We start from the raw sequence: 142,527 nt of genomic DNA on the forward strand, positions 1-142,527 counted from the left end.
TTTGGGAAAAAGCAAAGTCAGCTCAGGGAAGAACAATTGCTTTAGCTCACCAATCGGACGTGGGCTCTATTGACCACAGGCGGCTCTCTAAGGTCAGCTGATGTGGGAATGAGAACGGTTGTATTGTGCAGGCCGATTTCCTGGGGCTCTGTTCCTAGAGCTGGGCTTGCTGAGTCAAAGGCTTTGCATTTTTAAGACATGCGATTCACGGTGCCAAATTGCTCTCCAGAAAGTTGTTCGGATTAAAACTTCCACCAACAAACTGGAGGTGGCCTTCCCCCCATCGATACCAACAGCAGACATTGTCATAGACGACATCTGCACATTGTCCTGTGTGTTTTGACCACAAAGGTAAATAAGAGGTTTTTATTAGTTATCTGAGTTCCCATTCGTGCTCAGAGCAGCCTGGCCACCAGCCATTCACAGCCAACACAGGACTCTTGCCAGTGACCAGGCAGCGGTGCCCTGAGGTCAGAACAAACCGAGGAAACAGCAAACCCCCTCAGATTTGGCCCCAAATATTAAACTCTGAAAAAGAGACAATTCAGTGTCATAGGATCCTTCCCCAGGGGCAGAGCTGGACAGAGAGAAGAGGTTGGGGTTTGTAGTCAGGAAAACATGGGGTTTGTCCTGGCTTGGCCTCTTTCTAGCTCTGGGACCTTGGTGACTCCCATGACCTCTTTGTGCCTCAGTTTCCTCATCTTTGATGTGGGGTAATGACAGCCCCAACCGCTCTGAGCTGTAATGAGATGGGCTCTGCACATGGGACCCTGAGAGGGGCCAGTGTTCCTGTGGCCCAGTCGAGAGGGCTTCATGAAGGGGTGTGTAGCTCACCCACCGGAACGGGAGAGGAAGGAACTTGGATTTTTACTTGCATTTCTCTAAAACATGGAAAGGGATCCACTCCTTAATCCATACTTCTGTCTCTCAAAATCCTGCTTCCTCTCCTCCTGGCTTCTTTTAGTTCCTGCTCTGACCCCAGACCCCTCATGCATTCACCCTGTACCTCACTGCAAAATCTGCAAAGTCCAGCTTTATTTCATTTTTGCCTCTCGCTGCAACTTCGCTTTTGTTACGAAAATGAGCTTCCTCTCCCCAGTTCTGCTTGTCTCTCCTGGCCTCATCTAGAACCCAGATTCTCATAATGGGGCAGCTCCCTCCCCTTGTGATCTGCTGCCTCTAGATGTCATTTCCACCTACCTGTTCCCCAGCTCTGCCCAAAACGTAGAAACTGCCTGGAGAAAACAGAACTCCGGGAGGTGGGGAGGGGGAAGCTGGGCAAAGACAAAATGTACTTTAATGATGGGGGGGTGCGTTCCCTGAACGTATTTGCACGTGTGGGTCACTGTCTAACTAGCTATTAACTCCCCTCACCTGCCATCGGCTTCTCTTTTAACTGAAGCCCACCTGACATCTTTAGAGCGTTCCCCTTAGTGAACACGTGCTTTTCTACCCCAAAGAGAGGTGAGGGAAGGTAAGTTATAACCCTAATTTTGTGGCCTGACCAGCGTGGTGGCCCCCAGCCTTGGGAGGAGCAGGAGCAGGAGGGTCCCCCACTTGGGAGGGGCTGATGGAGACCTTCTTCAGTGGGTGGCTCTTTTTCTTCCCACTGTCAAAGGGCCTTGGTTGGTCCCCAACCTTGGTGCCTACAGTGTGTGTTCAAATAGAACTCTGCCAGAGGGCTACCTCTTCCTCCTCACCCCACTTTTCCCCTGAACCTCATCCTACTCCCTAAGATCCAGCGCCCACTCTGCTCTTGTACATCCACCTCCATCCCTGACAGGAGTGGGGAGCTAAGTTTGGGATGGGGAAGAGCTGGGGGGCGGGGGTCCAGCCTGGGAGCCACCAACTCCCCCACTTAGGAACTGTGTGGTCTCAGGTAAGGTGCTGGATCTCTCAGAGCCTCAGCTTCCTCATCTATAAAATAGGCGTGATTACATCTACCTCCCCTCCTTGTAGGGCTCGGCGGAACCAGAGACCATCAGGCGTGCTTTAGAGGTGGTGTTGGAGACAACAGTGATGACGTTTGTTGTCTGTTTTTCCCCTCGCTGTGTGCCAGGCATTCACTGGCTGTCCATTCACCACTCTGTGCTAGGTGTATCGCCAGCTCCTGCAGACACCAAGAGGAATGGAGGCTGATGTGGTGGCTGCTGACACAGTGCCTAGCAATCACACCCAGTGGGCTCAAGTGCTGTGATGAGAGTGCAGGGCCTTTGGACTCAGGGAAGGGTCCTAACCTGTTGTGGAGTAACCAGGGAAGACTCCCTGGAGGAGGTGTGTTGAGCCAGGCCTTAAACAATTAGTTAAAAGTAGCCATTTGCTTTTCCATTGACTTGATTAACAAGCATCTACACCACATTTACAATGTACAAATGCTGTACCAGATGTTAGAAAAACACAGGCACATAGGGTGGTGGTTGCCCTGGGAGATTTGCAGCCAGGAAAACAGAGAGGACATCTTCGACCTCGTTTTCCGGACCAGCACAGGGCCGGGGCTTGGCCAGGCTGGGTGTGGGAGTGCTGGGAGGGCTGGCCCACACCTGAGGGCCCTTGGGGCCTCACTCCATTGGGCATGGCATAGGCAGGTGGTGGAATAGTACATAACAGGGAACAAGAAAAGATGGAGCTCTCTGTGACAATGTGGAATGATCACCAAGATAAATTAGTAAGTGAACCGGCAAAATGCCAAACAGTGTTGTGCTGCCATTATGCCACAGACACATGTGTGGACATACATACATGTGTGTGAACATATATGTGTGGGTGAGCCTAGGGCAGGGCCTGGCTGGTAAATTGCTTGACAGCTTTCCATCTGAAACTGTGCTCCTGGGAAGGGTGTTTGTTGCTAATCTGAGCAGCCCATGGAGTTGTAGAGATCTATCGAGACCTGGGGGGGGGGGGGGGACAAGGCCCAGAGGGGGCAAATGAGGCCCACCTTGCAGTGGGGCTGCTGTGTAATACTGTGTTAGATCCAGGCAATATATATGCAGACATGCGATGGAATGCTGTTCAGCCATGAAAAGGAATGGAGCTCTGATGCATGCTACCACATGGATGAACCTCAAAGGCATGCTAAGTGAAAGAAGCTAGTCACATGTCGTATGATGCCATCTGTACGAAATGTCCAGAATAGGTAAATCCAGAGAGAGAGCAAGCAGACGAGCAGCTGCAGTGGCCGGGGGAGGGGACTGGGGCAAGACAGCGTGGGCCCAGCGTGCCTGGGGCCAAGGGAAATGCTTTGGACCTGATGGAGGTGGCCGTGGTATATATAGCACTGGGAATGCACTAAATGGCACTGAGTTGTGAAAAGGGTTAGTTTTATGTTATGTGACTTTTACCTCAAAAAACTATTTAAAAAAAATAAACCAACTCAGATGCCATCCTGGGTGAGGGCATCTAGGGCAGTGGCTGCTCCCATCTCTGAGCATTTCATCCAGGTAAGAATTGGGCCCCAGGGAGGCCATGAATCTGCGTTTCTAGGTGAGGTCTCCTGAGGTGTGGGTGTGAGGAATGACTGTGGGTGTTTCACCAATGCCTGGGGGCAGGGCCAGGTCACAGCCACCAGCTTGCAGCCTCTGCCCAAGGTGATGAGGGACAGAGCATCCACCCTTGGTCCAAGTGCCTGGACAGCTGCCCCCACCTCCTTGGGCTTTGCTGGGAGAAAGTAGGACAGATGGAAAAGTACCCCCCAGCGGAGAAGGGCCCAGGCAAACACGAAGACACTGGCGGTTTCCAAAGACACGTGCTGCAGCCTTTTCAAATTCCACAGGCCTCTCCATGGATAAGCGCTTTCTGGGGGGGATTGCAAATATTTGCCCTGGTGGGACTTTGTTATAAATGGACTTGGTTTTGTTTAGTTGGTTAAGGTTTTATTTGGTTAAAAAAAAAAAATCCTGTAAAACCATCTTAACTGAGAACACCGTGTTAATCCAGAGAAACCAAGAAAAGAGCAAACAAAACGGATGAGAATCCAACTGCCCACTGTATGTCGGGTCTGGCATGAGGTCTTGCCTTGGCTGCACAGCCCTTTACCAGCCCAGCCCATAATATTCACTACCGTTTCCTGAGTGCCTAATATGTGCCAGGCACCCCAGTCGGTCCCTTATGGTTTGTTCTTCCCAATCCTCCCAAGCTGCACAAGGCAGGAGCTGTTATTGTGTCACTTTACAGATGAGGAAACTGAGGCACAGAGAGGTGAAGATGCTTGCCCAGGTTACATAGCTGGAAGGTGGCAGGGAGGGGAGTTGTAGCCACGTCTGTCTGGTTCTTTCAGCCATATCTCATGTCTGCTCAGACAGAGCCAAACCCGCCTGCAGAGCAACCCTCATGGAGGCCACCTGGTCCCCAAGCTTCTGAACAGATCCCCTTGTCAGACAGCCTTCAAGGCCACCCAGCAAGCAGCTGTCCCCCAGTGCCCAGATGGCTAGGTCTCACCCAGGCCGAGGCCAGAGAAAGGCCACTTGTACCTCTGCCCTGACATCTGCCAGGGTGGCTTTCCATAGCAGGTGTCACCCCTTCTCCCACCTGCCTCAGCATTACCCCCAGGGACCCCTAACAACCCACCCAAGAAGGAAAGGCCTTTGAAGTCACTGATCTTCAGAAATCTGTCTGCTTTGTTCCTGGCCTCTGGTGGAGATGGCTAGCCTCTTCTTTAAGAAAACTACTTCACATGAGTCTCTGTTCCACATGGTCGGTGACCCTTAGTGCGTGTGTGCATGTGAACCCCTCAGCCCCTTCTCTTAACCTGGTACACTGAGCCATGAACTAACCCCAGCATTCTCTGGTTTAAACTAGTTCCAGTTCCAAATTGATGTTAAAGACTAAGCCTCACCACCCATAGTGGGTATACTGCAACACTCCCAGCCCTTCCCTGTCCCTGGGCCTTTGCACAACTCTTCCCTCCCTTTTCCCCTCCCCTTTCCCACATTCCTCATTTTTGATGTCCACCCTGATGTTCCCTCTCCCTGCAGCTCTGTTGTCTTATAGCATGTATCACAGTACATAATTGTAATTTAATTTATTGTATTCATGTCTACTGAGGGCAAAGGCCTCACCTGCACACAGTAGGTGTTCAGTCAATATTTTTGAATGAGTGAACAGTAGAGGAATTGGTTTTTGTGACTGAAGAAGTGTGGGCATTTGCTATCTTGTGGTGCCCTCTGGTGGCCATTATGTAGATGCCAGGCTGAGGGCCAACCCCTTTCTCTTCTCCCTGCAGCATCCCCCCCTAGCCCCACGCCACCTGGGACCTAGCCACCAAGGAGGTGTGGCCACCACCATCATGAAGTGGCAGAAATTTGTTCTTCTGGGGCTCTGTGAGCTCCTTCTGGATGACCAGGTGAGTTGGAAGTCAGCCAGCTCCTCACATTATTATTATTATTAACAACATTGTCATTACCATTGTGAAATGGGTAACATAGCCATGGAATGGTTTGATGATGGGGATGTTCTGAGAAATGTGTCCTTAGGTGATTTCGTTGTTGTGAGCAGCACCGAGCACACTGACAGCAACCTCGATGATACAGCCTGTACTGTGATTGTATGTGCTTCACTTGCATACGACTGGCAGTGCAGGAGGTTTATGTACACCAGCATCACCACAAACACAGGAGCAATGCGTAGTGCTATGACGTTTTGATGGCTATGACATCACTAGGCAACAGGAATTTTTCAGCTCTGTTTTAATCTATGGGACTGCCATCATATATGCAGTCTCTCGCTGCCCGAAACGTGTTACGTGGCACATGACTGTATTATTGAATAGCTAATGTTACACAGGAATAATAATGTTAAACAGGAAATGATCACTGTGTGCCACCTATTGGTCCCTGAGCAACCCCTCCCAGTCGTCACCTGGGTCCCTCAGGGCCTGAGCTCCTTCTCTATCCCTCCGGTGCCCTAAGCAGCTAGTTCTTCCAGGCTCGGATGGAGACCCTGTCATTAACCCACCTGAGATTTGCATTAAAGCTCAGGGAGAAAGATCAAGCAGGTTTAGATTGTGAGCCGGGGAATGTTAAGCTGTGGTTATACGCATACCAGACCCTCACAACTCAGAATTTGAGTATCAGAGTGGAACCCAGAAATTCCCGGTTGGGCCCAGCACCTTGGGGTGGGAGCAGCAGGGAGGTGGACAGGCAGTGCTCAGTCACCAAGGGAGGCGTGAGTGAGCTGGAACCAAGATGAAGGCGATGTGCAGTATCCTCTGTGGTTCAAACCCCTGAACTGAAAATATTATTGAAATAACCCCAGTGAAGATTTTGTTTTATTGTTTTTGACTTCTTTATTTATTCAAGAAGAGCTTTTATTATGACTTTTCCTGCTTTTAATATTAGTGGTGAAAAAAATTGAAAGAGAAGGAGCTAGATTAGAAGTATTTTTAGTCTAGCCAGAAAGGGCTGTGTGGAACCCTTTTTCTTTCTTTACCTGTGGGAAGCTGGGCACCTCATTAATCTCAGTAAGCTTCAGTCTTGTGGTCTCTAAAATGGGTACAGCAGGGCTTCAGAAAATGTCATTTAATTCAATGTTGTTTGGTTATAACACTGATGAGGAAAAAGTAATGGTTCCTGGCCCAGGACACTGTTCTGTGGAGTTTGCATGTTCCCCCCATGTCCATGTAGGTTTTCTCCAGAACTCCCATTTCTTCCCGCTCCCAAAGATGTGCACGTGAGGTGAATCAGAGTGTCTACACTGTCCCCAGCTCAATGAGTGTGGGGGTGCGTGTGCCCTGTGACGGAGGGGCATCCTGTTCAGGGCGGGGCCCATCCTGTGCCGAGTTGTCAGCAGGGGCTCTGGCCACGTGAGACCCTGAACTGGAACAAGTGGGCTGGGAAAGAATGATCTGACTTGTCTTCATTCCTCTTTCTTACACATATGTCAGCCCACATTTACTTCTGTGCTTCCTAAGAGAAGTGTTTGGGGTCCCTATTTAGAAGTTTGGTGATGTTTCTGTGACCAGAAATACGCCATACAAACTTAACTCTTGTTTATATCAATGAGCCTATGGCAGCGATTTTCAGTTTTCATCTCATGACATAAACTAATTACTAAAATTCTGCAGCACCCCCCAAAATGTTATACTTTTTGCCAGTTTGACAAAAAAAGTAGGCATAATTTTGACTCATTCGCACTGGATGGCTGTTGTTGTGTTGGCTGTTGCCATTTTTTATTTGACAATCTAAGGGAAAAGAGGTCAGTGCCCCTGACTGCACAGTCAGGTACTGTGTTGCATGTTTTAAAAATTCTTGCAGCACATGGGTTGAAAATTGCTGGCTTATGGTAAAATTGGTCTCGTTATATGTCTTTTCACTTCAAGTGACAGTTTCTTAGAACCTACTGACGACATTAAGTGAGGACTTCTGTATGTTGTCATCTGTCTCAAAGGGTCGTAGGGAAGATATGACCAGGTCAGGCCCACGAAGGCACTTTGGAAACTGAAAATGTCAAAATGGTGGCCTGACGGTCATCATTATTATTTAACCTTGCACTTGGAGCTTTACTTGGAACTCAAGCAAATCCTATGGCCAGGTGAAGGTGAAACAGCTGGTTGGGTTTGTCAGAGGGCTGGCTGTTGCGCATGAGCCTCAGTTTACTTGCCTCGCATGCATGTCTACATATTAGGGACCTGAAGCCAGAGCTTCTGCACCTGAATGACTGTGCTCCCTTCAAAATGGCCCAGGGAAACTTCTTGGTGATTTGATGATGCCTCTGGTGCTTAAACAGTCCTGCAATGTAAGGGACTTGTCTTCAGAGCTGGGCCACTTCCCTCTTCAGGATGGCTGGGGTTGGGGAAGCAGCCACGAGTCATCCCAAGATGGAACACCAGCGAGAATGGCCCGTGCTGCAGGGATGCCACCAGGTCCAAGAGCAGTCCAGTCACTGGCTCTTCAGGGAAACGATTCCCACCCCCCACGTAACACCATGGAAGGGGACCACTCTCCACGGACTGAATCAGCTCCTGATTAAGTCATGTAAGAGCTGCTTGTTCCCACAGCCACACTTCCTACATGAATCATATCAACTCCCAGGCTTTTCTCAAGGAGCCATAAACCGTTCTCAAAGTGAGCAAGTTCTGAAAGGTCCCTTTAGATGGTAACCAGCTCAGCTCAACAGCTTACTTCCTGGATCATGCATTCTTTAAAAACTGCTTATTTCATAAGCATATAATGAGTCTAAAATGGAAATTCTCCAAAAGGCTAATCACCTTAACAAGTCCAAATGCTTTCATTTTTCTATTTTTCCTTTCTGTTCTGATTTTATACAGACATGTGTGTACAAGCATATGATCTTGACATAGGTGTGTGAGGATTGCCTTATTCACTTACACAAGTGTATTTCAGTGTTGCCAAAGGGCTGATTATGCTACCATGCATTAGTTAACTCTTCCCGAACTGGTCAACATGTAGACTTTGTTACTCAGGAGTGTGGTCTGTGGACCAGCAGCATCAGTATCACCAGGAACTGGTCAGAGAGGCAGAATCTCAGGCCATACCCCAGACCTGCCAACTCAGAATCTAAACTTTACCCATATGCCAGGGAATTTGTACATTACATTCAGAGTTTGTAACATGTTGGATGTATGTGCATAGGAGGCCTTCGGACAACATGGTGGTGCTTGTGGGAACAGGGCCTGGACAGGCATTCACCTTTGTAGGTTTTCTTGTGTGGGAGTCCTGTTCAGAAAAATCTGAGGGGCACTAGGGTCCCAAGTAAATGAAGGAGCTTGTTCCTATCTCATCTCCAGTCAGCTTCCAGTCAAGTTTCTTTGGGATATTCCAGCACAGGAAAAAAAAAAAAATCACATATATTCAGCAAAGTATCTATTTTCCAACTTGGCCACAAAATGGGCCAGATATTTTAGGAACTCTGGGCTGATGGACACAAGAAGGGAGAGGGCATGTAACAGTGGCAATTTTCATTCCTTAGGTGAAATGAAATTTATGACATCGCTGGCTTTTGCAATTGTTTCATCTTATCTGGAGTTGCTATGTTTGTGTTATTTGGAAAATGTGTAGGGACCACGTTTGCCTCGGACACGTTTTGGTGGTCCTTTCCTGTAAAGCTCCGAGAGGTTCAGTCCCATACAGCAGACTCGTGAACATGCCAGTTTGGAAGAACTTGTTATGAGAGGCAGATGGCTTCACTCATAAATTCTACCAGCCATTTAAGGAGGAATTAATAGCAATCCTTCTCAAACTCCTCCAAATAACTGAAGAGGGAGGGAACACATCCAAATTCATTTGGCGAGGCCAGCATTACACGGATACCAAAGCCAGACAAAAACACCACAAGAAAAGAAAACTGTAGGCCAATATTGCTGATGAACACAGATGCAAAAATTATAAACAAAATGTTAGCAAATCGAATTCAACAGCACATTAAAATAATCATACACCATGACGAAGTAGTACTTATCCTTGGAATGCAAGGATGATTCAACAAATGAAAATCAATTAATGTGATACACCACTAACGTTATAAAGATAAAATCATGTGATTATCTCAATAGATGCAGAAAAAGTGATTGACAAAATTCAACATTGTTTCATGATGAAAACAATCAACAAACTAGGAATAGAAGGGAAGTACCGCTGCCAGATGGGATGGGGGTGGGGTCTGGGTGAAAAGGGTGAAGGAATTAAAACTGGCAGTTACAAAATAGTCTTAAGGATATAAAGTACAGCACAGGGAATAGAGTCAATAATATTGTAATGACTATGTATTGTGCCAGGTGGTTACTGGAAATATCAGGGAGATCACTTCATAAGTTATGTAAATGTCGAACCACTGTGCTATACTTGAAAATATTGACTGTTAACTGTAATTGAAAAATAAAATATAAATATGAGAAAGAAGTATGTCAACATACAAGGACCATATACAAAAAGCCCACAGTTAACATAACACTGAACAGTGGAAAACTGAACGCTTTCCCTCGAACATCAGACACAAGGCAAGGAGCTCACTCCTGCCATTTCTATCCCACATAGTACTGGAAGTTCCAACCACAGCAATTAGGCAAGAAAAAGAAGTAAGAGCATACAAATTAGAAAGGAAAAAATAAAATTGTTCTGGTTTGCAGACAACATAGTTTTATGTATTGAAAACTCCAAAGACTCTGCCAAAAAAATAAAAAATAAAAAATTCAGTGAAGTTGCAGAATACAGACTAAACATGCAAAAAAAAAAAATGATTTGCATTTCTATACACTAACTAACTATCTGAAAAGGAAAACAATCCCATTTACAATAGCACCAAAAGGAAGAAAATAGTTAGGGATAAACTTAACTAAGGAAGTAAACACTACAAATGATTAAGTAAATTAAAGAAGACACAAACAAATGAAAAGTTATCCCTTGTTCATGGATTGGAAGACTTAATATTGTTAAAATGCCCATATTACCCAAATCAATGTAATCTCCATCAAAATCCCAATGGCATTTTTTATAAAAATAGAAAGTAACAATTCTAAAATTCATATGGAACCACAAAAGACCACTAGTAGCCAAATCAGTCTTAAGAATTAAGAACTAGGCTCTAGGCATTGCCCTTCTGATTTCAGAATATAAAATAAATTTACAGTAATCCAAACAGCATGGTGCTGGCATAAAGACAACATATAGGCCAATGGAACAGAACAGGGAGCCCAGAAATAAACCCATGCATATATGGTCAACTGACCTTCAACAAGGTGCCGAAAATACACAACGGGAAAAGGACAGTCTCTTTAATAAATGGTATTGGGAAAACTGGATATCCACAGGCAAAAGCATGAAACTGGACCCTTATCTTACATCATACGAAAAGTCAACTCAAAATGGATTAGACTCAGAAGACTGGAAGCTGTAAACCTCCTAGCAGAACACAGAGGGGTTCAAAACTTATGTCCCCACAAAAATCTGCATGCAACAGCTTTAGTCATAATTGCCAAAATTTGGAAGCAACCAAGATGCCCTAGTAGGTAAATGGATAAAAAAACCCTTGGTGCATCCAGAGAGTAGAATAGTATTCAGCACTGAGAACAAATGAGCTATCAAGCCATGGCAAGACACGGAGGAAACTTAAAGGCCTCCTACTAAGTGAAAGAAGAAATCTGGAAAGGCTACATACTGTGTGGTTCCAACTCTATGACATTCTGGAAAAGATGAAACTATGAAGACAGTACAGAGATCAGTGGTTGCTGGTGGAGGGGGGCGGGGGGGAGTGAATTGGCAGAACACAGGAATTTTAGGGCAGTGGGAACACTCTGTTTGAACCGTAATGATGGATACATGTCATTATACATGAGTCCAGACCCACAGAGTGCACAACAGCGAGATTGAGCCCTAATGTAAACTGTAGACTTTAGGTGACAACAGGTCAGTGCAGGCTCATCAGCTTTAACAAATGGCCCACTCTGGTAAGGATATTGACAGTGGGGGAGCCCATGCGTGTGTGGGGACAAAAGTCTGTGGGAAATCTCTGTACTTGCCATTTAGTTTTGCTGTGAACCTAAAACTGCTCTGAAAAAGATTTTTTAAAAAGGACAAAGGAACAATACAAAGCTCTTGGAAATTAAAGTTATACCTGAATAAGAGCTATAAGACCAAGTTAAGGATATGTTCCAGGAAACATAGACAATAGGAGAGAAAACGAGAGGGTTGCTCTAAGCAGTGCAACTTTCAATCTGGAAGAGTCAGGAAGTAAGACTGAGAGGATGAAATTCCCAAAGATGTAGCAGCACATTTGCCAGAACCAAAAAGCACGTGTCTCAGACAGAAAGGGGCCACCACCCATCTGCACGGGGCACCCATGCAGATCATTGTTAAATTTGAGGAATTAGAACTGAAAAGAGGATAGTAAAGACTTCCTGAGATTAAAAAAAAAAAAAAAAAAAGGAACTAGGTCACATGGAACAGGAACCAGATGGACTAGGATCCTTTCAATTGCCCCGCTGGGAGGGGACAATGATGGGCGGGGGTGTCTCCAACACGGTGAATGAGAAGCATGGAACAGGGAATCCGTGGTCTAGCTAAACCGTCAACCAAAGGGGAGGGAGGAAGGCAGCATTTTTGGACAGGCTAAAATCTTAAAAAACTTGAATAACATACCCCTTCTCAAGGAGCTAGCAGGGTACGAATTGCACCAGCTGAAGAATCTGGGAGATGCAGAAGCCAGAGACTGAACACGGGAGTCTCAGAAAGGCAGCTGTGCAGAGCACCTGGAAAAGCCAGGGCAGCCAGGAGCAGCAGCGGGGCGCTGGGGAGGCAAGATGGAACTACCCCGTTTTCTCTGGGAAAGCGAAAAATTGTATGTCACAGGACCCAACTTGGTTTCGCATACAAAAGTCAGTCACCATGGTATGAACTATATAATGAACAAGACGTGAATGTAAACATACTGGGTGAGTGGGGAGGGGAAGCAGGTGTAGGCAGTGAGTCCAAGGTATCAGGAACTCGGAAATCAACCTCCCTGGATTGAAAACGTGCTGCGCAGAGAGCCTTCTTCCATAATGTTCTCGAGCTTTCCAATCGAGCCGTTCATTCTTACAGATCCAACGCTGGCTCAGCTTCCTGCCAGCTAAACAGCCACGGCTCTCCCTCATCACTTTATCGTCCCTTCGTGTCTTCGGGCTGCCATTGCTTAAATGACAAGTTGGATGGACAAGTAGCAATCTGGTTTTACATCCGATCCTCCATCAATATTGCAGGTAGCTTTTTCACTGAGGATCCTGAATGCTTCTTGGGAATCAACATGGATTCCATGGGCATCCCCGTTCCTATGCTTTTCCCAGGCAATCCTTAAGGATATTTTTCTCTGCTAAGGCAGCCAAACTGAAATCATATATAATAGAAGACTTAGCCAACTTCCTGTTCAGGTAGTCTTTTCATTTTCCATTTTAATGCAAATGTCATACTTCTTAATAACGAGCCTATGTAATATGTAACATCCCAACAGGAGGAATACAAATAGCATCGCAGCAAAATTCTGCAGAGCCACAACACAAGCTTGAGAGTTGCTGCTGACCTGGAGGCTGGGCTCGGGATGTGTCTCCGCGTTTTTGCCCATCTGAAAGGCGAGCAAGTGCCTCATGGGAGTGCGTGTGCGGCTTCCCCTTGGGCACACACACATGGACATTCATGCAACTGCCTGCCTCCCCTGTGCAGCAGTAAGAGGGCACGGTCACCCTCTTCACTCGCCTTTGGGTCCCTCAAGCACAAATATTAGATAAATTTGTTGAATGACATTGTAGGAAGCTGAGATTCTGTAGGTTTTTTTAAAGTTATTTTTATTTCAAAGAGAACTAAAAAATACAGGAATGTTTAGGATAAAGCTAAGTAAAATGACATGCGTCAATTTAAGAGTAAAATACTCAATTTGGATAGGGCCAAGTTTGTGTGAGCAGTATTTGAATGCCCATCCCTTTCCATAGGCACTAAAGTGTCTAGAGGCTGCAGAAACGGCAGAGGAATGACTGTCACAGCCCAGGTGCTGGTGTCAATAAGCCAAGGAAAGGCCAGCCGCTGAAAACACACTGACGACCCACCAAGAACTGCTCCACATCATAAACTGTTTGAGAACCATCAATGGGTGACTTTATTTTATATAAAAGTTACATTGAAAGAAGAGGTTGAAAAGTCAAGTATACTTGATTTGCACATACTTGCCAAGTCTCACAGGATTCAACCACTTTGATTTTTTTAATTGATAAACAGGGTATACATATTAAAAGGCTCCCATCAAAGCCCAATACACATGTCCAACCCAGACAACGGATGTGCAAATGAATATGCAAAACAATCTCCAGGAACTGTCTCCTGGGTGACCCGCGGTGTGTCTTGTCTCTCTGGCTGTGACACAGTCCATCCCCTAAGAGCGCACACATTTCTGTAGTGACTTAGTCCGTTTCTAAAACACCCGACAGCTTTGTTCACTTGGCTATGATTGTGTCCCGAGTAGGTCCCTTTGTGGTTTTGCATCAGCAGTGGTAGGAACCCTGATTAGGAGAGGGTGTACGGAGTAATTAAAAAGAAAAACAAAAATGGTTCACAGACGAACAGAAAGGTGTGAGTGGGGAGGGAAACACCAACTCTTCTCGGCGTGGGAGGCAGGCTTAAAGGAGACCCTCAGACGGTCACAGACGGCTTCCTCATGAGTCCCACAAACGTGTACGACCAGGCAAGTTTAAGGCAAGTCCCCAAGGAGGGGAGCTGTTTACTTTCTGGCATAATTTTAAGCTCTGCACCAAGGGTCCTATTTTATCACTGGTGACGTGGTAGAAAAACAAAACAAAAATGATAACATAAAGAAAAACGAGCTGTTGCCATCCTGAATACTCTTTGCAAGTGCGGCAGAGTCTGGGGCTCGTGGCCTTGTGGTCCTCTCCCCTCCTCAGTGATCCCCAGAGGCCAACACCCTTTTCTCTCTGTGCTTCACCGTCGCTGTGCCTGCCCCTCCCCCCAACACCCGCCAAGCTGCATCAGGGGAAGGCCGCCGCGGGACTTAGCTCCCGCTGCCGCTTATACATGGCTCATTTGGCTGGAACAAAAAAAGTCAGCTCCAAGGCCCTCACGCACTCAAGATTTTTAAGGTAAAATGAAAACAGGAGGGCAACAAAGGACCACACAGGAATGATTGTTCTTTGGATCAAGATATTCTCCAGTTTGCAATACATTCATAGTGAACCCCACGGGAGGCGGATCCCGGGCAGCTCTCCCCGCTTCCCTGAAACGTTGGTTTCTAAAAAATAGCTTGTTGTTGCACACAGCCATTAAATGCTACACCGCCTAAAAACACTGTCGATTTAAAAACGCACATGCATGCACGCACACACACGCACACACAGACACGCGCACAGACTTGCTACAGGGTCAAAGAATGCCTCTTCCCAGGCAGTGGGAGTGTATCTGAAGCCGCCTTCACTGTTCAGTGCACAGATCTTTTGCGAATTCAGTGCAAAGCATCAGAACTAATGGAAACCAAAATGTACTTCTGTGTAAACGCCCCTCCTTGGTCAAGGGAGTGCCCTAATGAACCACAGGGTCACCAGGAACTCCCTGAAACCACCCGTCGGAGAACTCTTGTTCACTGGATTGACTTTTTCTTCATGATTGAAAAAAGCAGCTCAGTACACAGGACTTTAATAACCCATGTAATATCACACTTCTTAGAAAATGCAAAGTTTGCTTAACAAAAATCCTAACTGTGCAGGAAGATAATGACATTTGGCTTCTTCATGTGGCCACATCCGCTTCGTTAGTTGTACAGGTGGAAACCGAGGAGAGCGTCATCCAGTTACTAGTTTGGGAAATCTGCCATCCGTGACTGTAAATACAGTATATAAAATTCTGCTTGCTGCAAGCAATTGGTTTGTGTAGGTTCCATTTGCCCTATTGGTCATTGGTCACAGATGAGCTGTCGGTACCCTTTCAGACCCCAAATAAATAATTTCAAGTCCATTAACAAGGTCCAGCATGATGAGAGGGGCCTCAAACGGAGAACTCTGGGCCTCCTTTTCTCGGTCTCATTTGCAGCCGCCTGAACCGGAAGCCAACGAAGGGATTCATCCAGAGGAGTGAGGGGGGCCCCCCAAAGACAGACTTCATCCCTTCCCATCGTAGCCTCCGCTCCCAGGTCGGCTTCTCGCTTTTCAGTCTCTCGATCTCCTGGAGGCAGAAAGGAGAGCAAGTGGGTGGCAGCCCTGGGAAACCTCCCCGACGTATCCAGGTTAGGCCGAATGGTGAAAAATGGGGGACACACCACCAAACTTTCTGTCCCACTGTATTTGAGAAGGGGGTGTTCAGGTGAAATGTGGGCTCTCCTTCTGGGCACCAGCACCCCCGGTCTCCCTGAGCACAGCCAGGCTGCAGCCATCTGGCCAGACCAACATCAGACAGCTGGGCAGTGGCCATCAGCTAGGAGGGCGGCCCAGGCAGCCACAGAGATGCAGGAGAGAGCTGGTCCTCTGGACCAGGGACAGCCTTTAATTCATTTACTACAAATATTTATCGAGTGTCTGCTCTAGGCCTACAGTTCAAAGGAGTGGAGGCAATCAATTCCTGCCTCACTCAGCTGCTCCAGGGGTGGGTCTCCTAGAAACTGGGGATCTGTCTGGTTCTGTTGACTCTCAAATCACACTGATCCCTGAAATATGCACTGCTCACACTGGCAGGAGGAACAAATACAGCGAGCCTGTCAGAGCTTATCAAGGCCACCCAATTAATCTCCGAGCTGTACACACGCACCTGCTGCTGACATTAGGGTTTCCCCTTTGCTCAAGCTTTCACCAAACAGAGCACACACAGCTGAGCACAGCGCTTACCGTTTCATCGCTGCATATCGAGTGGATCTGGGTGCCAAACATAACTGCAGTGAAAGTGAAAAACAGGAGACCCTCAAGGCACAGGAAGATCAACAGGATTACAGTGATCGGAGGTGAAAAGTCACTGCACTCTGCGAACAAGAGAAAGTGGGTTGTGACTGGACGTCACAGCATAATGATTACCCCCAACCGCTGGATGTCGGGGTTTAGCTCACAGGATCCTCACAGCGGCAGTCCCTGGGCCGGCTTCCAGGAAGAACGTGCTCATTTTGTAAAGAGGCACATTCGTTGTTCACCAAGGGCAGAGGAGGTTGGCCCTTCCAAGCGAAAATTCACAACATTTCCCAGCCAGCAGTTCCCAAAGATTCCACATTACCTGCGGTTTCCATTAAGATTGTCTCTGTATATTAAAGTGCTTATTATAATACAACTAAAGCCGGAGAAGAGAGGCACGTGCACCTACACACGGGAGGGACGCAGGCCATTGCTCACTCGCCCCTGGGGCAGGACGACTCTGGCCTGCCTGCGTACCAGGGCTGGACACTTTATGCCCACCTTCACCACACTCAAGTCCAGTCATGCAAGGAATACGCTGAACAATGCCTAGCTAGTTAACCAGGAAAGAAACAGCAGGGAATAGTAACTTCCCTCTAAGTCTGAATATCTGCAAAATACAAATGAGACTATGTAGTTGAAATTATTCATTGACTAAGGAAGAATATATATATCCTCATTCTACTAGGAAAAAGACAGTACTAATAACCATATTCTTTTCTTAAAAAAAAAAACAAAAAAACAAAAAAACTCAACTCCTAAAATAACTGCGAGAATTTCTTTCAAATCTGGAAAATCAATTTTCCTGTAAAGCATCCCCTCTCCACCCAGTGGCATGACTTCTAGGAACAACACGCATGTGCTTACCTGTCCACTGCCCTCGGACGCAGGAGATAAACTGGAGGCCGCAGAGAATCAGAGCGTGGACGGAAGACAGAGCTATGTACATCTGGGGAGTGGGAGAAGCTGGTCAGCACTGATAAGCAATTATGAATTTCTAGGCGCAAAGGACGCTTAATCTGATGCTGACTCCCCCATTTCATTTGTCAGTAAAATTACAGTCGTTGACGTCTGCCTACCCAAGATCATGTTGGACCAAGTAAAATAATTTTGTAGAAAAACATATAGTAGGGAATTATGTTTTAACTTCAGCAAAATCCTATTAAGAACTGTGCATCTGAGAGAATTACATAACAGTAAAACACTAAAACAATGCAACATGTATTTATCTTTTGGATACTGCCTACCAATCACAGCACAGCATTATCATTTGAATCCAGAGCAAAAGTTGGAGAGAAGCTGGTCTGATGTTAGAATAAATTTACCAGCTCCAGGCAAGATTTTAGTTAAAGATTTTAAAACTCAATAGAAGTACCACAAACATTTCTACTCACAGTGAAAAGCACAAAAAATCTCTGATTCTTTTCTCCTACACAATTGTTCACCCACGGACAGTGATGATCCATTTTCCGAATACATCTTTTGCAAATACTAAAAAGGAAGGTTGGATTATTAGTATTCCGTGTTCTGGGGGAACACAGCCCCAGGCCGTGTGTCCAATAAACAAAATTGTAATGTTGGTCAGAGGCCACCAAGCAGGACCTCCTGCTCCGGGCAAGGGCCGCGGTGCCTGAGGTGATGGGCCCGATGGGGCTGCCCTAGGGACGGGGCGGCGGTGCCTGTGGTGGTGGGTGTTCGGCCGCCCTTGGGAAGGGGCCGTGGTACCTGCAGTGGTGGGCACGCTCAGGCTTGATACAGCAGCACTTTGGGCACTTGTAGATTACTTCTCCTGGCTTCAGCTGCAAACTCTCCATGTATTCTTTTGTAGCATTTCCTTTGGGTACTGCCCCCTATAGTTTAATAACAATGTTTAGTTGAGGAGAAGGAAAGGTTAAAAACAATAAATGTAGGAATTAGTCTTAATTTTATATACCATAAAATAATTACTAATGCTGTAGTTGCCACTTAAAGCATATTAATATGAAAAATAACTATTACTCAGGCAGGACCAGAAATTTTACTTTGCAGAAAAATAATGTGCATTAAAATGAACTCAAAATAAAGACCTTATTGTTCTTCGTAAAGTGGTAAGTCCCATGAGTTTTTCTAGCTAACGCTAAGTTACAGCAGCGGCAATGTTTGTTTGTGGAGCCCTTCCAGCTCAAGGGCAGCTGACCGCCACCCCGTCCCTATCACCCCGTCCTAATGGGCAGGGCTGGCTGATAACGCTGCCCACAGTTTCCTATCAGCTGCCACAGGGGAACACTGAGCAGAACAATTTCATGGAAGACTTGATCTTGTGTTTTTGTATGTAATGGACCTGTGCCTGCCAACCCAATCAAGAGCACTCACACTCAAACCTGGGAAGTGTGGCCCCGAGGAACCGACCCAACTCAGAATCTGGCCATCGGCGGCCACTGGGTGGGGGGGGGGGGCTGTAACAGTACACTACACCTGCTGCCCCCAGTGCTAGGGGCGCTGAAGAAAGACAAGCCGCAGGAAGCAGAGGGAAGACCCCAGTAGGCTGGAGGCCGGACACGGGCAGGATGGAAGGCCTTATCTTTGGGCGGTGGAGAGACAGCACATAAAGCACAGAGACAGCACGTAAAGCACATTTAGAAGTTGATTTCGGGCCCCATGGCAGGCTGGACTAAGATAAGCGACCCGACTAGAGTGGATGGGGGTGGGGAGGGCATTCTAAATGTCTCAACCTAGGGGACAAGGTCTGTATACCATTTCTCAGTCCCTCGGAGCCTGTGCTTCATGCAGAAATGCACATTTCTGGAGAGTGAGCCCCGGGAACACAGGCCAGCGGTGCAGGGATAAGGAAGCAAGAGGAGAGGGAGGGCAGGAGCTGGCGGCCCCTGGAGGCTGAGCGGGTGGGGCACGGCGGGGCTCTGCTGACCAGCAGGAGCAGCACTGGAGCGCCCTCGAGCCTGGGTGCGCAGGCTAGACTAGACACCCCAGCCAGGCCCGAACCTCTGCAGGGTGAGGCTGACATCCAAGGCTGACAAAGGTCAGCAGGCGAGTGGAGACGGAGGCCCACAGCCCCAAGGCCTCAGAGCCAAATGCGGAGCCTCCAGGAGGGGCTCTGGAGAAATGGGGCAGGAGGGACCGCAGGCAAATGTGCCCGTTCCCCACTCAACCCTCCAGTACGGGTGACTTCCCTCCAAGCAAGGACCAGTCAGCTTCATCATCCTAACATGGGGAAGCTGTTCTGGTCAAGGTTCTAGCCTTTCCTAACACTCAAACTGTCTCGTCTCCTTAAAGAATATAAAAAAGTTAAGGGTTTAAACTCTTATTTTTGAAAATCGGAATCAGAATGTTGGGTGTAACATTTACTTAATTTACATACCACAATTTAGAGTCTTTCGGGTTTCCTCCACCAATCCAGGAGTCCTAATGCTGTTATATTTTAGAAAATACCATAATGTTGTGTATTCGCTCCTGGTGACATTCAACGTCACACGTTTCCATAATAAGAGGAAATGGACCAGATTTAAAACTTTGCCCACCTTAATTTTATGAGACACACATGTACTCTTCCATAGTAAAACCAGATGTGATAAAATGCCCTTCTGAAAAGCAGAACAACCAAACGCCACCTTTTTTTCTTTCTTTTTTTAAGAAATTGCTTATGGTTTTTTACTGAAGAAAGCTGTGTATCTCGAAGGGGTAGGCAAACAATCTGTGATGTGAAGCTGAGTGACTGGGCACTTGCGTGGTGTTAAGGCATTTTCTGGTTCCAGACTTCCTTTTTGCTGCTCAGAGCGCTAGGCAGCCACGAAGCCCCCTGAGGCCATTTGGGGCTGCAAGATGACCTCCCTGAGGCCCTGCAGCCAGTGAGCCACACTGGACTCTGCATCTTTTGAGGTTCACGCAGACCAGACACCAGGCAGAAGGGCTGGCCCTGTGCTCAGCTCGCCCCCACTCCACTCACGCTCCACCCCCTGCTCAGCACCCAGAGTCTTGCAGGTCACATCTGGAGAGCACCCGTTACCTTGGCACTGGTGGGGACCACTCTTCATTCCATCAAAAGAAACCTTCTAAACAGCTGAGGTACATTCCTCAAGCTCCCATTCGTATTATAACCACGTTCAGGGGTGGTTTCCTCTAAAATGGATCCTGCCCGTCTCCCTAGGACTGTGACCCGACTGCTCCCTTTTGCATTCAGTTCTCCTAAAGGCTTTGATTTACTGCTGCCTCTTCTAACACCTCATTTCCCACCCTACCCTCACCCACTTCTAATTCACCAGAGGAGGAAGCCAGGTACCCCCGTCATACAGCCAGGGAAGTTACGCTTCGTAAAGTACATTTTCTCTCTCTCCCCCCCGTATCTTTCCACTTTGAGCCCCCTCCCAACTCCCTGTCATGCATTCAGGATCCGCAGGACTAACCGCGGGAGAGGTAACCATGCGGCCTTCCCCTACACCTCCCTACTCATTCATGGGAAACACAGGGAATAAGGAGCATGTTAAAATACACACAGGGATGGAAGCTGAAAACTCTAGAATGGGAGGAAAGCTGCAAGACAAAGACTGTTTCTTCCATTTAAAACATTCCCCCCAGAAAGAGAGTAGGAACCACAGAGATGAAAAGGGATGCATGTAAGAGACGTAAGACTTTATCTGGATCCTTATGCAAACAAAGGAGAATGAACAAGGACGAGACAACTGAGGAAATCTGAACTCTAACTGGACAGGCAGCAAGGAATTATTCAGCTGCTCCATGTGAGCGACTGGCATTGAGGCTATGCTTTTATAAAGTAGAGCTCTTACCTTTTAAAGACACACACACCAATATTTACAAATTAAGTTTTAGAGTGTCTGAGATTTATGTCCAAATACTCCAGGGAGGGGAAGAGAGGGAGTTGGGTGAGGGTATCGCTGACACAAGACTGACCATGAGGGGACAGCTGGGTGGGGTTCATGACACTATTTTCTCTCTACGTCTGTGTATGTTAAACATGTCTGTAAGAACTTAACAAGAAGCAGGGGCTTTGGAGACAGACAGATCTTGTTCAAATCCCAGCTCTGTGCCTCACCTTTGTGGGGTCTCGTCTGTGGATGTGGACTTACCCACTCTCCCAGGTGCTGGAGGGTTAATGAAAGAACACCTTTGCAGGGCCCCTGGAGCAGGACTCACACTCCTCAGAGGGTGCCTCTCACCAGGGATTTGGCAGAGGTGTGCTGAGAAGGCTGACGTCCACAAAAAGGCTGGGGGTTCAGGACAGCAGGCTCTGGCTGAGGAGCCCAGGGTGCCCCTTTTCAATTTCCCAGTGTCCCTTCACAATTTTCAGTTCTCAGTGTTTCCAAACGTTAAGATAGGTGAAAGTCTCATCTTCCCACAGTGGGGCCTGTTGCTTTAGTATCAGATTTCTGCTCCATCAAATGTCATGGACCCCATCTCCCTTCCTGCTTCTCATTCAAAGGACTTGTCTCAAATAACCATCAAAGCCAATTCTAGCAGACTGACCAGGTCCTACTGGTTTAGCAAAATGCCATGAAGTCCCAGTGGGGTGTCTGCCCTGCCCACACTGGACCCTGGGGTGGGAAAGCCGTGCTCTGCGAAGAAGAGGACAGAGTGGACATCTGACCCAGCTGGGCCACACAGTCTCTCCTTCAGGAATGTGGATTTGAAATTTAATTCCAATTCCATCTGGTCTACGGGGCTACTCTTCACTAAGCACAGGGAGAGCCAGGATGCTGAGCAAGACAGAATACCCAGGGGGCAGAGGAAGCCTGAGGGGCCTGTGTGCCTCTCCCCTCAGTCCAACTCTCTCAGTGTCCGCACCCCAGTCTGCAGCCAGCCAGGGTTCTTGGCAGGACTCTCGCCATTAGGTCCCTCATTTTTATCTACACTGATTACAACGGGTTTCTGTAACTTGCCTCCAGAATCCTAGTGTGGTATGGCTGAAACAGTGTCATCCACATGGACAGAGGAGTGACAGGGACAGTTCTCCAGAGACACAGGAATGGTCAAGAAGCACGTGAAAAGAGGCTCAGCTTCATTAGTCAGCAGGGAGATGCACGTCCAAACCACAGGGAAATACCACTCCACACCCTTCAGTGGGGCTACGACAGCAAAGGTGAACGATGACAGGAGGATGCAGAGGCCCGGGACGCTCGGGCTCTGCAGGTGGGAATGGGAATGGGACAGCTGCTGTGGAAAACAGTCTGGCAGCTCCTCAACGTTCAACGTGGAGTTGCTGCAGGGCCCAGCAGTTCCACTCCTGGGTATCCATGTGAGAGAACTGAAACATGGTCCACACAACAACTTGTACAAAATGTTCATGGCAGCAACATCTGTCACAGCCAACAGGGCGACAACCCCAGTGTCCATCAACAAGTGACGATGCCCAACAAGCAAAACGGGGTCTGTCCAGACAGTGGAGTGTTACTCACAGCCACAAGGAGGGCTGGGGCATGGACACTCGCTACCACGGGTGAACCCTGAAAATCTTATGCTGGCGGATGGAAGCCAGACACAAAAGGCCACATATTGCATGATTACATGTATATGATTCCAGAACAGGCAAAAATAGAAAGTAGATTCGCGGTTGCTGGGGGCTGAGGGGAATGGAGCAAGGCAGTGATGGCTAGGGGTACAGGGTTTTTTCAGGGGTGACAAAATGTCTAAAATTGATTGAATGTCTAGAATTGGTACACAATTCTGTGAATGCACTAAAAACCACTGAACTATATACAGTTAACTTTTTTTACTTTTTATTTTTTAAAGATTTTATTTTTTATTAAATTTTTCTATTTTTTATTTTTTATTTTTATTTTTTAGAGAGAGGGGAAAGGAGAAAGAGAGGGAAAGAAACATCAATGTGTGGTTGCCTCTCACGCACCCCCAATTGGGGACCTGGCATGCAACCCACACATGTGCCCTGACTGGGAATCAAACCAGCGACACTTGGTTTGCAGTGAACTATATACAGTTTAAAAGGATGAATTTCTGTGGCATATGAATTAAATTTTAATTGAAAAACTGACATCCATGATCTCAAACTGCCTCCTTCTCAACACTTCTGTTCCACACTCAGCAGCGATGCAACAAGTGACAAGCACGTGCCCACCGGGAACAGAGGCAGCGTCCTGCACACGCCCCCTCCCCCCCCCCCCCCGTTTTCACCTCCCCCAGTGCTTGGGGCTTCCTGCAAGAGTTTTGAGGCCTTTTCCCAGAGGAGGAGAGGGGGTAGGGGCAGGAGCTGAACTGCTGAGGAGTGAGGGGCAACTGGACTTGGCAGAGGAAACAAACACGCTCAGACAAGGAGCCTCGGCCGGGTCAGCCTCCTTCCCCCAAGTCCCACTGTGCGCACTCACTTCCCGGGACCTTTGTATGGAGGTGGCCCATCACCAAAGTGCCTACAAAGAATGGATCCACCCAGTTTTCAACACCCAGGAAGACAGTCCACACTAAGAAGGCTTTTCGAACAGTGAATATCTGATAAGAGCAGGAATCGCTGATCTGGCCCCCAGCCCTGAAACTGCCTGGGCACTGATGTGTGGTGCCGGTGCTGCCGCCAGGAGAGGGGATGGGATGCACAGGAGTCAGGAGGAGGCTCTGGATCCTGGGGGAGGCTTTGCTATCTAAAGGAAAGGAGAAGAGCGTCCTTTAAAAGCCTCTGAGGGACATCAGTTTTGGTTGTGGTCACAAACCCCACAATCAGGCGAAGCTAAAAATCCATGGGCAGACTTAGCTTCCCAGATGTCCCCTAAGTGCTGCTCCCAGCTGCCCACGTGGCTGGGTCTGTCATACTGTCCTAGGGGTAAGACCTCCACTAGGCAAACAGGCAACAAACACCCAATGACATGAACTTAGACATAGCAAAAGTCACGTAAGTCAATGTGTCAGTCACATTCTGTGGACTGATCAATATCAGTTCGCTCTCAAACAAAGGCCTAATCTTATTTATAAAAAAGCCGAATAACAAAACATGAACTTCTCGGTACCTTTTTAGAAGAGGCTGACCAGCAGACATGAGCTCAGTAGACTTTAATGTACAACCAGGAGCCCCTGTACCAGTGGTTTAAAACCACTCTCAGTGCTGTGGAAAGAACCTTCTTCAAACTAAACCTCACACCGACTGCTAACACCCAGCTGTGCCACCTGCACCACAGCTCCGCTGGTGGGGGACCTGTCCCGCTGGGCTTGCAGGCTGCCCTCCCACAAGGCACCTCCTCGGGGCTCTGGGTGAGCCTGGAATCCACTATCTGGAGGAGACGTCTGGCTGGGCTGCGAGGATCTGTACCGCTTGGCCTAAACAGAGGACATCTCAAAATCTCAGAGAAGCAGCCTTACACCCAGCATGGAGGTTCTGAATCCAGGGCCCTTGAAGACATGGTAGTCCACGGTGGCCCATCTGGATGCTCAGGGAAACTGCTCCAAAGACAAGCCCAACGCGCCGCCCTGGTTCCCACACACCTGTGTCCACTCCCTCACAGGGCATTGAACCTGATCTCTATTTAGCAATTGTTTCCTCACGACCCACACCTGATGGAACCAGTAATTAGCGAGTTCTTCCTCTCTGCTACGCACACAGGCTGAACCTTGACCTTTTTCCTACCAAGGAGAATAAGATGTTTGCTTCAAATTTTAACTGAGACTTAAAAACAAGAGAATTACAAAGCTAGAAAAAAGAGATAATAGCTAACGTTTAGCCCCAAGAAATTAAGTTAGCTGCTCATGGTCAAAAAGCAATTACAGGGATTAGGCCCTGGCCAGGTGGCTCCGTTGGTTGGAGCAACGTCCCATAAACCAAAAAAGTTGTGGGTTCGATCTCCAGTCAGGGCACATCCTAGGTTGTGGGTTTGACACCCAACGGGCACATACGAGAGGCAAGAGATTGATGTCTCTCTCTCTCAATTCCTCTCCTTCTAAAATCAATAAACATATCCTCTGGAGAGGATTTTAAAAATAAAAATATTAGTATCGTGGTGAAATCTAGGTCTCCGATCCCTCAGCTTTCAGTCCATTCCTTAGAGTAACAAAATATTTAAAGTAGGAGGGGTTTTAGAAATATTTTAGTACAATATCTTCATTTGAATAAACAGCCCAATGGGAGTATTTTTCATTAACATAGCATGACATCACTTCTATTTAAGTGATACTTATTCTCCAGTGAAAAATGCTACAAGCCTGTACCCAAGAATTAATAAAAAGCTGAGGTTAGAGGAGTCAGAGGCCCTTCGCCACAGGGTCTGTGGTGTCACACCAGATGAGACATGAGAAAATCCCACCCAACAGCAAGTACTCACGGGGTCGGTGAGCATGGTTCTCAGGTGAGACGACAGGGCAAGTACCGCCAAGCAGTTAAAAATAACCCCGTTGACCACGGAGTACCAGAAGTCTTTGGAAGGCAGCAGCATGACGAACGTCACCACAAAGTCCGCATAGACGACCAGGAGCCACGTCATGACGGCACAGATCATGCCGCAGCCGTCATGGATGAACCAGACCCTGTCTGCCACGTCAGCCTCGGAGGAGGAGGACGACGACGAGTCATAACTGTCGTTTTCAGTCAGGAGAGGATGGTGTTCGACGTCACGAAGTCGGTGTCCTGATGACGGCATGATTTCCCGGCGCACCCTGGAGGGGGTGGGACACAGAGCTGATGAGGTTCTGGGGGACACGCGCATGGCCAGCCACAGCCACAGGTGGACAAAGATCAGGAAGAGAACAAGGCCGGTGCAGACCACAGCGCCCAAGTTGCCCAGCCACAGCTGCCCTCCGCTGTCCACGCCAACGGCACCCCCCAACCTGACCTGTCCAAGCCGAGGTGCAGGCTGACCTCACAGCTCTTGCACACACAGGACCACCTGCAGGATGGACAGGTGGTGAATACGTGAGTCTTTCTCTCCTCATTCTCAGTGGCCCACTGAACACTGAGCTCACAGTGCTTACCTGGGCTTTCTCAGTGCGGTCCTGTTTGCTTTCATTCCGCCCTCGTTTCAACTCCAATAACACGTGATCACGTTTTGGAGGCAGGCACCCATTTTTATCTCTATCTCCTTCAATCCTATACTGTTTCTAGAATGCCCTTGCTCTCTACTTTAATCTTCTAAAGTTTTCTTCACTTATTAATCTATTCTTCTGACACCTTTCCTGTATTTCCTACAGTCCCCAATTCCTGAGAACATATAGGGTGCACTTGCACATTTTCTAAAATCTTGTTTCACTGCTTCTTTAAATGTATGACCTTCTCTTATCAGTGTTTGATAGAAGAGTAGTGCTACTCACGATAAAGACAAGGGAAATAAAGAGTCAGAGTTCACTTGGCCTCAGTGTTCCTACAGGGACAGATAAAAACCCTGGCAGCCTTTTATCAAATGACCCCAGTGCTTCAGGAGCGCAGGCGCACTGCACCTCCCATGCAGCACAGGCACGCGCCGCCCCCAGCGTCAGGGAGCAGCAGTGGTGAGAAGGAATGCTCTCGGAGTCAGGCCTGCTACAGGGACAGCCAGGCGTCTTTCCAATACAGGCATTCGGGTTGGTTGGTTTGCCTTTTACCTTCAATGCAACTGGAGCATAGTAATTATGAAAACATTTAATGGATGAATAAACTTGCAGATGAGTCAGTCTGCAAATATTTGTGAAATTCCCACTCGGTAAAAAAATCTTGACTGGTATAAGAGAGAAATAAAATTGTTCCCCATGGTCAGTAAAATAACGCTGCTCTTAGATCAGACAAAAGCAGCTTTAAAATTTCCAAGTGAAAGAGAATGAACTAAAGATAGGAGTGGGGCAGACCTCAGCCAGCCTTCCTTTGGCTAGCACTTACAGAACTCCACCTCATCCAGCCTCGCCAGCCCGCGTCCCCTGCAAACACTTCTGCTGAATCCGGTCCCTTCAGAGCGTCACACTCACCCTGCAGGGCCCAGTGTTTCTCTCTTCCATCCAAGTGATCCCAGAGATAGTTTTGCTTCCTCTGAGGGGCTCTTTGAAAAGGGTCCTGAACATCAGACAAGCCCATACTACTGTAAAGCCTGATTCTTTCTGAGGGCCAACACAGTATCTGGAAGCTTCTCTTCTTCCCTTGAACTCTCAGGGCCCACTCATCAGTTCTACCTGCAGTGCATTTACCACCTTCTACCAGGAGAACCTCTGAGTCTCCCTCCCTGACTGTTAGCCCCCCACATGGAGGCTCTGGGTCCTCTCACCCTGGGCTCCCTTTTAGGGCCTGCATGCGATCGGCACGTGCATGTTTGTTTATAAGCAGATGCAGCAACAAGGAAGTGTTGCCTCTCTCAGATGCAAAGTTTCCTAGTGAATTGTAACTGTACATCCAGACCTTAAGCTGAAAAATTTCTCCGACCAGAATCCCTTTGCTTTATGGTGACACCTCAAGTAGAAGGCTTTCTATGAGAAACGATGCTCGCTTGCTGAGCAGTAAGATGATACGCTCTGCAGCCACATGCCCACAGACCAACTAGCTTTTTGTCAGAGCACAGCGTCTGTGCAGCCCGAGTTCTAGCCAGAAATCAGGACTCCGAATGGCTTCTGAAGGCACACGTGCTGAACAGCTGAGCCAGTTCAGCTTGACCTTGCAGCTGAGGTACTGGTGAGAAGTGCCAGTGAGCGCAGGGCACAGCCCTGGGGTGGCGTGCCAGTGCTGGGTGCGGACGGCAGGAGGGGTAACCACGAGGACACTGAACGCTGGCATGGTAGGACATTCCTGGAAGTGCACATTAGGGTGCTGGTGCATAATGCTTGCGTGCTTTAGAGCCAAATTCGTGAAATCCACTAGAAGGCAAAGGGAAAAACAATCTGATACCCAGAAGCGACTCTATTTTCAGGAAAGTCACCAGCGAACACAACAAGGTTAGGCTGGATGCTCTGGGTTATCTGTCATAAACTGCACGAGCATTCCGCTGAGTCACTGTGTTTCCACTTCATTAATGCAACAGGAAGGGAGGGGAGGAAATGAAGAAACAATTCCTTAACATTGAATTGATCTAAAAACACCGGGAACATGAGAGCAATGGTATAGCGATTTGTGATGCAAAACTAAAATGTACACTCGTTACGGGAAGGCTGCGATCTTATTCTGCACTAAATACCTAAATCGCTATTGATTTAATCCTCTTGAAGATCTTTTCTGGGAGAAACCTGAAAGCACTACGCATTGGCCAATGGTCAAACAGATGTCACATCATCACTCTCCTACTGTTATGGCCAATTTAATGAAATTTTGTCTACACTCCTGAACCTAAGCTGCTTGTCCTATGTTAAACAAAGCCCGGTTTCCCGGAACACAAACACTACCACTGCAGATCTCCATTATTTAAAGGGACAACCGTACCAGCAAAAACTTTCTATTACATTTACACTCAGCATTCACCTCATCTTGTAATACTTGCTAATAGCTTATCAGTTCACTTCCTGGAGCCCCCCAACCCCACTCTAAGATACAGTCTCCTCTGGGACAGGTGGTAAGCAAACCATGATAACAGGTGGAGAGAAGTACTTCCTTATTGCCATTAACCTCCTGTACGGCCCGCGCTGCCTTTTCAACAGTACGCCACTGGTGTCAGCTGTCAGAAAGGAAACAGTGATTATACACCTGCATGAAGAGCCACATTCTTACCTCACAAATTATTCTGAAACATTACTTGAACATTTTGTGCCTCTTCCTCAGGATCTGAAGGTACATACTGTCCTATGTGACAGGATCTGAAAGATAATAAAACTTGATTAGAAAAGTTACCTATTTTAATGACAGAAGAGTGCATAACATTTCTTAGGGTATGATTAATTTGTGGAGCGTATGTAACCAACATAACATTTCACACATAAGTTCTGTTATTGAGAACTATCCTTAACTATGAATCATTATTCCTCTAAGTTTTCATTACTAAGTAAATTGACTGACAATCCTGAAAATTAAGCATTTTAAGTCTGTCCATTTTAGCCTCCTGCTATTTTATATTTTATGGAGTGTTGAATGAACACAAATCTTTAAGCTGAGAAAGACCTCTAAGGATAATCCAGACCAAATCTGACTAACCTGCATCTCAACAGTCAACATGTTTTACTAGCCACAGCAAAGGAGTGACAGAGTGAGACCAAGAGGTAAGAGGGCTGATGGAAGGAGCATGTCATGTGAAAGAACATGGTGCATGTGAGTGAGGACCACCTACTGAATAAAGAAGCTCCCAGATCGCATCTCCCACTTGGCTTGCTGGCAGGGGGGCGGGTCAACATGGTCTCTCTGCAGCACTCATCTAGCCCCCGAGAAAAGGCCTGAAGAGACCAAGATGTGGGGGAACCCCAAAAAGAGGTCTGACTCACTGCCACATTTCCCTAAGACGAGGCCTGTCAGAGGATATCCTACCATGGCTCCCGAAGTGCTTGGCCTATCTCATTCTTAAATATAAGCAAACAGCCAACAGTCAGGTGTTTTGAAGAAAGCCCAAAACAGTTCTCATGAAAGAGTGAGCCCCAAAAAGAAATGGGAGAGGGGGAAAAATTCAGAGCAGGCATGACACACAGAGAAAAAAAACTTAAGGAGAAATAAGAAGTTGTCTCTGTGAAACAAAAAGAGGAACACTATAAGGACTTCCTAGTTATTGAACAAGAAAAACATGGTGGTAGAATTTTGAAATCTTAAAAACAGGACTGGTTGAGAGAAAGGGGAAATCTCCCAGAAAGGAGAACTCAAGGACAAAGAGAAAGAGCTTAGGGGAGAAAACCAGAGCAGAGGCCGAGTCCAGGAGGTCCATCGTCCAAGCTGCAGCTCAGCTCGGCTTCCCTTCTGCTGCCTGTCCGCCCTGTTTCTATCCAATATCCTTACGATATGTTATTTTCCTGCCTAAGCCAATCCTTGGTTGGTAGCTGTTTTCTTTTCTGCTTTTTTTGTTTTCTTTTTAAATTTAAATTTATTGGGGTAACCCTGGTTAATAATTATATGTTTCAGCTGTCTAGTTCTGTAATACATCATCTGTATATTGCGTTGTGTGCTCACCACCCAAAATCTAGTCTCCTTCTGTCACCATGTACTTGACCCTCTTTACCCTCTTCATCTACCCCCACCCCCTTCCTATCTAGTAACCACCATACTATCATCTGTGTCTATGAGTTTGTTTTGTTTGCTCTTTTTGTTTTATATCCCACATTATAAGTGAAGTCATATGGTTCTTCTCCTTTCCTGACTTATTTCACTTAGCATGATATTTTCACAATTCACCATGTTGTCACAAATGGCAGTATTTCATGTTTTCATGGCTGAATAGTATGCCTTTGTATATAGGTACCACATCTTCTTTATCCAATCATATGTCAAAGGATACTTGGCTTGTTTCTATGTCTTGGCTGTTGTGAATAATGATAGGGGTACATATATTTTTACAAGTAAGTATTTTCAAGATTTTGGAGTAGATACCCAGAAGGAGTGCCAGGTCCTATGGTAGTTCTATTCTTAATTTTTTGAGAAACCTTCGCACTGTTGTCCCTAGTGTCTGTATTACCACCAGTGATATACAGGGGTTCCCTTTTCTCCACATCCTCTCCAACCCTTGTTATTACTTGTCTTATTGACAACAGCTATTCTCACAGGTGTGGGGTAGTATCTCACTGTGGTTTTGATCTGCACTTCCCTTATAGCTAGTGAAGTTGAAGCTGCGCATCTTTTCATATATCTGTTGGCCGCTTCCATGTCCTCTTGGGAAACTTGTCTGTTCTGGTCCTCAGCCCAATTTCTAACTGGAAAGAATCCAATTAAAATACGGTATCTGTTTTCTGAAGCCAAGATGCCCGCCTTGGACACAAGGAGACTGATACAGGAGAAGTGAAGGGATAGGAGTCTGGGGAGATTCAGAGGCATGGACGACATGTTTCCCTAGTTGCTGCTACCAAATAGATTCTGGTGCTCCTCCCAGCAACCCAGAGGCTGCTCAGTGCTTACTGCCAGGCTTGCCGCACCGCCACATGGGCTAGGCTCCCCTGCCCACCACACCCACTGCCAGTCTCCTCAGGACTCAGTTCACCCTCTGCATCCACCTGGACAACCTCCCACCCTGCCCTCAATACCACCTACGTATTTCCAGCTCTGAGCCCCTTCTGAACTTGTTAATAACAAACGTGGCTGTAAATGCCAAGCTGCTTAAATTAATGGCAGTGAGTTTTTAAATATGTTATTTATCTGTAGTAACTTTATTAAAATATCTAGGCAATAGTCAAGATCTGTCTTAGATTTCCTTTTAGCTGTATCTTCGGTTAAGTTTTTTAATCTCTTCTTCTCACTTTTTTCCTTGACTATAAACAAAAGGTATATTTTTCATAAACAAGCTGAAAACAAGTAAGTAAACAAAAGACATCAGTCTTCTTTGGCGATCAATACAAAAAAGAATTCAGTTACAAATACTTCACTAAGGCAATGAAAAGAAAGTCTACCCTCGAGCCTGGTATTCATGTTTATATTAAAATGCTGTTTAAATTCATCGTTTTACTATTCACACACCCACTGATGAACTATATAAAACACAGAAATAAGCAAATCTCTGCTTCAGACACAGCAGCCGCCTGAGAAGCAAATGCCAGCTGTGAGATCCATGTAACTCAAACATGGGGGCAGGGCCCTCAAGCACACACTCTGTGCCAGCCCCACCCCCGTGCGCAACCACAGGCAGCAGAGGTGGGAGTCAACCTTGTAAATAACGTGCTACGTGTGTCCCCAAATTAGGAGCAAAGTGTGATGAGGGAGAGAGATAAAAAAGGCTAACTCTGTCTGGAGGAACCAGAGACGGTGTCAGTAAAGAAGACAGCATGGTGGGCGCAGGTGGACAAGCACGATGATAATGACAGCAGGAGGGAACAGTGTGGAAAAGGAGGGTGGGGGACAGGGAAGGGACATGCGACCCAAGGGTAGGCTAGGATCCAAAACAAAGCACTCAGAACGCCAAGCTCCAAAGTCTGGCTTGTGTACTTCATTCTGCTGGAGTGGGAGGCACCAGAATTTAGGTGAACAGATGTTTTAAAAAGATCCCCGGCGACAAAAGCGGGACTAGGATGGAAGGAGAAAGACAAGCAGCCGGGAGGCTGCCACTGTGACCAGAGCAGATGATGGAGGCCAGGCCACAAGGGGAGCGGGGGCCTGAGAGGGCTGTCTGAGGGACGGTCACAGCAAGAAAAAGCATAGCAACCAACAGATGGAATGGAAGGGACACAGCACGAGAAAAGAAAAGGCCCTCAGAGGCATCACGGCCCTGGCTGAGACTCTCGTGGAACATGGGGGCTGCAGACTCAGGGAGAGAATGCTGAGACTGGGGCTCAGTGAATTTGAGGTGCCTGCAGAATAAACCAGCAGAGCTGACCAGCAGCCAATCAAAACCTGATCTCCAGCCCCAACCTAGAGACATGTAATGAGAGACGCCAGCCCGGAGGAACAGGTGGGGTGGGAACAGATGCACTCACCCAAGGGGCCCCAGAAGCGTGAGGCCGGAACCCTGGGGAGCACAGGCATGAAAGGGGAGGAAGAGGTAGAAAGAGCCAGGAATGGAGGCCAGGAAGGGCGTTAAAGGCAGGAAGGAAGGTGGGAGCAGTCAACACACCAAAGGGGGCTCCCGGGGAGTCCATGCGGATTCAGTTTCAGTAAAGTGCCAAGAGCTTGGAGATGGGGTGGTGAGATAATTAAAGAATCAAATTTTTTTTAATGTGGTTAAGTGAAGGACATAGGCAGCTAGAAGGAGAAGTGGAGGAAGGAATTGTTTTTTTCTCCAATTTCCTCTCTTGTGTATTATCTCACTTAAAGCTACAACAATATTAAAGAAATACTTGGTCTCTCCATTTTACAGATGAGCCGCCATGGACCCACAGGATTTAAGTACCCACACAAAGTCAAAGTCGAAGTCAGTCCCTGGGACTCCACAAGAGTCCCACCATGCTGCATCTTGGTCTGACCATGCCACACTTTTAAAAAGCCTAGGACACCCCAAAAGTAACTGATTGTAAAGAAAACGAAGAGTATAGGCCTAGGCAAGCCATCAGGCTGTTAGAATAAGAGAATATAATAAGCTAAGCAGTCCAGCCACACTTGTTCCTGTTTCTGTTCTATTTGTAATTTTATTTTAACTTTTCCTGCACTACCAAAGGAACACAGGCCCACTTTTTTCTGTTTGTAAAGAATGAGTGTCCAAGTGCGCAGACTCGGGGAGGTGACAGCTGACAGAGCAGAATGACCCTTCTTCCCTGGAGGAAAGGCGGGGGCCTACAGGCAAGATGGGCTGAAGCTAGAGGGTCCCACTCCATACCACTCCTTCTGAGCAAGGACTAAGGAGGTGGGCTGTGAGTATTCAAAGTGGAGGAAAGCTAAGAAGAGCTACTGAGATTGGGAAAAGGAGGCCGGGCAGAGGAGGGTGGGGGGAGGGCACCGGAGAAAGCACTGAACCGCACACTGGGCGCAGAGTGCTGATAAAGGCCGGGTCTAATACAGTGACGAGAACGGCCAGCCCTTGTACCCCATCTGCCAGCGCTACAAAGGCGTGTGCGGGGCTGGAGATGAGCAAGGACGATGATGGAAAACCAGGGTATCGGAGACAAGACTTGGGCTGCAGAGTGCAGGGTGAAGGGTGAGGCCCGATAAAGCAGGTGACAGAATACCTCAGGGAGCTGGAAGTCCCAGTGAGACAGAGGACCGGGTTTGGAGAAAGTGACCGGGTAGCCAGGGGGAACTGAGGCTGGGTCAGCAGGGGCACTTTTAAGAATTCAGAGGAGGTGCCATTCAGGATAATGATAGTATTTCACATGCGGCTGTGCTAGCAGGCGGATACAGAGAAGGGGCGTGAAAGGAGAATGTCAGGCACTTATGTTCCAGGTACGTCACCAACCTGAACGATAAGTGAACCAGGATGGGGCCGGAGTCAGGGTGGCTATACTAAAGAGAGAGCCAGAATCCTCACTGAATTTGGTGTAAGAATGGAGCATTCAGATAATCTCCCAGTGTATTTACTGCATTTATGTTTTTAAATATTCTTTCCATCCATTTGCAATCATGAAAGATTTAGTTTGTGCTTTCAAACCCTACCAATAATGTATGCCATTTGAAACCACTATTTTCTTCTCAAATTACTGAATCTAAAGAACGGAATATTAACCTTTGAAGAAAAAAATCCAAAAGGACAGTAAGCTAACTAAAGCTGGGTCTCATTATCCTTACTGTGAACAGTAGATGTATTTAACCTTTTTAGAAAGGCCTTTTACACTAAAGTACTTAATCACTCCAAAAGAGCACTCGGACACTGCGTATCAAAAAGATGGCAAACTGGGAAACACTCCAACCAGAAGCCATGGGACTAGGAGAGGAAAGTCAGTCTCATGACTGGGCCGGGGTGGGGGGTGGGGGCAGCAGAAAACACTGAGTTTTTCTCCTTCCTCACCAGCCGCAGTCCAGTCTCTTACCAGGTCCTTCTCCTGCGTAGATACCCAAATGGAGGGAGTGCGGAGGCTCAGTCTTTACTATATGCTCTCTAAATGAATGGTCTCACTGGATCTCAGCCCCACGCAGTTAAAAATATGTGTCTCTGGGAAGCTCCCAAACTAAAAATGCATCCTTGAGTATATCCAACCGGCTCCTCAGCAACTCCACTGTAGGAGGGTCAAAGCAGGAACCTGCCCCCCGCCACTCAGCAAAAACTCTTACGACCCAACTCCTCCCAGCTTTTTGTTGTTGTTGTTGATTTGAGAGAGAGAGAGATTTGCTGCTCTACCCACTCATGCATTCATTGGTTGATTCCTGCATGCACCCCAACCAGGGACTGAACTGCAACCATGTAGCATCAGAACGATGCTCCAACCACCCAAGCTACCTGTCTAGGGCTCTTCCATCTTCCTAAAGGGTACCACCATCTACTTGTCAAGGTCAAAACACAGGACTCACCTTTCCTTTAACTCTTTCCCTCACCTCCACATCTAACCCATCAGCAAGTCCTGTGAGCTCCACCTCCAAAACCCACCCAAATCAGATCCCCTCTTCCACACACCCCCCGACCCTGCCAGACCAAGGCACACGAGCCCTCCACCCGCGCTCCTCATCAGTGCTGTTTCTACACTCACTACCTCTACTCACCCAGCCATCCATTCCCCACTCAGCACCCAGAGTACGATTTTATAGACAGAAATCAGATGCAGTCAGTCCCTCACTTAAAACCACCCCGTGACTGCCTCTGCAGTGAGATACAAGCCAAAGGCCTCCCTGTGGCCTAGAAAATCCTACCCATCCAGCAGCCTGCTGACCGCACCTCTTACCCTCCCCCTTGCTGGCTGTCTTGTTTCCACTGTCAGACACCTCAACAGAATATTCCTCGTGATACCCCAGCATGCCCCTAGCACAATATGTGTGGAGAGAATCAGGGAGCATGCTTGGCGAAGGTAAGAAAAAGCAGAAAGGAAGCCCACTGGAACATGAAAGGAATATGAAAGAGGACCAAGTGGGAGATGTGGCATGGGGGGTGGGGTCAGAAGGTCAGGAGCCTTGGAGAGAAGAAGTGGGAGAGAAATGTGGGAGGGTTAAGGAGAGAGAGGAAGAAAGGGAAGAAGAGGAAAGCCCACCCTAGAAGGGGGCTTTCTGGGGAAGTCTCAATCTGAGTGTGTCACTTGAAGGACACGGGCTGGATGAGGCAGCGTCAAAGGCATGTTCACACACATACCAAAGGTTTCACTTCTGTCCCTGTACTAGAGCCATAGCCTGACTCTGACAGTCAAATGCAGCAGTGATTTTTAAAAATCCCAACACAGTAAGTAAACCTTGAAGAATTCTAAATCCAAAAATAAAAAAAGCCTCAGAATTCCAAACCTCTTTAAATGTCCTGTACCAGGGAATAACAACCTAAACAACCTTGATGAATCCCTGCCTCCTTCTATATTTTCCTAAACAGGGCTTCCTTGTTTAATATGAAATGAATTTTTATAACATCAGACTCACCCAAATCCAAAACACTATGACCATCTGACACACTAACAGTAGTTTTAGCTCTCAGCTGCAAGGTAATGACAATGTAAAATATTAGAAGGTGAAAGGAAAGGCTGATTACTGAACATCTATGTGTCAGGAGCTTTACATACATGATCATATTTACTTCTGCCACTACCCTAAAAGCTGGGCGCTATTATCAGCATTTTAGGGATGAGGAAATTGAGCCTTAGAGCTGAAGAAACTTGCCCAAGTTCACAGCCAGTAAATGAAGGATGGAGTCAGGACTATTTTGACTCCAAAGCCCATGTTCTTCCATTAAAATACAATGCCCCCCTCCCAAGCACTTGGTTTTAGAAAATGCATTCTGTAATGAATAAATTGAATTGGGAAATATGGAACTCTAAGAATTCAAAACATTTCAAAAAAGAAATGATGCTGTAAAAGTCTGTCTCAAGGGAAACTGGAAGCTCTTCTATTCTGATTGCCCCCTACTTACTGGGTGTTGTAAATGAACTGCACCCGTTCCCAGAAAGAACCAAACCACAAGCTTAACACAGAGCTGGCCTCTCCTTCCATTTATGGATAACACTCCTCACACAACCAGTATTTATTAGGCACCGTTTAACCACTAGGCACACAACTCCTCCTCCCTCATCCCTACACACTGATGACACTTCCCACTGACAGCTCTAACCCTTTACTGCCCGTCTTTCCCTCACCCCAAGCTCAGGCACCCTCACCTCTGGCCTGTACATCTGCAGAATCCTAACCCACTAGGCACTGAAAGATAACACAAGCGTTTTCAAAACTGTAAGGTGTTGCACTAATGTAAGGAATTATCTTGACCCCATAAGGAGTCTGGATTTTATAAGATAATTAACAGGATTCTTCTGAAGGTTTTTCAAGAATGGAATGAAGTATAAGCGAGGCTATGATTAGTAAGACAAGAACATGTTTGTAGAAAATGGCAAAGAAGCAAATGAAAGAAGAAAATCAGAGGCAAGTGAGGATAAATGACTAAATGCTTGTCCCATACAGGCAGACCAAAGGACAGACACAAGCTGACATTGGAAAAGTGGGGTTATGTCATCCTCAGAGGCAAGCGGAAGAAAAAGACTGATGGATATTTAGGTATTTGAGCTAGAAAGGAATCAAGGTTGAGAGAAGTCTCCCAGTGGCCTTTGTCTTCTTCACGGGAAAAAAAAAAAAAAAAAAAGAAAAGAAAAGAAAAGAAAGGAAGGATGCTATGTAGTAAAAAATTTAACCTTGCCCAAAAGGAGGTCTGGCCTTTGTCCTCAGCTGACAATGTGATTTTCGGTGGGAACTGGCCACACAAGAAAGACTAACAATTCAATTTAGGATGAGGCTTTGGGTCATACAGTATCAGCTGACCTGGAAACTGAGATCAACCATGTGAGCAATCAATCAATCACAGATGGAACCCCAATAAAGACTCTGAATACCAAAGCTCAGGTGAGCTTCCCTGGGTGGCAATACTCTGTGCGTACTGTCTCATATCAATACCAGGAAAGTAACACATCCTGACCCCTTGGGGAGAGGATAACAGAAGCCCCACCTCTGAAACTTTCCTGGACTCTGTCTTATAAGCCTCTTACTTTAGTCAATTTTAGTCTGTATTCTTTCCCTGTAATAAACCATAATTGTGAGTATAACAGCTTTCAGTGAGTTCTGTCTTTCTAGCTAATAAACATATACCCAAAAAGTTGCTTCAAGAAAATTATCCTGTAGTGCTGTTCAGCACAGATGGGAGAGGGAAGTTCTGGAATCATCAGGAAAACTACTTCTCAATTCATCCCAAACATTAACTTTGTATGTGAACTTATTTCTAGTCCCATTTCCTCAAATTAACAAAGATTATATTATTTTTATCACCAGAGTCCAAGTACAGTCACAGTTTAGTAAGAATGGAAAAGTATGTCCATACTTTTGACTAAATAAAGACTGTTTTTTATATAAAGTTCCAGCCATTCTATTCGTGCCATACAAGCATGCGCTGTAGAACGACATTTTGGTTAACAACAAAACACATGTAGGACAGTCATCTCATAAGATTATAACGGAGCTGCCTTAGTCCCATTGCCTAGCAATGTCACAGCGCAGCACATTTCTCACGTTTGTGGTGACGCTGGTGTAAACAAACCTACTGGGCTGCCAGTCATATAAAAGTATTGCACATACAAATACGTACAGTGTGTAATAGTTGATTAATGATAATAAATAAATTTACTATATTTTTATCGTTAAGGCGTACGTTCTACCTATAACACAGTGTGCCATGTTACGCTGACAGCAGCCTCACGCATCGTTTACTGTGTCTCTGGATTGCATCGTTTTCTCTTGTGCTTGCTTCAGTCTTGTGTCGTAGAGTAACATGGTGTACAGGTTTGCAGCCTAGAAGCAACAGTCCATGCAATATAGTCTAAGTGTGCGGTATTATATACTATCTAGGTTTGTGTAAGCACATTCTATGATGTTTACACACAGCATAGTCACCTAATGAGGTATATCTCAGAATGTATCCCCGTCATTAAGTGGTACATAACTGTACTACTAGAAGAGGATTTCTGCTTTTACAGTGCACTGATCAGCACTGCTGTAAACTTCCAATCCACTCACTGTAATCTGAGGCGGGCTCTGAGTCATTGGTAACAGAACACTTCTGTATACATTTTTACCCACTTTGCTTCATATGAGACATCTGCATAGAGTTCCAGTTCCAATTGTGGTTCTATGAATTCTTTAGGAAATTATCTTCTCACATAGTCTTGTTCTCCTCCATCTCTCAACTCAAAAGTCAATGTGAGCCCTGGCTGGTGTGGCTCAGTTGGGTGGAGCATCGTCCCATAGACCAAAAGTTCCCAGGTTCGATTCCTGGTCAGGGCACATACCCAGGTTGCAGGTTCGACTCCTGGTCAGGGCCAGGGCACATATCAGAAAGCAACCAACTTGTGTTTCTCTCTTTTTCTCTCTTTCTCTCTCTCTCACTCTCTCTGTCCCTCCCTCCCCCTTCCTCTCTCTCCAAAAGCAATGAGGAAATGTCTTCAGTGAGGATTTTTTTAAAAAGTCAATTATTAACCTACCGGTCTAACTCCAAAAAGTACATAATCCAAATATCTTCAATACATTTAACCCTTCTATTTTACAGAATGTTCAAGAAATGCAATTTTTCACTTGTGTTCCATTCCATTTTTCAAATATCCCAATAGCCAGCCACTTTAACCAAGTTATAACTTCCTAACAAACTTAAGAAGGTGACTTTTTAAAAGGTGACTTCAGTCTTGACCAATATGGCTCAGTTGGTTGTGTGTTGTCCCACAAGCAAGAGCTCATCAGTTTGATTCCCAGTTAGGGCACAGGCCTGGGTTGCTGGTTCAGTCTCCAGTTGGGGCATGTATGAGATGCAACCAATTGATGTTTCTCTCCCACAATATCAAAAAATTAAATTCATCATCTGTGAGGTGAAGAATTTAGGAAGAAAAATATATTGAACTAGATTTCTAGACCACCTGAGAAGTGAGAATAAAACAGACAAATATATGTGCATTACGTGCATGCACTAAGTAGAATGCAAATGTAATAGTGTAGCATCCGTCTGGAAAGAAAGCCCTGCACAAAACCTGGACAGCAAAAGAAGCTACAAGGCAGCTGTATCAACAGTTCTTTACACTCCAATTTCACTACCATAATAAACTGGCTGCTCATAAACACATACAGTGTGTCCATCCAAGAACAAAAAGAGACTTAGTTCCAGCAGTAATAACTCCTCGGGAGTAACAAGTCTTGGCTGCACTAAGATGCAGACATTGTTGGAAGGCTGAACTGATTGTCCTAGATTCCTTGTCTGGAAATCCCTCCAAAGATCACTGATGGTGGAAGGAAATATAATAAGAAAGATACACAAAGAATAAAAGAGAAAAGTTAAAAAAAATTAAAAGGGAAAGAAGAATAACAGCATTCAAGAAGCCACGCACAGCGTGGGAGAAAGCCCATTCTAATATACGCCTATAAACAACTCTTCACAGCTCACAGAAGGGTTTATAGCCCTACTCTCTTGAAGCCCTAACAACACCCCATTATTAGAGAAAACCGTGGCTCGAGTGTCCCGCCCAAGGTCAGGCAAAAAGCTGGGGCTGCAGTTCGGGCTCTGTCCCGAAAGATCAACTAAGGAGTGGCAAGGAGACACCTGGGGAAGTCAAGTGCAAGCACAAAAGTGACCCTGAGGAATTCGGGAATGCTGCAGATGACGGTGGGGTGCAGGACAGGGGGCAGGGGGCAGAGAGTGGACGGGAGACCTGGGCGTGAGCAGCCTGCACGCCCCAGCCAAGCCTAACCCGCAGCACTCACCCGAGGCCCGGTCGGGGTCGCCCGGCGCTGCGGCACCTCCTGGCCTGCGGCGACGGCGGCGGCGGCGACTGCAAGGGCCGAGGCAGGGACGCATCATGCGGCCGCGCTCATGGCCGGGCCTGAGCGGGCCGCGTGCCTCGGCTCGGGTCGCTCCTACCCGGCCGATCGGAGGGAGGTGGCTGCCGAACACACACCGGAGCCAAGAACCCTGTCTGGAGAGCCTGGCTGTGCGACCCCCGGAAGTGAACCTCGCGAGGTCGGCGGCGTTGCGCTTGCGCAGTTCCGGCTGCCCCTGGTTCTGATGCAAAGAGGGGTGCGTGAGGCCAATTCCGGGAGTCGGGGGTCCGGGTCCCTCTAGAACAGAAGGTCTTAAGGACTACCAGTTCCTTGAGGAAGACAGCTTCTAGTCACAAGCTCCCCTCGCTAAAGTAAAAGGATCCCTCCAAACTGAGATCCGGAAGGGAAAGGATTGGGGTTACGGGCTGCCGCAAGGTCCAAGCCCCGCGTTAGGCTTGTCACACTAGGTCCCGAGTTCTTGCCCAGGTGATTCGAGCCTGCGGCGACCTCTCAGGAAACTGACCTCTTTAAAGTGTGGCCTGTGCGGTGTGCGAGAATGAGAAATCAGAAAATGCGGAAAAGGAAACAAGAGTGAAAAAACGGAGGCGTAAGCAGGAGGGGAAAAGGGGAAGCGAACTGGACTGGGGATTGGCGGTCTGATTCCTGGGGTCCGCTGAGCTCCGGTCTCCCTCTCTGAGGGACCTGGACACCGGAGCATCCAGTGATTCCTTCCAGATGATGAGCCTTAAATATTTTGAAGGTAGACAGGTTTTTTCATTTACTTGGGTTTCCTATAATATTTGGGGCAATTGCTACAGGGCTGGGAAGTAGATGCTCAGTGTTTGTTGTTAAACTAGTGAGTACTGATAAAATTGTTAAGATTGAGAAAAGCAGTAATTACAGCTAAGGAAGCTATCAGAATGTCACGCCTGCAAACCACTTTCTCACTATTTATAGTTTTTGCTCCCAGAAACTCATTCCAGGCAAACTTTGGGAAGTAAGGGGTGCATTAAATTAATCATCAAAATTCCAGCTTTAAGAGTCTAAAATTGTGTTAGTAGGTCTTGTGCCTTTGTATTCAGAGTGGCGCTATGCACTCAGCCACCCCTCACTGAGCCTCCTGTTGCCTGGTGTCTTTGTTTCCACAAGGGAGAAAAGTGAGGTTGGCCTCAATCCATGGTCAATTCTTTTCACATAGGCTGAATGGATGGTTACCTTTGGTAACACCAAGGCTGTACTTGAGATACACTTGCTGCGAGCAATGTTAAAGGAATATTTTTTTAAGTTTAAATCATGACTTTCAGACAAATATAAACACATGTGAAAGATTTAATTTAACTCACTAACGAATGAAGAAGTATGTAAGATGATACAAATGATTGAGAGATGAATCCAAAAGGCGAGCACATATAGGCAGTCAGAAATGCTGAGATTAGTTTGCTTACTAGATGCAAAACTGGCTTCTTCTACAGTGGGGGAGGGAGGTCAGTTGAACTTCTACCATTCACGATTCATTTGTATGTCTGATATCTGTGGGCAAGAACCACTTGCATTGCTATCAATTCTCTACACCCTATAGAATTATAAATAGCTTAAAGAAAAGAAAAAAAAAAAAAAAAAAAAAAAAAACTCATGGAGCCAGATAACTCAGAAGGGTGTTCCAGACAGCATCTAGGTGTACATTGAAGACACCCAATAATCTTTTTGACTTATTTCAAAGTCTTTCACTAAAAATACAGGGGGCGGGGAGGGGATCCCTACTGTTAGAATGTATTGGGACTTGAAGGACCTGAGCCACTGCCTGTGCTGAAACAGAGGGTCTGCGTCACTGGCCAGGTACCCGATCACGACGTTCCCTGTTATCAGAGGCAACTGAGGCATAGCCGCCGGCATCCTGCTGAAAACCCGTTGACCTCTCATTGTCCCTTCCCCTCTCCCTTGAGCGTTTCCCAGAAACAGGGGCCATACATATCCTGGACTTTCTGTTACCAAAGCAGCTATCCCTAACCGGAGGACATTGTTGTTGCCCAAACACCTACACCCTGGACATCTGGAACTGACCGGCCGTTCCCAAGGGTCTGCTCCACATCTTTAAAACCCCTCTACCCCTTACCTTGGGGCTGCGGTCTGTTGGGACTCAGCCCACCTTATCACAGTGTCTCCCTTCTAATAAAAACCCTTAATTGGGCTTTTCTGGCTCCAGGTCCTTTCTTAGCCTCCTCAGCTACTTAACACCTCCCCTATAATTCTCCTGAATCGCCCCCAACACTTGTTATGTTGCTTGTGTTTTTAATTACTACTATAGCTTGTTTATTATAACTTTAAAATTGCACCCTTGCTAAAGAAAATAATAGCACAATAAAGATCATTTATTAAAATATTTAACAAGGATGGCAACGGTTGACACAAATAATTTAACTCTTATCAAGGATTTTCATCTTTAACTGAATTTATATGTGGTCTTCTGCAAGCCATTTCCCCTCTCCAAGATTAGACTTGATTTCTAAGGTTTCTTCCTGTTTTAAGATTGCGTTTCAACACACAGTGTTTTGTCTCTCCCTGATTTCACCGAGTTCCTAGGAGCAGAAAACCCTTTAAAATTGGAGGTCTTTGTAGGGAAGGGAACATCCCATTCTCCAGGCTACTTCTGTTTTCCCCTCAGGAGCTAGTTTCCAGCTAACCAGTCATCCCAGGAAACAGACCTTTTTAAAGTAGAGACTCTATTCAAATATGTGAAAAGATGCTCAGCTGTAATTCAAATTAAAAGGAATGAATGCAAATTTAAAGTACAAGGAGATCCCATTTTCAATCCAGTAGATTGGCAAAATAAAAGTTTGGTAATACTCTGTGTTTGCAAGGCCGACCAAATTGGTGCAATTGTAAATTCGTTTAGCTTTTTGCAGAGCCAGACAGCAAAATGAATCACAAAGATTTAAGTGTACATACCCTTTGACCCAACTGTTCCTCTCTGTGGAATTTATCCTACAGATACATTCACTCCTGTTCACAAAGATGTTTGCACTTGAGTATTTATAGTAGCATGTTTTTAATAGCAAAAAACTGGCATCACCCTACATGCCAGCAGTACATTAAATAAAGTATGCTGTATACATAAATGGAATGCTGTGCTGTGCAATTATAAAAAGGGAATAAGCCCTAGCTGGTGTGGCTCAGTTGGCTGGAGCATTGTCCCGTAAACCAGAAGGTTGTGGGTTTGATCCCAGGCAGGACACATGACTAGGTCGCAGGTTTGGTTCCTGGATGGGGGTGCATTTGGGAGGCAACCAATCAATGTTTCTCTCTCACAGCAATGTTTCTCTCCCTCCCTACCTTTCCCTCTCTCTAAAAACAAGGAGCATGTCATCAGGTGAGGATTTTTTAAAAAGGGGGAATGAGACATATGTTTATGTGTTAATATGGGTGGTCTTCCAGGTATATTAAATCTCCTGTGTAAAGATGTGTATTTGTGTAAAGAAAGAAAAGTGGGGGATATATTTTTTTATGTTCATGGTATATTTCTGGAAAAATATACAAGAAGCAGGTGTGTAACTTATTTTTAACCATTTATTCATTTTTAAATACATAAAAATGTAATTAAAAGTAAATGAGACAGTGCAATAAACAATTGGCAGAACATTTGAACAAGTACTTAACAAAAGAGACTTTCCAAAACAGTGTTCATTTTCATTAGTCATCAGGGAAATATGAACTTAAGCCACAATGAAATACTATTTATATATCAAACATGAAAACCCCCAAGTGTTGGCAAGCATTGGAGTAATAAGAAGTTCCATATACTGCTGGTGGGCATGTTACTGCCAAACTGCCTTGGACAACTCTTAGAAGTATCTACTGAAGCAGTGCATACCATACCTATGTTCACCAAGAGATGTGTACCAGAATGTTCACACAGCACTACCCATGAGGGCCCTAAATTGGAAACAGCCTAAAACTTCATGAGCAACAGAAGGAATAAATAAATTGTGGTATAGTCATATAAGAAAAATACCCTACAGCATGAAAGTATGCAGCACACACAACAATACAGATCAATATCACTAATATGATGTTGAGTAAAAGAAGCAAGACACAAAAGAATACATGTTATCTGAGCTCATTAAAAAGAAGTTCAGGGTCAGGCAAAACTGATCTTTGGCAGAGCAGGGCAGTGGTTACCATCGAGAGGGGATGTTAGGGTGCTAATAATATTCTATTTCTTGTCTGGGTGCTGGTTGTATGGGTGCTCGTTTGGTAAAAATCCATCCAGCCAGATACACTTATAATTTGTTTGCTGTACTTCAAGTAAATAGTGGGAGAGAAAGAGAAGGCAGACAGACAAAAATACAGAGGTTTGTTTCAGAAGGATGTTTTTGGAACTTATTTTTTCCACTAAGTTTGTAATGTTGAATGCAACAGCCAGACCAAGGAAGCCAGAAAGGCTGAGACTCCACAACCTATGGTGTTAGACAGGGCCCAGAAAGTGGTACGATGTGTTCGTGAATTCCTTCTCGCTGGGGAGAGAGCCTGCTGGGGCTCCAGCCTGTGCTGGCGAGAGGGTGTATGGTTAGTGGACAGGTATGGAGGAGTTACTGAGTGTCAGGCTCTGGGCTGGCACTCTGTGTCCCCTGGATAGCCCAAGCGCGCTCTCTTCTGCCCTTTGGCACTTGATATGGAAGGCATCTTTCCCCTGGAATCCCATCTAAAACTTCTCCTTCCCTTCCATTTCTATAACATTTCACTTCCCTCTCCCAGTTTTACCCCTTGTCACAGCTCAGTGAACTTCCTGTGTCTTTCCCTTGGTTATCCTGTTTATCCCTCGTTGCAATGCCAGCCTCATGAAAGGCAGGGAGTTTTGTTGGTTGTGTCCACTGTTGTATCCCCAGTGCCTGTCAGAAGTGCTCAGTAATAACACAGGGAATGAATGAACACACTATGGCTGGCCGCTTTCATAGATGAAGGAACAGGCCCATGAGGTTAAGCAGTGTGCTCAATCAGTCACACACCTAGGGGTTAAGAGCCAGGATTCAGACCCATATGTCTTGTTCTCTGCTGCTGTCATATTGCCTCACAGGCTCATTTCATCCTCACCACCCTGTGAAGTTGTATGATCCCTTTGCACAGCTGGGGAAACTAAGGCTTGGAGTTAAGTGATTGCCCAAAGGAAGGAGAGAAGCTTGCAGACCTGCTTCCATTCGGCCTTGACGATCCTGCTCTACATACTGTCGTAGTCCCTGAGGAGCCGGAAGCCACGCTCTGTACTAATGCGGCGCTATACCAAGCTCCGAGGGCTGGCCTGTGACATGATTCCCCTGCTCCTGCCAGGACTCGGTCCTCCAAGTCACGTAGAACCAAGTCCCTGCCCATTTGTGCTCTGGTTTCAGTAACTTGGTCCTCTTTTTGTCCTGTGCCCTCATGCCATCCTTGTCAAAGACTCATAATGGTTCATTCAGGAAGTATTTAATGATTTACTCCGTGCTTGGCTCCATGCAAGGTGCTGCAGACACAGGTGAGCAAAGCCAGATACATGTCCTGCCTATAATGTTTATTAACTCAGAGACTAATTGAACAAATAAATAACTGTACAAACTTATGTTCTTATAAAGTAAAAGGACATTGTGTGGTGAGAGGCTATACCTGGGAATCTGGCCTGGTCTGGGGGTCACATGGCAGGCTTTCTTTAGGATGTAATATGTGAAGGACTGGGTATTTGCCAAGAAAAGGGTGCAGGGGGTGGAGGAAGCAGCTTCCAAGCAAAGGGCTGGTGGGGAGGCCCTTCGGTGGAAAGGAGCATGGATTGTTCGAAGTTCTGTAAGGGGCCCTTGTTGGGTGTAGGACAAAGGAGGAGTGGCTGAGTCCAGGGTGGAGAGCTTAGAAGGGGCTGGGTCAGGCAGAGCCCTGACAACCGGAGGAGGGGTTCCAGCTGCATCTGAGGGACAATGGGAAGCCACTGGAGGATTTGATCACATTTGTGGTTTTTAAAGGTCATTCTAGTTGCTTTGTGAAGAATGTATTGGAGAAGGGCAAGAATATATGCAGGAAAATGTCAACTAATAAACGTTGATAGAGCAGTTGAATTAGAAGAACACTCTACGTTTCGCAGCCACCATAGTACTGGGTTGGCCAAAAAGTTCATTTCATTTTGGGGGGGGCGGGGGGGTTATACAATGGCTCTAGTAGTGCTCTTAGTTGTCTTTAACTTCATTCAAAAACAATTTTGTTAGATTGTATTGTGAAAGCTGTCATATTAGCATGCATTTTTTAAAAAACATCAAAATTGGTGATTTTCATGCAGCCATTTTAATATTGAAGATGGAAGAAGAGACACAACATTTTCAGCATGTGCTTTATTATTTCAAGAAAGGTAAAAATGCAACTGAAACACACACAAAAAGATTTGTGCAGTGTATAGAGAAAGTGCTGTGACTGATCGAACGTGTCAAAAGTGATTTATGAAGTTTCTTGGTACTACTGACATTTTGGCCAAATAATTCTTTGCTGTGGGGCTGTCTGATGCATTGGAAGATGTTTAGCAGCACCCCTGGCCTCTATCCACTAGAAGCCAATAGCAGGAGATAGCCAACATACTAAAAATATCAAAATCCATAAAGTTATTGGTGAAAATGAAAAATATGTCTTTTATTTTATGGAAAAAACTAAATGGACTTTTTGGCCAGCCCAATATTATTGTTAATGGCTGCTAAACTACTGGAAAATAGGATATTAAAATCTCAAAGCATCTTTCCCACAGATTACTAATTATTTACAAAGGGAAATAAGGTCCCTCTACAATTAATACATATATCATCATCTCAACCATTGGTCATAGTGTCAGCAATAATGAGACACAATGATGTTTGTGTCTCCTGATATAATGCACTGAGGAAACACATCAATTATACAGTACTCCTGACTCTATAAGGGAGCAATCAGAAAATCTAAACAGAGACATTCTACAAAACAACTGGCCTGTGTTCCTAGTACATATTAGTGTGTTGAAGAGGTAAAAAAACTGGTAACTATTCTAGATTAAAGGAGTTTGCTTTAGAATATGGAGGAAGGGGCCTTGAGCCAAGGGATGCAGGAGGCTTCTAGAAGCTGGAAAAGGCAAGGAGATGATTCTCCCCAGAGCTTCCAGAAGGAATCATTGCTGCTGATACCTCAGTTTTAGGACCTGACTTCCAGAACTATAATACATTCGTGTCATTTTCGCCGCTAAGTTTGTGGCAGTATGTTACAAAGCGGGGAGGGAAAATAGGCATGGTGGGCAACCAGAAACACAGAACTGATGCTAAGTCACCACCAGTTTTATCTTGTGTAATTGTTTTTTGGGCTCATTATCTAATCAAAGTATTTTTGAATAATTCAGTCATCCAATAAATTTACTATTTCTCCTTCCTTTTCTTCCTGTCCTTCATGTAGTATCATGAGATATCTTACCAAACGCTCTGCCCTTAATATCTGTTGTTTTCCTCGCTTGCCCAGAATCCATCCACCCTTCTCACAAGAGCATCTCACCCTTCCCTTGCTCTCTACCCAAGTAGCTGATTCTTACTCCTATCCATATGTGGCCAATCCAGTTATCCCAACATCCCAGCCTCAGAAATTAGTTCGAGGGGATGAGCACATGAGTCATGCTGGTTCACCAAGACCAAACCCTGGGACTTTTGTTGGAAGTATTGAGGAAGAGAATCCTTTTATCCACTGAAGCTGCTAAATTGAGAGAATATAAGCCTGTTGCTGCTAGAGACCACTCTATAAAAAGAACCTAATCTGAGAACGAAGCCCACCCAGGGGAAAGCAGTCAGGTAGAGGTAAGAGACTAAGTTCTGACTGATAACATAATTTGAGCCCCTAGATCTTTCTGAACCAACCTCAGAACTTTTCAGTTATGGGAGCCAATATAGTTCCTCGCTTCAAAAAGCCAGTATGAATTGAGTTCTGTCACTTATAACTGAAAGAATCCTGGTAAACATACTTTCCAGGTCCACATATACTATTTCTATATTTCCTTGATTTACTAGTCTATACATTTCACAACAGAAATAAGGTTAACCTGACATGAGTCGGTCTTTTCATTGGTGCTTCCTCTTCTGAGTGCACAAATGTTTTTTGTGAGTAATCTGTTCTGAATATATTCCAGGCCCAATGTCAAGGTCACTGCTCTGTGGTTTGTAGAACTTAACTTTTCTTCCCCTTTTTAAAAATGGCTATGTCATTTGCCTCTCTCCAACCCTCTGGCAAGGTCAGAAGACCTTTAATGGGATAGGAAGAGAGATGGTCCATATGAATCTGTTGAAGAGAAATGAAATCTGACCCTGAATTAGCTCACACTTTTCCATTTCCCTCAATAGTTGCTATGGCCAGCCAGGCCAGGCCTGCATGAGGTGGTGTCTTGTGTTAGGTTCACTCACTGAACCAAAGGAGGACTTCCTCCAACCACAGATACAATCCTCTATTCTCACAAAGTATGCAAGACAGGCTCATATTCTGTTGCACACAGGTCAGAACTTACAGGAACCATCTAGCTGTAGTGTCCACATGAAGAAGTGAAGGCTATCCTTCTTCCTTCCTGAGTTCACACCAAACTAGAAACGCACAGGAGAGCCAGCTTCTCATAATGCATGATGGCTGTACCAAGCTGGTCGAGCAAATCTGGGAAGGACCAGAAGCACTACAGCACCGAAGGCCCAGTAACTGCTGTGGAATTGCAGCTCCCAGCTTTTTTTCTTAATGTAGTTTACTTAAATTTTCCCCAGCAAGTCTGAAGTTCAATAGGTTCTCTTTCCAGGGACCAGCAGCTCCATGCTTGGGGCACGGGAGAGATACCTGATGATCAATCCATGTAATCATTTCTTGTAAGTAGCAGGACTCCAGTTCCTCCTACATAACTCCTAAAGTTTCAGAGAACCCAGTTTTCTAAAATTAACATCCAGCCCCCTTTCAGATACCACTGCCTTTATTTAAAGACAGGGCTTTATTATTTCCTATAACCAACCATCAGAAAGAGCACTATAGCTCTGTGGTCTAGAAGAAATGTCTTCAGAGTTTGAGGTATGGAGCCCATGCTCCAGAATCGGATACTTAATTTTGCTAGGTGTTGGAACCAAGTTTTGCATGACCCCAAACATGGGGGAGATGTCAGTTTCTGCTTCTATACTTCCTTTCTCTAGAACTATAAAAGACTTCCATAGGAAGTTATGTTAATCGTTTGTTTGCTGAAAAAGATGCAGCCCGGCCTAGAACTTCTGGAGCAGGATGAGGTGAAATCTATCAGCCTTTCAAAAAATAAACCGGCCTCAAATTGCCCTTCTATACCATGCATCCCTGTCTGACTTTAAGTATGTTCATTAATGCTATGACTTTACCCTAACGCTGGAACAGGCGGCGGGCAGGAAATGGCACATGGATTTCAGAGGTGAGGACACTCGTGGCAGGGAAGCAACCAGAAAACCGGACAGCACCAAATCGCCCACCCATCGGCTCGCAGTATGGCCTGCCCCCACCAACGTTTCCCGGCCTGGGAGAACACCCTAGTTTTAAGCAGATCCAGGGAACTAGGTTCTCCGGACCTTCCGTAACAGCGACCCGCGGGAGACCTCCGACCGCGGTCCCAGTGGCGGGGGTGCGGTCCGAGAGGCAAGCGGCAGCCTCGGTCAGGAGCAACCCTGCCGGCCCCCCACCGTGCGAACACCGAGCTCGAGCAGAGGCACCGTGCCGTCACGTGACGTCGCTCCCCGGCCGCCCACACGCCTGCGCAGACTGAGCCGGGGCCGGACTTGGCTGCCTGACTGACAGCTCGCGCGGGCCCGCGCCTCGGAAGGACCCGGCTCCCGGGGCAGCGCAGTGGCTGCACCGCCGAGCCCACTGGCGCCGGCTCATTCTGTCCGCCCGCCCGCCTGCCTTTGCCCGTCGCGGTGAGAGGGGCCCCGCCGGCGCCCGTGGGAGGGAAGGCGGGCCCCGGGGTCTCTGGGCGGCGCGGGAGCTCCCCAAAAGGCGACAGCTGGAGCGCCCGGGGCGAGAGCACGGGCTTCTCCGGGGTCCGGCGGGAGGGGTGGGGGTCATGGAATGATGCAGGGTCGAGGGCCTTGGGCCGCAGGGATTCCTGCAGGGTCCGAGCGTGGTGTGGACGGGAGTGAGGAAATGAGGAGAGCCCACGGTATGGGGTACTGTACAAGGTGGCAGATGGTGTCGCCAAGTGGCTTTGGGATGGAGCCGGTTCCTCAGTCTTGGGGGTTGGCGGAAGGACCCCCAGACTCCAAGAAAGGCTTGCAGGGGAGGGGTTGCCTGGGACCAAGATGGGAAAGACATTTGCCAAAGTCGTGCGTGTGTGTTCGGTTTTAAGTTTGCTGCTTCTCTGCCCCGGGGTGGCAGATGGGTGAAGCGCGAGGGCAAGGGAGAAAGGGCTCTGCACTGGGTGCGTGCCCTGCGAACTCCGCCTGTGTCTTTCCAGGGCTGCCCGCTCTTCCTGACAAGCCAGGAAGCAAAGCGGAGGTTTGCGGAGGGCGCAGCAGTACAAACGCGCTGTTAGAAGCTCAGTGTATGACAGCTGGTTCAGTGTCCAGCGTATTTGAAAGGACAGGTCTTCCTGGAGCGGGGCACATTTTCCCCTTGTACTGGGTGTGTGATGCGTTGTTTGTAGATTGGATTTAGGAAAAGGAAACCGGGAAGAAGGAAAAGACTTTGCAATGGGCACTGGCCAGCTCCTCCAACAGTCTGGTTAAGTGCTAGGCAAGGGTGCCAGCCTGCAGAATGAGCAGGAACTTGCCTCTGAGCTGGCATCGGTGAGGAGCCCTGACGTGGAGGTTGTAGCTGTGGTGAGTCAGTGTTCAAGGCAAGCTGACAGCTATCAAGGACCAGTCTGCTTTAGCTAGGCTGCCACCCAAGCCACTGTCACCTAATGCTAATGTTTCGGATTCATTTTATTAGATCCCCTCCCTAAGCTTAAACCAGAGCAGGCAAGATGCTTAACACTGAATTAAGCAAAGAAAAAAAGGAGACCTAGATTGTATTACACCTGAGCGGTCCTTCCTATCTTCTCATATTTCCGTTTGGAAGTCTATGTTCTCCGATTGTTCAGAGTCTTTCCCTTTGGCTGTCACTCATTTTTATTTCCACTCTGTTCAGCTATATAGGACTGCTTACACATATGAAGTGCAGGGCGATAGGCTATTGAGCTCGGCTCACAATGAAAAAGTTGACTCATGAGATTTTCTTTTTCCATTAGAGAAATGAAGATAGTTGAAGAAGCACACTGGCCACGCTTAGTGATCATAGATTATTTTAAACCTCTCATTTGGTTCTGGAGTGCATGTCCATGTTTTTTGTTTGTTTGTTTGGGGGGAGTTGTTTGTTTGCAGTGTTTGTCTTTTGTATGACATGTGTCAGTTAATGTGGAGATAGTTTGTATTATTTGAGAATGCAACAACTAAAGACACCGAAAAGGTACTCAGTGATTTTAGTAAATTACCAACTTTATAAACTTGTTACAGAATTCCAGAAAGTTGAGAATATCCACAGATATCAGATGTGGTTCTCTTTTCATGATAATAACTTTGGTTCTTCAGAGGTAAATTGCTTTATGGTGACTCCAAATGGCTCTGTAGGGACTTCTTCTAGGGCAATCTTTAGCAAAGGTTTAGAGTGGGATGAGTTATGCTACATGCCTCCCTCCTTCCCCTTTCAAAAAGGAAAATAATCAGGATAAAAAAAACATCAAAAGCAGCATTGGAAGATAAAAAAAACAGTCATGAAAGGCAATTGGCTGCAGGAAAGAGCTGCAAAGAAGGAGTAAAAATCCTATTGCCAATAATACTCATCACTTCTACATGGCAGTACTTTACAAAGGGCTTTCACTCGCAAAATAGTAGTTGATCTTCACAGTAAGCTTTTAGAGAGATAGGTGGTGTCCTCATTCCAATGTCACAGATGAAGAAACTGAGGCTAAGTGACTTGCCCACAGTCACTTAGGTCCTAGGAGGCAAAGCAAAGTGTTAAACCCAGCCATCTGATGCCAGATGTGGAAAGGGAAGTGGGAAGGATCTGGTCAGAATACCCGCGCATCCGCAGGGCCTCAGGGCTTCCCCAGCATCTGCTGGCAGAGCATCCTTCTCTCCCACCGTTTGTCCTGCTTACTAAGTCAGCTTAGCTTGCTGGTACAGATGCACCTTCATCACTTCCCCCGGCCCCAAGCTTGAGATAGTCTGCGTCTACTCAGATTTGTTTATAAGTCTTTGAGAAATCAAGTAGGAAGTAGGATTGCAGAGTGTCTTTTGCTCAAGTGCTCAGTGTTTCCTAATAGTCTAGGTGTCTTCAGCTGTGTGATGCAAGAGGCCAAAGCAATTGTAGGGAAACTTGCCATAATTGTTTTCCTTGTCCTCCGTCCGGGGGAGAAAAGCACTGTTGTGAAACTTCGGGAGCTGACCCAGCAGTTTTGTTTATTTTATCCAGTTTTTTAATACTTGGCATTGTTTGGGTAATGGTGACACTTAAAAAAAAACACATGGCACAGCTGTTCTCATTATGGAAGAACAAGGTTTAATCCCTTTTTCTAGATCAGGGCATCCAAAAAGGGACTTCAGCGGGAGGTTATTATCGTGGATATGTTTCAGCAGGTCAGTGGCACAAAACAAAATGTAAAACCAAGGCCAACTTGGGCACATCAATAGAAATATAGATCTGGAATAGGAAAGGTGATAGTTCCAATCTGCTCCATGCTTAGAATATTGTGTTCTTGCTTAGACATCACATTTAATGAAGGATATAGGGAAAATATCAAGTCTGTTCATTGGAAATTGCTACAGTGGTGAATGATTTAGAGCTGGTAGGCCAGGAGGATCTTGGGAGCCAGCATTAAGATTCAGGACTATCATTTATCAAACTTGTCCTATGGAGGCCCAAGATCCCCAAAACCAAAGGACAAAAGCTATAGTGAGAAAGATTTCGGTTTTAAGAGCTTTATTGTGTCAGATTGATGTTTTAGAAACTAAGAGTCAAATCACATCTCACCCCATGGTTTCCCAATACTTGTGGGATCAAATTAAAATTTGGTCTACTGACTGACCTTGCTTGTTTCTCCAGCTTCAACAGTGACCACACTCTCACTCATACAAGTCCCACCTTCTTCTGTGCTTTGAGCATGTCTGGCTTGCTCTGCCTCAGGGCCTTTGCACTGGTGGTTCTTTCTGCCAGGTTTTCTCATGGCTGGCTCTGTCATTGAAGTCACCACTCCAATATCACATCCTTAATGGGACATTCCCTAACAATCAAAATAATTTCTTCCTGGATCCTAACCCACTCACTCTATCCAATTACACTGTTTTATTTTTTCATAAAAATATCAGAAATGACCTAAGTGGAGAGTGCTTTCTTTTACTGTCTGCTCCCCATTTACCCCTGTGTCAGTGATGCACCAAACAATATCTGGCAGTAGGTGCTCAATAAACATTTGTTGAATGAATGGTATTTATGACAGCCAGACCTTTTCCTAGATGGGAGGAATAGCTTCCTTGGTAGATACTGCTGGGAGTTTTTTGTTTGTTTTCTTACCAGAGGCAGTCATACATAAGCTGACTAGCTGAACGTTGGGCAAGATAATTCACACATTTGATAGACAGTAAAACCAGACAACTTCCTGTGTGAGTTTCCTAGGGCTGCCGTAACAAAGTACCACAAACGGGCTTAAAATAACAGAAATTTATTCTATTGCTGTTTCAGGGACCAGAAATCCAAAATCGAGGTGTTGGTAAGGTTGGTTCCTTCTTGGGGGCTCAGAGGGAGAATCTGCTCATACCTCTCCCAGCCTCCGGTGGCCTCTGGCGATCCTTGGTACCCCTCTACTTGCAGCTGCATCCCTCCCCTCTCTGCCCTGTGGTACGTGGCCCTCTTCTCCCTGTGTGCCTTCACTTGTCTTCCCTCTGTATCTGTGTCTCTGTTTCTTCTCATATAAGGGTACCAGTCAAACTAGATTTAGGACCCATCCTATTCCATTATGACTTTATCTTAATTTAACTAATTACATCTGCAGAGACCCTGTTACCAAATAAGGTCACATTTGTAGGTTCTGGGGGTTAAGACCTCAACGTATCTTTTTAGCGGGACACAACTTAATGTATAACACCTTCCAGCTTCAAGATCCGCTGAGCTTTTTACAGGGAAAAACTGGCAGGAGGTGCTGGGTTAATTTTAAGTATAATGACATAGGTTTGGATATTTGTACATAAAGCTCCCATGATCCTTACAACTTTCAAGGTGAGTGATGATCTGTGTATGTCACAGGTGAGGAGGGTGAGGGTTGGGCTGTTGAGTGACTTACCCAAGGTCATGCAGGACCAGATGAACCTCCCAACTCTGATTACAAAGCCCAAGGCCTCCTTAACCTTCACCACCTGCTGGTGGATGCATCTTAATGATGGTGGTACAGTAGGGTAGGATACGGGATTTCTTCCATGGCTCTGCAGGGGCCCTGGAGGGATTATTTCCTTTATTATTTCCTCATTTTGCTTTGCCCTGTCCTTGTGCGGGAGGAATAGCTCATTGATGTCCAGCGGTGACATAAGTGGTGCACCTGAACGTGACATGCCAGAGTTAGACCTCACACAGTGGCGTTGATGGGAGACGACATCAGGAGTCGCTGCGTTGTCCTGTGTGGAACTTTTCAGTGATTCTGAAAGGCTTTTTCATAAGGGTCTGGGGGTTCTGAGTGTCAGTGTCTCAGATTTTGACCCTGAAAGGCTGTTGCTGATGTTCTAAAGGCTAGCCATTCAGGAGTTCATAGAGTAACTTTTCTCATTTGGGGGTGAGGTAAGAGCACGGTGGGCTGTCAGCAAAATATCTGAAATGATTTACACCTTCGCCTTCAGAGGCCTTTTTATTTCTTGCTCTGTCTTCCCTGAATACCAAATACCTCTTCCCTTATTTAATTGAATTAATTTTGATTAGATAATATATACAGATGATACAAGATTCAAATAATCCAAAAAGTCCAGTGAAGCCCTGACTGGCTCAGTGGGATGGGCATCATACCACAAACCGAAAGGTCACAGGTTCGATTTCCAGTCACGGCACATGCCTGGGTTGCGGGCCAGGTCCCTGGTTGGGACCACACAAGAGGCAACTGATTGATGTTTCTCAGGCATATCGATGTTTCTCTCCCTCCCTTCCCCTCTCTAAAAATAAATAAAGTCTTTTTTTAAAAGTCCAGTGAAAAGTCATTTCTGGCTCTGCCTTCCCCACCACTCCAGGTTCCCGGCCTCCTCCCCAGTGCCACCATCCGGCCATTCTTTTGTGTCTCCTTCCAGAGAGCTGATGTCCTTTAATGTCCCCAGCACCACCCCCAGCCGCCATGTGGGCTGTGTGTGTGTCCATTCCGACTTTCCATTCTCCTTCCTGCCATTCACAGCCCTGTCTGTGTGGACCTGGCAGGCTTCTTGTTCCCCGTGCTAACTGCGGGTGACAATGCCTCTGCCAAGAGTTTGATTCTTGGCAGGACAGTGCTTAGAAACAATGAATCTGCAATGGTAAGATTTGAGTGTGGAGAAAGAGCTTTTATTTTTGGAGTGGTTTTCAGAGTCAAGTTCCTTAAACTTCAGGGTTAGCCCTGACCAGGAGACAAGCGTGGAGCTCAGGGAGGGAAGGCGGGAGGGGCAGTTTATGTTCCCAAGGGGCGAGGTGGTGGTGGTTGTAGCTCATACGTATCAGGTTTACTCTGCCATGCCCCGCAGTGTGCTAGGTGCTCTATGTGAGGGTCGTCACTTTCACCCTCACAGGACACTGTGGGGTAGCCACTGTTACCATCCGCATTTCACAGACCACAGACTGAGGCATCCTGGAGAGGCAGAGGCATTTGCCTCCCACCACACAGCTGTAAGGAAAGGTGGAAGCGGCACACAGACCCCAGCAGCTTTCTGTGCCAGGACCCATCCAGGTACTGGAGTGCATTTAGTTGTCATCTCCCAGTCTCCTCTGGTCGGGGACAGGCCTCATCTTTTCAGTTTTATGTACAGTTTGGAGGCCCCTATGTAGAACAGTGTCTTCACTGCTCTCAAAGTAGGAGTGGCTCTCAAATGGCCTCTGTGGGAAGGTCCACATGGCACCATGAAGGAAGAACCTTACATAAGCAAGACCTGTGTTCGGCCTTGGGTGTGTCTAGGTTCATCCCAGAAATGTTCTCCTGCCTCTGAAAGTCTGAAACTAATTGACTAAGGCTCTTCCCACAGATGCTGAGAGAAATGGTAAATTTGGAGGAAAAAGAGAAAAGGGGTTATTTTTTTCTCCTACTTACTGAATGCACTTAGCAAAACAGGTGCCTAGATGCAGACCCTGTTCCTCAGTGACATCCTTTTGTAAACCAGGTGTGTTCTGAGCCACTTTCCTGGCCTTTGCATCACAGCCAAGCATGACTCAGAGCAAATGACTCACTGGTGGCAAAAATGACCAATGTGCTTGGGGAAAATGAGACTCTAGAAACAGCAGAGCAAATGGAAAATGCCAGAGTAAATGAGCCTAGATGGCTGCTGTTCAGCTGACACCCTTGAGTTGGGGAATTTGGGGGTGAACCCAGGAAGCTAAAATATAAAAACAGGGCCCAGTAAAAAGAGATGGAAGCCTCATGAGAGAAGACAGCCAAATTCTCAGTTAATTGTAAATAGCAAGAATGAAATAAAAGAATTAAATGAAATCGAAACAACAACAAACCTTCCCTGGCTGGGTATTCAATTGGTTAGAGCATCATCCCAGATTTGATTCTCATCAGGGCCCATACAGGAATCAACCAATGAACGTATAAAGAAGTGGAACAACAAATCTGTCTGTCTGTCTCTCTCCCTCTCTCTCTCCTCCCTCTCTCCTTCCTGCCCTTCTCTCTCTCTCTCTCTCTCTCTCTCTCTCTCTCTCTCTCTCTCTCTCTCTCTCTCTCAAATTAAAAAATAAAAAATAAAAAACAAACAAATCTAAGACCCCTCCCCCAATTTCTAACTTATTTAGTGTGGTGATGGCGGACCACGGGAACTAGGAAGCCAGGTAGTAAAGGAAAGCTGGTCTAACAGCCCTCTGCTCTGAGGAGGCAGGTGATGTGGAACTTCGTGAAGCAGCAGGATCCCTCTCAGAGTCCCAGGCGGGGTCTGGATAATATGCACTTCCTTTTTCTACTCTTGTGAGGAAAGAGGTATTCCACTTGATCAAAATTTGAATGTTAGTAAAATTCACAAGACTAGCTATCCTGTGGGAAAGAAGTAGCAGCGTCACTGACTTCGTTTCCACCTGGAGTGGCCAAAAGCTGAGGGGTTCCCAGGGGTTAACGCCTGCCTGGTGGCCCTGCTTCTGGTCTGGTCTGCACACTAGTCCTCTCCAGACGCGGCCACCACAGTGCAGCATCTTTGCAAAATCTAGATCAGATCATGCTGTTCCCCTGACACAAACCCTCCAGTGCTCTTCCATGGCTCCTGCGATGGAATCCCAACTCCTGAACTTGGCCTAAAGGTCCCTGCCTAGTGCCTGGCCCACCGCCCTACCAGCCTCAGCTCTTTCCTCCCTTCCTCTGCACTCACCACTGAGCGACACTGCCTGGCTGTGGCTCCTATGAGCCAGGTTCATTCCTGCCGCAGAGCCCTGTGATTTTGCTTTGCCTCTAGTTGGGATACTGGTCTTTAGGGGGTGGAGTGACCTTCCCTGTTGTCTCAGGCTGAGGAAGCTCCTGCCTCCCATTTGGTTTCTCAGGCCTGGAACTGCCCGATGGAAATATAGGGTGAGCCTCATGCGGCATCTTAAGTTTCTAGCAGCCACACTAACAAGTAAAGGAAACAGGCAAAGTAATTTTGATAGTAGGTTTTATTTAACACAGTATATCCCGAATATTATTATTCCCACATCTAATCAATATAAAAATGATTAATGAGGCATTTATAGTCTCTTTTTGCACTGAGTCTAAAATCTAGTGTGGTCAGCACATCTCAGATTGAACACACTGCGTTCCATGGCTCAATAGTCACCTGTGGCAAGTGGCTCCCATACTGGACTGCGCAGCTTGAACCTATTTGTCCTTTGATCTTATTCACAGCACTTATGAGGGACCACAGTGATGTGTTTGTTTACCTCTTTGTTCTCCGACTGGAACAGAAACTCCCTGAGGACTGGGCTTTTGCTTGTCTTGTTCACCTGGATCAATGCCTGGCACACTGCAAATCCTCAAGACTATTTGCTGAATGATTGAACAAGTATGACCAGACAAATGAAACCCACAACCACCTTCTTAATGGCTCTAGAGGCAGCTCAGCAGTCACCGCCTTTTGGAGCCTGTTTTAATTAGAAGAATTCAATGAACAAGGTTCCCTCTGACCAAAAATGTTAGCTATTGAAGGAAGGGACTTGTATTGTCAAAGGTACATTGTGATGAACCCTGGCTGGTTTGGCTCAGTGGATTGAGCGTCGGCCTGCGAGCTAAGTGTCGCTGGTTCGATCTTCCAGTCAGGGCACATCAGAGAAGGAAAACTCTGACTCCAAAAAACCTCCGCTGCCTTGCGGCATACCTCTTCAGGGGAAAGGCTAAGGGAGTAAACCCCGACAGAAAATCCGGAGCCGGAGTCCCTAAGGCGGTTTGACGTTGTAGTCAACACTGGCAACTCCTGCGGCGCACCTGAAGCCAAGCTGTATTGACTCCGTCTTTCCCTTGGACCCTTCAGCTGCGAAGAGAGGGGGGTTCTGCTGCATGGGCAACAGCAGACCCTCCATATCACCCTTCCCAGGCTCTGTAGCTTCAGCTTCACTGGAGAGGACACTCCAGCGTCATCGCAAGATATCGATTCAACACGGGAGGAGACAGATACCGTGTCACTCCCGAGTCGGACTGCACAGCCATTCTCGGCGGTGCAGATAGACTCTTAAGAAGCTACACCATCGTCTCTCGAGACGGACGGCTGCCGATGACATTGTGATGACACTTGACTAGGTTTATTTTGGGGGAAACAGTGACACTAACAAGAGAAGGGTTGATGTGATTGAGATTCTTCAGCATTGCTGGTCTGAGTTCATCTAGATCAGGGATTTCAACTGAGGCAATAGCTAGAGACATGTTTGGTTGTTGCAGCTGAAAGGGAGTGCTTCTGTCATCTAATGGGTAGAGGCCAGGAAGGCTGCTAAACATTCTACACACAGGACAGCCTCACTACAGAGTTACCCGGCCCAGGTGTCTGTAGGGCCGTGCGGTTGGGAAGTCCCACTGCAGATCAGCATGGCTCCACGTTCGTCAGGAAGGTTATTAGTCTCTGGAAACTTGACGGATTCTCCGCAGGCCCATCTTTTCATTCGCTTCTCTCTCTCTCTCAGGTTAAACCCTCCCACCTAGCCTTTCTTTTCCTGAGAGGATAGACCAAACAGCAGCTGCCTCCAGCTGTAAGCATTTGAGGTGAAAGAAAGTGGGCTCCACTTTAAGCCATGAATTAGAATTCTGTGGAGAAGACGTGGGGAGAAGCCTGAGCTTTGAGAACTGTGGATCAGTGCGCTGTAAACAGCCCCTGGATGCTGCTTAGATACTTTCACAGCAAAACATAGCAGAAACCCCATTTCTTTTCACTCACACGCAAGTAAACATCTGCCAGCTACACTTTTAAGAACCATGTATTTATACTCCAAAGCAGGATTGGAGTGTAGAATTATGTCTATTTTAATTCTTGGTATATTGAGGTCCCTCCAAATAAGAGAATTCATAATATTATTATATTATCATTATCATAATACCATATTTATCATATAAGAGAATATTCCCCATATTGTTGTAGGTAAAAAAAATGATTTATATATGTTTCAATTTTAAGGGTCTGGGGAATACTTACAAATATAAACTGAAGATGTGCTAGACTTGGAAATATTTTTTGTCCTTCTGAACTCTCCAACTAGGTCTGAATCAGTCTGAATTAGGTGTGGGGGTGCAGTGGGCCAGGGAGGGAGATCAAACCACCTCAGGGATGCCATTTCGTGCTGTTTTCTTGGTCTGGAGTAGCTCCCCTTGTGTGACTGGCAGGCTCCTTCCTCCACAATCAGAACTGAGTGCTTCTACTTCTGGGCTCCCAATTAGCATCTGCATCCTGCAATTGTAGCACTTGTCACGGTGCTGTAATTGTTTTCTAATGTCTATCTCTCCCTAGATTGTGTTTGGCAAAGGAAGGCTCGTATCCTATTCCTCTTTGTATCCCCGGGACTTATCATAGTTCCCGGGCCTGGGATTAATAGTCACTTGTCAGAGTAATGACCTGAACTCTACAAAATAACACCTTTTTTCCATCCACCCTGGTGCTGCTTCCGCCTCCACCTCCGTCAGAGAAGCAGTGGCTTTGTTCTTTGGCCTCTGGTGGTAAAGTTCCAGAACCTGGCACTGAGCAGAGAGATGACAAACGATCCAGGGACAAAAGTGGCCCTGCATTTTCCCAGTTCTCTGTTTTAATGAGTTCATGGCATTGTGGGCAGAAATTCTGTGTTCTAGACATATCTCTGTACAAACCACACTGTGACTTTGCTCACATAGTCAATCTGTCACTCCACTTCTGCTCTCAATTCCCCATCTTAGTAGTACTTGCACTAGTCTGTGTCTTTCCACTGAACTTCTGCCCTCTGTCCTGTTGTTATCTGTCTTCCAACCCTCCCCCCGCCCCGTCTTCCAGTAATCTAAAGTCTCATCTAACTCTCCTTCTAACATCTTGGGATTTTATTTGAGTAAAACAAAGTCTAGAACTTGCATAACTGTTTTGTCTCCACTCCTTTGCAAGCCCATTCTTATTCTTTCATTTTCATTATTATTTTTAAATCAGTTTTTTCCCTTAGGCACTGAGCAACTTCTGTGAAAACCCAGCATCTGTGTGAAAAGCGCTAAGTCCTCCTTGTTTGCCAATCTCCTCTAAAATGCGAATTAGAAAACTTTAAGTGCTTTGGAGTAAATCTCCAACTGCTAAATCAGATGTTGCCTAGTCGCCTCTCAACAGGAAGGCCTACAGAGCGAATCTGCTGGGGGGACCGGTGAGGCGGTGCTGATCTGCACCAGCCCTCTACAGCTATTTGCAGTGTCCTTATCCATATCCCAAATCAGCGCAGTTACCTGTTTGCGTTATAACAAGGCTGTGGAGGCAGACTCTGTGTGGGTTTGTCTGGACTCTTCCATTTTTTGCTGTACGGCTTTAGACAGCTATTTAACCTTGCTAAGACCTAGAGTTTCTTCAGCCATAAAATGAAGATAATGACAGACCCAGCTCATGTGTTACTGGAGAATTAAATCAGGTTATCGTTATAGTATGTAGCGAACACATAGTGAATGTTAGTTGTAATTATCGTTTAATTATTAAAAAGTATTACATAACAGTAATAGTATTATGTAAAAGAACAGCCCAAACTGGCGTGGCTTTCTCACACCATTGTCGGGCACAGAAGCAGCCATAGGAATCAGTGGCTTAGACCTACAGGGTAGGTGTGGCAGACCATCTCATGCAAGCAGGTAAGAGGAGAAGCAGTGACTGTTTTGAGATGTCTGAAAATGTCATCCTTTTATTCAAATATGGGTTTGTAAGGAGGAAGAAATCTTTAGGAAAGTGATTGTATATAATTTCTATTATGGGTGGCATAAAAATCTTTAAAATGTTTGGTAGAAAGACCTCTTGTTTCCCATTTCACACTGCTTTCATTTGATCCAGCAGTGAGCCTGTGTGTCTCTGCCTTGTCTTTCTCCATGTCTGTCTGTCTGTCTCTGTGTGTCCCTTTATCTGTCTCAGTCTCCTCGTCTCCCTCTCAGTCCTTTCTGTTTGATTTCCTAATAGCTAATGAGGTTGAATATCTTTTCATGTACTCACCATCTATATCTTCTTCAGGGAAGTGTATGTTTTTTTTACTGTGGTTAAGTTGGCTTCTTTATTTTCTTGTTACATTTTGAGAGTTCTTTCTGTATTCTGGATACAAATTCATTGTTGGGTATGTGATTTGAGGATGTTTTCTCCCAGTCTTTTTACTCTCTTAACAGTGTTTTTCACAGAGTGAAACTCTGAAGTCCAGTATATGAACTTTTTCTTTTATGGATTTTGATGTCATGTCTAAAAACTTTTTACTGATTTTATTCTAAAAGTTATATTGTTTTATGTTTTACATTTGGTCTGTGATCCATCTGAGTTAATTTTTGTATAAGCCGTGAGGGTTAGATCAAGTTCACTTTATCTGTTTGTCTACAGATATCCAGTTGTTTCAACATCATTTGTTGTTGAAATGACTACCATTGCTCCATTGAATTGCTTTTGAATATTTGTCAAAAACAATTGGCTTACTTGTGTAGGGCTATTTCTGGACTCTGTCCTGTTTCATTCATCTGTGTGTCTGTCACTCTACCAACATAACACTGTCTTGATTACCATTGCTAACACACTAAGTCTTAAAATCAGAAAGTGTGACTCTTCCAACTCTATTCTTCTCTTTTAAAATTGTTTTATCTATTCTAGTTTCTTTGTTTTCCATGTAAATTTTAGAATAAGCTTGTTTATATCTATTAAGAAATTCTTTTAGGATAGGAATTGCATGAAATCTGTAGATCAGTTTGAGGAGAATTGATATCTTTATTGCGTGTGGAGTCTTCCAATCCTCAAATACACTGATATGTATCTCCTTTATTAAATCTTTGGTTTCTGTCTTTCATCAGTGTTCTGGACTCTTCAACATATAAACACTATACATGTTTTGTTCGATTTATACCTAAGTACTCATTTTCTCAAGTTATTAGTTTCCAAAGGTGTTCATTGCTAGTATATGGAAATATGATTGAATTTTGTGTATATCGAAACCTTGTTAAGTGACCTGTTAGATATACCGATTTTTAAAAGAACGTTCTTTGAGATTTTTACTTAGATAATATATCATCTGTGAATGGAGAGACAGGTTTATTTTCTCCTTTTCAATATTTTTTTCTGATGCCTTTTTAATATCTTTCTCTTGCCTTGTTACACTGAACAGGGTTTCAGATACTATGTTAAATAAGAGAAGATCTCCTTGCTTCATCCCCAGTCTTACAAGGGAATCATTCGGTCTTTCATCATTAAGTATGAGTTAGACTGAGAGTTTTTATAGATGCTCTTTATTAGGCAGAGGAAGTTCCCTTCTATTTCTAATTTACTGTGAGCTTTTATCATTAATGGGATTGAATTTTGTCCAATACTTTTTGTTATTGCTGCATCAGTTAATATGATAATTTAGTTTTTCCTTTTTAGACTGTTATTAAAGTGGATTACATTGTTTCATTTTTGCATTACATTCCCAGGATAAACTTCACTAGGTCATGGTGTATTAATCATTTTCTATGTTACTATATTTTAGTTTCAAATACTTAAGATTTTGCATCTATGTTCATGAAGGATATTGACTTGTCATTTTCTTACACTATCTTTGATTTGGTAAAGAGGAATACTGGCCTTATAAAATGAACTGGAAAATGTTACATCCTCTTGAATTATCAAGAAGAGAATTGTAGAATTGGTATTATTTCTTATTTAAATGTTTGGTAGAATTTGCCAGTGAATTCATCAGAGCCTGGAGGTTTCTTTCTATGAAGGTTTTAAACTACCAAGTTAATTCTTTTTTAAAAATTATATTTAATTATTATGCTGTTACAGTTGTCCTGATTTTTCCTGCTTTGCTCTCCTCCACCCAGCACCCCCGACTCCCTCAGGTATCCCCACCATTGTTCATGTCCATGGGTCATGCGTATAAGTTATTTTGCTATTCCATTTCCTATTCCTGCTCTGGACATCCTGCTGCCTATTCTGTAACCACCCATTTGTACTTCTCAATCCCCCCACCTCTTCATTTGTTCTGCCACACCTGCCTCCCATCTGGCAACCATCAAAACACTCTTCATGTCCATGATTCTGTCTCTGTTCTTCTTGTTTGCTTAGTTTGTTTTTTAGATTCAATTGTTGATAGATATGTATTTATTGCCATTTTATTGTTCATAGTTTTGATCTTTTTTTTCTTAAATAAGTACCTTTAACATTTTATATAATAATGGTTTAGTGATGATGAACTCCTTTAGTTTTTCTTGTCTGGGAAGCTCTTTATCTGCCCTTTGGTTCTAAATGATATCCTTACTGGGTAGAGCAATCTTGGCTGTAGGTTCCTGCTTTTCTTGCCAATCCCTTCTAGCCTGCAAAGTTTCTTTTGAGAAATCAGCTGATAGTCTTATGGGAACTCTTCTGTAGTCAACTAACTACTTTTCTCTTGCTACTTTGAAGAGTCTCTCTTTATCTTTAACCTTTGGCATTTTAATTATGATGTGTCTTGGAGTGGGCCTCTTTGCATCCATCTTGTCTGGGATTCTCTGTGCTTCCTGGACTTGCATGTCTATTTCCTTCACCAAATTAGGGAAGGCTTTTTTCACTATTTTTTCAAATTGATTTCCAATTTCTTGCTCTTTCTCTTCTCCTTCTGGCACTGCTATGATGTGAATGTTGGATACTTGAAGTTGTTCCAGAGGCTGCTTACACTATCCTCACTTTTTTGGATTATTTTTTCTTCTTCTTGTTCTGATTGGTTGTTTTTTGCTTCCTTATGTTCCAAATCATTGATTTGATTCGCAGTTTCATCCATTCTACTGTTGTTTCCCTGTAAATTGTTCTTTATTTCAGTTAGTGTATTCTCTGTTTCTGACTGGATTTTTTTTATGCTATTGAGGTCCTCACTAAGTTCCCTGAGCATCCTTGTAACCAGTGTTTTGAACTCTGCATCTGATAGATTGCTTATCTTCATTTTTTTTAGCTCTTTTTCTGGAGTTTTGATCTTTTCTTTCATTTGGACCATGTTTCTTTGTTTCTTCATTTTGGTAGCCTCCCTGTGTTTGTTTCTATGTATTAGGTAGAGCTGCTTTGACTCTGTGTCTTGGTAGTGTGGACTAATGTAGTAGGTGTCTTACAGGGTTCAGTGGCACAGCCTCCCCTATCATCCAAGCCAGCTACTTGAGGTGCGCCCTTCATGTGGGCTGAGTACACCCTCATCTTGCAGTTGAGCCTTGATTGCTGTTTGCAGGTCAATGGGAAGGATTTACCCAGGCCAGTCAGCTGCAAGGACTGGCTGTGACCACTGACCAACAACCTTGGCCCTCTGTGGAGAATCAGCTGTGCAGAGGCAGCGTGGTGGTGCTCCAACGTGGTCTGTAGCTGCCCACTGGATGCATAGGCTCTGATGTTTCCTGGGTAGGGCAGGCCAAGGTCAGTCCCTGCTTGTGTTTTGCTTGGAGCCATCCTGCATGAGCTATAAAGCAATCTAAGATGGCTGCTACTTGTGCTGGACTTGGAGATTCCCAGGCAAAGCCAAGCTGTGAATCTAGGCTGGCTACTGCTAGTGCAAACAGTGTTAACCAGGTTGATGTAGCTTCAGGTATGGCACCCAGCCTGTGGCTCTGTGTGGGGAGGGTTAAGAAAAGGGACAATGGCTTCTTCCTACCTTTCTGTCTGGGAGAAAGCTATCCCCCAGCTCTCACCTTGAGGCCAGACACTTCAGTTCCTCTCTGTATGCCACTGGTGCCTTTCAACTGCTCCCGCAGTGCTGGAGCTCAGTGAGTCTGAGTAAGTCTGTGTGTGGGTTCTTTAAGAGGAACTGCTTGGGACTCCAGAAGTTTTTTCCACTGGAACCCTGGGCTGTGGGGCCTGGTGTGGGGCTGGACTCCTTGCTCCTGAGATATCTCTCCTGAAGTTTTATCTACCATATGTGGATGTGGGAACAGCCCATTCTGTGTCTCTGCCCCTCTTATCAGTCTGGATAGATGTGGTTTCTTTAAGTACATAGTTGTGAGACTGCCATTCAACTTGATTTCTGACAGTTCTGAGTGATGGCTGTTCTATTGTTTAGTTGTAATTTTGAGATGATTGTGCTAGGAGGTGAGCCATGCTTACCTATGCTGCCATCTTGACCAGAAGTCTCACTCAAGTTAATTCTTTAATAGTTATAGGACTATTTAGGTTATCTATTTTATCTTGAGTGAGTTTAGTATTATATTTTGTGACTTTCAAGGAATTGGTTCATTTTAACTTGTCAGTCTTATGCGTGGAGTTGTCTGTAGTTTGCCTTTATCATTTTTTTAATGTCTACAGGATCTCTAGTGATATCCCCCTCTTTCATTCCTGATATTGGTTATTTGTTTCTTCTCTTTTTTTTATTGATTTGTCTTGTTAGAGGTTTGTCAAGTTTAATAGTCTTCTTGAAGAAAAAGTTTTTGGTTTTATTGGTTTTCTCCATTATACCTCTTTCCCAACCTCATTGATTTCTGCTCTTTATTATTTCCTTCCTTCTGCTTATTTTGCTTTTCTTTTCCTAGTTTTTAAGGTGGAAGCTTAATTTACTGATTTAAGACCTTTCTTTTTTTCTAATATAACAATGTAATGCTGTATACATCTCTCTAAGCACTTACAGCTATATCTACAGGTTTTAATATGTTTTATTTTCATTTTCATTCAGTTCAGTATCTTTTCTAAATTTCCTTGAGACTTTTTTATGACCAATGGGTTATGTAGAAGTATGTTGTTTTATATCCAAATATTTGGAGATTTTCAAGTTATGCTTCTGTTATTGATTTCCAGTCTAATTCCATTATGGTCATAGAACATACTCAGTGTGATTTCAATTGTTATACATTTTCTAAGGTTTGTTTTACAAGCCACAGTATGGACTATCTTAGTGAATATTCCATGTGCACTTGAAAAGAATGTTTATTCTACTGTTGGTAGACTGTTCTAAATGTCAGATCCAGTTGGTAAATGGTATTGATCCACTCTTCTATATCCTTGCTGATTTTGTCTGTTAGTTCTATGGATTACTGTGAAAGGAGATTAAAAGTCTCCAGCTATAATTGTGGATTTGTCTTTTTTCCCTTTCAGTTTTTGCTTATTTTGAAATTTTGTTGTTAGGTACATACATATTTAGGATTGCTATATCTTCTTGATGAGCTGGCACTTTTATCATTATGTAGTGTTCTCTTTTATCCCTAGTAATTTTCTTAACTCTTATATATATTTTGATATTACAGTAATATAGCCTTTCCAGCTTTCTTTTGATTCATAGTTGCATATATATCTTTTTCTTATTCTTTCATTGTTAATTTAACTATATGATTATATTTTAAGTGAGTTTTTTATAGATAACATACTTAGGTCATGTCTTTTTATCTATTATGATTATCTCTGTCATCTAATTGGTGTGTTTAGACACTTGACATTTAATATAATTATTAATGTTTGGGTTTTTGTTTATTCCATTATTTCCTCTGTGTCCCTTTTCCTGTATTCTTCAGGAATGTTTGAGTATATTTTAGTATTCCATTTTAATCTATCTATTGAGTTTTTTACTTCATGTATGATTTTTTTGTTTTCAGTGTTTTCTCAAGGGATTACAATATGCAGTTAACTTTTTACAGGTTATTTAAAATCAATGTTATGCCACTTCAAGTGGAAAGTAGAAACCTTACTACAATATAGGTCCCTTTATTCTCTCCTTTTTATATTGTAGTTTTCATATGTATCATATTATTTACATTGAAAACTTCGTCAGCCAAAATTATGATTTTTGCTTTTAATTGTCAAGCATATTTTAAAGGACTCAAGAGGAAGGATATAGTCTATTATATTTACCTAGATATTTTCCTTTTCTTTTATATTGATGTTCTGTGTTTCTTTCTGGTGTTATTTCCCATCTGTCTAAGGAAGTTTCTTTATAAGTTTATATAGAGCAGGCTTGCTGGCAACAAATTCTCTTGAAAATGTTTTCACTTCACCTTCATTCCTGAAGGACTTTTTGCTGGATATAGAATTCTAGGCTGGCAATTCTTTTCTCTCAGCACTTAAAAAGTGTTATCACACATTCTTCTGGCTGCCACAGTTTTTGTTGAGAAATCTATAGTCATTTGAAGCTTATTCCTCTATAAGTAATGCATCATTTTTTCTCTGGTTCTTTTCAAGGTTGTTCTTTGTCTTTAGTTTACAGAAGTTTTATTATGATGTGTATGGGTATGAATTTCTTTGATTTATCTTTTTTTGTATTCCAAGCTTTCAAATATATAGGTTTGGGTCCTTCCCCAATTTGAGTAGTTTCAGTCATATGACTAGTGTATGACTGAAACTCCCTCTGGGACTCTAATAACATAGATGTTAAATCCTTTAGTATTGTCCCACGGGTTCCCAAGGCTCTGCTCATTTTTATTAACTTTGTTTCTGTTGTTCAGATTAAATCATATTTGTTTATCATTTATTGTCTTCATGTTCACTGACTTTTTCTTTTGTCGTATTCATTCTACTATTGAGCCTATTTAGTGGTTATTTTTTTAGTTCTGAATTTTTCCATTTAATTCTTCTTTATATCTTCTGTTTCTTTGCTGAGACTTATAATTGTCCCCTTCACTTCAAGACTGTTCCCTCTGGTGTCCAGTCAAAATGGAGGTGTAAGTAGACATAACTCGCCTCCTCACACACCATAGAAAGAATTACAACCAGATCTTAGAAACAAATGACCACCAAACCATCAGAAAATTGAGCTATATGGAAACCTGACAACCAAGGATTTAAAGAAGCCACATTCATCCAGATGGGTAGGAGGGATGGAGGCACAGAATGGGGCAGAGAGGTACTCTGGCTTGGACAAGGGGTAGTGGCAGCAGGAACAGACTGTCCCACATTCATGTGTGGTGGATAAAAATTGGGAGGGGTACTCTGGGAGTGAACAATGCCAGCCCCAGGGCAGATGGCACAGCCCAGGGTTCCAATACCGGGAAGATAAACCCCCATTACTTCTGGCTGTAAAAAACAGTGGGGATTGAGGCAGCAGAAGAAACTGCTGGATTTTCGCCGCTAAAGGGCCTGCTTGGTCTTAGAACATACACAAACCCCAGGGCAGCAACTGGAAGGGTGTCAATTGCATATGGGAAATAGGTGAAGTGACTGGAAACTGGGCAAGTGCTGGGCAAATCACCAGAAGCCAGGCAGTGGCATTGTCCCCTCTCCGAGCCCCAACCACAAACAGAGCGACAAAGTGATGAAGCAGGTAGCTCCACCTCACACAATTTATAGGTGCCTTTGCTACATAGGCCATGCTACAAAGACAGGGAGTAAAAGCAACTCTACCTAATACACAAACAAACACAGGGAGGTTGCCAGATTGAGGAGGCAAAGAACTATGGCCCAAATGAAAGAACAGAACAAAACCCCAGAGAAAGAACTAAACAAAACAATGATAGCCCACCTACCAGATGCAGAGTTCAAAACCCTGCTAAGGATGCTCACAGAGTATGGCAATAAATTAAATAAATAAATGGAAGAATTGAAGGTTGTTACACAAAGTGCAATAAAGAAAAAATACAGGGAACCAACATTGGAGGGAAGGAAGCTGGGATTCAAATCAATTATTTGGAACAAAAGGGAGAAATAAACATTCAAGCAGAACCAAAGAAACAAGAATGAAAAAAGAAAAAAAATATGAGGAGAGGCTTAGGAACCTCTGGGACAACTTTAAACATACCAACATCTGAATCATAGTGGTTCCAGAAGGAGAAGAGAAAGAGCAAGAAATTGAAAACCTATTTGAAAAAAATAATGAAAGAAAACTTCCCTAACTTGGTGAGGGAAAAAGACATACAATTCCAGGAAGCACAGAGAGTCCCAAACAAGTTGGACCCAATGAGGACCACACCAAGACACAGCATCATTGAAGTGCCAAAGGTTAAAGATAAAGAGAGAATCTTAAAAGCAGCAAGAGGAAAGTAGTTACCTACAAAGGAGTTCCCATAGATTTTCAGCTGATTTCTCAAAAGAAACTCTGCAGGGAAGAAGGGACTGGCAAGAAGTATTCAAGGTGATGAAAAGCAAGGACCTACAACCTAGATTACTCTATCCAGCAAAGCTATCATTTAGAATGGAAGGGCAGATAAAGTGCTTCCCAGAAAAGGTAAAGCTAAAGGAATTCTTCGTCACCAAGATATTATTAATCAAAATTATTAATATTAAAATGACAACAAATTCACAACTATCAACAACTGAATCTAGAAAACAAAAAATAAACTAAGCAAACAGCCAGAACAAGAACAGAATCATAGGTATGGAGATCATTTGGAATGTTCTCAGCTGGGAGGGGAAAGGGAGAGAATGGGGGAAATGGTGCAGGGATTAAGAAGCATAATTGGTTTGAACAAAATAGACAGGGGATGTTAGGAATAGTGTAGGAAAGGGAGAAGCCAAAGGAGTTATGGGCACAACTCATGGACATGAACTAAGGGGGGATTGAGGGAAGAAAGAGGGTACTAGGAGAGGGACAAAGAGAAAAGAAATTGGGACAACTGTAACAGAATAATCAATAAAATATGCTTTTAAAAAAGGCTGTCCCCTCTTCCATCATGGAATATTTTTTATAATAACTTCTTTGGAGTCTTAGCTATTTCCAATAGTTGTATCATTTTGGCCCTGGCATCTATTGATTATCTTCTCCCATGGGAGTTGGGGAGTTTCCTGATGTTTTTTGTATGTTTGGTAATTTTGGATTGGTTTTGAATATATTGAATATTGCATTATGAGACTTGACCAGTTTGAGTTTGATTCTAAGTTCCTACCAGCCTTCTGTGGGTGTCAGTATCAGTTGCATTTTCAGCCTTCACAGTGCTCTTCAGAGGTGCCCCTCATGTGCCACTGCGTGGCCATGTGAGGTCTCCCCTGAACTTTAGGATCTACAGTTTAGGATTACAGTATTCCCTCACTTATCGCGGATATTACATTCCAGACCCCTCCGTGAAGTAGGAATCTTACATTTATTCTACACTCTTAAATCTACCTAACTTTAACAATATATGTATACCATACTGCAAAATCCCACGATATAGTAAAAAATCCGGAATAAATAATTAAATATAATATTTTTAAAAATCCCACGATACAGTGAGGCTGCGATAAGTGAACCACGATATAGCGAGGGACTACTGTATAGCTACACTTGCTCAGCTCAGGGGTGAGCCCAGGAGCTCATAAGCAGCTTTATGGGGTTGTTTCCCTGAGCTCTTCTCTTTGCAGTGCCTTAGTGCTTTCCGGTTCCTGGGGCCACCCGACTTTGGTCCTCCTGCCAGAAAGCAGGGGCTTTATTCCTCCTGCTCTGCTACACCCTTCCTTTGCTCACACCCATGACTAAGCAAGAGCTGGACAGAGGAAACAAATCCAGTGGGTTTTTTTACCATTTTAAGACCACAGCATCTTCAATTGCAAAGTTTTCCTCCCTCCGAGTTTCAGTCACCTGCGGACCCCTCTGCTTCTGCAGAACCGCTGGGGGACTGGGGCAGAAGAGAGCTGAGGAGACAGAGGCATGGAAAACAATTCCCCTGGGATTTTGCCCACTGCCTCTGACAGTTAGGCCAGCCCTCTTAATGCTGTACCAGCCAGGACTAGGTGCCTTCTCCTGGTGGTCTGCTGTCCGTACTGATGCTCACTTCTGGGTGTCAGGCTGTATCTAGTCTAGGCTGGGGGTCCTGGAGTGGAGAGACAGCAAACTCACACCATTTTGGTACTCCTTCAGATTCTGGTTGTCCTCCTCATCTCCCTGCTACTGTGTACTTCCCAGCGACCTCAAAGAGCTGCTCTGTTTATACTGTCCAGGTTTTATAGCCACATTCAGTGGGCGAGACAGGGTGGAGTGTGCTCACTCCATCTTATTCAGAACCACAAGGAAGCCGGAAGATGTGTTTCAGAAGCATTTAACACACAAACGAGGAAGTCAGGATGTATCTGACTCAGGAAAATTGTGGTTCATATGGAGAAACAGGAAAATAAAAGCTGAAAGCTGGGTAGACAATGACGAAATGCCTGATGTGCAGGGTCGCGTAAAGAACATTGGAACCCTCTCCCTTGAAGTTTCTTTATTCCCATTCTTCCCTACCTGCCCTTGCAGAGTGAGGGGTAGTTCATCGGCGCCCGCTCAGGCTGCCATATGGAAGTGAGTGGTTTGACTGTAAGCAAATGAGTTTTATTTCTCCCCATCAGGAACGTGAGGAGAAGCAGACGTGGAGCCTTAGCGAAAGGCTGCTCTGCGAGTGAGGAGTCTGATACCAAGTGTTTGCATCAGGGTAGTCACCCACGTGTGCGGCTCATGCTGCAGAGTCTGATTGGGACTTGATAAAGAAGTTCATCTCTTCTGTAGATGCCTCTCTCTCTCTCTTTTGCTCTCGCTCAGTCACTCATTCACTCAAATAAAATAAAGACTTTATTGCAAGGATAGCTCTCGCTTGTGAAAGGACATGCAGAACAAGTGGACTATTGATACCACTCACTCTATCACGGAATTTCCATCTACACATGTTGACGCGGACGAATACAAAGACCGTGTGAAAATTGTAGAGCAGAGCTTTTGAAACGGTCACTTTCTCTAGGGCCCCTGATGCTCGTGTGATCTTTAAAGTTTCAGTGGCTCTATTGATTCAGATACTGAACATTCTTGAAATGCCTAATATTAATACCACTTAGAATTTGTGTAGCACTTTAACCGTCTGACTTTTTTTTGCTTTCTTAGCTCATTTGATCCTTATGGAGATGATGTAGGGCATGCAGGATGGCTGTGGCATTGTCCTGTACTATTTTTATATTGTTGTTAACTGGGAGAGTTTAATTTTATATCTTTGTTTTTCATTTTTCATTTTATTTCCATTTGACATAAGCGTTTCCCTGATGCCATATTTTCATTATTGTCCTCTATAATATTTCAATGAAGAGCCATAATTAATGTAACAGGATTTCATAATTTTCTTTTTGAGCATTTAGATTATTTTCAGTCTCTGATGTTATGAATAATGCTGTGTGTAGATTTTTAGTCATATTTTTTGGTTATTTCCTTACAGCAGATTAAATAAATATCCTTTAAAATATTGTTAAACATGTTTCAACATTAGGAAGAATTTCAAAAGGCCACAAATGACCTTTAGAAAACACCAGTGTAACATAATAACAATTTTCAGATTTCTCCATGTCGAAGAGAGGGTTTTGGATGTGCCAAGAGATTTGGCCAGAAGGATGTGGGTAATGTGTATAGGGAAATGGAGAAAGCATTAGCAAAAGGAGAGAGAGAGAGAGAGAGAGAGAGAGAGAGAGAGAGAGAGAGAGAGAGAGAGAGAGAGAGGTGAAAGTAGTCTGATTAAAGCAGAACTTCTGCCTTGAAGAACTCAACAACCAAATGCTCATGCAAGGTTGCTTTTGAAGAGTGGCAGCGTCTCCTTCTGCACGTAGCCATTGGAGAGCTGCGTGGGCAGCTTTGGCCAGCTCCAGATTGCAGAGCACCTTGACACCCAGTCTGAGATGACGGGTGTTATGACAACTAAGTGGTGACAAACACTGGCAGTTTTTAAGCAGAGGGCTGACTGCAGCCTGCCAGGTGATCCCTATGTCCAGAAGGATTTGCCCAGAACCTTTCTCCCACAGAGACATGGATGTCCAGTGCATACAGCTCTTTGCTTTGGCCCAATGGCAGCAAAGCACCAAGCTGGAAAGAATGGACGTTTGTTCACTCCCATCATGATCTCCCTTGTGTTCCTTGGGGAAGGAGCAAGTCCCAGATCGTTCATGGAGCCTATCCCAATGCAATAATTGAATGCAGCTATTTCCATACCAGGGATTGGGGCAATATGCATTTATTTTGCCAAATTACCCAAAAGGATGGAAGGCCAAGTGGGTCGATATCCAAATTGCATCCAGCTGTCCCTAAATTGTCAGCTGTGTCCTTTTATTAAAGAGGTACAGCTGCTCATGAAGGGGGGTTGTGCCTCGCAGTAAACCAATTCTAACATTTGGTTATAGTGGAATCAACTCAGTAAGTTAATAGCAAAAATTAATGGAAAACAGCTGTAACCAAATCCCTCCTTGTTGCTTTGAACTATTGGGCTCACCAATTCGCTGAGGAATTTCCTAGGATAAACTAAATGTTAGTAAAGTGCAAAATGTATACGCAGATGCCTGCATGAGGTGTGACTTGAGTGGGACTTAGGATGACTTTTGAAGAACTAAGAAATCTCAAAGGCTTAGGTTGTGGAGGAGTCATTGGCTTATAATCAGATATCCCTTTTCCTTCCTCCCTAATCTCCTGGGGACTAATTGAACTCCTGGGCCCTTCTGGGTTTTGGCATCGTGGTGAATTGTGGTTTGTTCTGGAGCCTACTGCGCTGTTGCTGAACCAAGGGAGGCGGGATCACCAGAGTACATGCCAACAGGCAGGGAGCTTGTCTCCTCCATAGTCTATCCTGCACTTACTGACCCAGTGAAGTCACGGTTTTGTTAAGAAGTCTTTGTGGAGAATGATGCCGTCTTGTTCTCTCACTGTATTGGGGAACCAGCAGATGGTCCATTATCTCTTTCCTGTGCACTGTGAGCATTTTAGATGTTTTCTTCTTCCTGGAGGTCATAAAATAGGAGTAGTTGTTGGATGTAACCATTACGACAGCTGCACTGGAGGGAAGCCCACACTGAGCATCTTAAGATGTTATCTCAGATCGGACATGGCACGAAGCCCTGGAGCTTCAGCAGCCTCTCCCGCCCCTAGCCTGCTAACAGAGACACAGAGACATCACCTTCTGCTTCTGGCTTCCTGAAAAGGGGACTCTGGAGGGACCGTTCTCATGCTTCCTTGGGAGGGCTCCACTGTTAGGCTCATCTTTCCCTCTGGAGCCACTAGAATAATCCAATCCTTCTGTCACTCCTCAACAATGTGAAGACCACCGTCTTGTCTCCCAAGTTACTTACCCCATGGTAAACGTCCTTGACTTTCTCACCATTGCTTATGTGACACCATTATCAGGTAGGCTTTTGGATTCATTCATTCATTCATTCATTCATTTTGTGTGCTTTCCAGACTTTCAACAGCTCTCCCTTTTTTCCTTTTATTAAAAAAAATTATAAGCATTTATTAAATTAAATCTTGTTTTCTAGGCTTTTCTATTCCTCTCTGCCTCCGCCCCCACACTCCCACTTTCCTGTCTATGGTTACATTGATAGATTTCCTCCCTCGCAAGTCAGGATTATCATTAAAATTTTTTAACACACTCCTTTAACTTTACCAACATCTAGATAATATCTGTAATCTCCCTTTCCCTTCATCCTCAAGTGTACTCTTAGCTGTCCATCTTCTTGGATAGATATGTGACATTTTCTTTTCTAATTCTTCTTGTTGATTTTTGGTGTGGGAGGAAAATATAATATATACTGTATGTGTTTATACTCACTCACCCTGGATTGCTAGAATATATCCTCCAGTAAATCTTTCAAAGAAGGTATGCACAATATAAACTTCCTGAATTCTTTGATATAAAACATATTTGTTTTACCCTCAAAATTAAATTAAAATGCTTTTGCAAGTTTATTATTATTTTCCAAAACAATACACCCTGAATAGTTGCTTTGGACTTAACAGGTGAGGAGAACAATGCATGTGGGTCCTTGGATGTGTTTCCTGCATAAGCGATATTGACCAGTCCTTTCAAGGTATGGATTGGACATAACGTTCTAGGAGCAGCCTGACAAGTGGGGGCAGAGTTGAGTAAAACCATCACTCCTGCTTTGACCAGTCTTTTCAAGGTGTGGATTGGACATAATGTTCTAGCAGCAGCCTGAGGGTGGAGGCAGAGTTGACTGAAGCCATCACTCCGGTTTTGGATCAGATAATTTTGTCAGTGCAACTGGAGGTCAGTTTAGAGTTTTTGTTTTTTGCATGAACACATTGTCTCAGAGCATGTACAGTCAACTAAGGAGCTGCCTCTTAACATTATTGGACTTGTGTAACTTTGGGTCAACATGTCAGACACCCTCCCACAATAGTTTATGTGTTATTCAAGGGCAGAAACCATGTTGTCATCACCTCTTTGCTCCCACATTATGCCTGGCGCATGGAAGGCCCTCAGCAAACACCAGGAGTTAACAAATTTGCTATCAAGAGGCATCTTTTATTTATTTTTGCGGTCTTATGAGCTATTGACATATAACATTGTGTACATTTAAGGTGTACCACATAATGATTTGATATATGTCTATATTATGAAATGGTCACCAGATTAACATCCATTAGCTCACAGTTACACACTTTTTTCTTGTGATGAGGACTTTTAAGATCCACTCTCTTAGCGATTTTCAACTATATAATACAGTAGTGTTAACCGTAGTAACTGCCAGCTGTACATTGCACCCCCAGAACTTATTTATCCTATAGCTGGACGTTTGTACCTTTTCACCACTTTCACCCATTTCCCCTACCCCCTTCCTTTGGCAACCACAAACGTGATTCCTATTTCTATGAGGGTTTTTTTTTCTTCGATTCTACATATAAGTGAGAACACAGTATTTGTATTTCTCTGTCTGACTTATTTAACTTAGCATAATGCCCTTATGTTTTATCCATGTCACAAATGGCAGGATTTTATTATTTTTATGGCTGAATAATATTCCATTGCATATATATATTATTTTATTTTTCCATTTTTCCATCAATGGACACTTGTTTTTTTTCCATGTCTTGGCTATTGTGAATCATGCTACAGACAGCTCTTCAAAATAGTGATATCATTTCCTTTGGATAAATACCCAGAAGTAGAATTGCTGGATCATATGGTGGTTCTATTTTTAATTTTTTGAGGAACTTCATACTGTTTTCCAATGTGGCTGCACCAGTTTACACACCCACTAACACTGTCACCAGCATTTGTTGTCTTTGTGATAATAGTCACTGTAACAGCTGTGAGGTGTTATCTTATTGTGGTTTTGAAGAGGCGTCTTTTAGACTCAGCCCACCAGTGAAGTCTGCCAAAATCTTTTGGTGTCCTGATTGTGTCATTCTCTGACTTAACTATCCCTTTGGCTTTATATCCCCCACGCACTCCATCAACATATTATTTGCATTTAAATCTGAGTAATTAATGAGGGTGTGGAATAGAGCCTGGACAGGAGTCCTTTGCCTGTTAGCAATAGAGACATCTTTCCAAGTTGACTGTGGGTGAGGCAGCTCGACCACCATATTTCATCGAATTGAAGACATCATCACTTGTAAGAGTCACCATTTTATTTTATGCACTATGAAAAAAATCAAACTTTTCCATTTAAACTATCCTGCAATGCTTTCTTTTCACTTAGAATTTTTATTCAGTATTGAAAAAAACTCTTAGAATTACTTAGACATAAATTATTATCAAGTATTACTCTTGTTCATAATAAAACGGAAAGTATTAGCAAAATAAATTGGTTAAAGCACTTCTAAAACTTCTTCCCATTCAGAGAAGCCCATTATTCTGAAGCCACTGAAGTCCATGGGTTTTTGTACAATACCGTTGTCTTTGCCATCAACATGCTTGGTATGGAGTGCTCCCTCCATTTGCCTTAGAGACAGAGGGGAGTGCCAGGGGAGGGGCTATGGGGGGAGGGGCATGTTCTGCTCGCTGAGGTGGTTGGTGGTTACATAGAATATTCATTTTGAGTGAATTCATGAGTGATGTGGTTATGATTTATGTACTTTTTGAGTTTATTTTTTAATTGCTTTTTTTAAAAAAGAGGGCCTACCCTTGTCTCCAGACAACAACTGTATTATGATGAGCCTGGCAGGGAGCAATGATAAGGCACATCTGATTTCAGAGATCTTAAAATGCAAAAAACAAAACAAACAAAAAACAACCAAGAGTGTACTTCAGGATAATGCAATCCAGTATTTATAAATCCACCTAATTACACAACATTCAGTCCACATTTCCTGTCTTGTCCTCAAAGCTGTCATGGACTTATCAGGCAAGTACTATGCCAACACCCAGTGTGCTCCTTCCACAGCACCCTGTCACCTACTTGTCTGTAAGAAACACACTCCAGCGCTGGGCTTAGTTCGACATGAGGTCCTGACCTCAGTCCTCACCGCTTCCCTTCCATGATGCCCACAGAGCCATCCTGTTAGCAACCTCTTTCTAGGTACTCCCTGACACAGCTGCCTCCCTAAGACTATTTCCCAGTCTGCTGTCTTCCTCCCTAAAGTGAGGTTTACATCTGCCCTCTCTCACCTCTCCTCACCTGTCACCTTCGCCTCCTCAGAGATGAGAGTTAGTGATTCGGAGACTGACCCAGAAAAGGCTGCGAGTCACAACTCACCACTGCGGCAGCCACAAGCTCAGTTCCCGTATCCTTGACCGCCGTAGACTCAGCCCCAAATTAAAGCCCCCACCTGGTGCCTGGTGCAGGACTCCGGGGCGGTCCGTGCTTACTCCTCTGAGAGTGGCTTCTCAGTTCTTCCCATGCCGACTGGTACCTCTCTGCTGTCTAAGTGGTTCTGTGCTTCACACGTGCTCTGGTTCACAATCCCCAAATCCATGTCTGGCTGGACTCCCTGGAGAGCTACAGCCAGTTCCACCTGTCTGCATGCAGGTATGTCCCAGCAGGTGCCTGGAACCCAGGGAGCTGGGGGTTGTATTTCAGTGGGTGCTGTGAGGGTCCTGAAGATGGGTCACAACTGCCCCTTCCCAGACCTGCCACCCATTGCTCCTTCTGGTCAGAGATGTTGCTGGGAAGCCACTTGACACTTTGCCATCAGAAATCTTTTGAATGCTTGGAAGTCCCCGCTTCAGGTTTAAGACCAGAGGGTAATTCAGTCACTCCCAGGGCCCCGCTGCAGGGGTAGCTCCTTGCATTCCACAAACCCAAGGGAGCCGCACACTGTTTCACTACCCACCCCTGGGAAATGCCAGGACTTTGTCTACGTGGATGGCTCTCTGGGGATGTCTCCCTTCCCACCTCTACTTAGCAGGAATTGACCCAGACTTCAGAGATGGAGCTCAGGCAGTCCTCCCGAGAACAGCCTTGCCTTTGGCTGTGGCCTTGCGTCTTCTGAGCCGCCATCTGCTCCATCCCTTGCATTTCTTCTGCTGGTGCCCTGTGCCCGATTGCACAGCTTCTTGCATACTTGTCTCGTTCTCCTCACGAGGTGCGCACTTTTTCAAGACTGAGTCTATAAATTACTCTTCTTTGTACAGTGCTTTGCATACAGCACCTACACAGAAAACAGATCTGTGTTTCAATGGGACTGTTGAATGAGTTTTCTTTGCTGTGTGGGTTACACTGGAAGCTCCTTGAGGTCAGGAATTGCATGGTCTCTCATGCAGTCTAGCAGGATGGCTTAGGGGCTTGGCTTAGAAACTTCATTGACTAAGAGATCAGTGAATGACCCTATAGCTTCTCCTTTGATTACAAATACCTTGGCAGTGCAGCGTTTTTCTGACTGTCTTTCTTAATTAAGCTGCTTTCTCCCTTCCCTGATCACGGAGGCTGTCGAGGCTGTGGGAGGAAGTGTGTGGTGATGATTAGGCCAGGCTGGGTCAGGGCCAGCTGACTTAATGCAGGGGTGGAGGAAGCAGCCTGTGGCAGATCACCTTTGAACCCTGACTTGTGAGTTTTCAACAACAGATATTTGCTGAGCAGTTCATGTGCTTGGTGCGATTCTGGCCCCGAGAATCCCGCAGTAAAGAACACAGAAGAGGCTACTGACTGGCAGGCAACTTCTGGTGGGGGAGCGTGGTCCTAAGGTCATTAATGCTGGGGACCTTGCACCCAACTAGATACGCACCCTGACTCTCAGGAGGGGATTTCTCCTGTCCGGTGCTGGTTCAGATGCTCTCCTCATAGAGGGTTACCTGTTTCAAACCAGCTGCCAGGAGGACGGCCACCCTGTGCAGGAACCAGGTGTGCCTGCACGCACTGCGTACCAGCCTTGTCTTCACCTGGCAGTACTCCCCATGAGAGGAGCCCTTGCAGCTGCCTGCGATGCTGCTGCTGTTGTCGCCCAGGGAATAAATCAGCCCCCTGCAGGCTCACAGCAGAAGGACAATCCTCTCCCGCTGGGAACTTCAGCACATGGATCCTGTTTTGATTATCAAATCAGAATGTTGGCACTGCAGGTGCTCTTCAGGGAAATCCGCCAGGAACAGTCTGTGCGCAGTGCCTGCCAAAAGCCCTTTGGGACATCTGCTATTTTTTTTCCTTTTTGTTGAATTTATCAGGTGACACCAGTTAACAAAATTACACAGGTTTCAGAGACATAATTCCACAACACATCATCTGTACACCGTATAGTGTATTCCCCAACCCAAGTCAAGTCTCCTTCCATCACCATTTATCCCCACTACACCCTCCTCTATCTCCCACCCCCACCCGCATCCCCCTGCAATCACCACACTGTTGTCTGTGTCCATGAGTTTTCTCTCTCTTTTTCCCCCTTTTTTGCTCAATCCATCCATCCCTCCCCACCCAGTCCTCTGACCACCCCCTCACAGCTGTCAGCCTGCTCTTTATGAATCTGTCTCTGTTTTGCTTGAGAGAGGGACCCTCATGGACGTGTTAACTTTGACATCTCCAGTGTGTGGTGCTCCATCCCTGTATCACTAGGGGGATCTGATCTTCACCTAGCAGCATGTCCCAGCCAGACAAATCCTGTGCCGAATTGATTTAATGGATGCCTTCAGATTTTTGGAGAGTCATTTAAAAATGTATGTCAACATCTCTGTATCTTTTACAGAAACTTGTTAGAGACTTTCCTTATAATAGTGCCTTTTCCTATGAGGACCTTCCTTGACAAATTCATTTTTAAATTCATATCTGGCAAAAGTTACTCTGCAGATGAATTTCTCAGAATGGAAAGAATTTCATGACTTAGTATGATTCCCATTTTTGCTTTGGCTGCCAGCAAATGCCACTGCATTCATTGCCCAACCGCAGTAATGGGGCTCTTTGCTTCTACTGGCCTGTAAGTAGCCCCAGATCCATGTTGACTGGATATAAATCTGTGTCTTGACAGCTGCTCGAACACATTGACATCTAAAAAGACATCAGTGACAGTTCTTCATATTTGACACATATTCATTCATTGGAACGACTATTGCTTCATAGCCCCAAATGCCCAAAAGTCTCTTCCTGGTTCCAAGGCAAAGTCAGTTGTCAGCCAGCCAGAAAATGATGAGTGGATTTGTCAGGAGCTTTATCACAGCTGAGCCGATCAGACCCTGGCGGAGGCAGATCTAAGTCCTTGTTGTGGTCTCAGAGTGTGAGAGGTTCTGAGCAACAGGAAGCACTTTTATTTTTAAGAGCCTGGGCTTGTGCTGCAGTCTGGCTGGGGCTCTGGGGGCCCAGGCTGTGCAGTGGGGCTCCTCGGAGTCCTCGCCACAGTCGCCCAGGCATCCAGCTGCAGACCTTCTCTGACTAACGACCACAGGGTTGGGGCACCTGGGGGATGCTGAGGTGTTGAACAAATGCACTTGGAGCGGCGGAACCTCTGTCACTGCAGCTGAGGCTAATTATTTGTGGCAGGCTGAGAGGGGGTATGGAAGTTGTTCCCATGCCCTGTGATTCCCAGACTCCACCAGGGCAGAGACCGGTGGGTGCGCAGGGGAGCTGAGCAGTGTTTAGTGGAACCTCAGTAATTTACATTTTCATCCATCATGTTCACAACACTTTCCCTATGGGGTGATTGCATTTAGCAGCATGTTGAAAGGCTTCCCTTCTTCTCCTTCTTCTCTCCTCCAGCTATTTCAGTGAGGCATGGTTTTCTTGGAGACTGTTCATTATTATGTCACTTAATAGTGGAACAAGAGCAGATAACAGTAATCTAATAATTGATCAAGTTCAGTTATCTCAAGGCAGCCCCAGAGACCAGAAAACTAAGCCAGGGATCTGTCTGTCCTAATTCCCACAGCCAAACCCAGACTGACTGTTGACCTCTGTTAGGTCAGGTTGAAATATAATGTTCTTCAGGGGACCAAAGAACTCTATTCAGAGTGTCACAAGAAGGATGGCCACTGGCTAGGTGCAAGACAAAATTCAGATTTCTCTTGACATTGAAATGGTAAAAAAAAAAAAAAAAAAAGAATGTTTTCCTATTGACAAAGGCTGGAGAGGAATACACAGAAATGCAGATGGGATTGTGGGATCAAGAGGTTTTTCTTCCTATTTTCTATTTCCAAACCTTCCTCTGACGACATGTTTCTAATAAAGGGAAATAAGAACCAAATGACCTCCACAAGCTTGACTGAGTGTGGAGAAGAATCCGTTTAACAGGGATTGACGTGAGAGCCTATAATCGGGTTGGCAGCTCAAGTGGCAGAGAAGGGATTTGATGAGCATGGGCCCTGGGCCTTCTTTCTAGGCCAGAGGTCCTCAAGCTTTCACAGCACCTTCGTGTCTCAGTCATTTATTTCCTGGCACCCTAAACTGAAACAAATACCTAATAGTTCAAACAACAAAATAAGTGTTTATGTCCTAACCACATACTAGCTGCTTGTATTAGTTTCCTGTGGCTGCTTAAAAAAAAACAAAAAAACAATGGCTTCCTACACATTTACTGTTTTACAGTTCTGGAGGGCAGAAGTTCAAAATCAGTCTCTCTGGGCTAACATCACTGTCAGCAGGGCTGGATCCTTCTGGAGGCCCTCGAGGAGAATCTCGTTCCTTGGCCTTTGTCAGATTCTAGAGGCCACCTGCATTCCTTCGCTTAGGCACCTTCCTCTGCCTCCAAAACCAGCATCGTAGCATCATCTCATCTCTTTCTCTGACCTTCCTGCCTGCCTCCTATAAGGACCTTTGTGATTGTGTTGCCTGCCCACCCCCAAACCCCCACGGATAATCTGGGATCATTTCTCCATCAAGGCCCCGACCTTAATCATATCTGCAAAATCCTTTTGTCAGGGCCACTATGCAGCCTACCATGCCATTTAAAAAATATTTCTCTTTCATTTTCAGACAGCTGTAATTTCTTACTAACAGGACATGTGCACCTGTTGAGTTCAGCTTCTAATCCTTGGAATCAGATCAGACATGCCACTCACCTGTCCCACCTTGATTTTTGTATAGTACTTGCCTTCTATCATGGTAAACTGCTGAAAATCCAGCTTCACAAAGATACAGAATCATCTAAAGAAATATAGCATGCTATAATGGTGAAAGTGTTTGAGCTTGTAGTTTGCTTTGTTATGATCGTGTTTCCCTCAAAAAAATAGAAACATCCTACAGTGCCCCTGTGCCTTTGCTCGGGCACCTGGGAGTGCCCCAGTCCAGCGTGAGAACCTCAGCTTGAGGGGAAAAGCAGTTCCGCTCAGCTCCTTCAGCTGGGCCGCATGTGATGAGCAGTGGGTGTCCCCTTGGCCGGCTGTCTCCTTGAGTCCTGAGCAATGTCCAGCTCACACATCCAGCTAAGAAGATGCCATTGGACCCAAAGTCTGTTCCTGGCCAAGCCCCAACCCCCTTCCAGGGCGGGCTAAGGCTTATCAGCCTCCTTAGCCACTCACATGGACCCTTCCCTTCCATCACAGGTCGTGCAGTCAGGCTCCTCAGGACACCTTGTGGTCACAACCACAGAAGAAAAACAGACCGACTTTTCCTGGGTCCTTTGTGCATGTTTCCTGAACAACATTTACTGAAAAGCCATAGAGGGCATTCAGCTGACCAGTGACTGCATTAGTCAAAGAAGGCTGCCTGATGAAGGAGGGTGCCCACCTCTAGGGGGCGAAGTGTCCTTCAAGGGTTAAACCCCAGTGTTAGCATGAGTCTGATGCCTGTGGAGGGAGAGTTATTAATACTGTACTGCCTTTCGAAGACCCTCACCTTCTCTCTGGACAAAACCTTGGCATGGGTGCAGGTAGGGTTGGAGTCTTAGGAACTGGGGCTTTAGGGTGAAGGGTCTTTAAGTGTAGTGATCTGCATTTGACAGGGATGTCCAGCTCTTCATAATGTTCACTGGCCCTCAACACTTAGGCAAAGCAAGATAGGTTTTCTATGGGGAGGTTAGCTCCAGCAGGTGACATTGAAGTTGTGGTTGAAGAGAGGTCAAAATGTAGCAAGAGCTCAGGCAGTAGCTGCAAGGGCCTTTGATCTCTAGTCCTAAACAGTAAGTGATTCTGCCTCTGCCCTGCTGACAGGTGACTCCACACGGCCGCACACAGCTCCCTCCTCCAGCCCCAGATGTCTTATCTCTTAAGTGGGGGTCATAATGAAATACTGCCCTACCAGCTTGATGGAGTGGTCAAGATTGAACCATTTTTACATATTTTTGTGCCTTGGAAAGCATCAACTGCTCTGATAACATCAACCTCAGTTTCTCTATTGAGCCGTCTCACGTTGTCACAGGGGTCTTGTTCAGCTTACCCCCAAGAGCTGGGAGGGGCTAGCCTGGCTCCCCACGAGCTGCTTCTAAGACCTTGCATGGCTAAGCTCATTCATCTTGGTAATAATCCAAATGATTAGGGCAGGCAAATTCAAATTCACATTTTCCAAAAATAGGAAACCAGTACAGATTTAAATGATTTGTCCAGTCTGATGGAGTGGAGTGGAAACTCAGGGAAGGAGAGGTTGGCTTTTCGTTGTGTGGGCTAGTCATCAGGGAAAGTAATCAAACCAGATGCCTCACACAAATGCTGGGGGCCAGGGGGTGTCCTGGTTCCGCAAAGATCTCTTCAGAATGAGCCTGCCTTCCTTGTGCAGTGCCCTGCACTTCAGCTGAGTGGGAGGCAAACAGACCAGAGTTCCAGGTTTGGGGTGGAGTGGTGTTTTGACCTTGCAGTCGAAATGAAGGTGCTTGTGTAAAACCCACGAAGTATCTATCACCACAGTACGGACTCTGGAGAAGGTAACCTGGCAGGACCATCATTGCCTTGACAGTGTGCAAACCTCTGACCGCCAGCTCCACTTCTAGAAATGTGCCCTCCAGGGAGCACCAGGGAGGGGGCTGTAGGGACAACGTGGTGGTCAGAAGCACAGGCTTTGCAGGTGCCCTGTGTTTAGATTCTGTGCTCTGTCACTTCTGAGCTGGGTATAGGTGGGCTCCCTGCTGCACCTCTCCAAGCCTTGATTTACTGATATGAGATGGGAGACAAGCTAGCTGCACATGAACCTGTGCCCATGTGGGTCATGTTGCTGGTCCTGCGGGGTTTTGCAGTCTTTTGTGGGAGGAGCAGCATGTCTGATAGTTCTTGGGGACAGGAAAAGAGAGGGAGCTGCCTGAGGTTGTTGGCCAGGAGCTGAGTTACAGAAAGTTCTGGATTTTCCCCTGGGAATGTCATCTGATTGCTCAAGGCCCACTTGCTAGGGAAGTCCCCTCGGTTGCCCGGGGATGTTGGGGAAATCAGAGTTTGAGCAAAGCCCCTTGGGCATGTGGCTAAGCACCCACAAGAAGGCAATCTCCTTCCGAGTTTCTTCTGCAGCTGGTCCCACCGTGGTGGGAAAAGGCTTGGCAGAAGGACGTGGATGCAGGAGGTCAGGAAACCTCCCACCAGAATGTGGCCCTGGCCGCTTTGCTCTCCTGTCCTCCACAGCTGCCTGTACTCAATCCCTCCCATGGCTGCCCAGTGTCCTCAGAATACATTCCAGGCTCCCACCATGCTGAACAAGCCCTCCCTGCACATCGGGCTCAGCCCACCTGGCCCACCTCTTCTCTGAGGGCAGCTGCCCTCCACCTGATCAGCCTTACCAGTCCTGAACTTTCCAAAGTCATCACTGCCTAGGGCTTCTGTGCAGGCTGCTCCCTCTGCCCAGAGCACTCTCCTCTGCTCAGCAGACCCTCAGGGATTTCTGGCTGACCTTCTGTCTTAGCTCGGATATCTGCCTCCCTGTCCCCCAGTCCAAGGGAGCCTCCCCTCCCAGCACTCTCACGGACATCACCTCGAGACTGTCTCTGGATTTTATTTTATTAACTGTCTCTTTCCCTCCCCTTGTCCTCCAACACACACACACACACATACACACACATACACACACACACATGAGATGCTCCATATGGCCTTGTTCATGGCTGTGTCCGCAGCTCCTTGCACAGTAGTTGATAACACACAGCTGCTCAATATTTGTCGACTGAATAGATGGTTAAAGCCATTGGAAGTTATAGGTTGACTTGGAATTTTAGCCCGATTGGCAGAAACTTATGCCATAAGGTTTAGGAAATAAACTGCAGAATTGCAATTGTGGGAATGTTCTGCTTCTGGTCTGTAGAAAAGTGTTTTTTAAATCTACACTCTGGAATTGCAGAGATTCCACAGTGATTTAAACCCCTGAGTCTGAGAATCTGGATCCACAGTGTTCTGAGAGCCTCCTTGTGTGCAAAAAAAATCGAATGGATTGGGAGGCAATCCATAGATGTGTTTCTTTGGCCAATGACGTGTTTTGAAGTAAATTTAAATTAGGTGCCAAGTTGGAAGGATTGGAAGATTTCAGCATTCTCTGGGAAACTCTTTAGATCTGACACCGCTGGGCCAGAGATCCTACATGGCAGTTCCTGGCTGGTCCTGAGCAGGGACAGTGAGGTCAGTCCCTGCAGGGCTCACTTCCTTTGTGATCTCTGGCTGACCCAGCACAGGTCGTCACTGAGGTGTGTGATCCTGGTATGCACAGAGTGACCGCCACCCTGTCCTGCACAGAGTCCCGTAATTATATACACTTGTTCCTGGAGGAAAAAGGCAAGATGGATTCCAAGACCCTTAGCGCAAATGGCCCCTGCACCCTGCTGTTAGCGCTGTGGCCAGGCGTGGCATCCCTGCCATCTCTCCTGCGAGACACGAGGTGCCTGGGCTGAGGGGCCCAGGGGCAGTGGTGTGAGATGACAGTGCATTGGACCCCAGGGCCCGAACACTGCAGCCCACAGTGCCCTTGTGCTCAGGACTGGGCCCTCACTTGGTGCCTCTCTGCCTCACTTTGTCCCCTCCTTCCCAAGCCCACCAAGGAGGCTTCTGGGAAAGAGTGACTCATGCACTCCCAGAATTTTCTAGCTAGCAAGGCACTGGGAGAGCTGCTCATTAGCCTCAGGCTGGACCAGAAATAGCTGTGATAATTTGGTCTGATCTTGAATGTCCTGTGCTGTGTGGGGTTCTGCTTTGGTAAAAGAATACAAACCTTCCGACCTCTTGAAATGTTTCAGGATACTCGCTTCCTTTTTCCTCTGAATTTTTATTTATAGCAAACTGCATTGTTGTGGTGAAGAACAAAATAAAAGGAGAAATTGCTTCTGTGCCAGCCCAGTAACACACTCCTATCTTCTTTTCCAGTCCTTTTTCATATGTATACATGATCGTAGTTATAGGGAAATTACAATAATCTTGGAGTCCAGAACAGAGGATGGCCTGAAGTAGGATTAAGTCATTATTTGTTGACTATAAAATATTTTGTTTACTTAACTATAAAGGGGACATTCACTGATGTTCTAATTGTTTTCTTGTTGCATAGACACTGATTACTATTGCATCAGATTGCTAGAATTTATTTGCCATTTTACTATATTTAGATTTTATCCCCAACTTACTAGGATTAGAAATACTGTTGCAGTGAGCATTTTTATTCGCATAATTGGCTTTGAGTATTTTGAATTATTTTCTTAGGATACATTCCAAGCATTTAAGTTTCTGGATCAGAGGAGAGAAAAATAAGAATTACAGAAATTGCTTTCTAAAATATTTATCCCTATTACCAGGATTGTTTGAAAATATTAATTTTATCATAACCTCATCAGCATTTGGATTATAATTTTTAAATTTTTGCTAATTTAGTAGTAGACGATGGTACCTAATTGTTTTAATTTACCTATTTATATATGTGGTTATTAGTATGGGTTGAAGAACTGTTGAAGCATTTAATGGTGTTTGCTCTTGTGTACCTTACCTATTGAGTAGTTTGTATATCTATTAGAATATGGATTTTTTAGTATGTCTATTAAGATAGAGATTTTTTTAGTTGGATTTGGGTGAATTTATAATATTAATTGATTGACTCAATTTTCCTATCATAATGGCTGTGAACATTTTCCTAGCATGTGAGTTTCCATTTTAATATCAGGTGTGTTATTATAGGTGTGACTTTCTGTTCTTTGGAGAGCCTGAGGGACCTCTGAGATCTAACCTGGCCTCACTGAGAGCAGGGGTCACGGCTCACTGCCATGGCCGGTGAGAGGTGAGCCAGGGCTGCCCGGCCCCAGCCTGCCCCTCCTCCTTCTCAAGCCCTCTGTGTGGGAGTGTGCTGCTCTCTGAGCTCCTAAGAGCCCCAATTGCTCTCCTGGCCCAGAAACTTCTTTTGCACTGGGGCTTTCTTGGACCAAGGCAAGCTTTGTAGGACCCTGCTGAGGGTGGCTCTTGCCACTCCGATGACAAGGAGCCAGCCATTCCATCTTTCTGTTTCAGGGCATTTAAAATATCCTGAGCTGGGGCATTTGGAGGAACCCGTTATCAATTTATGAACATTAAGCTCTTAACAGGCAGTAAATGTAGTTTTGATATTGAATTACCCTCAGAAGATGCATTAGTTCATCAGTATCAGCAGCCACCCGTCTGCCAGGTGTTGTCCCAGATATTTAGGCCTGTAACAAAGGGAGAAGAGGGACGTGGCCCTGGTTCGGCATATCCTGTGGCCTAGAGGAGCTTTGGCAGCCAGAGAGCTTGTACTTCAAGCTTCACTGTCTGTTGCTCATCACTGGGAAGGGTGGACCCCAGAACTGGCAGGTGACTCCCGAACTGGCTGTCAGGAGACCTGGTCTAGAAGCAAAGCTTCTGTCCCCAGCTCTGCCGCCATGCAGCCTGCGTTGTCGACTCTCCAGATCCTTAAAGCCTCTTCATAGTCAGGTCTGTTCATCATTCAAGATGCACAGTGAACACTCATTTAGTCAAGACTTTGTGCTGGGCACGCGGATTACTATAAAGGTGGCTAAGGCCCAGTCTACCCTCCAGGGGTTATACTTTAGTGAGATAAACAGAAATACTAATATCTACCAGCCTAACAATTATAAATGAGTAAAATAAAATGCCAGGGCCCACAGAGGACTCAGTGAGTTATTTTGAATAGGGTTCAAGGGAAGCTTCTCAGAAGAGCTGCTACTAAGCCAAGCCTTGAGGGATGGATAGAATTCTGGGTGGGGATGAGGGAGGAAGATAGAAGAGAAGGAAGGGGCCCACCCAGCCTAAGGTACAGAAGGACATATGCCAGGAGGCACATGCCTTCGTCCAGAGTGCCTATAGTGCAGGGAGAGGTTGGATCCAGATGGTGAGAAATCATCCAGGGTTTGAGAAGGATGATGAGAAGGGACATATCTCTGAAGCCTGGGGAGGTTCCGGGTCTTCAGTGGTAGTGTGCTAAGAAGGGAGCCCAGGAAGGAAGAGATGTGAGCTGAGGTGGTGAGGGGCCCATGTGCCTAGCAGAAGTCTCTTTTTCTGATACTCCTGATGACACCCATCTTCCATAGCTGTTGATCCCAGTGACAGTAGATGGCAGGTGTGTCTCTGATGACTGATTCCAGCCTGGGTCAGATTTTTTATTCATTGGTCTCAGACTGGCAGGCTGGAGTGGGGAGAGGGCCAGCAGATGCAACCCTCTTAAAGTCTATTTGCTTAGTTTGGATAAATCCTGATCATTGATGTTTGTTCATTTATTCAACTAATATTTATTGAGTGCCTACTGTGTACATACCAGGTATTTAACAGTAAAGTGGACAGGAGGAAAATGACAGTAGTGAAGAGATGTCCCAAATTCTGGTAGCTTGGCGCCTCTTCTCTTTACAGGGAATTAGACACCTAATTCATTCATTTAACTCTAGATTCTCAGTGCTGAATTTCCCTTACACAAGGAGCTGCTGATCAAGTTTATGTGCTTCCATCCTAGATGCCTTAGGGCCAGGTGAGCTGCTCCAGAGGACTCATTCCTGGTGGCCAGAAGTCGCCAAGCAGCTCACATGTGCTCATCAGGCTCCCGCTTGGTCTCCAGCTCCCACTGACATTCCTGGGAATCCAGTCCTCTGGTCTACCCACCTGGCATCCTCCTTGGCAGCCCACCCAAGCCATGGAAACCTCAGAGGTCCCCGTGGGCTCACTGATTGACTTTGAGACTGAGCCATCCACTTCCTCACCTGTGGAAGCACTGCCACCAAAGCTGCAGGATGGGGACAGCTCCCAGGGTGATGGCGCGTCAGAGAGTGAGACCACGGAGTCAGCAGACAGCGAGAATGACATGGGCGAGTCGCCCTCACACCCGTCCTGGGACCAGTACCACCGCTCCTCCTCCAACGAGTCCTTCTCTTCCAACCAGAGCACAGAATCAGCCAAGGACGAGGAGGCCCTGGAGCTCAGGGAGTTCATGCGCAGCTACGTGGAGAAGATTTTCTCTGGAGGGTAAGCCCTCAGGGTCTCTCTGCTTTCGACTTTGTCCCAGAGAAGAGCATCACCTGGAGCCATGGCTTCCAGCCCCTCACCAGCCAGTGATGGGCCTCTCCCATGGTTCTCAACCCCACCTCAGGTTACAGATAGAACCAGTTGGGGAATTTTCACCCTTTCTTCCCTCCCACCATTGCTGTGACCACTTCACTGTCACTTTCACTTCGTCATTGCTGAACTTGAGAGGCCCCTAGCTTTGGTTTCCCAGGAACTGAGCACTTTCAAGTTAGCTCCTTGCTGGCATTCCATGTCAAAGTCATGCTTGGCTAGGGGGCTGCAATTATTAGTTGACATTAAATTTAGGGGCAATATAAGGCAAGAAGATTTCAGTGCCCCATGCTTCTTGTGATGCTCATGGGCAGCTGAGCCTTGAGCAGCTGCTAAAATGGTGACTCTTCCTCGCACCTCTTTCTGCGCTTTCTTATGAGGTTCTTCAAGGGGTAGGTAAGGAGCATAGATAATTGGAGCAGCAGGAAGCGGAAGTGGGAGTTAGAATGCAGACGGAGGAGCGGGAAATCTGTGCATAGGCCTCTAGCTTTCCTACCCTCATGTATTAATAGCCCAACCAAGGATAAGGGGAGGCAAACAAGCCCAAACTCGTGGGTGGCAGGGGTTGACTGTCGGTTGCATCATTCACAGCAGCACATTCGGGGCTGAAGGTCTTACTACTCAGACTGTCTTCTGTAGCCCCGAAGCATCAGCCCCCCGTGGGAGCTTGTTAGAAATGCAGTCTTGGGCCGCACCGAGCCCCACTCACTGCATGTTACAGTCTGAGTAGAAGATGGAGAAGTTCCCCATTTTTATCAAAGCAATAAGAATTTCTGCCTGCTGACACTGCAAAGAATATTCTTTTCTATCATGGTTCAGGTCCCTTGTATGTAACCGACAGAGGTGGTGTTTGCCTTTTTCAACTGTGCCTCAGTTTTCCATGAAGTTAAAAAAGGAAAAATTTAAAATGGTAATCCAACTATTTGACTATCCAAAGATGCATTTCTGTTTGATGTTGAGTGCATTCTGGGAGAGCAGTAGACATGGTTTTCTGCGTATTTTCTCTGACTAACACTGATGTCAGTCAGCTTTCTCTGAGCACACCCAGTTAATGAAAAGGAGAGAAAGCCCAGAAGTTTGTCTGTTTGCCAGGAAGGCCGGTCTGTATTGGCGGCAGCCTGTCGGCAACGTGGAACGTGGACAACTGGATCAGATACATTTTCAAGAGCATTCCAGATATCACTACAAATAGCTGGCAAATTCTTGTATTTTTTCTGCTGTTTGGGGACAAATGAGACCACGATGTTTTCTACAGAGCCTTAAATAAATGAAATGTTGCACAAGTCAATTGATCATCAGCCGCCACTTCATATTTGTAGTCATTAAAGTTGGGGTAGAGTATTGGCCCCCTATGAAAAGTGGTCACAGAGTTGATTTGAGATGGGTGAGCACTTTGTCCTCCCAGGAGGTGGTGACTCCCTGAGGGCCCCTAGTCTCTGCCCCTCACACACAGACTGGATAGAAGTGAGCAGGCTGGCTTTTCAGAAGCTCAGAGGAATCAGTGACGATGCCCTCCTGATTGGTGGGAGGTGACATTATACACCTGTGTCCGTCCTATGGAAACTGAGGCATTCTTTAATTCAGTGGGTAGATCCATGCTGGCTTCAGCACCAAAGATTAGTGAGGTGAGCTAGGGAACCAAGCCCTCAGAGAAGGGTGATGTTGCCCATGTTAGTGCCTGGACCACCTAACTGGAGGCAGAGGACAAAGGAGACAGAACATGAGCTTTAGAGCCAGGAAGTCCGGATGGAGCCCACTTGTGCTCCCCAGCTGTGTGAGATCCTCCAAGCTGGTCTCCTCACCTGTGAAATAGAAGTAACACCACTTCCTTGAGGGAGTTATCCAGAGGGTAAGATAAGCTGATATAGGTCAGGCAGCTATGCTCAGCTGGGTACACTCCTTTCTTTCCTCTTCCCCCTATGGTAACCTTTTTGTTTCAGAGGATTGAAGGTTGTTTCTTTCTTCCCTTCTGTTCTTTTTTTTAGGGAGGACTTGGACCAGGAGGAGAAAGCCAAGTTTGGGGAGTTCTGCAGCAGTGAAAGTGGAAAAGGCCGGGAGTGGTTTGCTCGATTCGTGAGTGCCCAGGTAAGAGCGAGTGCTGGGAGGAGCGCCCAGGTAAGGGCAGGTGCTGGGGAGGGGGCTGGGGATGTGCAGCATCCCCTCTTTCTTTTTAATTCCTCCACTCAGGAGAAAAGAGTCCAGGGAAATGACCCAATAGAGGAAAAAAAGTAACCAAAGTAACCCCTATCTCAAAATGTTCTGAAGAGGCCCCTTTAGAACGGTGGGAAGTGGGAAGTAGCTCACGTGGATGTCCCGCTGGAAGGGAATGAGTGAGCAGACTGGCCTATCTACCACATGAAATTCTAGAACAGTTAGTTCTTTTAAGGCAAGCATATGGGTTACGTCCATGCCTATTTTTATTAAATAACCCACAATACTTAGTTTTTCTAAAGATATATTGAAGCCAATGACAGCCTGTGAGTTCGAAAATAATTATGTTTTATAAATAGCCAGTAGGTTCTTTTTCTATAAAGTGACTTAAATTCTTGGTTTTTAAAGTATTTTTTTATCACAAATAATTTATTCTTCCAAGAAAAATTAGAAAATACTTGTAAGCAAAAATAGAAAACTACTCATACATCTTGTCGTCGTCGTCGGCAGCCGTCCGTCTCGAGAGACGATGGTTTAGCTTCTTAAGAGTCCATCTGCACCGCCGAGAATGGCTGTGCAGTCCGACTCGGGAGTGACACGATATCTGTCTCCCCCCGTGTCGAATCGACATCTTGCGATGACGCTGGAGTGTCCTCTCCAGTGAAGCTGAAGCTACAGAGCCTGGGAAGGGTGATATGGAGGGTCTGCTGTTGCCCATGCAGCAGACCCCCCCTCTCTTCGCAGCTGAAGGGTCCAAGGGAAAGACGGAGTCAATACAGCTTGGCTTCAGGTGCGCCGCAGGAGTTGCCGGTGTTGACTACAACGTCAAACCGCCTTAGGTACTCCGGCTCCGGATTTTCTGTCGGGGTTTACTCCCTTAGCCTTTCCCCTGAAGAGGTATGCCGAAAGGCAGCGGAGGTTTTTTGGAGTCAGAGTTTTCCTTCTCTGATGTGCCCTGACTGGAAGATCGAACCAGTGACACTTAGCTCGCAGGCCGATGCTCAATCCACTGAGCCAAACCAGCCAGGGGGGACTCATACATCTACAATCCAGAAATAGCCAATGTTGTCATTAAGGGTTTTGCCCCTCCATACTTTTTCATGTGTGCAAAGTTCCTAGTTTTTAAAGTCTCATAAGGAGGAGATACAGGGAAACATCTGCTTGTGCTTCAATGGGCTATGGTCACATGCTGGGGGCCAGCACTTTCTGGGTCCTGGTTTCTGTAGATCACAGAAGCTGTCATGGTCCTGTGCTCTCATCCCCCTGCCTTGAGGGCTGCTTGGTATGATAAGCCCACAGCCTCTCTGAGCTGCAGTATATCTCTGCCACCTGGCTGCCCCGCTGACGTGTCTGCCCTCTTCCCACACAGCGCTGCAATTCCAAGTGTGTCTCAGAGCCGACCTTCTACCGCCTGGTGCAGTCTTTTGCAGTGGTCCTATTCGAGTAAGTAATGCTGTGGCTCTTCCCTCCCTTCCCTGCCCCCGTAACCACCCAGCTGTGAGTAACAGCTGCACGAGCCATCAGCTCGCAGTTGCTGTGATACACTCAGCATCAGCTAAAAGGAGAAGTTGTGGCCAGCATCTCATGGGAGGGAGGGTGGGAGGGAAAATCTTTACCTGACAATAGACATCAGAGGCCCACAGGCAGCTGAGGATGGGTAAATTCCTCCACTCTGGTCCTCAGGACAGGCTGTGATTACACTGAGTTGGCCTAACCCTCCTCTGTCAGAGATCTGGAATTTTCTTGATTTCCTGTTGTGAAGTACTTCAAACTGGATAACCGCCCACTTAATGATATGATTGGATGACCAGTCTGCTCTGAGTAGGCATTTGGCACTGCTGGAGCCTGTTGTCACAAAGGCGTTCAGCCAGTGTGGGGTGGTGGGCAGGGGCCTCTAGCCTCTGTGGAGCTAGAGAAGGTAGGCCTGGGACTCAGGGGGGCTCTCGCCCTGAGACCTCATGGCTCTAGCACTGCCAGGCCCACCTCAGACATCTTGGACTTGCATCAGAGTGGATGATGTTTCCTCCAAATGACGAATCTAAGGGACCATTTAACCCTTGGAAGGCCAAGCAGTGGCTTTAGTGATCCATGTAGACAGGACAGATTGTGGGTGGGAAAGGAAGAGCTGATCTGACAATCACTTGTATTCTCTTTTACGCCCATCACTTCAGTGTGGCCTCAAAGCAGGTCCTGGTCCCATAGCTTCTACATGTCCACCTCCCTGTGTCCCCATGTCCATTTTGTCCTTTCCTTCCTTCTCACAACAGAAATGTAGCCCTTCTCCTCAGTCTTAATTCCCCTGTGTCTCGGTGTCTCCTCACCTGTTCCGCCATGAACATGGGACATGCATGCCCTAGAGGAAAGTGAGCAAAAGAGCCAAAGATCTGTGTGTTCTCTGCACTTGCTCAGAGCATCTCAAGTTCAGGATACAGTCCCAGTCGGGGAGTCTGGGTGTAGCCATCTCCACTGGGAGCACATGCGGAGCTCATGTGCAGTTGCCTCATGAGCAACATGCTCTCAGACACTGAAGATGTTTCAACTTCCAGACATTTGCATCTGTAGGAATTTCCATGAACCCATAGTTGCTGTACATTTGCCTCTCACATGGTAACATACTTACCTAATTCTCGATTTTTCTTTGTGTTTTTCCTTAAATAAATAAAATTAGGCGAAAAAATAAAGTTCAAGTTTCAACCCTGCCAAAACACAAAATCTTCCTATTACTTTGTGAGCATATATATATTGTATTGTTTTATGGTTGCTAACTAAATAATACAAAACTCATAATATTTTGAAATATTTATTAATTTTTAAAATATTAGTTTTATAGTTTTTAGTTTATTAGTATCTTTAGTTTTTATACTTTTGTTTAGTCTGTTATGGTTTTATTAGTAGTTTAGTTCTTTACATTTTTTAAATGATTTTTATATTAAAAGATCAACAAAAATGGCCCAAACCCACCATCTGGATCATTCCTGTTGACTTTCTTTTTTAAAGTATTGTTTGTCCAAGGTTAAAAAGCAAACAGGAGAAAGGGCAAAGGGGAACAGGATGCAAAAGTACACAGAAGCCTGGAAGGAAAAGAAAGCCTCTTTCACACCCTTTTCTCTCACTTTTGATCCACCTCCCAATGAAAATCCCTCGTAATGATGCACATATCAGCAAATACTTTTTTTTCAAAAAAGATATTACATTTACATACAGTTCTGCATTTATAATGGCTACGTAGTATTGTCATATGTCACATACCATAATTTATTCAACTCATGAGCTGTTGATGGCGCTTAGAGTATCCCTCTTCATTTCGTCTCTAGCTCCCGGTGCTGCGGGGCACGTCCTGCTGCTTCAGCACCTGTCACAGCGCAAATTCCTAGAGGCAGGCAGGCCCTCTTTTTGAAGATTCTCTCTTTATTGTCTGCTAAGTTGAGTGGATCTATGTCTATCTTATAAATCTTAATATAGTAAGTATAATATTATATAGTCAGTATAATTCTTTACATTTGTAGAATATTCTTTAGTATATAAAAGGTTCTGGCATGTAACAATTTGACTTTTCAGTAAATGACACAGTGACTTATTCCTGGTGGTTCCCAAAGTGCCATCCCTGGACTAGGAGCCTCAAGAGCATCAGCTTCACAAGACAGTTTGTTAGAAATGCGCATTCTCAGGACCTGCCCCAGACCTACGAAGCCACACACTTCTGGGGGGCCTCAGCTATCCACAGCTTCCCATGCCCTCAAAGTGATTCTGGTGCTGCTCAAGTCTGAGAAGCGTTGGCTGGAGTGTGTCATCTAAGTCACTGCTTATTCCCAAGGAGTAGGGGCTAGAGGTCCTGAGACCTGAGGTCCGACTTCCAATCCTGTGTGTAGGCTTGAGCTTCCTGGGCCTTGGCTGTTCCAAGAGGCCAGGCCCAGAATCAGACCCAGTCCCTGCTGTGTGCCAGTGGATAACTCACCTAACTGGGCCAAGGGAGATTGTTTTCTGTTGCCTTTCCTAAGTAGCATCTGGGGAGTGAGCTATTAATTTAGGAATGTTGCAAAGTATTTTGGTCTTATTTCATGAGCTTGCATTAAGAAAATCAAGTGGATTCCCAGTCAGGGCACATGACTAGGTTGCACGCCAGGTCCCCAGTTGGGGGCGCGTGAGAGGCAACCACACATTGATGTTTCTCTCCCTCTCTTTCTCCTTTCCCCTCTCTCTAAAAACAGATAAATAAAATAAAAATAAGATAAAATAAAATAAAATAAATAAAAAATATTTTAAAAAGAAAAAAGAAATTCGAATGGAACAATTATGCAGCCAGTCAGCCTTGCTTCTCATTTCAGGTGTCATCAGACGGACGACTTTGGGCCCGCCAAGAACCTCATGACCATGTGCTTCACTTACTACCACATTGGTAAGACATGGGGGCACAGCTTACTTGGAATGCAAACCCGGAAACTCAAGACTTGCCAGCTTCTAACATGGCATAAGATGAGGGTTTCTTCCCAATTAAAGGCAAAGCAGTGAGGCTTCCAGAAAAAATGAAAGCTGATGTTAGGGAGGGAATGAGCAAGGAGTGAGATTCCTAAGGCAGGAGGAGACATGGTCTATATTGTGGGTCAAGTCACTGACTGTCTACAGTATGAGGGACGCCACCCTGCTGTTAGAAAGTGAGAAAATGAACACATTCAGCAGGACATTTCATGGTAGACACAGGAATTGTTGCATGTAAGGACATCCCTTTTAGGTTTTAGGAAAATATCACACAGGGTTGGCTGTTGAAGGAAGGTGAAAGGAGCCGTCTGGGATCCTAGGCTAGAAAATGATCCCAGGTGTGGACTGGAGAGCCTTCATGAGGAGCACAGGCTTTATGCCAAGGCTCTGAGAGTTCTTCTAGCTCATTCTATTGGAACTTTCTGGTACATTGGAGCTACAACAGAGTCCCATTCAGGCCACCATAAGAAGAAGGTTGCTGGGGGGCCTGCATGTGAACTAGAGCTGGGTCAGGGCACCCTTCCTTCATTCCTGCCCTCTGCAACTTGGCTTTGTCCTCTGCTCAGCCCCAACAGCCATCCTCTCCATGCCTCTCAGTTCTGTTGGCAGTGGCTGGTCTGACTGCCTGAGCTCAGCCAGACAGCTCATTGGCTGTCTCTGAGTCAGATGCAAACCTCTCATCCAGCTTGTGCTCCTGCTTCTCAAAGAACAGCTAGGCATGCTTATCTGAGTCTGATCTGTACACAGAGCAGCTTCAGTTAGTAGGAGGTACTCAGTCCCTTGGCCTGTAGAGGACCCTTTGACCCATAGGGGGCACCTTGGCCTATAGGGGCATCTTGGTCTGAAGGGGTCACCTTTGACCTGTAGGGGGCGTCTTGCCTGGGGTGAGCGCCTTGACCTATAAGGGGGTGATGTGACCTGTAGGGGGTACCTTGGTTTGTAGGAGGCCCTTTGACCTGTAGGGAGTGCTTTGGCCTGTCCAGGGGCATCTTGGCCTGAAGGTCCACACACTGCCCTTAGAAAGGGCCATTTCTTGTGTTGTCTCCACTCACACTGTTCCTTCTCCCAGAATACCCTCCTCTTGCCACTTCCTTCCTGTTTCAGGCCCTGTCTGGGTGCCAGCAATCCCGCCTAGAATCTGCACTCCTCCTCCCACCACAAGGAAAGACTCTTCCCCTGTCGTCTCCAGCCCTTGACCGCACTACCGTGTCACTGCTTCCTACCTTACGCTCTCGCTGTGTGCATGCATTGCTCACCTTCCCGCACTGTGAGCTTCTTTGCGGCTGGACCCTTACCTGTTTCTTCTTTAGCCCCTGTGGCAGCTGGCTGACCTCTTGCACAATCAGTGCTTAGTGACTGCCCTGAGAGAGGAGGTGCCCAGGCTCACGTCTTCTCCGGGGTGTCTCTGAGCCTTGTGCGTCCTGCTGCCATGCTCACACCAGAGCGGCTCTGGCAGCTAACAGGAGTTCCTTTCCACCCTCTGTCGTAGCTGCTGCAGAATACGGTTCTTATGCCCCCTCTGTCTCTAGGTAAACCACACCTGCTTCCCTGTGAATCCAAAGAGAAGCCTGCAGGGAGCATCGACTCCTACCTGAAGTCCGCCAACAGTTGGTTAGCAGAGAAGAAGGACATTGCTGAGCGGCTGCTGAAGAACACGTCGGCCAAGACAGAGAACGTCAAGGGCTTCTTCGGGGGGCTGGAGACCAAGCTGAAGGGACCCCTGGTCAGGAAAAATGAGTAAGTGTGGCCTGCTCTGCATCCCTGTCTGACTGTGGGGTGGGGTAGGCACACAGGTGTGACAAACCGCAGAGGTTGAATTAAGTTCAAGGTGCCAAGGATGCCCTAGCTGGGTGGTGGAAGAATCTGTTCGCCCGTAACAATTTGTGGGGCCCGAGAGCTACTTCTGAGAAGTGCAGCTGCCAGCCCAGCTTGACTCCCTGCCCCTGGAATTTTGTAGGGTTTCCAAATGCCATTCTGTCTGTTGAGATGCAGGGATGTCCCCTGTGGGTCCATGTTTTCTAGGACAGATGAGAAACATATGGAAATTGGCAGGAGGGAAATTACAAACCCCCACTCCGCCCTCCTTCCATCTCATAACTGTGGCGAGAGCTTGTGTTAAGAAACGAGGCAGACTCAGGAGAGACCACTGTCCCTGGAAGACCAGCTCCCCGCAGAAACTCAGGGCCCCTGTACCGGGCGTGGAGAGGCTAAAGCTTCCACAGAAAGGGGCGCATCAGCAAGAGAGCCCTGGACCCGGAGCTGGTGCTGGCCATTCTGCAGTCCCTGCTGTCACCTCCAGGGGCTTGGTTATAACTAGGTGACTCGGCTTTATTCCTATTCTGGTCCACACAGTTCTGGATTCAGAGAAAACAGCACAAAGAAGCCTAAATTCTAAGACTGGCAATTGATTAATGTAGCATTGACTTAATAGAAATGTTTTTTTAGAGAAAACCACATTGGTTATGACACGGAATCCCATTTCAGCAATATAAAATGGCTTCTTTGAGAGAGTGGGGGGTCATATGGTCACTGCTGTGGTTTCTCTCCCCCAGTGAGGACGAGAGCAAGCCCAAGGACAAGCCACAGAAGACTGGTGAGTGCCTCCCAGCTATAGGTCCCTGTAACCCAAGTCCCTGCTGGAGTCTCCAACCAACCCAGCCTTAACTGGCAGCACCAGTCAGCAGGTTCCTGACCGTCCTAGAAGCTGTGCTGCCCCTGTAACACGAGGGGCGCCATTGGGGCTCCCCAGTCACTCTCAGATCCCGTCAGTTACTGAACTTTTGAGAAGAGCCACTTCTCTAGGGAGAGGATGCAGGAACTAAGCTCTCATCCCAGGGAAGCTAAGGAAGTATCCCTGGGGATGCAGGAGCTTTCCAGGGACCCCTGCCTCAGAAAGGGTCCTTGCTAGCTGTGAGGAACGTCATCCTGCCCCAAAGCAGCAGAAAAGCTGTCGTGCAATTTCAGCTGTGCATTTCTATGGCCTTTGGACAGAAGCAGTGGCTTCAGTGGCATTGCCATGGGGTTTGCCAACATGTGGGTGCAACTAGAGCCACACTCAGTCTTTCTCACCCTCCCGCAGTGACTGTGTGCAGCCCAGAGGAGGAGCGGAAGGGGGAGAAGATCTACCTGTACACTCACCTGAAGCAGCAGCCCATCTGGTAAGGCCCCCCTTGCACCTGCAGGGCAGCAGCCGCTGCGCCTTCGTCTTCGTCAGAAGTGAGGTCACTCGTGCGCACAAGGACAGCCAAAATAAACCGACAAATGATAGCAAGGGTTGGTGAGGATGTAGAGTAACCGCAGCCCTCCTGCACTGCTGGTGGGATTGTCAAGTGGGGCAGGCACTTTGGAAAACCGTCTGGCAGCTCCTCAGAAGGTTAAACATAGTTACCCTATGACCCAGTGATTTGACTCCTAGGAATGTACTCAAGGGAATTGAAAACGAGTACTCAAGAGAAACTTGTGCATATATGTTTATAATGGCATTATTCGTAATAGCCGAATGGTGGAAGCAATCTGAATGTTCATCTACATGGACATTTGATGTACGGATATATAAAATGCAACGTATCCATGCCATGGAGGATTACCTGGCCATGTAAAGGAATGAGGCGCTGGCACCTGCTGTAGTGTGGAGGAACCTGGAGCACATTTTGCTAAGCGAAAGAAGCCAGACCAAAAGACCACATAGTGTGATTTCATTTATATAAAATGTTCAGGACGGGCAAATCCCTGGAGACAAAGTAGATGAGTGGTTGCCAGGGGCTGAGGGAAATGAGGAGTGAGGAGTGACTGCCAGTGTTATGGGGTTTCTGTATGGGGTAATGAGGACAGCTGTATTTTGGACAGAGACAGTAGTGATGGTTGCACAGCTCTGTGAATACATGAAAAAGTGCTGAATTGCGTGCTTTAAAAGAGTGAATTTTATGGTATGTGAATTATATCCCAATAAAGCTGTTTTATATAGAAAAGGTCATGGTTGAATTAAGAGACCAGTGGTCAGGGGAATCTCGCCCTCTGTCTTGCTCTCTGGATGATTGCTTGTGCTGCTTTAATCCCTCTGAAACTTCTCCATCACTGTATTTTAGTTACTCACGGTAGACAGTGTACCGGCACTGGGAACCCAGAGGGGATTAGACACATGCCTCCCTCAAAGATCACAGTTTAACTGTGGGGGAAGGACCATGTGAGGAATGTGGCCAGAGGGCTGGGCTGGAGCTGACCAGAAGCCTCCAAGGGGAACCCTCACCTGAGCTGGGCCACATTCAGGAAGAAGCAGGGAAAAGTGGAAACTGACCAGCCCCTGTCGCACTTGTCCAGTGATTTTAGCTCAGCATCTCTGGGCCTTGACTTGAGGGCTGTCTTATTACTCGCAATAGGACAACAGCCCTGAAGGGCCAGGTGATGAATATATTAGGCTTTGAGGGCAACCAACTCAACTGTCATTAGACAATATGTAAGTGAATGGGCGGGGCTATGCTCCTATAAACATTGATTGACACAAACAGGCAGCAGCTGGATTTGGCCCACCCACCAAATCGGTAGTTTGCCAACCCTGGATCTTCTCTAAGAGGAATGTTTCTTACTGTGTGTCCCTGTAAATGTGTTTGCTCTCAGCACGGGGTCTGTCCCTGCCAGGTTCTTGTTTATGTTACTGGCACCTGTTCTAGAAAAGCTGGTGTCTCCGAACCCCCTGCATTCTCTTGGGAGCCTCAACAGGAGATGGAGAAGCAGGAAAGGGCTCCATCTACATCCTGTCCATGGCAACTTCAGTTTGGACCTGAAGAATCTAGGGTTCCCCAGCTCTGCTCACCTTCCTGCCCAGACTTCACCCGCGCTATGGCGTCACCCTGGGAGAGATGGGCAGTTGCTTCATGATGCTTGGCCAGGGGCCTCAGGGAGGCACCTGATTTGGACAGAGGCTCACGATCATTTTCTCTTCTCAGCCTTATCTCCCTGCGACTTCTAGAAGATCATCCAGATATGGCGGGAAACTCCACTTCCTCATCCCTTAAGTGGGCCAAGAGCTGCCCTTCCCTCATCGTTTGGAGAGAAGTGACGTGTGTTTCTTTCTTGCAGGCATACACTGAGGTTCTGGAACGCGGCCTTTTTCGATGCTGTCCACTGCGAGAGGAGAAAGCGGTCCCCCACGACCAGGTAGGAGCAAAGTCTGGGCTGGCTTTCCTCAGGGAAGAGGACCTGGGAGAGCTTTATTTTCCCGTTTCTGAAGAGGAGAGTGAAGAATGGCTGAGTCCACGCGTCTGTGTTTCTCCTTCAGCCCCTTCTGGCCTTGTGCCCTGCAAGCTGCCTGAAGTGTCCGGGGCGCAGAGCTTCATGGGCGGTGGGATACTTGGCTTGCATGAGCGCTTCCTTTCCTGGGGCTCTGGCATGACTTGGCCTGACCCTCCTAAGAAATGCAGCTTCCCACTAAATGAAACCATCAAAACCCCCTAGACTGCTCTGCCTACTCTCTGTAAGAAGTCCGACTCCTGAGCACGAACCACTGCCGCAGGATCTTGGGGTGCAGGGCTGGCCACCACCCCGACTTTGCTTTACCATCTGCAGAAATGCAGTTGTTGCTTTCGGCTCCTCTGGTTTGCAGCCCTTCCCAGCTCCCCTGAGGGTGGTCTTGCTGCTTCAGAAGATCCCTTTGGCAAACCGTTTCTCAAAGCACGTGGCGGCAATGAGGGGTTGGCACTGATGCCATGGGGCTCCTGCTCAGTTCTCTCTCTGGTCACAGTGAGCTAAGGTTGCCACCCGCTGCGTGCAGTGCAAGGCAGGACAGGCAGCAGCTCTCCCAGTCCTGGGCGCCCTTATGGGCCCCACCAGTCCTGGGACCTAGAAGCCTTTGACCTGTCCTCATTACCAAAACAAATTCCCTCTTCCCTAACACTGGGAGGCTCCCTAGCCTTTGTCCCTGGCAGGAGAGAGAGCAGATCCTGCTGGTTAAGTCTTCAATCCACCAGCACAAGGGGAATCTCAGAGGAAAGCTTTCTGCCTGGGTGGCAACCAGCCCTAACAGGGAGCGAGAGGGAGCGAGACAGCCTGCCTGTGCCCCCCTGCAGTCTGCTGTGACTGTGCTTCCGGGGGAGACAGGGGGAGCACGTGGTGGGGGAGGGGGACACTGACCCTCTTCCCAAGGACTCTAGAGAGAACTCGACACTGCCAGAAACGAAACAGAAGGAAATGCTCAGATGCTCGTGGGTGAATGGGGTTCCTCTTGTCGCTGGGCTCTCAGGCTCCTAGGAAACAGATTGATCTCGAATACCCTGTCTCGCTCTGTCCTTCTCCGTTTCTGCCTGTAATAACCCTCCTTCTTTCGCTTGTTCTCTTTTTCCATCCACATATCTTGCATGACTTTGACATGTTCCTCTGTTGACCTGTTTCTGCTGCCGCTCCAGAGGGGATGCTGGAGAGGAGGAGAAGAAGAGGTGTGTGTCCACGTGACTTTGTTCATGTTACAGTGCTGGGGGTCCCCTTCAGGGCCACCTCAGGGTGGGCGGGGGGCCAGAGCCCGATGCAGGTGCCACTCAGTGCTGGCTGCCAGCGGTGAGGGTGTTCCTGGGAGGCAAGCCCTGTGCTGGGACAGGCTGGTGATGGGTAAGAGCTCTCCAAGGACAGAGCACCCGCAAATAGGAAACAAATAAGTCACCCTAGACCTCCCAGAAGGCCCAGTGGAAGTTCAGAGAGGAGGAAGCAGTGAAGTCCAGAAAGTGAGCTCCAATTTTAAGCAGATCGAGCTCTCTACAGGCGACTCGGGCCCCTTACAGGCAGACCTGAACCCCACCCCCTGACGCTTCTCCCATGTTGCTCTAGAATCCTGGCTCATGGGCCGTGGGCAGGTGCGAGGGGCTGTCCTCTGCAGTCACACACCCAGAGGTGTGCGGGGGTCTGCCAAACCCTCACCCACCACAGCAGGTTTGGGGAGTCACACAGAGGGGACAACTGCTCTCTCTCCCAGCCTATTGGGGAGCCTGTGTGTGTGAGGGGATCCCCAAAGAGAAAGGCCTTGACCTGGGCTATTTCCTGGCAGTCTACTGTGGGGAGTCTGACTCTTACTGTTTGAACTTTGTATTTGTTGGACATCTTTTAGAATATATTTTTAGAGTTAAAGGCCTGACTATTCAAATGATCATTCCCGATACAATGATTTTTCCCACCGTGGAAATTTCCCCAAACATGCTTCCCTTAGTCAGTGATACCTTTTTAGTGCTTATCGTTTGAGAAATCTAATTTCTTATGCAGCCTTACTATGCTCTAAAAGGAGCATTTAGGCATGACCAGTATCTCCTTTCATAGAAAGCTCCTGAGTTCCTACAGCCTCTCTGGGTGAGGGTGGTGAACCAACCCTCCCAGAGTGAGGCCTCTTAGCATCATAGCCGATGCCACGCACTGTGGCCTCCCAGCGGTCAGTGCCAAGCCCAAGAGTAGAGGCCAGCCTCTGGGCCTTCCAGGTCTTCTCACCTGAGCTGGTGTGGTCTGACCATGCACATCTCGGACCTGCCCCATGACGCACCCAGGCCCTGCCCAGAAGAGGGGCAGGTGTTGCTTGGAGACTGGGGGCAGGAGGGGTGGCTCTGACTCGAGCGCAACTTCATGCCTCCATCATGATTTCTCCTCACCAGTAAACTGCTGGCAGTGCCTTCGGGGTCCTCTCTTTTCTCAGAGGTACAAGCATCTCCATTTCGTAAGGCTTCCCATTCTTTTTTGTAATCCTCACCTGAGGATATGTTTTTATAGATTTTAGAGAGGGGAGAAGGGACGAAGAGAGAGAGAGGGAGGAACACTGATGTGAGAGAGAAACATCAATCAGTTGCCTCTTGCACATGCCCTGACTGGGGATTGAACCTGCCACCTTTTGGTGCACGGGACGACACTCCAACCAACCAAGTCACCCAGCCCCCAGCCTGGACAGGCTTCCCCTTCTTCAAGCTGATGGTCACATCCAGATTCCCACTGCAGCTGTCTAGACACATGCCCCGCCCGCTGTGAGTTTTAGACCTTGACTGGTATCGGGTGTTGGACTCCATTGAAAGGAGTTGATTTGACTGTAGGCATCACCTGATTGACTGATTGCTAATGACCTTCCGCCTCTGTCACCCGAGGTTAGATGAACGGTCCCTGTTCTGCCCCTGGTCACAGTGAGAAGAATCACCCTCTCACCTGGGTCAGGAGGAGTGGAGTCGGGGTCTGGGGCTGTGTGGGGTGCACTGCGCAGCTGTGCCCAGTGGGCCCGGTGGTGGCACGGGGGTCTCTGTGCCGGGACAATCCCAAGGGTGACCACTGGTGGGATCAGTATGGTAGCTGGGTGTCTTCATGGTGTCCTGTCGTCGGCATGAGGAGACTGGGAGCTGCCCTCTCCTCGCCTCCGTCGCGTCCCTGATGGCCGTGCGCTCCAGCTGAGCTGCAGCAGCGGCAGCGGGGTGCCCCAGGCCCGGAGGGGGGAGTCCGGTGCTGGTGTTCTCGGTTCTGTTTCTCTTCCTCTGGCTTCTCCATTATCCCAGCCCCTCGTCCCTCATACTGCCTCCTCTCTCCCTTTCCTTTGATCTTTCTCTTAATCTTGTTTGAGTCAGACTCGTCCTCCAGAGTTTAATTTTTAAGGGAAATAGGCTAAAATGACTTCTCCTCACCATCTGCATCTCCTGCAAGTAGCACACGTCTCAGAAAGGCAATGGGGGCGGAGGGGGGGTGAAGTAGTATGGGGTGGGACAGTCACCCGTCCACTGGGGACAAGGAGAGGGGGAGACAGTTCACTGCAGTGGGCCAATGGAGACGGCTCCCACGCAGGAACACAGAGTTAATATCACTCATGGGGACACCCTCCCCTTGCCAGCCCCTGTGCTCACTACTGTTTCCCCGTGGAAAACAGGCAGGCAAATCTGTTCTCAGTCCCACTCGCAAAGCCACACAGACCGTGTCCCTTTCTTGGGGGGGCTTCACACTCTGTGTTGGAGGCTTTGTGCCGTCTTCATGGTGAGCACAGGTCACGGTTCCCTGGAGTGTGAAGGGAGAACCTGAGTCTGGTCCCCGTGCTGTGAGGGTGGAGGGGTGGAGAGGCAGAGTCAGCTGTCAGAAAGCTGAGGGCAGACAGTGGCCGGCCCAGGCTGCCTGACGGGACAGTGTGGCAAAGGGCCCTTCTCGCCTCCCTGCTCCCTGGGCCTCCCGGGCGCTGTCACCTGCAGCAGACCCTTCCCTCACCAGCAAGTCAGGCCCATCTCCGCCAGCGAGGCCAGGGGCTGCAGCTCACGCCTGAGAGCCTCCTCACCGCGATCTGGATGTCCACTCCCCACGGGCTGCCACGGGGTCCTTTCCTCTGCAGGTCTCTCTGCTGTACAATGGGGCTGTGATCTCCCATCCTCGAACCGTAAAGAAGGACATGGGGTAGCATCCTTATCACCTAGAGAATGTTCTAGGCAACACTAAGCACTCATCATCTCCAGTGGTAGGAAGCGCATGAGCTCCCGGCTCTCCTCACCTTAGGAAAGACGATGTAAATAATAAATAAGGGTGCATGGGCCCCTCAGGCGGAGTGTCGGAACTCTGGCGGGCTTCCTGTAAAAGCCAAGCAAGTGCTCCTGCGTGAGGAAGGCCGTGCTCGGGGACCGCTGACATCCGTAGGACAGGGCAGGGGAGGGGTGCGTGACTGGGGACTCAGCGGCACTCTGAACACCCTCTCCGGTCCCCTGTGCTTGCAGGGAGAAGTGGTGCCACATGACCCAGGAGGAGCGTGACGACAGCCTCCGGTTCAACGAGAACATCACGTTCGGGCAGCTGGGGTAGGAGCACTGGGGGCCGACACCCCCGCCTCTCATGACCCAGAGGGAGTGGGGTGGATTGGGGGGCCACACCCATGTCACCCCCAGTAACGCGGGCAGAGGCGCTGACACTGGCACCCAGATGTGGTGAGGATACTCCTACCTCACGACGTCACACATCTGTGACACGGTGTCGCTACAACTGTGAAGCCTTAAATGGCTCAGAACATGTGATTCATTACATTGGCCTGGATCCCAGTTCCTAATTCATCTGCCCGCGAGGCCCACACCTGGTAGCAGGCAGTTTCGCAGTGAGCGTGTGGGCTGCCTGACAAAGGGACCATTTATTTTTAACTTTTGTCTGGCAATTCTGGGCAGGGTATGCGCTGGGCCTCCAGGTCCCAGCTCCCTGTCCCCAGGGCGGCAGGAGGGGCGCTGGCTCACGCGTGTTTCTCCCTGCAGCACGTTCACTCACAACATGCTGGCCTTCGGGCTGACCAAGAAGCTGTGCAATGACTTCCTGAAGAAGCAGGCTGTGATCGGCAACCTGGATGAAGGTGAGTCACAGCCAGAGGTGGGCAGGGCTGGCGTGTCCGGAACAGCTGCTCTGCGGACCAGCACGTCCTCTCTGCTCAAAGGATTGTCCCTATTTTAATGAGAAATATGACATCAAACTCTCTGGTTAGGTCACCCCTCCCCTGTTTCTGTCCACTTAAATGCACGAGATGCTTCTTCTGCTTTTTGGAAATCCATTTCTGCTGGGAAGGGTTTGCCAGGGGTAGGGGGAGCTGGCCAGCTCAGTGTTCGTGGTCAGGGACAAAGGTAAAGGTGTAACTTTGAGCTCAGACTCTGAACTTGAAAATGGTCAAACTCACCACGAGTTGCCCCTCCTTCTAAATGGCCACTGTATGGCCTCCCTTTGTTTCTTCATCCACACGGCCATGAGAGGGGTGGGGGAGGAAGGGAAGGCAGAAAGGGGGTTTTGAGATTTACCCAATCTGGCTTCTGTAACAAAAGGGGATACGTTGCTGATGTGAGCTCCCCTAAGCTACAGCGGAGCCCACCTTCGTGCACCACACCACTTGCTACAAATAACACTTCTTCAGGTCCTCCAGAGCCTTTCCCTTAAATGTATATTTGGATTGACCGATATTTTAAAATGACAACTTCATCCTGCATTGAAATAAAAGAGCTACAGGAGAGTGGCCTCAGAAGGTGGGAGGGTGGGTGTTAGAGGCACCCACCACACCATCAAAGTTCAAGAACACTGTCCCCTCTCCTGCCGTGTGATCCCTGGGACCCAGGCCTGGCTCCTGTGACACAATTCATCTGCCCACACTGTGCCTTCCCCTAGCCTAAGCCTAGAGGGCCTGCGGGACCATCCTTGGCATTATTGTTTCCATATAACGAGGCTCCCCCATTCCAAGGAGCCCACTTCCTGGTGCACGTCCATGCCTGATGTATGCCAGGGGCTCCGTCCCCACACACTAGCAGAAGCCTGTGCTCACTGCTCCTGAGGCAGTCCTGGTTTGTCCCTGCCCCAGTCTGTGCCACCATCTTTCCTCTCCCAAATAACATGGTTCTCTCTTCCAGAGCAATACAAGCTGCTGAGCGACCACATCGAGCAGATGGCCACTGAGTAGGCCACGGGAGGTCACCCACAGCATTTTCCAGGAGGACTGAGGGTACACACCGCTCTCCTGGGCCAGCGACTGGCTGTTGCCCTACCCGATGACCCTGCATGACATCGGCAGCACCCAGAGCCACTCCGTGCTGCCCCAGAACTAGCGGTTAGAAGACTCCGGTTGCCTGTCCTCTCCACCTTCCCTCTGCCTGTGTCTACTCCCCCATTCACATGCCAAAGTGTCCCTGGGATTAGGTGGCTAGCATGAGGTGACCGTCCATACTCCCAAGTGTCAGGAACTGAAGGAATGGGACGGAAGCCAGGGCAGGCACAGGGCAGTGTCTGCCCGTAGCGTCCTGCAGGGGAGAGAGGCTGAGGTGCACGTGGGAATGTGGATAAGGGCAGCCATGAGCCGGCATGCACCAGTGACATGGGACTTCATGGATGATGATCTGGGACCTTCCCCTTCAGACCTGGGACAGGGCGAACTCCCACTGTCAGGGCTGCTGCCAAACAGTGGGGGCAGTAGGCCCACTCAGTGTTGGGCCATGGCTGGTGCTGGCTTTTTCCTGGCTCCCTGCTCCATGTGACAGGAACTAGGGTCACGGCAACCTTGGGGAGGAGAGAAACGCCTCCTGATGGAGGGAGAGCGAGGGCCTGGCCACAGTCAGTGGCGTGGAGCACCCTGGAGACGTCGCTGCCGTGGAGCGCAGAGGTGTCTGCGGCACACTGGTCAGGATGTCCCGTCAGCAGGCAGCTTCTTTCCGCAGCAGGGAGAGCCCTGCCTCTCGCTCCGCGGGAGGAGCATTGGCATCTGTCCCTGCAAACAGCGCAGAGAAGAGGTTTCTTCAGTGGCTGCAAGACAACCCCCCTTTCTAAAAGCAAACAGTGCTGCTCTTGATTTCAGAAAAAACAGAAAAATCTGGGTCAGTTTTACAGACAGCTGGATACAGGCGCTCCTGGTGGCGGTTGTGCGAGGCCCTTCAGGGGCGCGGCTTCGGGGTGTTGGGCCCTCCTCCCCTGGCAGCCTCGGGGAGGCTCCTTTACCTGCTGCAGCCCAAGCCCTCTGGAGCTTTTCCCTGCAGACTCTGCCGATGCCCCGTCACCGCACGTCCGGTGCCTGGGGAGCGTGGCTCTTCTCCCTGAGTTTGTATCAGGCCCAGCAGACCAGCCCAGGGAAGCTGAAGTCTGACCTGCAGGCATTCAGCATGCTGGCTCCTGCGGTGTAAATATGTCAGTCTGGTCCCCTCTGCCTCCCGCCCTTCTCTCTCGGGCCCTGACCTTGAAATAGGCTTGTGGGGCTCTCTCTGTATCCTCCTGTCCTATCTGCCCTACTACCTCCTCCAGCTCGAAATCGCTTTACATTACTGTCTCCTACTGAGCACAGCAAATACATACCTGGCAGTCACTTATCCAGCCAGTGCTCAAAAGGGTTCCCTGGCAGAATGCCTCCCTGGAATGTTCCAGAAAAGAGCAGGTGTTGGTTGAACCATTGAACGCACACCTGGATAATCATAAGACAGGCGCTGTGAAACATGGCACAGTCTGAGTGGGTGGTGTGAAATGTCACCCGCCAAAAGAGCTGGGGAGCGGGGCTTCAGAAACCTGGCTCATTTTTTATTACTGTGTGTGTGTGTGTGTGACATCAGCCTCTGGCACTGTCACTAAACAAAACACAGCTGTGTTGCTTGGTTTGCTTGCCATGTGTGGGGACAGATCATACAGGCTGGAGTGTCCCCTGCCCCCGGCCCCACCGTTGGGCCCCAGTGATGGTGCACGTCTGTACTGAACGCATTTCAGAGAGAGAACACCGAATTGATGGGCGTGGGAGCCCCTCCTCCTCCAATGCCTCCTTCAGGTAATGCATCCCCCTAAAACATCCAACTGTGACCCCTGGATATGCTGCTGTGTTCCATTCCCCACTCCCTCTGTAATATCAGGGCCACACAGAGTGGTTTATCCGGGGACCCTGCAGGGCTGCATGGGGACCCTCCCTTTAGCTTGCCCTCGTTGGCTTTATTAGTCATTCCTTAGTAGTTAGCTGAAATGCATTAAGACTTAAAGGTGCCCAGAAGACTCATCCTTGTATGTGTAAGATGTTTGTGTAGAAGTGTGGATCTGGTCTGAGTTCAGGAGGAAGAAGAGTGGATTTGGAGACTTTCCAGGGGTGCTGGTGGGCAGGGGTGGGAAGACACAGCCTCTGGAAGGAAATGCAGCTTTGACTTCTTTGGGCTTTTCCAAGCACTTTAACTTCACAAATGATCTGGAGACTTTTTCTCTTTTATCAATAGGCCTCTTGAAATAGCAACTGAAGGAGGAAGCAAGGTTGTTTTGGTTCCCCCCTGCCCCTCAGCTCACTCCTTGTCCTCATAGATGCAGCTCCTCAGAGTTGAGTTAGTCTGACCCCGAGGTGCTGCCTGTCACGCTTAGCCCCACAAGGGGACACTGGCAGAGACTGTGGGCCCACGTTGGTGTGAGCAGTGCCAAGGGGGACCGCAAGCTGCTCTGTCTCCTGTTGGCAGCTGCCTTTTGCTGAGCGTTTTACCTCTAAGGCCTCTGGCCAGTGTCCCTGGAGGAGCCTGGAGGCCAGCAGCTCACCTCCCTGGTGTTCCCTCTCTCCTCCCTGGGACATCGCTTCTGCCCTCCAGGGCCAGGCCGGCACAGACATGCAGGGGCTCTGGTGGCCAGCAGACACAGGACACACTCAGTATTCCCAGTGTGAGGAGCTGTGTCACCCCAGTGCATACATAGGAACTTTGGTCAAAGAAAGCTCTGGTAGCCCTTCCTGTAAACTCAGGAACCTTACATGCAGTAAAGGAAGCTGCGGCTCGTGTCCAGGAGGAGTATTTCTAGTCCCAGCAGCTGGGGTGTCCCAAGCCGGGAGCTTTGAAGGCCTGTCATTAGCAGTGGCATTTCAGATTTTCTGTGGTCTGTCCCTCAGGGCTATGTGAATCCTGGTGAGCCAAGAGACAATTCTCTCAAGTGAAAGGTCCCCTTGCTTAGAAAACAGGATGATGTTGTATGTTTTTAACCTTTGTTACAGTGTTAGCAACATTGCTGGATGTTTAAGAGGGGCTGTGTTAGTGTTCAGATTGCGTCTGTTGCTGTGTGCATGTGTGTGTTTAACCAAAGGGAGGAGAGCCTAATTCTGACATTGTGAGTTGTTTGTACAGTGAAATGGAGTAGACTACGATTTTCCTATTGCCAAAAAAAAAAAAGTGGGCCAAGGAGCTCTGAAATTACCAAAAGGACTAGGAAAGGAGTCCACTTCCTGAGTTCTGTGCCCAAATGAAAACCGGGGTGTTCGGGTTAACCCAGCAAGCCCATGTGGGTTTAGGGCCGAGGCCAGGGCACATGGATGCTGTTCTGACCTCTCCACGCCCAGAGCTGCTGGATTCATGGTCGTGGTGAGAAGGCAACAGCTTGAGGTTTGCTCTTCTGCAGACTATTTTGTGTGGCTTGATCTGTCACCGGGGCTGCTGGTATTCCCGCTCCCGGACGTGAGAAGTGCAGCATTCACTCCACAGAGCAGTTTGCCGCAGGTTTTGTCTAAACCAGTGCCCGTGGCCGTGAGTCAGGGCCACCCGCTGCAAGCCTGGCCCTCCTGGGCGTTATTGTACCTAACCTTTGGCTTTTTAACTAGGGAGGATCCAGGTACAGCCGTGGTTAGGTCAGCTTGATTACCAAATTACCCAAAGCCTAAAATGACTATGCAGCACGGGACTGAGTCCTCTGCCCAGTACTGCGGGGGCTCGGGAAGCAGCGGAAGGAGGCAGGGGAGCTCGAGGCCCAGCCCCAAGCTCAGGAGATGGATGCTGTGAGCCCCCCATGCCCCGCCCCGCCTGGTGGTCTCAGGCTAGTCCCTACTCTAACCTTCCTCAACCATAGATGGAACTGCTGGGCAGGGTCCCCTGCAGACCCTCACTTCCTCCTATCCCCACCCAGCCTTTTGGTTCTCCCTAAACATTGCTCTTACAGCTCAGCCGCCTCACCTGCTTTCTCTAAGTCATTTATTCTTTTTTATGGCCCTTGGGGATGAGGTTTACTTGAAAAGCTTTCAGCCAAGTTTCACAGTAAAGGGAAGGTGTATTGGCCAAGAAGTACCTTGAATTGAATAGTGTGCATGTCCAGACCCCAGGCAGGACCAGCACGTCCTTATCCCCCTGTGGCCAGGAGTAGGAGCGTGTTGGTTCTCCAGATGACAAATGGATGAGTCATTTCCTGGTGGTTCACATCCAGCAGATACCATCTCCCCAGAGGCCTCATTCCAGGCCTGGGTCTCCCTTTGCCCTTTCTGAGCCCACGCATCTTGTACTCCTCAGGAGGGATGGAAGGAGCACCCCAGGGGCCAGTCTGCTTTGTTTCCTGGGTAACCTGGTGTTAGCCTGTGTCCCCACGATGGCCAGCTAGCTGGGTCCCCAGGATGCAAGTGGGGCAGAGCTCCCAGTGCCTGGTTCTCGGTTACTGTGGGAAACGCACCATTTTCAGGAGCGAGAAGGCCAGGATGGTCTGGGTTTGCCCTTCCTTCTGTCACTTACACCCACACAGCTCTCTCAGGACACCTGTCATTGGGGAGAACCAGATCCTGGCTTAGCCTGCAGACTCCAGGCTGTGACAAAGCCAAGCCAGACTAGGCCCCCTGTCACCTGGAGCTCCTCCCAGCAGCAGCTGGCTGGGGTTTGCACCTTAACTAGAAAAAGGACTCCTGCTGGTAAATCCACTTTGCAGGGTGGGTCAGTCCTTGCACAGGGGGCTATGCCTGTTCCCCCATGGCCCGGAGCGACGTGCTGATGAAGAGAGAAAGGGAAGTGCGCAGTGGGCCCTGTGCACACCGAGGCTCTGTCAGGGGCCGGGCCCTGGTCTCTTCCCGGGGCTGAGACAGCGAGGTTTCGGTTCCCAGCCGTGAGGTCATGAGCGAGCCTGGGACTGTCACTTCCCACAGATGCCTTGAGAACGACAAGCCAAACATTAGAACACTAGAAAATGCCAGAAATTCAATCAACAGACATAGATCCCCTTAAAATACGGAAATGTGTTGGAACATGGTCAGTCAGCTGCCTTTGTTAGAAATGTGGCTTCCACAGCAGCTTTGAGCGATGGTTTCATGTGCACGTTCCGTTTGCTCTTTCACCCTGGTTTGCCCCAGACCTAAACGCGCCATCTAGACATTGCCTGTCGTAGAGTTCAGTGGTGCAGGTCTTTCACGTGCTACAGTTATACAACGTTGTGTCCCACCAGGTGATGCTCTACACGCTGTATTTTAAGGTTGAGAACGTTTCACGGTTGGGGATCTCAGAACAGTGCTAAATTCAAGCACTGTTTCTTCCTGTGAAGAAAAAGAATGTCTATATTGCACCTCAGATTGTCAGAAGGTGGAAATGGAAATAAATTATCTTAAATGAAAAAAGTCTAATCGTTGGCTTCACGTTTTATGGAATTTGCACTCTTCTTAGTGACATCAGTGGCTTTTTCTGGGGTCAAATAGATGTTTTTTACCATGTAGGGTGAGCATTTAGGGCTTGTCCAGATGTGTGTGTCTCATGGAAAATGGTAAGAAAAGGAGCATTGCTCTGAGTGACAAGGAGCCAGGAATTGGCACTTTGGGGGTATGTCCCACCCTGGACTGGACCTCTGCCCAGGGCCTCCTGGTTGCCTCGAAGGCCCTCCCGTTGGAATCCCAGTCCTGCTTTTCCTCTGAGTCCAGGCTGCTCACCTCTTGCATTTGGGGGCTTGGGGGGCTGTAAACGGAAACTGATTACAGCTCCTACCTAATACAGACAGGATGCCTTTATGGGTCCTTTCCAACTTGGTTTGACAGATATATTTTGTGAAATATTTGGGCTTTCTCTTTTTCTGATTGTAGGAGGTCAGTAGCCACGTTTCTAACACTGTGGCCTGAACAGATACAGGCAGTGAAGCCGAGAAGCAGTAAAGGGCCTGAGGAAGAATTCTTGGTACCAAAGCCTGAAGCAGCAGGCTCCACTTTAAGGATCCAGGGGGCAGGCTGGTTACCCGCCCCCAGTGTCTGACATGGGCTGGGAGTGTGCACCCTGTGCTCAGTGGGGTGGGGACCAACCTCCATATTCCTCGATCTCCCACCCAGTCTTGAGGACCCCGCCCTCTCTTAACCAAACATGGAGGGATGACCAGATCCCCTCAGCTCAGACATCACATCTGATGTTTCCCCAGGTGCAGTAGCCCAGGGCTGGATTCAGAGGCAACTCCAGGGAAGGGGATGGACCCCTCTGATGGGCAGCAGAACCCTGAGGGGAAGGGTCATGGCCATAGGCCCAGGTCCTGTTCCATCTTCCCCATAATCTTCTGCCAAATCATCGTTCGATCCTCAGTTTCTTCGTCTGTAAGATGGGAAGGAAATCATCACCCGTCCTAGAAGTGTCCTGTGAGAGTCAGATGCAGCATATGCAAACATACTTTGCACATGGCGGAGTTGTGCTTATCGCTGGCCAACCCATTCCCTCGTTTTCCTGATAAGGAATAAACCCAGGGAGGTGAACCCATAGGAAGGGTCCTGTCCATTGAACACAAAAGAAAGAAAAAGAACCAAAGTTTTCAGTTTACATTTTATAGGAACAAATTGAACATGTATTATTTGAAATTCACAAATTAAATATAGAAGAAATGTAAACAATTAAGCTTCCAAATGGTATTACTTTGTAAGTTGCAACTTTTTGCTTCTGACTTTGTCAATGCCAAAAACCACACTAACACCTGGAATGCCCTGAGTGACAGTTTTCCTCCTCACATCCATGCTGAACGCCCCTGTCTGCAGCCGCAACCAGGCTCTCCTGCCACAGCGCAAGAAATGCTCCATTCTTCTAAAGAAGCATCATCCCTCTTCCCATATTTGGGACAAAGGTCTTATTCATGAAGCCATTTTTTAATGTCACAAGAAGTCCCCTTTCCTCCCACATTCAGATATCTGCACAGATTGCTCAGGGAGCAATGGGGCATGTTTGCTTCGTGATGAGGAGGGAGGAGCAAAGGATGCACAGAGAGGATGACCATCCAGTTCAGTGTGGCTCAAAGAGACCCCCAAAGTCATGCTGACTTCCGTCCCTGCCCAGCCTACCTCTTATCTCCTGGGGTCTCAAAAGAGAGAAGTTAGACACTTTGTTGCCACTTCCCAAGTGACCCCCAGTGATGAGGAAGGTTCTTGGGCAACTGTCTGATCCTGTACTTAGGAACAATTGGTCTCTGGGTGTGTTAGGGCCAGAGGGGAAGGGAAGAGGCTCCTTGTACAGTCAAGTTAGGTTTAATGAGCACCTACTGTATGACAGGGACCATCAGGCTTCAGGACCACCAAATGAATAGCAAGGCTATTTTCCTTCAGAAACTATCAGTGGGGTTGGGGCACAGCTGAAGTTATAAGGAATTGCATCTATATGTGGCTGTACACATATATATGTTTATAGCATGAAGTATGAGAAAATATAGTCAAAATGTGACTATATGTAATATATAACAATTTATGAATGTTACTTTATAATTTATTATGTAGAAAATATAGAATGCTTTAGTTATTATTGGAGTGTACTGTGTGGAATCAGAGTGGGCCTCCCTGAGGAGGTGCCATGGAGCTAGATTTTGGATAATAAAGGTCAGAGTGGTGAGGATGTTAATCCTGTCATGATCCCATGAAGAAAGTTTGTGTTCCCCAATTTCTGATGAGACGATCCTATACCCACCACCTCCTTTACCTGCATCACCCCTCCACCTCCCTGGACTTCTATGCTGTGTCCCCAGGCCCAAGATCGTCCCTCCACACCACATTCATATGTTCTAGGATGAATCATGCGCCCTCCAAAACTTACATGCTCAAGTCCTAACTCCCAGGGCCTCAGAATGTGGCCTTATTTGGAAAAAGATTCTTAATTATAATTAGTTAGGATGAGGCCATACTGAATAGGGCAGATCCCTACTCCAATGGGGCTGGTGTCCTTACAAAAAGAGGGAACCTGGACACAGACACACATACAGAGTTTAAATACCTGAGTCCCCAGGTCATGAGTGGGAAATGAGAGTCAGCATGAGTCAGGTTGGGAGGCCCCACATGTTTATTGAACACCTGTTATGCACCAGGCACCATGCTAGGCACATTGACCCCCAGAGCGACCCGGGAGGTGAGTGATATTGTCCCTGTTGTACAGAAGAGGAAACTGAAGCTCAGAGGACACATGACTTGCCGAGGGTAAACAGGCGGGGTCCCCCCAGGCCTCCAGGGTTGGCCCCTAGTTTTCTGACTGGGGAGTTCGGGTCCTGTGGACAGAGTCCCTGTCCCATCCCCTGAGGCCCTCCTCTGGGTCCTCCTCAGCAGCGTCGTCCTCACTCACCTCCTCTTCTTTTCTCCGACTCCGGATGGTGCTCTGAGCACTCTAAATAATAATCATCATCATCACAGCAACAACGTTAATGATAATAATGACAACCACAAGTACTGAGCCTTTTCTCAGTGCTTTGTGCAGATTTGTTCTCCTGATACCGCAGCCGCTCAAGGGGAAGGCGGTGCTGTTATTAGCCCTGCTTTGCAGGTGAGGAATGTAAGGCATCAAGAGGTTAAGCAACTTTCCTGAGGTCACTCAGCTTGGGAGGAGTGGGCTTGGATTCAGTCACACTGGCTGGGACCATACTTCCTCCATTGCCTTTGGAAATAACTAATCAGAAAGCCAAGAGACACCCCCTGCCTCCTCCACACGCTGTGGGACGAGCTTCCCCCTCGTACTCCACCCACTGGGTGACTGAACCTACCCTATTGGCATGAGGCTGTTTTGAGTCTATTTATGCGACTCAGTTAAATACTAAGAGGTTTCCTTGCAGGAATATAAATGTGCCTGATCACAGGTGTCGCTGGGTTTGTTTGTGAGGTACATGTAGTATATGCGCCACCTGACTTTCCTGAATGCTGACTTCTGGAACCCACCGAGTGCATGAGGGGGTGAGGTGGGGGGCAGAAGAGGACCATCCTGAGGCCATGCTATGCAAGTGCACATTACTGCATCAGGCCTCTAGGGGGAGCTCAAGACACGGGGCGGCCGCACCCCTGTGTTCCGCGGTTTATTGATTCCTCTTCCAGGCAAGTCCAGATCAGACTCGCCGGCAGCGCCTCCTTCTCAACGTCTCCTTTCAGACTCATGTCCTCAGATAGCCTCTCCCGAGTCATTCCACTTTGTCTCAGGTCTAATAGCCCCATCCCCAGTGCTCACCTGGCCAGAGAGAGACCACGGACGAGCTGCGGAGGGGGTGGTATCCGTGAGCAGCCGAGCGCCGTAATGCCCATTAACTCCACACATCTTGGCTCTAAAATCCTGCAATGGAGAGACTCCGGTGGGTTAGAGCCAATCAGGAAACAAAGATAGGGGGTGGGAGTGGAAAATGGTGGGACAGTTAACACTGCCTGAACCCCGACCTGCACCTATCTGGGAACCTCCTGATCATTATTCTACATGATCTACAGCAGCTCGGTAAGTGGGCATTATCATCCTGTTTATAGATGGGGAAACTGAGGCCCATTGAGGCTAGATAATACGTCCAGAGTCACACAGGAAAATTAGAGCTCACTCTCACCCCAAAAGGAATATCACAGAGATGGGCGAAGAGCCCACTGAAGGTACACATCCTTTTCTTTTTTAAAATATTTTTTAAAATTTATTTTTAGAGAGATGGGAAGGGAGGGAGAAAGAGAGGAAGAGCAACATATTGATCAGTTGCCTCTCACTCGCCCCCAACCGGGAAGCTGGCTCGCAACCTGAGCACGTGCCCTGACCTGGAATCCAACCAGCAACCTTTCGGTTCACGGGCGGGTGCCCAATCCACTGAGCCACTCCAGCCAGAGCCGGAGCTACAAATTCTTTGACATGCCTCCAATTAGGAGCTGGAATATAATTCTGCTTCCCTTGAATGTGGCCTTAGTGACTCACTTCTAAGAATAGCATGCAGCATAAGTGACCCTAAGTAACTTCTAAGGTTAAGTCACAAAAGGCGATGATTTCCTTCTGGCTCTGAGTGGGGATGGATACTTGTTCCAAGACCAGCTGCCATGTTGTGAGGAGGCCCACACCACTTGGAGAGGTCACAGGCAGGTATTCAGGCTCCAGGACCCAGACAGTATGGGCTTTCTGTGTGTGTGTGGCTCCTGCAGTTGTCCTGGGCCCTGAGCTCAGAAGGAACCAACTGTTGCCATCTTGAATTCTTAATTATTATTGAAAAGAAGGTCCATATTTTCATTTTGCACTGATCTCTGCAAATTACATGGCATGTCCTGTACCCAGATGACAGCCATCAACTATCAGACATGAGAGAGGAAGCCTTGGAAAGGGACCCCACCCCAGCTACTGACTGTTCGAAAACCGATGAAAGACCCAAGTGAGGACCATCACAAGTGACTACTGTTCCACGCCATCAGGCGTGGCACAGTGTGTCATAGGGTTTCACACCATCGGGCATGGTGCGGTGTGTTACAGGTCACTCAGAACGCAAATGCTAGATTTTCATCAGTTCAGGTGGGGCAACAAGCATCTCATGAACATCCAAATAATAGGAAGCAGCAGCTTAGAGAGGCTTTTAGTTGTTGTTGATTCATTCGCTTGTTTTTAAACACCCAGTGATGAGGGACACATTGATGTTCCAGATACAAAGTGTTCGGAAATTCCCCGCCTTTAGGTTTGGCACCAAGGGGCAGATGTTTTACAGTTCATCAGAATGAGTCTTTAAAATTATAAAAATTACAAAATGTTGTCAACAAAAACTGCTTCTGTCAAGAGAGAACCCATGTTGAATTCAGCCCCGCACTCCAGTGGGGTGTGGCATTTGTGACCTACCTCCAGATCCCGCTCCAGGTCATAGCTTTCCAGGGTCTGGAAGGCACCGGAGTACACCTCTACCGCTTTGGCATGGAACACCAGCTCAATGGTCACAAAGTCCGAAAAAATTTTCTGTGGGGAGAGAAGTGCAAGTCACATAAGCAACACTGTCAGACGGAGAGTCCTGGGGTCACCTCGCATGTGGACAAATTAGGGGGTGAGGGGAGTTAGTCATCCTTATGGGGACAGGTTCTAGGTCATTGGTATTTTTAATTTGTTTGTTTAAACAGATAACGCATTTCCATTCAAAAGCTGCCCTGCAGAGGGATTATTCCAGAAATGTAGAGGCCTCGTTTCTCAGTGAGGACTTTCTAAAGAGCGCCCTTTCCTCAGATCTGTCACCCTGGGCTCAAACACTCAGCCTTTGCTTCTCTCATTTCGAGGACAAATGTTTGCAGGTTGATGGCTTCAAACCTTCATTCTCTGCCACCAATGAGCTGTGAGTGGGTCTTTCAGGAGAGGAAGGGGTGGTACTGGTAGACATTGCTCAGCCAAGAGGCCCCACAACCTGACCACTTAGCTCATTAAAATAGAAGTAGGTGTTGGGTCCTCTTGACTAGATGGTTCAGGTTAGCTCAGTAAGCTCTTGTAGAGGTCCTACTGCCCCTTTGGCCCCAGTGCAGGCTCCTACTGTGTGCAGGGCCTAGCACAAGCTCCTATTGTGTGCCAAGCCTAAGAGGAGACTCCTACTGGGTGTTAGGCCTCTGCAGAAGCTCTTATGTGTTTGTGGCCTAGCATTAGCTCCTACTGTGTTCAGGGCCCTAGCAGGACACACGCTTGGTTCCAGGGGAGGAGCCTGCAGTTTGGAAACACACCACTTTGGGCTACATGGAAAGCACCTGGGGGAAGGCACGCCAGAGGGAGCCTGCAAGGCATCCTGGGAGAAGAAAGAGGAGAGGGTCCCAAGGCTGATGGAAATACCTGCCTCCTTTCCTCTTGGCAGGCAGCCCTGGTGGTAACAGCTGTGAATCAAGAGGTGGGATCAAGCCCTCACCCTGCTGTTTCCTGGCATGGGACGTGGGGAATGACATCCTCTCCAGCCTCAGTTTATTCATCTGCATGACAGGGACAGGGCGGTCCCCATTCACAGCGCACTGAGAATGTGCTCCCCACATGAGCACCAGCCCCACCTGGGAGCTGGTCAGAAATGCCAATTCTCCAGCTCACTCAGACCCACGGAGTGGGAATCTAGGACAGGCCTATGATCGGAGCCCTCCAGGTGACTGCTGAAGTGTGCTCAGGTACGTGAACTTGCATATGAAAGCGTTACTTACCTTCTTTCATAGGGGCTGGAGAGCTCCTTTGGAAATAGGATCATGTTATTAGAAGTACAACCTAAAACCAATATGGTGGCAGTTGCTGTTTCAAATTCTGCATTTTTATCGCTTAACATTTGGAGGGCTTTTTAGGGGGTGGCTTGGCTAAGTGTCTCTGACAAACTTGACCCCAGAACTGCAGCTTCTGTTGGCCCTGATGGTGGAGGGAGGCTGAGAACCTCGCGCCTCGCTAGCTTCCCGCAGAACCCTGCTTTCAGGCCTCAAACATCAGGTGCTTAACAGTAGTCAGCTGGCGGTTCTAAGTCCAGTGAGCAACACAGATGCTTGAGAACTCATTACCACTGTTTCCTCACTCATGCATCTGTTCATTTATTCATTTCCCAAATATTTCCTGAGCATCACTAAGTGCCAGGCCGAGGACCTAGTGCTCAGGACCCATCAGGGGACAAGACAGGCAGGGGGTCTGCCCTGTGGACATGCGGTGGCGGATGCAGGCACAAAGCAGTGAGTGCCCCACCCCACGCTCCACCCCTGAGGAGTGGCACATGTCACGGTGGGGGCCTGTGGCAGGACAGAATGTCAGCTCTATGAGGACAGGGCCTTGCTTTGCTGGCTATGGTGTCCCAGCCTCAGGTATAGCGCCTGGCACATAGGTGTGTATTGAACATTTGTGAGATTAATGAGTAAATTATAGATATAAGTAACCTGTCCCTCTGGGCTAAGTGCCCCCAGAGGGAGCAGAGCAGAGTGTAGTAAGAATGGGGCTCGACCAGTCCAGGGGCCAGGCAACCTTCTCTGAGACATGAGAGAGAGCCTTCCTGGCAGAGGACACAGCCTGTGCAAAGGACCTACAGTACCAGGGGGCGTGGTGCACTTGAGCTTGGAGTAGAGGGTCTATGATGAGGCTGGGGGAGGGGGAGGCTGGGCTGGGGCTTCCAGAGCCTTGGGAAGAGGATTTTGGCCTTTGTCCTTGGAACAAGAGGACACGGGGAGGGGTGTTACCCCAAAACTGACAGATGGGAGCTGCCTTTGCTGAGATCTTTGTGGCTGCATTTGGAAAATGGACTAGAGGGGGGATGTCACATGGCTGCAGGGGCCTGTGTGACCAGCTTGTTCTTTAAAGCCCTGATGCCCTCTTGTAAGAGCTGGGCTCTGGGTCCAGGGTCCTGGGTTGCACTGGGGCGGTATCTGGGCAGAAGGAGGAAGGCACCTGTGCATTTAGAGCTTCATGGAGAAAAGGGGAAAGTCAGGGCAAGTCCCTTGTGTCCTTGTGTGGAAAGAAAAGGGACTCGGGAGACAAACGCTGCCAAGTTCTCCTGTTGGGAGGCTGGGTCTGGGTGTTGAGGGGGCAGGGCTGCCATGCTGGCGACCAGGCAGGCCAGCTGGGATGGACAGCTGCCCTGAGCAGCCGGCCTCCTACCGCCTCGGTCAGGATTAGGCTGGGATTAACTGTGCCAGGAGCTGAGTGGGCACACGCTCTCACACACACGTGTGAACACTCTTACACAGGTGCACACACACATGGGCACAAACAAGGCAACCCTCAGTACTTCCGACACAGGACAGGCCACCCCTACCTGCAGGTCCTTCAGCTTCTGCTTCTGGAAGGCATCCACTGCCTCCTCCAGCTGCTGGGTGGTACGGCTGGTGTCCACCGAGGCCTTCTGCACGCTGGTCTCTGCCTGCCCCAGAGACAGAAAGTATCAGAGGTAGTTCCATTCTGGATCCTTTTCTGTCTCCTTGTCCTACTGGTAGGCCAGCTCTCCTGCCCCTAGGGCTCTCTTGCCAATTTGGTCATCAAAGAACTGGCTGAGTAGGAGGACCACGGCTAAAGGGGCAGGTGCTGCCTGGACCTATTTGCTTGCTACCTATGTGCCCTCATGCAAGTCACTTAATCTCTCTGAGCCTCAATCGTCTTGCCCGTAAACAGGGGACAATGATAAGACCCACTTTGCAGGGTTGTAAGAATTAAGCGGAGCTATTATAACAGGTGCTCCACTGCAGACAATAATTAATTCCTGCATGTGGAACACTCTTAAGTTAATTAACTAATCCCTTGGTTCCTTTGATCAACATCTATATGACCTGACTTTACACAGGCATGAAAGAACCTGGATTTTAGAGTTAGGTGCCCTCAGCTGAATTCCGGGTTTGCCCTTTTAGCTCCCTTGTGACCTTGGGCAAGCGAACTTTCTTAGCCTGGGTTTCCTCATCTAGAATTGCCCTGCTTGTGTGAGTGTTAAATAGGTAACCTGAGAAGGGGATTGATCGCTGACCTGCTGATTAGTGTCAGTGGTGGGACAGAACCCAGGGCTCCTGGCCTCCAGCTGCCCACCTGCCCCGCCCCTGCCCCTAACGTTCTTGTCCTGAGCCTGGCACATACTTGCCCAAGTAGAAGCTCACCTCGCCGTTCTGTGGGGTCTTTCTTTACCTGCATACAATTCTACCTTTCCCAGACAGACAGGTGACCCTCACCTGGGACTGAGAGAGGTGCTGTTAAGGAGCCAGGTTAATCAGAAGCTTCCACCAGAGGGCACCTGTGACCAACCGTCACCCTGGCCCAGTGGCCCCAGGCAGGACTCCAGGGAAGGATACAATTGTTTGCCTATCCCAAGGCGACTTCTGCCTCAGTTTCTCCAGCTTTTCCAGTTGTTTGATCTCCTTATTCTGGGCACATTTGAATTTCTTGATCTCGGCCTAATGGAAGAAGGGGGGCTCTTTCCTGGGGCTCCAGCGCAGCCAGCCCTAGACACTGCCCACCCCACATGCGGTGCCCTCACTCACCCGCGTCTGCTTTATCTGAGCCCCATAGAGTTTCAGGGGGTTGACCACCTTGACCTCCAGCCTCTCGACCTGGGGGAGCACAGGTGTGCAGAGAATCAGTTGATGGAGCCAGGGAGGTGCCTGGGCACTACACAGCCTACAGCCTGCACAGAGCTGTGAGGTGGGGCCTGTGGTGGGTGCAGGGGGGCACGGGATGCCCTCCTTCACCCTTAGGGTTTGGGGCACCAGCCTGGGCTCAGGGCTCTGCCTCTCAAGGGCTTGGGCAAAACACTTCATCTCACCGAGCCTTGTTTTCTTGCCTGTAAATGGGTATAATGACTACTCACCCAGGAATGGGAACTGTTGCTATTCTAGTTCTCCAAACTGCCTTAGGCTTTCAATGGGGGGACTACAGAAACCCACTTGGAACATGGAATAGCCTGGGATTCAGAGCTGACTGGACGTGTGGCCCCCAAGAATACAGCAGGGGGAGCAAGGGGGATGCCTCACACCCCTGCACCAATACCTATGTGCCAAACCTAATAATATCAGGCACTCTAATGAACAGTATCGGTAATAGTAATGACAATCGCAGTTAAAGCAAATGTTAAGCGCTTACTGCAGATCCAGCATCATTTGAAATCAAACTGTGTCACCCTGGAGAAGGCCTAGGGGTGCCCCCCAAGGGTTCCTGAAAACCCTGACTGCGGTGTGCCACCCCAGAGATTCTGACTCAGCAGGTCCAGGGTGTGGCCTGAGAATCTGCATTTCTAACAAGTTTCCAGGTGAGGCTGATGCCTTGAGGATGGGCTCCCTGAAACCCTGGCTCATCAGATAGGCCAGGGGAGCTGCTCGTCCCAAGAGCCCCGTCCTTCTCCTTCACGGAGGCTTATGACCCTTGTAAGGAAAAACTCAATGCTAAAAACAAATTTCCCCTGTGCCAAAAGGGAAAGGGACTTTTCCCTCCCTTTCCTTAAAGCATTTCTTTTAGAAAATGTGTTACTGTGAGTTTATTCTCTATTGTTTTGAGATGTATCTAAATCTTTTTAAAAGCTAAAGAAGCCTCCTGCGGGTTTGAGGCCCCAGGAATGGCAGTCATGTCTTTGAAATGTAAACATCTGGGAAGACGATGCCTCAGGGGCTCCAAGCAGTGACCCCCTGCTTGTCCCGGAAGTGTGAGAAGTTTTCCTTTTCCTTTGGATCAAGACCATCAGCTAACACAGGCGGCCACCCCATCACCAGGTGGAATCAGGACAGCCTGTGTGACACATGGTGCCGAGACCCTCATTGGAGGCCGTGATCCTCGTCTGGAGAGTGTGCACGTGAGGGGTTCTCAGTGCCTGGCTGTGCAGGGATGAGGTTCCTGTCTGTCTTTCCATCGCTAATCGGATGGCCTGTGACGTGCGTGAGTCTGGTTTAATGCTCACTTAGTAGAAAAGCTGTTTTGTTCTTTTCTACAAACACAGAGAGGAGTTTTCGGGGCTGGCAATAAATTTTTCTTTTTAATTACTTTCTAAACATACCGCAGTCTCCTTGGCCCCAGCCCCCAGGATGTCGGTCCCTTCTCAGGCCCTCTGGGCCCCTGGGATGTGCCTCCTGCCTGGGACTCAGGGATCCCCCAGCAGCAATGCTCAGGGCTGGCTTCCTCGGTCTTCTTGTCTTGTCTGCTGCTTGCCCAACTCCAAAAAGCCTCCTGCTCTCAGCCCCACAGACGGAGGTGTGACCCCCCCCCCCCCTCCACACACACCCAAGGAGATGGCCGTGGGCTGTGGCCCGGAAGGGCTGCCTCGATCTTCTGAAACTGACCAAGGCAATGGGGCCAGGTCCTCTGCAACCCCACTCACCTGGGCCTGCCGGTAATCCTGCACTTTGGCCATGTCCTCGGCCAAGTTCCTTATGGTGGCCCGCATCCCGGGATTCTCAGTGTTGGCGAAGTCGATGAGCCGCGTGACGAGCTGGTCAGCCTTGTCCCGCAGCCGGGCCGTCTTCCGGGTGTAGGCAGCCAGCAGAGAGCAGAACTGGCCAAAGTACTTCTCGGCGTTGGTCACTGTGTTCTCCATCACCCGCACCTGGCTGTCCCTGAGGAGGTGGGGGCCTGAGGGGGTGTCTGGGCAGTGACACAGGGCTTACCACTCCCCCATCACCTTCCTCTTGGGTGGCAAGCGCTGTGGCAGGCATCTGGTCTCTGGGACAACACTTAAGGTTAGGTGTCAGCCCATCAAGGCAGGTGCAGGAGACCCGCTGGCTCACTGAGCTGGCCAGTGGCCAGCAGGAAGGCCAATGCGAGTTTGCTTCCAAATCTGACTTCTCTTTCCCGCAATATTTTAGAGGGGCTCCTGTCTCCCTGACAGAGTTAGTCTTCCTTCCCTGGCCTTTCCCTCCGAAATTCCCCTTTTTCTCTCTTTTCCTCAAGCTGTTGAAATTCTCTTCCTTCTCTGAACCCTGAAGAACTTTCTGGGAGACCAGTTTTAGGTTTACAGAAAAACTGAGTGGGAAGTACAGAGAGTTCCCCTGTACCCGCTCCCTGAGCGCACACACTTTCCCGTTGGTAACATCTTGTGTTACTGGGGAACATTGGTTACAAAAGATGAGGCAATAGTGATGCATTAGTAACTAAAACCCGTAGTTTACATCAGGGTTCGCGGTTTGCATGGTGTTGCACATTCTGTGGGTTTTGACAAATGCACGCTGCCTGTATCCACCATCATGGTGTCCCAGAGAGCAGCTTCACCGCCCTGAAAAGCCTGTGCTCTGGCCATCCCGCCCACCCTCCACCCCAGCCCCAAAGTTTGTCCTTCTTGCATGTCACTGACCACTTCCTGTCGTGCTTGGTTTCTCTCACCACCACCCCCAGTCTTGGGGTGGGAGCTTTATGTGCTGCTGCGCAGGTGTTCCATGAGAGTGTGCGGAATGGAATGGGCAAAGGACCCGCGGGATGCAGTCACCTCTAAACAGTCTGGACACCCCCCCCCAACTCCTGGGCCTCCAGCTCCCTGGGCCCCTGTCCCCAGGGCATCGCTGTCTCTCTCCAGTTGACCAGCGGCCCCTGTACAACCCTCCAATCACATCCCTAAAGCTAGAAACTCTGGGAAGGGTTCTTTGTCCTATTTTTAACAAATCTTAACTCATGCACCGGTTTCACAGTTTGCAAAACACTCCGTATGCATTACCCCATGAGGAAGGCACTATTACTAGCTCTGTTTTAAAATGAGTGAGCTGAGGTCCAGAGAGGTAAAACATCTTGCTCAAGGTCACACAGCTGCCGAGCATACCAGCTGCTGCAGGGGAGTCCCAGACCCCATCCACTGGAACCACCTGAGGCATGTGTTTCCCAGGCCCCCAGCCCAGACTTGTGAACCAGAATCCCAGGGGGCTGCATTTTTAAAAAAGCACATCGGGTGATTCAGAGACACCCTCAAGTTTATGACCCTCAGAGGAAGCAGGCTGGGGGGTGGGGATGGGCAACAGGTAAGGGACCCGCGAGTTGTGAAAGAGCAATGCTAGAGGCAGGCTGGAGAGAGTGGGGTTGGGACAGTTCTACAGGAGGAGTGACGCCTGGTGGGGCTTTGAGGCGTGAAGAGGGGTTTTCCAGGTGGAGGTGAGTGAGGGAAGTTGGGGATGGACTCTGTGAATTTGGCTGCCTCGGAGTTGTGGGCAGTAACACTGGAGAAGCAGACAGAGACCATATTCTGGTCCTGAGCCCAGTTGTCCCTCGACCGTGAGGTGGGCGTGGTGTGAGGGAAGCTCACTCTCACCACCCCTCCCCTCCCCACCTCCGTCCCCATCAAGCACCCAGCTGCCCCATCTGTCTTGGTGTGTCAGGCCCGGAGAACCCGGCCTGCACCTCCCTACCTCCCAGCCGCGGCCAGCACCAGCACGGGGCCCCTTACCTGAGAAGGACAATGTTCATTGTGACCAGAGGCACCAGCTGTTCTGGTCTTGGGGAATAAGGACAGGACCCCAGGGGTCCTGCACGTCCCTGAGAAGCAGGGCAGGGCTGGGCGCAGCTGCGTGGTCCTGGCTCAAGAGACGCTGCCTCCTGGTTGCTGGGCAACGCGGCCACTCCTGCTGTCCTGGGAGGAGACTCTGCTGGTTGCCTGGCAACCCGTCCCCAAGCCAGCTTCTCCCATTAGGTTAGGAGGGCCTGCCCAGCCTTGCCTGCTCAGGGGAGTCCCACAGAGGCCCCCACTTTCCCTTCGAAGGTGGAGGTTCTCACGGAACAGGGCAGTGTTGTGGGTCCCCAAGAGGTGGCAAGGGTTGGATTTAGGGCAGTTTACCCGGGACTCAGCCATGGGCCCAGCTGTGTTTGTGGGTTCTGTATACTGACCCCTCTTCCTCTGCAGGGGCCTAAGGGAGGGCAGGCAGGGTCCTAGGAGACCTGGTCACTCAGGACTGGTGTGTGGAAAAGCACAGAGTAAATCTGGGCATCTCAAGCCTTGTAGCTGAATGGAGGGGACACAGCATCCGCCCAAAGGAACATCTTAAACATTCTCATCATCATTTTGTTGGTTTTCCCCCTTATTATAAAAACTACCTATTTATTGTTAGAAAAGTAAGCAAACAGAGATAACACAAAAAGAAGAAAATAGAACAGCACAAATAAAATTGTACTAATTAAGTACAATGCATTTTACTAATTGTAAGATTTGTGCATTTCCTTGTATCTACACTTTACCTCAAGAAAAGAAATAAGAAACTAATAACCACACAATGATAAGAGCTTGGGTGGGAAGAGGGGGAGGTGCTGGAGAAACAATAGCAGAATGCTGGTAACTTGTCCTGTGAGACTCGCTCTCCGATTCTGTTCACTTGCCTGTGTCTGGAGTTTTTCATAATGAAGAGTCTTAAAAAAATAAAAAGCATATATGAAAGCAAAGATTTTACTGTCAGGCTAAACACAGGTTCAAATCCCAGACCCCAGTCCTGCTGTGTGACCTTGAGCAAGTAACCTTCGGTGTCCGAGTGTAGGTCTTCTGTTCTGTAAATGGGACTATGGCAAAGCTACTTGTCTCATTGTTAGAGAGGTAACCTGGAGGGAGGGTTAAAGGACAGGGCAGGGCCCAGACAGCGCTGCTATTCCATACACTTAGGCCCAGGGTGCAGTGGACCCCAGTGGCTGGACCGTGTGCCCCGCCATCCTGTGCTGGATGCCAGCCCCTCCCCCCACTTCAGCTATAACCCCGCCTCTTCCTGCTGTCCTCGCTTTGTTTGGGCCAGGCCACCTCCCCCAACTTCCCACTCTCCCACTTGACCAGTCCCCCTGAGGCTCTGCTGGTCCTTACAGGGTTCTTCCTGTGTGTTGGGGGAGGGACGCCTGTGCCCCTGCTCTGAACAGCACCGCTGTCCCTGTACCCAGTCAGATTCCTGTTGCGTTCTTGGGGACTGCACTGCGTTGAATAGTGTCCCCCAACTGTACACCCACCATAACCTCAGAAAGTGGCCTTATTTGGAAATGGGGTTTTCGCAGATGCGAGTAGCTGAGCTGAGTCATACTGAGTAGGGTGGGCTGTAGTCCAATGACTGGGTCCTTAGAGAAGAGAAAGCAGAAACATGCAGGGAAGATGGCCATGTGACAACAGGGGCAGAGACTGGAGGGATGTGACCACAAGCCAAGAAAAGCCAGGGCTTGTCAGCAACACCTGGAGCTGGAAGAGGCAGGAAGGATTCTCCCCTGGTGCCCTCAGAGGAAGTGTGGCCCTTGTTGGCACTTCTGTTGGGGACTTCTGGCCTCCAGAACTGAGAGAGAACAAGTCACTGTCATTGTAAGCCCCCAGTTTGTGGCAATTTGTTATGGCAGCCCCAGGACCCTCAGGCAGGGTCCAAAGAGAGTAGACCACCCCACAGCTCACTGCGTTCCACACTCCTGAAGGGACAGGCTGAGCCCCAGTTTCTCCCAGACCTCTGATGTCACACCTGTCCCCTCCTCTCTCCAGCTGAGACCCAGCCTTCTCCAATGCCACAGCTCCACACACACCCCTTCCCCTGTGCCCGCTTACCATAAACACTGAGCTTCCTCTTACTTTCCTGCAAGGCCAGATCCCAGACAGAAAGGACTGGACCTTGTACTTTTTACATTTTTAAAAAAGATTTTATCTGTTTATTTTTAGAGGGGAAGGGAGGGAGAAAGAGAGGGAGAAAAACATCGATCAGTTGCCTCTCACGTGCCCCCAACCAGGGACTTGGCCTGCAACCCAGGCCTGAGCCCTGATTGGGAATCGAACTGGTGACCTTTCGGTTTGCAGGGTGACACCCAACCCACTGAGCCACACCAGTCAGTGCACACTTGTACTTCTGATTATCCCGTTGGTGGTTAATTCCCTCACACGCAAGCCTCCCTGAGCCTCCTCCATGTCACGAAGTGCCCACAACAGCGAAGACACAAGACACCCTCCTGCTGGGGTGGTCCAGTCCCCCTCCTGGAGACTTCTCAGGCCCTTGACCCAAGGAGCATCTCCACTCTGCTTCTTCATCCCCACAGGCTCCTCCCAGCACCTTCAACAAAAGCAGCAGCTTCTTACGGAGAAATTCTCCCCAACTGGCTTTCTTATCTGCCTCCTCTCTACACCCCTTACAATAACTTCGCAAGCAAGCGGCCTCTCCTGGCTCTCTGTTCCCTCCACTCCCACTGGATTTCCAGCCCCCGCCTCTGGCGTCAGCTGCAGCAAGCCATCTCGTCGCGAAAACCGATGCCCTTGCTCAGCCCTGCGCCCGCTCGCTGCCCCTCCGGGAGCATCTAGGCCTGCTGCACGTTCCTGAGCCCTCTCTCCCCCTCCCTGGGGGGCTGAGGCACTGGCCACGCCCTATGACACTTCTCCAGGCCTCTCTGCAAATGCCCAAGGCCCGCTGCCCAGCCCACCAGAACGTTTCTCACGCCCTGAAAACGCAAAGCAGAATTTAGCACCTTCAGGCGCCCTGAATCTCCTGGGCTCCATTTCCCCCTCACCTCCCTGTTTTACGTCTCTGCTGGCGCCAGAGAACGCAGAGCGGTCCTGACGCCTTGCAGTCCTCCTCCCTGCACGCGGGAGAAAAGCCCCCTGCGGTCCCTGGCCTTGACTCCATCCCTCCTGTCTGATGATGCCCCGCCCACCCCGCCCCCACCATCTTCATGACTATCGTAATTAACGACTCACGCAGGTAATTCTCATTATAATAACAATAATAACTAACACCTTCCAGGTCACTCTGTGACAGCAGAGCTCAGAGCCCTGCGCATCGGTTCCCTCCTCCTCTCCTCCCGCACTTAGAAGCCACAATAACTCCTTTTCGTAGTAAAGAGTGTTTTAACTTTTTTAAGTAGGAGTTGGAAATTAGCAGGAAACCATAACTTGAAACACAAAATTTCACTTCAAAATGTCATCTTTTCAGGTAACTAACGACGGTGGTCAGTTTGCTTTGTCAATTTGGCTGGGCTGCAGAACCCACTCATTTCATCCAACACAAGTCTGTGTTGCCGTGAAGGTATCTGGTGGACGTGGTCCCATCTCCAGTCAGTTGACTTGAAGGAGGTGACCCTGGATATCTGGGGCGGGCCTCACGCAATCCCTGAACAACCTGAAGAGCAAACTGGTTTCCTGGAGAGGAAAAAATTCTGTCTCCAGACTGTAGTGTTAGCTCTTGCCTGGGTTTCTGGCCCGTCCTATGGATTTCGGACTTGTCAGCCCCACAATCATTTCTCTTCTAGGACAAGGAGAAGCTGCAAAACCTTTTCAGGTTTCTGCCCCTCGAGGGGAGTGGGGTCTGTGTTGTATGCAATGGCCACCAGAGGGCAGCAGAGACCTTCTCATGCGGGATTCCATGGCGGGCGGCAAAGTGGGCTGAGGAAACCCCCAGAAAACACCAGGGGGAGCACATCAGAGGGAGAAGTCTGCGCTCACACAGGATGGGAGAAAGAGCAGCGGGTCGGAGAGAAAGGGCAATGGTTTAATTCACATCCCAGGAACTTGAAGAAACTTTAACAACTAAAAACCACCTTCAGACAGGGTCCCAGGGAGACACCTTGTAGCCAGAGAGAAACAAGCTAAGAGATGGGAAGGGGACTGGGGGTGGGGGAGAGGGAGGCCCCTCCTCGCAGCCCCACCCTCCCCAGACCCCTTCACTGCCCTTGGCTGCAGGGTGTGAAGGTCTGTGTCCTTGAGAATAATTGCATGACCCCCCCACGCACACCCTCATTTACAGCACATGATCTCTCTTTCCCATAAATGTGTTTTTGCTGAACCATGTGAGAAGGGGTTGCAGCTGTCTTGACCCTTAGCGCAAAATCTGGTGTGCATTCTCCTGAAAGACCTCATGTGACCATCACACCCAGGAAATTAACGGGAATGCAGCTGGCATCCAACACCCTCTCTCTCGAAATCCACATTTCCCCAATTGTCTCGCAATTGCTAGCTGGCTTTTCCTCTGAGTCTTGACCCACTGCAATTCCTGCCTGAGGCTATTTGGTCTTCTTGAATTGGGGAACTGCTCTCCAGCCTCTTTTTTTTTTCCAGGATGTCGATCTTTTCTTCTATCTTGTAACTTTTTTTTTAAAATGATTTCAGTGGTACAGGAATAATACAAGAACTCCTTCACCCACATTACCTGATCATTAACATTTTACTGTTTGCTTTCTTATTCTCTCTCTCTCTCTCTCTCTGTCTGTGTATTTTATCTTCTGAACACGATGCAGAACCCATGCTCCCTGATCCAAATATTTCATGTGTTTCCCCAGTCCAGGACCACCCTCTTACACAGACACAGTACAAATATGAAATCAGACAATGAACAGTTACATGTTACTATATTCTATTATCTAATCTACAGACTCTATTCAAATTTCACACTTTTTCCAAGAATCTCACTTTTGTCAATAAGCAAACAATTTTCTCCTGGCCCAGGATCCAGCCCAGAGTCAGCCGTTGTCTTTAGCTGGCACAATGCTGCATTTTGTGGACTCCGGGTCAGTTGCTTTGGGGAATATGGCTCAATGCGGGCTCCTTGATGCTTCCTGGAACATTGATTCTGGTTTAACACTTGGGCAGGAGCCACCAGGGGTGATCCTGGGTCCTGCCCCTGCTTTAAGACTGTCTTCCCTACACTGCTGCTTCCCAGATGAAGCACCCCTCTGCCCCCTACCATGTCCATCCCTCTCTGCACCACCCTCCTGCAGAGTATCTGGGCTCGACCACCCTCTGTCCACTGTTAGGTGTTGCCTGAGTGTCTCCCCCACCCCAGTCCTGTGCTGCTGGAGGGATGCAGCCCACCGCAGGCTGGCGGGTCCCTGCCTTGTAGAGCTTCTGCCGAGGGAGCCAAGTCCAGGCTCCCCCTCCTAGCAGGGCTCCCTGCCAGGCCAGGACTCCTCTTTGATCCTTGGTTTCCTCATCTGTGAAGTGGGGACAGTAATCATCCACTCTCATAACGTCACCTTGGGGAGGAAATGTGATGTCACTACCTAGCCAATCTGCTCTTCTGTTCCCACCTTAAGGGCCATGTTCAGGTGCCCCCTGCACCCAGGCACTGCCCTCTGACCCTGGGCAGTCCTTTGTATCCCACGCACCAGGGTATGTGGCTTAAGCACCCATACAGTAGTCCCCCCTCATCCACAGGGGCTATGTTCCAAGACCCCCAGTAGATACATCCTGAAACCGAGGATAGTACCAAACCCTCTATATGCTATGTTGTTGCCTCTGACAAAGCTTATGGCCTCTCTTCGGCATGTCTGAATTGCTAGCATCATGACTCTGTTACTTGGGGGCCATTACTAAGTAAAATAAGGGTTACTTGACCACAAGCACTTCGATACTACGGCAGTTACTCTGACAACCAAGACGGCGACAGGCAGGTAGTACATACGGTGAACCTAGACAGAGGCATGGTTCGCTTCCTGGGCAGAATGGAGTGGGGTGGCATGAGATTTCCTCACACAACTCAGAACAGCACCCAGTTTAAAACTTAGGAGTTGTTGATTTCTGGAGTTTTCTACTTAATATTTTCAGTCCATGGTTGACATAGGGAAACTGAAACCATGGAAAGTGAAACTGCAGGTAAGGGGGACCTACTGCAATGACAACACAGTCGCTAACTCTTATTGGGCTTCTACCCTGCGCCAGGCACTGGGCTAAGTGTTTTACACCTACACACTCATAATTGCCACAGTTACTATTATATATAATTATTATCAGTCTCATCTCAGAGCTTGCCCTAGGCTCTCACACATATCAGGTCCCCTAGAGCTGCTCTGCAAATGACCATAACTCCACAGCCTCAGTCAAAAGGCGACGGATAGTATTGGCCATAAGGAAAAGGAAACCCCAAATAATCATGTTTTATAGAAGATGGAAATGGATTTCTGTGTGAGGCTCCATGATGTCAGGGCCCAGGTTTCTCCTATCTTGTTCTTCCATCAGCTTCTATTTCCAGAATTGCCTCATGGCCCAAAATAGCTGCTGGAACTCCAGCTATCACATCCACCATGTAGTCAGTAAGAAGAAGGGAAATGCAAAGAAGGATGTGCATCTTTCTTGACTCAAGTTGTACACATCACTTAGTGCTCACATCCCGTTGGCCAGAACTTAGTCACACAGCCACATCTAGCTGCAAGGGAGGCTAGGAAATGTAGTCTCGGCTGCAGGGCCCCACTTCTGGAAGGGCCCATACCCGTCAACTCCCTATGGACCCAGTTGGCACTCAAAGCCAATAAAGCCCCAGCCAAGGGCAGCTCGATGTAGACTCCCTCAGACTTTCCCGACAGGAACCCAATGTCAGGGATCTGGGAAGTTGGCGAATACCCTGTGTTTCCTATAACTCAGGGCTGACCAACCACCAGTGACAGGCCTGATATCCCATCTTTCTCTAGGCCAGCAGTGGCCTGGGGTTCCTTGGACTGAAGATCATGTTTATGGCATGTCTCACTGCCTGTCTCCAGTCTTGACCAAACAATTAGAAAGGGCTCTTGGGTTTCTTCAAATGAACAGAAGAAAAGAAAGAAAAACCAAAATATGTTTTCCTTGGAAAACCCAAGAATGATTTCAAAACCTGGTGATGCAGGAAGTCGGGAAAGGGTTGGAGTAGTTGCTATCTGGGTCCACCAAAAAGAGAGAAAAATCCAGGAGCACTGTTGGGGAGAGGACTCTGGGAGGGAGGGCTCAGGAGTCCTGGGGTCAAGTCCCGCCTTGGCAATTATCTGCTGTGTGACCTTGGGCACATTGCTTCCCCTCTCTGAATCTCAGGTTCCTTTCTGTATAAGGAGAGGGTGGGACCCAGTGTCCTCCCATCTCTGCCACTGTGGGGCTCTATCCCTCATTCCAGAACACCCTGCACTCTGACCCCTGTATAGCTTTCTGATAAGCCTCAGTGCACAGCTGGGTTCTGCCCTGGGTGCTATCTCTTTTCTCCCTTCGGCTGGATTCCTGGCAGCACAAACATTTCCATGGAACAGGAAAGCCTTGTTCCCTCCTAGGCAAAAAGAGGACAACTTAGGAACAATTAGCAGCTCCCCAGGAGAAGAGAAAGGGAAGGATAATGGGGAAACTAAAACCCTAAAATATCTTATTCACATTTTTTTTACAAAGTTTTTTATTCCTCTAATTATAGAAAATCCAAAAACATACATAGAAAGCATGGAGGGAAAAACTCATAATCCACGTCCAGAGACATCCATGAGTAACATTTGCGTACATTTCCTTATAAACTCTTTGGTAAATAACTTTTATGATTTCATAATTTCTACATATTGCAGGTGTCCCTGTGTTTTATCTTCTCAGCTCTGCATTGGTACCATTGTTATATTTCCATCTTTTTATTAAGAAAGATTTCAGCCCTGAATGGTGGTGTGGCTCGGTGGGTTGGGCGTGTCCCGCAAAGCGAAAGGTCGCTGGTTCAATTCTGAGTCAGGGCACAGGCCTGGGTTGTGGGTGCAGTACCTGGCCAGGGGTGCGTGCGAGAGGGAACCGACTGATGTTTCTCCCCCTCTCTTTCTCCCTCCCTGTTCCTCTCTCTAAAAATAAACAAAATGTTTCATTTAAAAAATAATAATAAAAGAAAAGTTTCAAATATATAGAACAACGGGAAAAATAGGACAATATCATTTGTCTGCCCCGCCACCTAGATTCCACTGTTTTTAATTAACCTTGTTTTTAATGCCTGTGTGATACACAATGAGAGTCCGTGTACTTGGACTTTGTCAATGACTGAACAAGCATTTATTGAGAGTCTCCTCTGTGCCCAGCAGTCTCCTAGGCACTGGGACCATGGTCGGGAACAGACAGTCCTGCGTGTGCCAAGCAAACATTCTAGTGCGGGTCTCCTGGAGATGCAAGTGGGTGAAGTGACATTTTCAACAGTGCAGAAGCCACATCACAAACCTGCCTGGGAACTCAGGGCACCTTTCGGAAGGGAGAAAAGAGTCCCCAAGCACTTTTGGCCCATCAGTTTGGGGTCTGCTTTCTTGGCAGGATGGAATCGCCAGGACGTCTCCCAGCCAGCGGAAGAGCAGCCCGACCCACAGGGCCCAGGCTTTCTCCTGCCAGGTCTCCGCAGCAGCTATTGCAGGGGGGCCCAGCCCATAGCCCCCGAATCCTGGCCACACACCAAAGCAGTCCTGATTGATGTTTCCACAGTCCAAGGTAAACAGACACAGAAGAATATGGGAGATGCAAAGATAGACATAAAATGGGTTGATCCCATTTTTAAAAAATTCCAAGACTGCTGACTTCCTTCGCTTTTGGTGGTCATGCATCTGTTGTTTGGTGCAAAATGGCAGTGGTTGTAAGTGGTATTTTTAAAATGTCCTTACTTGGCAAAACAAAAAGTTGGCAACCCTATGTTGGTCCCCAAAACTGAGGGGAAAAAAGAACCACTAACCTACGACATCTCAAAGCTGGGAACAGCCAGCTGGTCCATTGCACAAACTCACAGAGGACAGAACCGGCTTCAGTCTACAACGTGGCATGGTGACCCCCACTTCTGTTTTCCGAACCCAAGTTCAAGTTTCTTAGCATCTATCCTGTCCCAGTGTCCACAGGCCCCAAGTCTCAAGGGGCAGCATTACCTGGGAGACAGGTGAGCCCTCTCAGTCAGTTGTGGGAATGGGGGATACAGGAATGCAGTGCCCTGAAACATAGACACCTTTATCTTGGCTCTCCAGGTGAGGAAGCAGGCATGAAACAGTCTGTATTTTGTGCTGGAGAAGATCAGAACTGAGTGTGAAAGCTGTGCCTGCCTTCCACACCACGTCCTGATTTCACCAAGCAGGAAAATAATAACCTGGGGGAAACCAATGCAAGCTCAACAACTTTCTGTTTCTATTTGGCAAAGTTAGAATATTTCTTTTTATCCTTACCTGAGGGCATTTTTAATTGCTTTTAGAGAGAGAGGAAGAGAGAGAGAAACATTGATCGATTGCCTCCCATACGTGCCCTGAATGGGGATTGAACCTGCAACCATTCGGTCTACTGGATGGTGCTTCAACCAACTGAGCCACAGAAGCCAGGCCAGAAACTTTTTTTTAATTGATGAGAGAGAGAGAGACAGACAGACAGACAGACATCAAATTGTTGTTCTGCTTATTTATGCATTCATTGGTTGCTTCTTGTATGTGTCCTGACCAGGCATCAAACCCGCAACCTTGGCGTATCAGGCCAATGCTCTAACCAACTGAGCTACCAAGCCAGGGCCCAGAAACATTTTTTAAAACCTCCCTAAATGAGGTCTTTCTAATCATAGCATGTGTTCAGAGAAAGAATTCTGTAACACCAGAGAGAGAGAGAGAGAGAGAGAGAGAGAGAGAGATGGCCACAGAGGAGAGGCCAGTAGCCCCCTCATGCTGCATGCTGATATATGCTAAATGCTCAGGGTGTTCCGTTTTGAACTCTTAAAAACATTGACCGAGGTCCTCCCTGACCCACAGCCCACCTTTGGGGATGGCCATAGCCACACTGCCTGGTTTGAATCTCAGCTCCTCCACTTCCCAGCTGTGTGACTCTGGACCAGTTCGGACCTGCTCCAGGCTCCATCTGTGAATAAATGCAAATAGAAAGACAGGCTCCTTCCTATTAACGAGAACACAGCGCTTTGACAGAGCCTAGCACATCATAAGTGCACCACGAGGGATGGCTGCTTTTATTCCCGGTGCTGGAGCAGGGGACTGGCTGGGCTTGGTTCAGGAGCTCTCTGGCAGAGAGGAGAGGACAGGGAACATGAGCGAGGAAAGTGGGAAGGCACCCAAGATCAACTCTGCTGACTTCAGGGCTCCACCAAAGCCAGGCCACCATCCAAGCTGCCTCTGTCAGGGGGAACAAAGGGTGACCTCCCTGCAGGCTCTTTGATTCCACAAGGACACCTCACAGCATCGTCCTCGGGGCTGTGCAGAAGTTTTTTTGTTTAAACAATAAGTGCTGAGCTCCCGTGTTTCCTCTCTCAGAGGGCAGCATCCGCCCCAATGAATTGACAGTCTGCCACTTTTGGCTGAGATGACCACCTCGGAGGCCAAGATGCAAGGGCTGGGCCCAGCCAGGCCAGGGCGCCGTCCAGGAGGGAAACGGCAGCCCTGGGGCCCGGCAAAGTCACCCCGTCCCCCCACCCTGAGACCGAGTCCCTCCCAGGCCTAAGTGACGACAAGTTGTCAGAGGAGAACTTAATGAGAACTTGGAAATTTCCACAGAACACCAATTTGGGTATGGTTCTTTGGACGGCTAAATGATTTTTTTAAAAAAACAAAAAACTTTAGAACTCAAAGCAATACACATTCAGGATTCTCATCCACATGTTGATGCTTTAGGATTGCTGTGAAGCCGTTTATTCATTCAATTTAATTTTTGTTGAGCCAGTGCTCTGGGCCAGGCCGTGGGGCACTGTGGTGAAAGAGACAGGTGGGCGCCCTGACTTCCTGGAGTCTCTGTCTCTGCAGGGAGCTCCCAGTGGGACAAGGGCACATCAGTGTCATGGGTGTGAAGGGATGTGTCCAGAAGGTCTGATAGAAGAGAGAGGTAAGAGCAGAGAGGAGCCATCACCCCCACCAGGATGCCTGGAATCAGGAAGGTAGACAATAACAAGCATTGGCGAGAGAAAGCAGAACCCACCTGCACCTCCGGGGGGGAGGGGGAGGGACAGGAGCTGGCATGGCCGCTGTGGGGATAGACTGGAGGCTAAGCCAACAGTTGCCGTGTGACCCAGTCATTCCTCTCCTAGGTCTATACCCGTGAGAGATGAAAACATATATCCACACAGAAATTTGTACACAGATGTTCATAGCAGCTCTGTTCACAATGGCCAAAAAGTGAAAACAACCCAAAAATCCATTAACAGGCGATGGACAAACAAATTGTGGTCTGGTCCTACGATGGGATGTTATTCAGCTATTATATGAAAAGGAGTGAAGCACTGATACAGGTTACCGCATGGGTGAGCCTCGAAAGCATTATGCTAAGTAAAAGAAGCCAGTCACAGGAGACCCACATACTGTGTGAGTCCATGTATGTAAGACGTCCAGAATAGCAAAATCCACAGAGGCAGGGAGTAGATTAGTGGTTGTCAGGATCTAGCGGCGGGAGAATGGAATGGCAGTAAACAATACTGGGTTTGTTTGTGGGGTGATGAGAATTTCCTGGAATTACATACTGGTGATGGTTGCACACCCTGGTGAATATATTAAAAACTGCCACCCTAGCTGGTGTGGCTCAGTGGATTGAGAGCCAGCCTGCAAACCAAAAGGTTTCTGGTTTGATTCCTGATCAGGGCATATGCCTGGGTTGTGGGTCAGGTCCCAGTTTGAGGAGAGAGAGAGGCAACCAATAGATGTATCTCTTGCACATCCATGTTTCTCCCCCTCTCTTCTTCCCTTCCCCTCTCTAAAAATAAATAAATAAAATCTAGAAATAATGGGCCAAATTGTGCATCTTAAAATGTTATAATGAGTTTTCAATATTTTTTAAAAGCAGAAAGAGGGGCCAGGAAATGGGGGCTATCTATCTTTCAAGGAGCTCTTCACCGGAAGTCCTGAAAAGCATATAGAATTCATTCCTTTTAAACTTTCCAGGCTTTCAAAGCCAATAACTGTGGACCCTTCTTCAAAATCTTCTCGCTGAGAGTTATTTCTGTGGCCAGGGCTGCCCAGGCAGGTACTGGTACATTTGGAACAAGCACATGCTCTAGAAAGACAGGCATGCTGGAATGAGCAGGCAGGTCTGAGATGCTCTAAAGGTCATCCAAATCCTTCTGCCCTTCAAAACCAGCCCTGGCTGGGCCCTCTTGGTTTAAATGTGTAGCCTTTTAATGAAAGGGCACAGAGAGGGGACAGCCAGGTGCTGTTGGTCAGGTGGTTCACTGTGCAAGCAGCATTTATTGAGCATGTTCTATATGCCAGAAACTATGCTGACCGCTTTTTCTATGATAACCTTTTTTCAGTCCTCACACTCACCCTTTGGTGAGAGTTATTGTCCTCAGTTTAGGGAGGGAAGAGCCTTGGGAAGTTTCATGATTCCCCCAAATTCACATTGCTTTTACAGCTGCAGTCAGAAGGAGGCAACTCTGGAGGGAGTCTGGCCTTCCTGCAAAGCAGGCATTGTCTGACCACTGGGAGGGACCAAGAGCGCTCTTCCCCAGGTCTCCCTGAACCCACGGGGCCATGGCCTGCCTGTAGCTGGACTCTAGCTTTCAGAAGTGCTGTGGTTAGACACTGGGGTCAGAGGTCAACAGGACTTGTGTCCAACCTTGCTGTCTCTGTTTTTGTGCAAGTTGTTTAATCTCTCTGGGCGTCAGTTCTCTCATCTGTGAAACGGGTAGTAACAATATCCTTCTAGAATTGCTGCAAGGATTAACACATGCAGGGAAACCCCATTCCGTGTTACTGTTCAGAACTATGTGGTAATTGCTCGTCCCCTCCAGTCCATGAGAGTAGGGGACTCCCTGGTCTCATTCACAGCAGTACCCAGTGCCTAGTGCAATTTCTGGCACATAGTAAGCACACATTCCTGTTTTTTGAACCAGTGAATGAATGAATGTGACTTAGTGCCAAGAACTGGACTGAGATTGAAGTCTAGGACTCTGGAAATCACCAGATGTCTCTCAGTAGAGGCCACAGCTCCCAGGTCCCCCATCCTGGGCAGAGGTCAGGTTCTCCATGGGTGGTCCTACACTGGTTTGATCAGCACGAAGTCCAGAAACCTTGGCTGGGGTGGGGGAAGTCCTGGCCTCTCCTATTTCGGCCTGGCTGGCAACGTGACCTTCCCCACCTGGCCCTGTCCATCTTGCCGGCTGTGGGCTGCCGGCTTGCCTTTCACATGGAGAGGGGCACCTTCGCCATCTGCACAGCCTCTCCGAGACTTTCCTCTGCAGCTCTCAAGTTACATTCCATTCACAAAAAAACAATCTAGATCTTAAGACGTGTGAGCACATTATAAGGAAAAAAGTGAGGTGGAAGAATGTGGTCAGAGAAGGAGCGAGCTGGGATTGGGGCACAGGAAATGGCTACAGCCGCCCCCTCCCCCCTCCCCCCTCCCCCCACACCCACATGCCAGCTGGGGAGCCTTCCCAACTGCTGCCTGGGCTTCCATTCTCAGAGCTGCATGCTCAGTGAAGGGGCTGGGGGGACTGAGCCATGGAGGCAAAGAAATTCCAAGAGGGAGCCCCCGGTGACCAACCACTACATTCTTTCATCTCAACCAGGGCTGCCACGTACTGTGGGCAGGTCATTCACTCTGTGAGAGTACCTGGCCCCATCCAGCAAGCCACATGCCCCAGTATGGGTCTCTGTCACCCAGCTGTGGCATTTGTCATCACATACAAAGCCACTGCATGGGCTGGTAGTCCTGGCTCCTGTATCTTTACTTCTAATATGCCTTTAACAGAACTTTGTTGAGTGTGACCCCTTACTCTGAGACACTCCATGGCTCCCACCGACCTACAAGATAAAAAAAAGATAATAATAATAATAATAATAACAATCACATTTCCTGACCAGCCACTGTGCCCAGAAGGTGCTAAGGGATTTTGTGTGCAATGCCTCATCCCCTATCACACACAATCTATACTATGAAGCATACCATATGCAGAAAACATACATATGCTGTTTAATAAATTACAAATAATTTTAACCCTCACAGGAGCCCCATGAGGTAGCATTCCTACCATCCCATTTTCCAGATGAGGAAACTGAGACGCAGAGAGTTTAAATTGCAGGCCTGAGATTATACAGTGTGTGGTAGAGGCAGGATGTGAAGACCTCTGGGTGTCTCAGCCCACAGGGAGCTTGTGTCAACTCATCTCAAGGATCCCTCACAACACTGCTAGGGGCTTCTTTCCTTGTCCTCATTTTCCAGATGGGACACTGAGGTCAGAGGGATCGACCACTTGCCCAGGACTTCAGGTAGAAGAGGACGACCTTACACTATGTACTGTGCCATGCACATGGTAGGTGTTAAATACACGCTTGCATGAGTGAGCATTGCAGGGGCGTAGAGCTCACAGTGGGCCCGCCGCTCTCCCAGCAGTTTTGTGAGAGGCAGCCAGATACCATTTCTAGGGAGGTCCCATCACACACGGAGCCTGATGGGGGGGCCTGTCCCCTCTTGTTGCTTTGTGCCCAGGAGAGGCTTGCTGGCCTTTGCCTTCCACTGGATGGCCAGCCATAGGAGCAGGAGCCTGGTCTGACACATCCCTTCACCCCACCACATTCTGCACATGGTAGGACCTAAATGGGATGGAGCTTCAAACAATGT

The 142,527-nt window shown here is 47.5% G+C and overlaps 3 protein-coding genes across 5 annotated transcripts; 1 reads left to right on the forward strand and 2 right to left on the reverse strand.

Moving 5' to 3' along the window:
* Nucleotides 1-15,114: 15,114 nt before the first annotated feature.
* Nucleotides 15,115-41,039, reverse strand: ZDHHC7 (zDHHC palmitoyltransferase 7). 2 transcript variants are annotated; one of them, XM_090259750.1, is made up of 8 exons: nucleotides 40,629-41,039; nucleotides 28,944-29,029; nucleotides 25,615-25,945; nucleotides 18,077-18,201; nucleotides 17,746-17,842; nucleotides 17,219-17,300; nucleotides 16,298-16,428; nucleotides 15,115-15,641 (listed from the first exon to the last, which is right to left on the reverse strand). In XM_090259750.1, the coding sequence occupies exons 3-8, from the start codon at nucleotides 25,927-25,929 to the stop codon at nucleotides 15,465-15,467; spliced, it is 927 nt and encodes a 308-aa protein (XP_090115876.1). In that variant the 5' UTR covers nucleotides 25,930-25,945; nucleotides 28,944-29,029; nucleotides 40,629-41,039; the 3' UTR covers nucleotides 15,115-15,464. The 2 variants fall into 2 exon arrangements, with proteins under 2 accessions (XP_090115876.1, XP_090115875.1); XM_090259749.1 differs by lacking the exons at nucleotides 28,944-29,029; nucleotides 40,629-41,039 and adding an exon at nucleotides 26,261-26,522.
* Nucleotides 41,040-50,486: 9,447 nt separating this feature from the next.
* On the forward strand, nucleotides 50,487-110,557 carry KIAA0513 (KIAA0513 ortholog). 2 transcript variants are annotated; one of them, XM_090259424.1, is made up of 13 exons: nucleotides 50,487-50,599; nucleotides 90,323-90,828; nucleotides 92,904-93,003; nucleotides 94,439-94,512; nucleotides 97,395-97,465; nucleotides 99,075-99,282; nucleotides 100,098-100,138; nucleotides 100,625-100,703; nucleotides 102,622-102,699; nucleotides 103,944-103,973; nucleotides 107,238-107,318; nucleotides 107,760-107,854; nucleotides 108,891-110,557. In XM_090259424.1, exons 2-13 carry the CDS (start codon nucleotides 90,500-90,502, stop codon nucleotides 108,938-108,940), a joined length of 1,236 nt encoding a protein of 411 aa, XP_090115550.1. In that variant the 5' UTR covers nucleotides 50,487-50,599; nucleotides 90,323-90,499; the 3' UTR covers nucleotides 108,941-110,557. The 2 variants fall into 2 exon arrangements, with proteins under 2 accessions (XP_090115550.1, XP_090115551.1); XM_090259425.1 differs by lacking the exon at nucleotides 103,944-103,973.
* A 6,434-nt stretch (nucleotides 110,558-116,991) lies between these two features.
* CIBAR2 (CBY1 interacting BAR domain containing 2) lies at nucleotides 116,992-127,863 on the reverse strand. Its single transcript, XM_090260100.1, has 9 exons — nucleotides 127,729-127,863; nucleotides 125,683-125,917; nucleotides 123,860-123,928; nucleotides 123,671-123,772; nucleotides 123,551-123,556; nucleotides 122,653-122,757; nucleotides 119,757-119,870; nucleotides 118,143-118,244; nucleotides 116,992-117,314 (listed from the first exon to the last, which is right to left on the reverse strand). Exons 1-9 carry the CDS (start codon nucleotides 127,746-127,748, stop codon nucleotides 117,171-117,173), a joined length of 897 nt encoding a protein of 298 aa, XP_090116226.1. The 5' UTR covers nucleotides 127,749-127,863; the 3' UTR covers nucleotides 116,992-117,170.
* Between the last annotated feature and the right edge of the window lie 14,664 nt (nucleotides 127,864-142,527).

The sequence above is a fragment of the Furipterus horrens genome, unplaced genomic scaffold (genome assembly GCF_987537825.1).
Source record: "Furipterus horrens unplaced genomic scaffold, mFurHor1.1.pri manual_scaffold_13, whole genome shotgun sequence".
Classification (NCBI taxonomy): Eukaryota; Metazoa; Chordata; class Mammalia; order Chiroptera; family Furipteridae; genus Furipterus; species Furipterus horrens.

Excerpts from the sequence above, each read along its gene's own strand:
- ZDHHC7 (XM_090259749.1), bottom strand. The coding sequence starts at position 26,295 with ATGAAAGCAAACAGGACCGCACTGAGAAAGCCCAG. Across the intron at positions 17,301-17,745 it reads GATTTTTTGTGCTTTTCACT|ATGTACATAGCTCTGTCTTC; the intron begins GTGAGTAGAAAT and ends CCCACTCCCCAG. Across the intron at positions 15,642-16,297 it reads CGATATGCAGCGATGAAACG|GAGATCGAGAGACTGAAAAG; the intron begins GTAAGCGCTGTG and ends TTCTGCCTCCAG.
- KIAA0513 (XM_090259424.1), top strand. The coding sequence starts at position 90,500 with ATGGAAACCTCAGAGGTCCCCGTGGGCTCACTGATTGACTTTGAGACT. Across the intron at positions 100,704-102,621 it reads CTGAAGCAGCAGCCCATCTG|GCATACACTGAGGTTCTGGA; the intron begins GTAAGGCCCCCC and ends TCTTTCTTGCAG. Across the intron at positions 107,319-107,759 it reads ATCACGTTCGGGCAGCTGGG|CACGTTCACTCACAACATGC; the intron begins GTAGGAGCACTG and ends TTCTCCCTGCAG.
- CIBAR2 (XM_090260100.1), bottom strand. The coding sequence starts at position 127,748 with ATGAACATTGTCCTTCTCAG. Across the intron at positions 123,929-125,682 it reads AGGATTACCGGCAGGCCCAG|GTCGAGAGGCTGGAGGTCAA; the intron begins GTGAGTGGGGTT and ends GTGCTCCCCCAG. Across the intron at positions 118,245-119,756 it reads ACCTGGAGCGGGATCTGGAG|GATTTTAGAGCCAAGATGTG; the intron begins GTAGGTCACAAA and ends TCTCCATTGCAG.